Source organism: Phoca vitulina, unplaced genomic scaffold (genome assembly GCF_004348235.1).
Source record: "Phoca vitulina isolate PV1807 unplaced genomic scaffold, GSC_HSeal_1.0 scaffold10, whole genome shotgun sequence".
NCBI lineage: Eukaryota > Metazoa > Chordata > Mammalia > Carnivora > Phocidae > Phoca > Phoca vitulina.
Genome location: NW_022589713.1, coordinates 45,333,812 through 45,455,780, shown reverse-complemented (window position 1 = coordinate 45,455,780; position 121,969 = coordinate 45,333,812). Strand labels below are relative to the sequence as shown.

At 42.2% G+C, this 121,969-nt stretch overlaps 1 protein-coding gene across 3 annotated transcripts; it reads right to left on the bottom strand.

Moving 5' to 3' along the window:
- Window positions 1-19,697: 19,697 nt before the first annotated feature.
- SCN10A (sodium voltage-gated channel alpha subunit 10) lies at window positions 19,698-109,511 on the bottom strand. Of its 3 annotated transcripts, none has more exons than XM_032409229.1 (27): window positions 109,242-109,511; window positions 107,924-108,051; window positions 104,843-104,923; window positions 86,380-86,508; window positions 85,718-85,809; window positions 83,552-83,743; window positions 83,054-83,120; window positions 79,263-79,404; window positions 78,925-79,122; window positions 78,037-78,207; window positions 74,531-74,824; window positions 72,032-72,143; window positions 61,966-62,204; window positions 59,600-59,773; window positions 48,816-49,175; window positions 46,861-47,307; window positions 45,344-45,484; window positions 43,557-43,680; window positions 42,354-42,508; window positions 39,088-39,261; window positions 34,826-34,948; window positions 33,286-33,570; window positions 32,519-32,572; window positions 31,541-31,678; window positions 29,093-29,197; window positions 23,802-24,072; window positions 19,698-20,911 (listed from the first exon to the last, which is right to left on the bottom strand). In XM_032409229.1, exons 1-27 carry the CDS (start codon window positions 109,509-109,511, stop codon window positions 19,698-19,700), a joined length of 5,880 nt encoding a protein of 1,959 aa, XP_032265120.1. The 3 variants fall into 3 exon arrangements, with proteins under 3 accessions (XP_032265120.1, XP_032265121.1, XP_032265122.1); XM_032409230.1 differs by having other exon boundaries at window positions 45,344-45,481; XM_032409231.1 differs by lacking the exon at window positions 74,531-74,824.
- Between the last annotated feature and the right edge of the window lie 12,458 nt (window positions 109,512-121,969).

The window sequence follows — 121,969 nt, the reverse complement described above, 5'->3', positions numbered from 1 at the left end:
CTTTCTTTCTTTCTTTCTTTCTTTCTTTCTTTCTTTCTTAGATTTTACTTATTTATTCAGAGAGAGAGCACAAACAGGGGGAAAGGCAGAGGGAGAGGGAGAACTGCTGAGTATGGAGCCCTATGCAGGACTCAGTCCCATGACCCTAAGTTCATGACCTGAGCCAAAAATCAAGAGTCAGATATTTAACCAACTGAACCACTCAGGCACTCCTGAATCTGGAAGTTTCTGTTATGCTTTTAGCTATAGCTTGTTGTATCTAGAGACTCAGATCACCTGCCCTTTGCAGCAGGAGTTTAAGGGATTTTGTAAAAAAAAAAACAAAACAAAAACTCTAGGATTTGAAAAGCTGTGGGCTCCTTCCTGCTGGCTAGTAAAGGCACATAAAGAAAGATGAACTTTGCCTCAACTGCTCCATGTGAAAGCAGAAAGGGAGGCCTTTTATGCCTATGGCTAGTACCCTAAGGTCTTAGAGTCTTAGGCCTTGGACAGTGGAAAAACAAATTTCTGTCCTAGACTGATATTGCTAGAGAAAGGGCATCATGGTTGGAAACAGGGGTGTGTTGGAGCCAGCTCATACTGCTTCAAGTTGACTGTGCACATCTCTTCTCCATTCTGCCTTCAGGGATGTCATGTTGGTAGCTTGACATGGGCCATGGTGGGAGTATTTATACCAGATAAATCAGAAAGTGCTGCAAATCAGAGATTTTTTCCTCCTGAAGAGCTAATTGTTAAGCATTTGCTGGCACACCAGTGATCGGAAACAGAGAGATGATGGTAAGAATGGGAGCTGGGAGAAGCCTGACACCCTTCCCCACATCTCTCCCCCCTAGTGATCCTGTCCCTCCACTCCCTATAGAGCAAAGGAGACATGACTCCAATTTATAGAGCTGCCCAGTGGGATATAGACTGGGATTGGGCAGGTGAGATGTGCCTCCACACCCAAGCCAGTTGTTTTTCAACAATATCTGTATACAGGGGCTGGTTGAGGTCAGGATGAAGGCCATTCAGCCAAGGACTGCAGGTGGGGGTGGGGAGAGGGGGCAAGTTGTCTATTGCTAAAAGGCAGTAATATCCAGTCCCAAGTCTAGATTGAAGGACCATAACCCAACAAAAACTACTAAGTTGGTAAAATACAAGAGATGGAAATTATACTATTGTTTTAAGGGAGTTGTATTGCCAGAGAGACTTCAGTTCAGGCAAATAATGGCTTGTGATTGCTCAAACATGAAGACAATTTCCAGAGCCCACTGATGCCAACAGAAAGTGCAATAAGTTGCCCATTCTTCAGGAAGAGTCTCTTCCCAGTGCTCCTTCTCATGAGGGAGTAGGACAGTGGATGAGGGATTTTCCAAGAAACAGAACCAAGAATCCCTCCACTGTCAGGGCAAGCAGTACATGCTCCAGTGTATACTGTGGACTTGTACTTCTGGATGTGGTTTCTTCTTTTCTGAATAGGGTTTTTTTTTACCAGAACTAAATGTTTTCCCTATATTATTGTATATCAGATGACTAGCCTTCGGGTAGTGGGCTATGAGAAGCTAGCTGTGAACTGATCAAGAAAAAAGCATTTCACTCATTTTCGAATATTGTGAATCTACTTTGACACTGTTCTAGATATAGGGGATCTATCAGTGAGCAAAGTAGGTAGAGTTCTTGCCCTCACAGAGCTTACATTCCAGTGGGGAAGACAGACAATAAGCAAGTACATGTATAATATCTGGGAGGGCCGTAAGTGCTATGGATATAGCTGGTAATTTGATAGGTTGGTCAGAGAAGAACTGAATAAAATATAGGAATGAGCCATGTGGATATACTGGCTGAGGCAAAAGCAATTACAAGGGCCTTTATACCAAGGCAAGAGCATGCCCGGTGTGTTTAAGGAACAGCAGGAAGGACAATGTGGCTGGGAGATGAGGTCAGAGAGGAGTGAGAGCCATATTATGTAAAACCATTGTAATGACATCTACTCAAAGAACCATAGGTACTATGGATGGATTTTGAGCTCTGACTGCTGTTTTAGAATAGACTTTTGAGGACAAAAGTAGAAATGGAGGACCAATTGGGAGGCTATTGAAATAACACTTGTGAGAGATGATAATTATTTGGATAAAGTTGATTGTTAAGGTGGTAAGAAGTGGTCAAATCCTGGATATTTTTTAACATAAATATTAATTTTAATATTTTATTTTAATATATATTTAACTTTATAATATATAAATATATATTGAATTTATATATTTATAATATATTAAAATGTTGTATATTTTAATATAAATATTATATATAATATAAGGTATAATATTATATATATATTATATATATATTATTATATATATATAATATTATATATATATATAAGGTATAATATTATATATATACACATGTATATATAATATTATATATATATGTGTATATATATATATACATATATATATATATATATAAAATCTCACATCTTCTTTATCCATTCATCTGTTGATGGACATGTGGGCTCTTTCCATGTTTTGGCTATTGTGGACATTTGCTGCTATAAACTTTGGGGTGCATGTGCCCCTTTGAATCAGTATTTTTGTATCCTTTGGATAAATACCTAGTAGTGCAATTGCTGGTTCATAGGGTAGCTCTATTTTTAACTTCTTGAGGAAACTTCATACTGTGTTCCAGAGTGGCTGTACCAGTTTGCATTCCCACCAACAGTGTAAGAGGGCTCCTCCTTTCTCTGCATCCTCACCAACATCTGTTGTTTCCTGAGTTGTTCATTTTAGCCATTCTGACTAGTGTGAGGTGATATCTCATCGTGGTTTTGATTTGCATTTCCCTGATGGCTAGTGATGTTGAACATTTGTTCATGCATCTGTTGGTCATTTTGTCTTCTTTGGAGAAATGTCTGTTCATGTCTTCTGCCCATTTCTTTTCTTTTCTTCTTTTCTTTTTTTAAAGATTTTATTTATTTATTTGACAGAGAGAGAGAGAGAGCACAAGCAGGGGGAATGGCAGGCCGAGGGAGAGGGAGAAGCAGGCTCCCCGCTGAGCAGGGAGACCGATGCGGGCCTGGATCCCAGGATCCTGGGACCATGACCTGAGCTGAAGGCAGACGCCTAACTGACTGAGCCACCCAGGTGCCCCTCTTCTGCCCATTTCTTGACTGGATTTTTGTTTTTTGGGTGTTGAGTTTGATAAGTTCTTTATAGATTTTGGATACTAGCCCTTTATCTGATAAGACATTTGCAAATATCTTCTCCCATTTTGTAGATTGCCCTTTAGTTTTGTTGACTGCTTACTTTGCTGTGCAAAAGCCTTTTATCTTGATGAAGTCCCAGTAGTTCACTTTTGCTTTTGTTTCTCGTCTTTGGAGACGTGCCTAGCAAGAAGTTGCTGTGGCTGAGGTCAAAGAGGTTGCTGCTTGTGTTCATGTCTAGGATTTTGATGGATTCCCGTCTCACATTGAGGTCTTTCATCCATTTTGAGTCTATTTTTGTGTATAGTGTAAGGAAATGGTACAGTTTCATTCTTCTGCATGTGGCTGTCCAGTTTTCCCAACCATTTGTTGAAGAGACTGTCTTTTTTCCATTGGATATTCTTTCCTGCTTTGTTGAAGATTAGTTGACCATAGAGTTGAGGGTCCATTTTTGGGTTCTGTATTCTGTTCCATTGATCTATGTGTCTGTTTTTATGCCAGTACCATACTGTCTTGATGATTACAGCTTTGTAATAGAGCTTGAAGTCCAGAATTGTGATGCCTCCAGCTTTGGTTTTCTTTTTCAACATTCCTCTGGCTATTCGGGGTCTTTTCTGGTTCCATACAAATTTTAGGATTGTTTGTTCCAGCTCTGTGGAAAATGTTTATGGTAATTTGATAGGGATTGCTTTGAATGTGTAGATTGCTTTGGGTAGCATAGGCATTTTAACAATATTTGTTCTTCTAATCCATGAGCATGGAATATTTTTCCATTTCTTTGTGTCTTCCTCAATTTCTTTCATAAGTGTTCTATAGTTTTCTGAGTACAGATCCTTTACCTCTTTGGTTAAGTTTATTCCTAGATACCTTATGGTTTTTGGTGCAATTGTAAATGAGTTTGTTTCCTTGATTTCTCTTTCTTCTGCCTCATTGTTAGTATATAGAAATGCAACTAACTTCTGTGCATTGATTCTATATCTTGCAACTTTGCTGAATTCCTGTATCAGTTCAAGCAATTTTTTGCTGGAATCTTTTGGGTTTTCTACATAGCATATCATGTCATCTGCAAAGAGTGAGAGTTTGACTTCTTCTTTGCTGATTTGTATGCCTTTTATTTCCTTTTGTTGTCTGATTGCTGAGGCTAGGACTTCCAGTACTATGTTGAAAAACAGTGCTGTTTAGAGTGGACATCCCTGTTGTGTATCTGACCTTAGGGGAAAAGCTCTCAGTTTTTCCCCATTGAGGATGGCATTCGCTGTGGGGTTTTGTATATGGCTTTTATGATATTGAGGTATGTACCCTTTATCCCTACACTCTGAAGAGTTTTAATCAAGAAAGGATGCTGTACTTTGTCAAATGCTTTTTCTGCATCTATTGAGAGGATCATATGGTTCTTGTCCTTTCTTTTATTAATGTGGTGTATCACATTGATTGATTTGTGGATGTTGAACCACCATTGCAGCCCAGGAATAAATCCCACTTGGTCACAGTGAATAATCCTTTTAATGTACTATTGGATCCTATTAGCATCTTGATGAGAATTTTTGCATCCATGTTCATCAGGATATTGGTCTGTAATTCTCCTTTTTAGTGGGGGTCTTTGTCTGATTTTGTGATTAAGGTAATGCTGGCCTTGTAGAATAAGTTTGGAAGTTTTCCTTCCATTTCTATTTTTTGAAACAGTTCCAGAAGAATAGGTATTAATTCTTCTTTAAATGTTTCGTATAATTCCACTGGGAAGCCATCCGGCCCTTGGCTCTTGTTTGTTGGGAGATTTTTGATTACTGCTTCAATTTCCTTGCAGCTTATGGGTCTGTTTGGGTTTTCCATTTCTTCCTTTTTCAGTTTTGGTAGTTTATATGTTTCTAGGAATGCATCCATTTCTTCCAGATTGCCTAATTTATTGTCATATAATTGCTTATAATATTCTCTTATAATTGTTTTTATTACTTCAGTGTTGGTTGTGTCTCTCCTCTTTCATTCATGATTTTATTTATTTGGGTCATTTCTCTTTTCCTTTTGATAAGTCTGGCTAGGAGTTTATCGATCTTATTAATTCTTTCAAAGAACCAGCTCCTAGTTTCATTGATCTGTTGTACTGTTTTTTTTTTTTTTTTTCAAATTTCTAGGTCATTGATTTCTGCTCTAATCTTTATTATTTCTCTTCTCCTGCTGGATTTAGGCTGTATTTGCTGTTCTTTTTCCAGCTTCTTTAGGAGTAAGGTTAGGTTGTGTATTTGAGACTTTTCTTGTTTCTTTTTTTTATTTATTTTATTATGTTATGTTAATCACCATACATTACATCATTAGTTTTTGATGTAGTGTTCCATGATTCATTGTTTGCATATAACACCCAGTGCTCCATTTTTTTTAATTAAAAAAAAGATTATTTATTTATTTGACAGAAAGAGAGCACAGAGCACTCAAGAGAGAACACAAGTGAGGGGGGGCAGAGGGAGAAGGAGAAGCAGACTCCCTGCTGAGCAGGGAGCCCAACAATCCCAGGACTCGATCCCAGGACCCTGGGACCATGACCCGAGCCAAAGGCAGACACCCAATCGACTGATCCACCCAGGCGCCCCTAGACTTTTCTTGTTTCTTAAGGAAGGTCTGTATTGCTATATACTTCCCTCTTAGGACTGCCTTTGTTGCTTCCTAAAGGTTCTGAACTGTCATGTTTTCATTTTCATTTGCTCCCATGTATTTTTTAAATTCATCTTTGATTTCCTGGTTGACCCATTCATTCTTTAGTAGGATGCTCTTTAACCTTCATGTATTTGTGGTCCTTCCAATTTTTTTCTTGTAGTTGACTTCAAGTTTTAAAGCATTGTGGTCTGAAAATATGAAAGGAATAATCTCAATCTTTTTGTACCAGCTGATACCTGATTTGTGACCCAGTATGTGATCTATTCTGGAGAATATTCCATGAGTACTTGAGAAGAATGTGTATTCTGTTGCTTTAGGATGAAATGTTTTGAATATATCTGTTAAGTCCATCTGGCCCAGTGTGTCATTCAAAGCCCTTGTTTCCTTGTTGATCTTTTGCTTAGATGATCTGCCCATTGCTGAGTGGGTGTTAAAGTCCCCCATTATTATTGTATTATTATCAATGAGTTTCTTTAACTTTGTTAATTGGTTTATATATTTGACTGCTCCCAAGTTAGGGGTTTTAATATTTACAACTGTTAGATCTTCTAGTTGGATAGACCCTTTTATTATGATATAGTGTCCTTCTTCATCTCTTATTACGGTCTTATCTCTTATTACGGTCTTTGGTTTAAAATCTAGTTTGGCTGATATAAGGATTGCTACTCCAGCTTTCTTTTGATGTCCATGAGCATGATAAATGGTTCTCCACCCCTCACCCCTCACATTCAATCTGGAGGTGTCTTTGGGTCTGAAATGAGTCTCTTGTAGACAGCATATTGATAGGTCTTGTTTTTGTTTTTGTTTTTAATCCAATCTGGTGCCTTATGTCTTTTGATTGGAGCAGTGAGTCCATTTCCGTTCAGAGTAATTATTGAAAGATATGAATTTAGTGCCATTGTATTACCTGTAAAGTCACTGTTTCTGTAGCTTGTCTCTGTTTCTTTCTGGTCTTTGTTATTTTTGGGTTCCCTCTCTGCTCAAAGGATCCCCTTTAATATTTTTTTGCAGGATTTGCTCACAAATTCCTTTGTTTTTGTTTGTCCTGAAAATTCTTTATCTCTCCTTCTATTCTGAATGACAGCCTCACTGGATAAAGTATTCTTGGCTGCATATTTTTCCCATTTAGCATACTGAACATATCATGCCAGTCCTTTCTGGCCTGCCAGGTCTTTGTGGACAGGTTTGCTCCCAACCTTATGTTTCTACCCTTGTAGGTTAAGGACCTCTTGTCCTGAGCTGCTTCCAGGATTTTCTCTTTATCTCTGAAATTGCAAGCTTTACTATGTTATATGTTGAGGGGTTGACCTATTTTTATTGATTTTGAGGGGGGTTGTCTGTGCCTCCTGGACTTGAATGCCTGTTTCCTTCCCCAGATAAGGGAAGTTCTCAGCTATAATTTGTTCAAATAAACCTTCTGCCCCCCCTTCTCTCTTCATCTTCTGGGAGCCCTATTAACCAGGTATTATTTCACTTTATGGAATCACTGATTTCTTGAAGTCTCCCTTAGTGTTCCAGTAGTTGTCTTTCTCTCTTTTTTTCAGCTTCTGTATTTTCTATCATTTTGTCTTCTGTATCACTGACTCTCTCTTCTGCCTCATATTCTTGCTATTAGAGCTTCCATTTTTGACTGCATTTCAGTAATAGTAATTTTGGTCTGATTAGATTTTAGTTCTTTTATTTCTACAGTAAGGGATTCTCTAGTGTCTTCTATGCTGTTTTTAAGCCCAGCTAGTATCTTTATAATCGTTGTTTTAAATTCTAGTTCAGACATCTTACTTATTTTTTTTAAAGATTTTATTTATTTATTCATGAGAGACAGAGAGAGAGGCAGAGGGAGAAGCAGGCTCCCAAGGAGCAGAGAGCCCAATGCGGGACTCGATCCCAGGACCCTGAGATCATGACCTGAGCCGAAGGCAGACACTGAACCATCTGAGGCACCCAGGAACCCCAGACATCTTACTTATAACCATATTGATAAAATCCCTGGCAATGAGTACTATCTCCTGTTCTTTCTTTTGTGTTGAATTTCTCCAACTCATCATTATGTCCAGAAAAGAATAGAACAAGGAGAGAGAAAAGACAACAATACTAGCAACAACAGAAAACAAAACAAAACAAAACAAACCAGAAGAAAACAAAAACAAAACAAAATAAGAAAAAAATCAAACCAGAAACAAAATACTAGATCCTGGGTGTATTTTGGTCAGTTTGTTAAAAGAAATGATCCCAAAATAGGAAAGAAAGAAACACACACACACACACACACACAAATAAAGTAAAATAAAATAAAATACAATGAATGGAAACCAAAAAGAAAAAATATATATAATGTATATATAAAAATAAAAATTAAAAAAGAATTAAAAAAATAATAAAGTAAGTGAAAAAAAACTGAAAGACTGAAGAATAATTTAAGACCCTGAAAATGCTATATACTGTTTTCCCCAAGAGCTGAGGTTTTGCAGTTCTCTATGACAGGTAAACTTGGTGCTAGCAGGTTGTTTCTGCTGGTCTTCTGGAGGAGAGGCTTGTTGCACTGATTCTCAAGTGTCCTTGCCTTGGTGGAGTTGTGCCTCCCTTGCCAGGGGGCCGGGCTCTGTGTAGGTGGCTCTGGATTGCACTATGTGGCACTGTTTTGCTCCCTGAAGGCTTTGGGCACTGGTGTGAGGGATGAAAATGGCAACGCCCCAAACTCTAGCCCCAGAGCTGAAGTTTAACACCCCACACTCTTCAGTGAGCCCTCATAGAAAAGCAGTCAATCACTTTTTCCCTGGTTTCCCACTGAACTCTGTGTTCACCCAGCCCATGACAGAGCATTATTATCTCAGGCACGTGACTGAGTTTCACGTTGTTAAACTTTTATGGACTCCTGTGGCTCGGGCCCACAGCATTCCTCCCAGGTGAGGGAGGGATGTCTCCCTATGCTTCTTCCTTTTGCTGGGACGCTGATCAGAAACTGGTCATGTGACTGCAGTGGTTCACAGTTTATGGCAACACCAACCAGAGTGCCGGTGCCTAGACTTGCTATTTTCAGCTAGCTACCCCACTTTAATGCCTGGGAACTCTGCCTCACTCAGGCACCCCTTTTCTTCTTGTGACTCCAGGGATCTTGAGACCACTCTGTGTCACATGGAATTCCATCCTGCTTCTGCCACCTGAGCACTTTTAAGCCAGGGATGTCTCCCACTGTAGCAGACTTCTAAAAGTTCCAATTTTGTGCTCTACTGCTTATAATACTTTGTGGTAGCCTCCTTAAGTTGGCTCCCTCCCTGCTGCCATATCCTCCAATTTATCGCTCTGATTCTGCACCTCCTATCTTCCAAAAAGTGGTTGCTTTTCTATTTGTAGAATTGCAGCATTTCTTTTCTTAGATCTCTGATTGATTTCATAGGTGTTCAGAATGATTTGATAATGATGTAGCTGAATTCCAGGGATTGGAGGAACTTAGGGTCCCCTAATCCTCCACCATCTTAACTCCTCCCTTCTTGGATATGTTTTGAAAGTAGAGTTGGCATGATTTGCTCATCTATTATTCAAACAGTCTTCAGTTGAAGCTGGATGCAATAACTGGACAAAGTTCTGGGCCGCCTTTCTTTGGGAAGAGGGGGAGTGCAGTTGTATGTAGGATAGCTACATTATGTTAGGAGGGTGTTTTTGATATTGCATGTCTGGAAAGAAGAATGTGTATTGATATTGGGTAGCTTAGGGGTGGACAGAGTGGATAGCTATTGTTTTAGTCTGTTCATCATCCATTCTCTCTTCTTATGACCACAGAACTTTTCTATTTGGGAACTGCTCCCAGCTCAGCTTGTGGCTTCCAGGGTGAGCATATGATCCAGGAATAGTCAATGAGTTGCATGTCTGGATACGGTGTTTGCTTAAGGAAAGGGATGTGATATGATCTGGGCCAGGGACATGCCTCCCTGGGAATTTTGTTAGAATTACTGGGAAAGGGTCATTTCCCTTCTGAGGTCACAGATGTAAAGGACTTGCAGAGTAATCTTTTGCCATTACATGGAGAGAGCCTGCTTGAGATTGGAGCTAATACAGAAGAAAGCAGAACCTGGAAAGAGAGACATAATATCCTGATGCATCATTTGAGCTCCTGGATCTAGGTAGGCCTGGATCCAACTGTATCTCTTGGCTTCCTGTTTAGTAGATGAAGATATTTTTTTCCCCATAAACTAATTTGGGTTGGATTTCTATCACTTGCAACCAGGGCTAATAATATTCCATTAGTATGCACAGGTAAAACAAAGTATTTCTGTACTGATTGGTAAATAGCTGCTGCCTCAGGTGCTTCCTACCTCTTCCCCAGCTTCCCTGGTCCTTTTTTGGGACCTCCCTCTAGACTTCTCCTTGATGCAACAACTGAAGGGTCTGGCACAGTGAGGTGGGGGGGAGGGGGTGCTGCCAGAAGCCTGCTTTAGCAATATGGTCAGTCCTGATTGGTGCCCTGTGCCAGGCAGGTTGTTAAGTATTTTAATATTACCCATGATACCATCCAAAATAATTTATGAAGATACAAAATTTTGTCCCCGTTATGCTCATATCACTCCTCCATTTCCTACTGAGCTTGGTTCACAATAGTTTGGTTACATTTGCTCAAACTCTTCCTCTACTCTCACATCTCCTTCATCTTTTGCATTTGCTATTCTTTTCCTCTAAAATTTCCTTTCTTTTTAGTCATTACAGGCATACCTCAAAGACATTGCAGGTTTGGTTCCAGACCATCATGATAAAGTGAATATAGTAATAAAGTGAGTCAAATGAATTTTTTGGTTTCCCAGTGCATATAAAACTTATGTTTACACTATATTGTTGTCTATTAAGTGTGCAATGGGATTATGTCTAAAAAATGTACATACCTTAATTAAAAATACTTTATTCCTAAAAAATGCTAACCATCATTCCAGCTTCCAAGGAGTCTTTTTGTTGATAGAGGGCTTTTCCACAATGTTGATGACCGCTAACTGATCAGAGTGGTGGTTGCCAAAGGCTGGGGTGACTGTGGTGATTTTTTTTTTTTTAATTTTATTTATTTATTTGACAGAGAGAGACACAGCGAGAGAGGGAACACAAGCAGGGGGAGTGGGAGAGGGAGAAGCAGGCCTCCCACCGAGCAGGGAACCCAATGTGGGGCTCGATCCCAGGGCCCTGAGATCATGACCTGAGCCGAAGGCAGACGCTTAACGGCTGAGCCACCCAGGCGCCCCTGACTGTGGTGATTTCTTAAAATAAGACAACAATGAAGTTTGCTGCATTGATTGACTTCCTTTGGTGAATGGTTTCTCTGTAGTATGTGATACTGTTTGATAGCATTTTACCCACAGTGGAACTTCTTTCAAAATGGGAGTCAGTGTTCTCAAACCTTGCTGTTGTGTTATCAACTAAATTAATATAATATTCTAAGTCTTTTGTTGTCATTTCATCAATCTTCACAGCATCTTCATCAGGACTATATTCCACCCTTTTTTTTTTTTAAGATTTATTTATTTATTTTAGAGAGAGAGAGAGAGAGTGCAAGTGGGGGAGTGGGGGGAGGGGCAAAGGGAGAGGGAGAGAACCTCAAGTAGACTCCCCACAGAGTGTGGAGCCTGAGGAGGGGCTCAATCACACAACCCATGAGATCGTGACCTAAGCCAAAATCACAAGTCGGATGCTTAACTGACTGAGCCACCCAGGTGCCCCATTTTTTTTAAAGATTCATTTATTTATTTGAAAGAGAAAGAGAGAAAGATTTGTAGGAGTACATTCCATCTTAAGAAACCACTTTCTTGGGGCTCCTGGGTGGCTCAGTCGTTAAGCGTCTGCCTTCACCTCAGGTCATGATCCCAGGGTCCTGGGATCGAGCCCCACATTTGGCTCCCTGCTCAGCGGGAAGCCTGCTTCTCCCTCCCCCACTCCCCCTGCTTGTGTTCCTGCTCTTGCTCTCTCTTGCTCTCTCTTAAACAAAACAAAACAAAACAAAACACTTTCTTTATTCATCTATAAGAAGCATCTCCTCATCCATTCCAGTTTTGCCATGAGATTGCAGCAATTCAGTCCCATCTTCAGGCTCCACTTCTAATTCTAGTTCTTTTGCTATTTCTACCACATCTGCAAGTACAACCTCCACTTAAGTCTTGAACCCCTCAGTCATCTATGAGGATTGGAATCAACTTCTTAAATTCCTGTTAATGTTGGTGTTTTGATCTCCTCTTTTGAATCACAAATGCTCTTAATTTCATCTAGAAAGGTGAATTCTTTCCAGAAGGTTTTCAATTTACTTTGCCCACATCCAACACAGGAATCACTATCTATGGCAGCTATACTCTTATGAAATGTATTTCTTAAATAATAAGACTTGAAAGTCAAAATTACTCCTTGATCCATGGGCTGCAGAATGGGTGTTGTATTAGCAGGCATGAAGACATTAATCTCATTATCCATCTCCATCAGAGCTCTTGGGTGACCAAGTGCATTGTCAGTGAGCAGTAATATTTTAAAAGGAATCTTTCTTTTCTCAGCAGTAGGTCTCAACAGTGGGCTTAAGTTATTCAGTAAACTGGTGGTGCCTGGGTGGCTCAGTCGTTAAGCATCTGCCTTCGGCTCCGGTTATGATCCCAGGGTCCTGGGATTGAGCCCCGCATCGGGCTCCCTGCTCCACTGGAAGCCTGCTTCTCCCTCTCCCACTCCCCCTGCTTGTGTTCCCTCTCTCGCTGTGTCTCTCTGTGTCAAATAAATAAATAAAATCTTAAAAAAAAAAAGATATTCAGTAAACTGTGTTGAAAATAGATGTGCTCTCACCCAAGCTTATTGTTCTGTTCACAGGGCATAGGCAAAGTAGATTGAGCATTATTCTTAAGGGCCCTAGCATTTTTGGATTGGTAAATGAGCATTGGCATCAACTCAAAGTCACTGGCTGCATCAGCCCCTAAAGAGAGTCACTCTATCCTTTGAAGCCAGGCACTGACTACCCTCTCACCTTGAAAGTCCTGGTGGCATCTTCTTCCAATAGAAGGCTGTTTCATCTACATTGAAAATCTGTTGTTTAGTGTAGCCACCTTCATTAATTATCTTAGCTCGATCTTTTGGATAACTTGCTGCAGCTTCTACACCAGCACTTACTGCTTCACCTTGCACTTTGATGTTATGCAGATGGCTTCTTTCCTTAAACCTCACAAATCAACCTCTGCTAGCTTCAAACTGTTCTTCTGTGGCTTCCTCACCTCTCTCAGCCTTCACAGAATTAAAGAGAGTTGGGGTCTTGCTCTGGATGAGGCTTTGGCTTGAGGGAATATTGTGGCTGGTTTGATCTTCTGTCCAGATCATTAAAACTTTCTCCATATCAGCAATAAGGTTGTTTTGCTCTCTTATCATTCCTGTGTTTACTGAAATAGCACTTAAAAAAAAAATTTTTGTTATGTTAGTCACCATACAGTACATCATTAGTTTTTGGTGTAGTGTTCCATGATTCATTGTTTGCGTATAACACCCAGTGCTCCATGCAGTACGTGCCCTTCTGAATATCCATCACCGGGCTAACGCATCCCCCCACCCCCTCCCCTCTAAAACCCTCAGTTTGTTTCTCGGAGTCCATAGTCTCTCATGGTTGTCTCCCCCTCCAATTTCCCCTCCTTCATTTTTCCCTTCCTTCTCCTAATGTCTTCCATGCTATTCCTTATGTTCCACAAATAAGTGAAACCATATGATAACTGACTTTCTCTGCTTGACTTATTTCACTTAGCATGATCTCCTCCAGTCCCATCCATGTTGATGTAAAAGTTGGGTATTCATCCTTTCTGATGGTTGTGTAATATTCCATTGTATATATGGACCACATCTTCTTTATCCATTCATCTGTTGAAGGGCATCTCGGCTCTTCCCACAGTTTGGCTATTGTGGACATTGTGTGAAATAGCACTTTTAATATCCTTCAAGAACTTTTCCTTCACAGCCACAACTTGGCTGAAAGATTGGTGCAAGAGGCCTAGCTTTCAGCCCATCTTGGCTTTCAACATGCCTTCCTCACTAAGCTTAATCATCTCTAGCTTTTGACTTAAAGTGAGAGACGTGTGACTCTCTCTTCCTTTCGCTTGAACATTCAGAGGCTACTGAAGTGTTATTAATTGGCTTAATTTCAATTTTGTCTAAGGGAATAAGGAGGCCTGAAGAGTGGGAGAGAGATGGGGGAAATGGCCAGTTGGTGGAGCAGTCAGAACACACACATTTATCAATTAAGTTTGCCATCTTATATGGGCACAGTTTGTGGCACCTCTAAACAATTACAATAGTAGCATCAATGATCCCTGATCACAGATCACTGTAACAAATATAATGACAAGGAGAAAGTTAAAATGTTGTGAGAATTACCAAAATGTGACACAGAGACATGAAGTGAGCAAATGCTATTGGGAAAATGGCACCGATAGACTGGCTTGACGCAGGGTTGTCCCAGACCTTCAGTTTGTAAAAAACAATATTTGTGAAGTGCAAGAAAGTGACACACAACAAAGCACTGTATGCCTGTATTGAACTCCTACTCCTCCTTTTATAATTCAGCTCAGATAATCCAAGTCCAAGATAGAAACACCATGATTCAGAGTAGCAGACAGGAACTACTTCTGTGTGAGGGAGGGGAATCTAAGCTAAGTCATTAATTGTTTTTAATCGTGAGATATAACATACGCACAGAAAAGTACATTAGACATATATGTTTAGCTTAACATTTAGTTATAAAGGCAACACTCATAAAGAGAACCACCTGGGTGATGAATTAGAACGTTGCCAAAAACCCAGTCACAAATGCCTCTTTCCCCCTAGTGGGAACTTCTACCCTAACTTTTACATGGTAATCTGCTTTCTTTATGCATTCCTAAGCAATATATTTGTTTTTGCTTGTTTTTGAATCTCTTTTCATCACATAGAATATGTAGTTTTATGTCTGGCTTCTTTCATTCAATATTATGCTTCTAAGATTCATCTGTAGCTATATCTCACCCATTTTCATTACTGCATAAAATTACATTTACAAAAATATACCACAATATATTGATTTATTCTACTGCTGGTGGACATAGATTGTGTCTAATTTGCGTCCATTATGAACAATGTTGATAGGAAATTTTCTTGTACATGTCTCCCAGAGCACGTGTGCATAGATTTCTCTAGGTTTCATACCTTAGAGTGGAAAACCTGAGTCATGGGTATATGTATCTTCAAGTCTTCTAGTAAACTGTTTCTCAGAATGACTGTGCCAATTTAATTACTTTCCCGTGGTGCAGTTCTTGTTGCTCAACATCTTTGCTAACAGTTGATATTTGTTAGACTCCAAAAGCTTTGCAGATCTGATAGATGTGTAGTGGTATTTCACTATGGTTTTACTTTGCATTTCTCTGATTACTAATCAGGTTGTGCACCCTCATGTTTCTTGCTTATTCAGGTTTCTTCTTTTGTGAAGTGCCTTTTTAAGTCTCTTGCCATTTTTCTACTGTGTTGTCTATTTTGTATTGATTTGAAGAAATTAATAAAAGTCTCCTCTGAATATTACACTTTTGTTGGGTCTAAACATTTTAAATATTTTTTCCACTATAAAGTTTGTGTTTTCACTCTTTTAATGATCTATTTTAATGAACTGATGTTTTAAATTTTAATGTGGTGAAATTTATCAGTCTTTTCTTTATTCCATGGCCATGTAGATATTTTCCTTTATTATCTTCTAAAAGCTTTATAGATTTGCCTTTGACATTTGGGTACACCTGAATTTGATTTTTTAAGTACAGTTTTAGGTAGGGGTCCAATTTTGTTTTATTTCTCATGAAAACACTATTGTCCTATTACCATTTGTAGGAAGGTCATCTTTTCCTCACTGCTATGTGATGTCATCTTTGTCATATATTAAGTGTCCATATATGCTTTTGTGATTCTCAGCTAAATCAAATTATGGTCAGAAAACACATTATATGCTTTTAATTTCTTGAAAACTTTCAAAATCTTATTCTATGTCTAGGTATAATGACTATTTTTTAAATGTTCCCTAAGTACTTGAAAAAAAACACACCATGTATTTTGCAGCTACTTGTTAAATATTTACATGGTATATCTTTCCCCCTCTTTTTATCTTTTTTGATAATCTTAGATTTTAGTTGTGTCTTTCTATGAATATTATTTGTTGGAATTTTAAAATTCTGTCTTACAATCTTTGCTGACTTTTTGAAGCACATAGTCTATTTACATTTAATACAATTGTTGATATATTTGTGTTCAAATATACTACATTTCTCTGTCTTTTGAACTCATTCCTCTTGTTCTATATTTCTCTTTTATCTTCTTTCTTATCTTACTTTTTTGATTGTCTAATTATTTATTAGCATATTGCTCCCATCCTAGTTTGGAATATACTCTGTTTCTGTTCTGCTAGTGGCAATCCTAGTAATTAATTCATGACTTCTTAACTTATCAAAGTCTAATAATAATACCAACTTTTATTTTCCTTTTGAATAAAAGTAAAGCTTTAGAACACTTACTCAACTCACATCTTCCCAACTTACGTATTATTGTTGTCTAGTATTTATCTAGCATTTTCATTGTTTTCAGTTGGAGGGGTGATTCAAATAACCTAACTTGTAACTGCTGGAAATCTTGGGATTTTTAAAAAAACTTTTTAATTAAACCTCAGCCTATGTTCAGCTCCAGGCTGAGGATGTGTCTTACCAATTTTACATCCCCAGTGCTTAGGAAAGTGACCTCACCTAAGGCAAATGCTCTAGCAAACCAAGGCTCTGCCTACATCTTCCCATCTGTGTTGGCTGAATGTTCCTGAATGTTCTTGGCCATCTATGTTTGTGTGTTACACAGTTTAATGGATTAAAAAGTCAGGGTAGGGGATGCCTGGGTGGCTCAGTCAGTTAAGCATCTGCCTTCTGCTCAGGTCATGATCCCAGGGTCCTGGGATCAAGCCCTGCATTGGGCTCCTTGCTCAGCAGGGAGCCTGCTTCTCCCTCTGCCTGCTTCTCCCTCTGCCTGCCACTCCCCCTGGTTGTGCTCTCTCCTTCTGTCAAATAAATAAATAAAATCTTTTTAAAAAAGTCAGGGTAGTGTTTATGGTGGAGACATTGTAAGGATCCGGCAGGTTCCAGATATTTATATAGTCAAACCACTGTTCTGTCTCTTGTTTCCCTTCAGCACTTAGGTATACTCACATAATCTGGGTCAGAGAGATTCCAGTGCCATTTCCTATGGGTGAGGCTGAGAAGCTAGCTCTGACCTTCCATCTGCCCTGGACCTCTCAGATTTGCTCCTATCTTGTAATTGGACCACCAGGTGAATTTTGAAACTAGATCTAGTGAAATATTCAAGGGCATTTGCACTGAATAAATTTCTGAAAACTCTGGGCAATGCAAGCCGTGTATATTGCATCACTTTTCCAGTGGTTCCCATCATAATTTGGTAAATGCATCTGTATGGAAGTAAATGTGGGGTGTGTTAGTTTGCTAGATGCTGTAACAAAGTACTACAAACTAGGTGGCTTAAAATAACAGGAATGTACTCTATCCCAGTTCTGGAGGCCAGAGTCCGAAATCAAGATATTGATAGGGCTATGCTGTCTCTGAAGGTTCCAGAGAAGAATCCTTCTTTGCCCTTTTCTAGTTTTTGGTACTTGCCAGCAATACTTGGCATTCCTTGGCTTGCAACCACATCATTCCAATTTCTGCCTCTGTCTTCACAAAGCTGCCTTCTCACTCTGTGTGTGTTTTCACGTGGCATTCTTCTCCCTGTGTGTTTATGTCCAAATTTCCTTCATGTTTTAAAGACATTTATCATTGGATTAGGGCCCACTTAAATCCAGTATGACTGTGTTTTAATTTGATTGATCTACACTCTATTTCCAAAAAAGGTCACATTTGCAGGTACCAAGGGTTAGAACTTCAACGTATCTTTTCCTTGGTGGGGGGGTGCACAATTCAACCTACAGCCTGGGGCAAAAAATGTATCAAGAATATCTCTGAGAATAATATCATCTACTTAATAAAACTAGTCTGATGATTTGGTACATTTAATTATTCCACTTAACATAAAAATAAGCCAGTCCCCAAGCTCTCTGTCTATCCAGCTGTCTTAGATGGCATTTTCATTGACTGCATGGGATTTAGATGTTGAAGAAGTGGCACCATTAATATCTGTGCTCCCTTGTTCAGTGGAACCAGTGAGGAAGAGCCATTTTGTTGAACTCATCCTTAAGATACAAACTAAACATCTGGAGAACATCTGATTTGTACTGGGACAGCCCAGCCCTCAGCTATTCCATCATTGTCTTATTAACCTACATCTGTGGGTGCTGACAAACCCCAACAAACATCTTGACAGCCTTTCAGCCTCTGATGGGCCGACAGTGACAGAGAAAGGAGATCAAGACCTCAGAAAATCTGTACCCATGAGGCATGTATGGTGGACTAGTCTTTAGGCTTTGTAATTATATAAATGGGGAATCTTACGAAGTGATCAAATATATGTCAACAAATTGACCTGATCCTTGTCATTGTGGCAGGAAATGTCCCAAGGGCTAATAGAAGATCATGGCTGTCACTATGATCCTTATGTCCTATGTTTTCACACAAACTCCTTGCTCTCCTTCATCTTAAAACCCACCACATTTTTTGGCCTGAATATTCTTTTCTGAAAACCCTTTCTCCACTCACTGCATAAATCCAATTAATCATTTGGGGCTTAGTTTCCATTATCTCTTGTACTTAGAGTGTGCCTCTCATATAATAGGTACTTAATTGTAGGATGTATTTGAGAAAATATTGGCCATACCTTTTATCTTTCAGATCATCTTTTTCAAAATGTCCCTTTTCTTTTGATTATACTAATTATGGAATCTTGGCCCAAGGGGAATGTGAAAACTTTCCTTCTTAAAGTCTGACGATGAGATGGGAAACAGGTTCTGGAATGTATCCAAAAGCTACCTCTTTAGCTACACAGCAGAAAAGTCTGGCCATTGTAACTTCAGGAGAGTGTTTTCCTTATCTAAATTGGTGCAGACCACCAATGAGTTCTAAAACAAGAAATGCAAGGGCTATAGAGAGTGTCCATTTTGTCTCCCACCTCCCACCACTTTTACAATTGGAGAAACTGAGGTTCAGAGGGGAAAGAGTGTGGTGCAGGCAGCATGGCAGCTGGTGTAATACTTAGGATTGGAACAAACTCAGGACAGTGTTCCTTCCTGCTCCACCCAGATTCAAGCTCAAACTGCAAAATAATATCAGGAACTCTGAAAATGAAGAAATGATTTATGACACATGTCAGTATCACATAATTTTTAAAAATGATGCTTTAAGATGTAACATTGGTTTTGATATACCTTTAAAAATATTAATTTTAATGGATATCTCAAAGGCCTTTCATGACATAGACCACAGGTGTTACCTTGGGCAGGAGCAATTGTCTGGCAGCTCTCAACATGCAGTCATGCAAAAATCCTAAATAACATTGTCAGTCTCAGTGTGGTGTTTCACAGAGGACTAACTTGGACCTTCAGCAACATCTTTGCCATATATTTTTGGAAGTTCTGGTCCTGAGAAGTTTATCACAGTAAATGTAAGCTCTGGTCACAATTAAAATAAAAGGACCAGGAACATTTTCTGGAAAGTAAGAGAAATCAAAAGCGTTGTCACAGTGGAGATGCTCTTGGCTTCTGACTCCTGTTGGTTTTGAGGGCTTCTCCAAAGGTGGGCACCAAATGCATTCTCTGCCCAGTTCTGACACTGTGACTGGTGGCATGCATTGATGAGGTGGTAACTGGGTGCCACCTTTAGTGGGAAAGAGTTATCAAAGAGCAGAAGGTCACATCAGAACTGGGTAGGTCCATGCTGGAGTGTCCTCACTATGGCCCAGGGGCAATTGCTTTCTTATTGGTAGCTTCATCTTCATTCTGCATTGAGCTAGATGTGCTCATGTTGACTTGATCACTAAGGCCTCTAGTGACACTGTCATAGGATGGTGGGAAAGATGTGGTAGATGCAGTTGCAGATTTGTCTGGGAGTGTGCAATTTTCTTTTGCCATGAATACAGCAAAGGCTTCACCTGGGGGTGACACAGCCTCCTCCTCAGCCCTGGGCACACCTGGGGGGTTGGAGATTGTCATGGAACGGTGTAACACATAGCTCCGATAGGCCTTTTGAATGACAGTAGCTGAAATGTCTTCCTGCTTCCACCGGAGGGTGGTTGCTATTGGTTCATAGGATGTTTTTGAAACATTAGTTGCCATAAACTTCTCTTCAATATTTGCCTTCAGAGAATCCAACTCCCCAGATTCTCCCAGAACATTCTTAGTGAAGGCAAAAAGAATGTCCAAACAGTGAATCTTATCTCCAGGGACCAAGGGTAGGTCCATCTGGATTAATGTATTCCGGTTGGGTTTTGGGATTCGCAGGGGGCCTGAAAGGGTGTCTGCAAAGTCTGAGAGGGCAGAAAAGGTAATAAACTGAGTGGCTTCTGGGTCAAACTTCTCCCAGGTCTCATAGAACATGTCAAAGTCATCCTCACTCAAAGGTTCACTGCTCTCCTGCGTGGCTACATTGAAGTTCTCCAGAATCACTGCAATGTACATGTTGACCACGATGAGGAAGGAGATGATAATGTATGTTGTGAAGAAGAGGATGCCCACAGTTGGGTTCCCACAGTTCCCCCGGGAGCCATTGCTGTTGGGCAGATTGGGGTCACAGTAAGGGGGTCCTGTGTTGAGGATAGGACTGAGGAGGCCATCCCAGCCAGCTGATGTGGTAATCTGGAAGAGGCACAGCATGCTGTTGGCAAAGGTCTGGAAGTTGAACATGTCGTCGATGCCAGCCTCCCAACTTACATGGGGGAAGCTGGCCATGCCGAAGATGGAGTAGATGAACATGACAAGGAAGAGCAGCAGCCCTATGTTGAAGAGGGCAGGCAGGGACATCATGAGGGCAAAGAGCAGTGTGCGGATTCCCTTGGCTGCTCGTATCAGCCTGAGGATGCGACCAATTCGGGCCAGGCGGATGACTCGGAAGAGTGTTGGGGAGAAGTAATTTTCAAGTGACGTAAGAATCGCAGAAAATATCAGGCCTTTAGAAGAGGGGGAAATGATCTAATTAGTACTTGCAAGCATGAGCCCTGACAAAGCTGGCTGCAGTCACACTCTCCCATCTCTGCTCTCCATGTGAGCATTTGTATTCAAGGAGTCTGGGACCTCTGAGCGTTGCACAGTGGCTGGCATAAAGTTGGGGCTCAGGGCGCCTGGGTGGCTCAGTCGGTTAAGTGTCTGGGTTAAGGTGCCTGGGATCGAGCTCCGCATCCCGCTCTCTGCTCAGCGAGGAGCCTGCTTCTCCCTCTCCCTCTGCCTGCTGCTCTGCCTACTTGTGCTTTCTCTCTCTCTCTGTCAAATAAATAAATAAATAAAATCTTAAAAAAAAAAGTAGGGGCTCAGTACATGCTCATTGCATAAATCTTTTCTCTCTCAAGTAAGTCCCACTTTTCCCACCATTTTCTTATCTTTCTTTCCCTCCACCCAGTATGTCTTCTTAGTCAACCTCCATGGTCAAAGCCCTATCTTCTGCAGCCTAGTTTAACTGGAAGTGACTGCCCCATATTCCACATGTACACAGCCCTTGTCTGGTTTTGTCTATGACACAGGCCCTACTCTTCCCTGAGAATTCAGCCTTCGGACATGCCTTTTCCTCCACTTTTTCCTGGTCCTGTGCTCTGTGAAGGCCAGGATCCCCTGTGATTCCTCTCCCCATCTCCTACTGTGAAGATTGACTCAGTTCCTGGCACATGGTCCTGTGGGTAATTGTACAGAGCCTGGTGTTAATTATAAGGGAGCCTGAGGAGTCAGGCAACTTGCTGACAGCTAAAGTAGACTGGCTTTGAATGGCCAGCTGCCTGCATAATGGCTTTTATTTGTTTCATTCATCTCCAGCTGTGTTTGAACTCTATGTTAGGGCCTGGAGATGGGCTTGTTTAGGGTCAGTTATGGCCCTCCCACCCCCCAACTATGAACAAAGTTAGAAAGATGAAGAATGTATATGTCTCCCTATATGATACCTAACTTGAAGATTTGTGAAGCTTGATCTTGGGACCTATTGGGACCACAAAAGATTAGGTGAAGCCTTTAGGTCAGACAGGATTCAAAACCTCTCAGGACAAATGGTGAGGAGTGTGGTGGCAAGCTCTCTCTCCTTGCCAGGTTTCCGTTGACCCTCTTCCCCTACTTGCCTTTTGTCATATGAATATGGGTGGTCACAGTATTGTGTTGGAAGGAAGAAGGAAATGGGAAGAGATTTGGGAAGTAATTATAATATTGTATTATAAAATCTTCATGAAAGCCCCTCTCTTAAAGCTAGTTTAACAGGGATATTTTTCCACAGTGTGGGGTATGTGTCTGTATAATCTACTAAGATCCTGCCAGCCAACCAGTCTATGTAATACTTCAAGGGAGTATGAGTCTTCATACTTGCAACAGTTAGATACTCAATCCATGTCTTGCTAGTGGGAAGGAAGAAAGGGAGAGAGGGAGGGCAGAAACATGAAGAGGTGGGTTCTTTCACTTGTTTTCCAGCTGTCTCTATGACTGATTTTTAACCAGTGGATGGTGTTGCTGTGTAGGTCATAGGAACTGGTAGTTAAGGTGTCCCCATCATAGAATGGAGTACTTTGAGTATATTTTATTTCTATAGTGTTGATATGGGAAGTCACATAAGCAAGCTCTTTTCTCTACTATAAAGTCAAAATGACCTTTAGAGTTTCTCACTTTGGAAAGCAAACAAACAAAACAAACCTCCCACCAAAAACAGCAGCAACAGGAAAACAAAACAGAAAACAAAAATAAATGTAAACCTCCCAAACAAATAAACACAACCCAAGGCTGTGTTTCAGCACCAGGGTGGGGAGATTAAGTGCTGCCAAGTTGTATTTAGATGCTGTTAACTCTTGATGGTAAATCAATGGAAAATTAAATCTACAGCTATGCTCTGACATGAAAAGTAAGCAGGTCATAATATAACAGGTCAGGATATATTTATAATGCAAAGTAAAGCTGGTGCACTGGGATTTGGCCTTTGTAGGGCCAAACTTTGCCTAAACCACAAGAAGGCTAAGCACATTCTCTTGGTTGTTAGTAGAAGGCAGCTAGTTCATTAGAAGGACATTAGCCTGGTCTAAATTCAGTTCTACCCTTTACAAACCATATGACCTTGCATAACTTTCTTAATCTGTAAGGCTCAATTTTAAATGTATAAAATGAGGATAATAACACTCCTTCAGAGAGCTGTTGTGAAGATCCAAGGAGCCCAGCCCAGTCCTCAGAAGTACCAGCAAGAACTCAACTGTGGTGGCTCCGTTCCCCACTTTAGCTTCTGACTTTATGAGTTTTCTCTGAACACTCATTGGCCCCCAGATACTGGGCCTATCATTCAAACACCCAGACTAGGCCCTAAGAGCACTGATCTCTAGACATTGATCTTTGACTTGTCTATCACTCATATTCCCTAAGTGGACAGTTATATAAAGATTTAATTGCAGATCCTTGACTTAAGAATCTCCTTCGAACACTCTTAGTCTTTGCTCACTCTTCTGGCAACACCTCCTTTTCCAGAAAGTATTTAATGACTCACCTCACATCAAGATAAGGCCCACTGGAAGTTCCATCATCTTATATTCTCTGGAGGAGTGATTGTCCCCATCAGCCCCAAAGTTCAGGCAATGGGCTATGCACACAGTAGGTGCCTAAAAACATTTTGTGACAGCATGGAGAAGGCCAATGGAAACTCTCCATTTCACAGAGAGGACAGGGGCATTTTAAATCTGCCGCTCTTGGAAAGCAGCAAATACTGGGCTCCTCTAACATATAATGTATATTGAAAAAGTTTGTTTGTTGCCCTCTTGGTTTTGAAAAAAAAAAGCAGTCCGAACAACCCCAAACAGTCTGGGCTTCCCCACCACCTGTAAGCCCACTTACTCCCAATGGAGAGGACCACGACAATGAAGTCAAACACATTCCAGCCGTTGGTGAAGTAGTAATGCCGCAAGGCGAACATCTTCATGACACACTCGCCCGTGAAGACAGCCACAAAGAACTGATTGATTTTGTTAAGGATTTTTGTCTTTTCTTCACTCTGCTCATCAGTCTCCACCATCATGGTGATCATGTTGAGGCAGATGAGGACCATGATGACAATGTCGAAAGCTTGTCTGGTCACAATGTCAAAGACAAAGCCCTGGTACTTGTTCTGAAAAAACAAGAGATGGTCCATCAAGGCCTTTCTGGCCAACATACAAGAGGGATCTGAAGAGGCTGCATTCTCCACAGATGGCTTTCTGAAATCTGTCTGTTATCTTCCTCACACCACATCCAAACAGAAGCCAAGTCTTGTCCTTACTCCTTCCAAAATTTTATTCTTAGTTGATTCTACTTCAATGCCTCAATTCAAGTCCTTGTTGCCTTTCCCACCCCCTTGAAGTCACCAGGCACTTTTTCCTCACTGGTGCACCATTTGCAAGCTCTTCCCATCCCATCTCTTGGCTATCTAAACCCCAATAGTCCTGAGTGATCCATTTTTCTTAAGCTCCACTCCTTCCAGGGAGCCCTCCTTAATCACCTAATCACATCACACCATATTGCCTATTTCCTCTCTCTTCCCACAGCCTTTGTAGTCAGTCTTGAGTTCTAGCATTTCATGTGTGCTTCTCTTCCTCTCTACTAAATAGTGAGCTCTTTGAGGATGGGGCCATGTCTTACTTAACATTGTGTTCCCATAGTGCCTGCATAGCATGAGTTCAAGAACTGCAAACTCAGTGGCTGCTCATTCTCCCCCATCCCAGGTACTCCAGGGCAAGAGGGTAAGCTTGGAGTCCTTCTTGTTTCCCACTATAACTTCCAGACCTTTGCTCCTCCTGCATCTTGCAAAACCCTTCCTCCTTTGAAGCTTGTGTCATGTAAGTAGTTCATCATCACCTCTTCTTCATTGCTGCCACTTACCAACCTCCTGGTCCTTTGGCTTCATTACTGAGGAGTGAGGCTTTTGGCAAGACTTGCCCACTCTTGGCTACTACCTCTTGGTTCCTTAGCTAAATCTCTAATGACCTACCTGTTCCTAGCTTAAAGGAAAATTCTTCCTGAACCTTACATCTCCCTCCAGCTACCACCCTACTTCTCCCCCGACTTTCACAGCCAAATTATTTTTTTTTAAAGATTTTATTTATTTGACAGAGAGAGCACAAGCAGAGGGAGAGAGAGGGAGAAGCAGGCTCCCCGCTGAGCAAGGAGCCCGATGTGGGACTCGATCCCAGGACACTGTGATCATGACCCAGGCCGAAGGCAGCCACTTAACTGACTGAGCCACCCAGGCATCCCTCACAGCCAAATTCTTGAAGGCATTTTGTGCAGTCACTGTTCCCACTCACTCCTCAATTCACCTCCAAATGGCTTTTGTCCCCATCCTGTCACTGAGATGGTTCTCATTGAGATCACCAATGACCTCCAGAATGTAAGTCCAAGGACACCTTTTTGGCATTGCTTGCCACACCTGCCACCTTGAAACTCTCCTTTCTTAGTCTCCATCATGCCTTACTTCCCTGGTTCTTTTCTTGTCTTTCTGGCTATTCTGTTTTGAGTCTTCTTTATGCAACCCTTAGATGTTAGAGCACCTCAAGGCTCAGTCTTAGGCACCATTTTTTCTCTCTTAGGAATCTCTCCAACCTGTGAATTGGTATGTGTGTGATTTTCGCTAATTTTTTTAAATAATTTTTTTATCATGTTATGTTAGTCACCGTTAAGTACATCATTAGTTTTTGATGTAGTATTCTATGATTCATTGTTTATGTATAACACCCATTTTTTTCCAATGTCACAGGACTATAGTCTCTTTGAGGGCAGGAACTTTGTATGTGTTGCTCACTGCTCTATCCCCAGTGTCTGCAGAGTATCTGGCATGCAATAGATGCTCAATAAATAGTTGAATGAATGGATAACAGAATGGACAGCTCTGAATTACCCATACCTCAAATAAAATTAGAAGGCCACTCTATTGTATACAACAGGCATTACTGAATGTATACTATGTGCTGGGCTCTGCATGAGTGGAGGCAGAGAGGACCCTGTCATGAGTCTCATCAGGGAGCTCACAGGAGATGCAAAGCAGACATGGGGGAGAAGGGCTATGACAGAGGCTTGGTCTTGCTTTCTGCTTCCTGGTGGGGAGAGGTTGCTACCCTGTGGGTTAAAGCAAAGAATCAGACCCAAGTGGGTCTGGTCTGGCTCTGGGCATAACTGCTGGCCCACGTCTTTTCTGGAGTGGGAGGGGTATTGAAGAACCACTAATAACTTCCATTTCATCACTGAAAATGGTGAAAAAATAAAGGGTCATTCATGACCACACAACCTTTAATTAAACAGAGCAGGTGACAACATTACTAAGTTGTAGGCATTGAGTTTGCCCTGGATATTTGGATGCTGGGGAATGGAGCAGCTTGCTGGCTGCTCTTGGCTTAACCTGTGGGCAGGGTTCACTTCTTTGCAACCCTCAGTGCTCTCAGAGATGATGAAGTGGGTGACTGATAATGTGATATTCTAGAGCCTATTATTTTCCTATAAAGTGAAGTATATGAAACCTGCTTTTAGTAATTTCTATAGCAGGGAATGTTATAGAATAAAATTTCCCAGTCTTGTGGAAGCTGTAGTCTTTGCTATGGATGAAGCATACAATTTAGAACTTGAGCTTTGCCAGTGGTGAGGAGGAGTATGTGAGAGAGAGAGAGAGTGTGTGTGTGTGTGTGTGTGTGGTGTGTGTGTGTATTCCAGGTTGGCCCTGCTGTGAAATGGCACCCATGCACCTGTGGGGCAGAATTCCTGTGTCAATGCTCAGCTTATCTGACCAGCTCAACCTGTTGGGACTGCTAAGGGAAGAAGATGAGCATTCCAGTGCCAATAATCTAGTGAAAAGAGAGCTGGATCTGGGAAGGTGAATCTTAGGTAGGAGTGGGAATTTCTCTTTTTGCTTGTGTTTCTTTCTTGGCTCTGGACTTTGAGGAAAGTAGATGATCAGGCTTGTCCCACTGGGTAGTGGATGCCAAGATATTGCCTGCCATATGGATGCTGGCCAGGAGAAAGGATGGGCCAAGATTTGTAGGCCCTGGAGATAAGCCAAATGCAGTTGCTGCTTGGGCCCCTGCTCTGCTAGTTTCCCCTTTGGGACCCCTAAGACTTCAAAGTCTTGTTTAAATGTTCCAGCCTTGCCTCGGCTATGATAAGGGAAACAAAGGGAAAAAAGTGTTGGCTATGCTAGGAACAAAGTATTAAGGAGAGAGCTACGTTCCTCAACTAAAGCTAGTACAGTATTGATAGTTAATTAGTAATACACCCCCTTCCCATCCAAAGGGATGATGAATCTCAGAAACACAGTTGGGCTGTGAGGTCTCACTTCCCTTATCCATGTGTTGGGCCTCCCCCATTGCCAGCCTTGGAGGGTCTTGGTTATGGCTTGATTAGGAGAAATGGTGATTTTGTCATAGGTCTTCCTGCCCAACCATTGACTTCCACTCCTACTGTAGTGCCTGGAATTTCAACATTAGGTTCCTACCTTTGTATTAAGATAGTGTCCTCTCCAGGGTCACTTTTTGAAATGCAGCTCATCCTATCCCAGTGAAATTGTCCTCCTTGAGAGGAGGAAGCTATGGTGGCCTGTGGGATTAGTTGATAAAATGGGAGAATCTGAGATGTTATAGAGAGATTGAGCAGTGTGTAGGGCAAGGTACTAACAATTGTCATGATTTTGCCAAGGGATGTCCCTAGCACAGGCTCCTTAGTGTCTGGTTCTAGATTCAGCATCAGTCCAGCCACCAGTGAAGGCCAGCAGGGACTCAGCTGCTTGTTTCTCTGTAAGTCTCAGGATCCTCCTCCCCTGACTTGATGCTGATTGGTTGGGCTCAGCCATTTACCTACATCTTTTAATTCTGAGCCTGTTCTTGCCCATTAGATTGGCTGACAGAGGGGTACTCCTACTCCCTGAGCCTTAAGGCTCACTCAACCCCAGTTATCTTGACCTGATGGGGGATTTGGAAGGAAATCTCTGCCCCTACAGAAGTGTGAACGTCCTATCACCCCTCATTATAACATTTCTTATCAGAATTGAGCACAGTGATACGTTTATGACCACTGTTTCCAAGTAAAGTATATCCAAAGGTCATAGCATTTTTTTTCTCCCATAAATGTTCTCAAGACTATGTGCTCATGAAGTTTTTAGTAACTTAGACAAACCCATGCCTTGATTTAGAAATCCTAATGCCTCGGCCAACAGAATATATGTTTCCCTAATTCTAGGGAAAGGTCCTCTCCTTTGTTATAGGTCCTTAGGCTTTGCCCTGGTGGTAGTGGTGGTGGGGCCTAATGGCATAGTGTCCTAGACAGCACCTGTAGTTTTCTTCACAGGTACTGCACCTTAACCACAGAAAGGTTACATAAATGGACAAGATGTCAATTCCATTCTGATGGCTCAGAAATTCTTGGAAGAATTTCCATTGTACATTTCCTACATAGCAATACTCCCACTCTCAAACCTGTTCATCCACTCTCAACAGAGGCCAACTAGAGGTTTGACATTTTCCACTGAGAAGGACTGAGAAGAACTTAGGTGATAATATGTATGGTTTGAGTGTTACATTTCATGGGGGAATAAAAGGGCATGTCTCTTAGGGTTTTTGTGAATAAAGGAATCAAACTGGAGTATAGCTCTAAGTTTTGGTCAATCTTTTAAACACAATAATGGGATAACTTTTGGTTCCTATTGACCATAACTATGACTGGGGCCAGGATCCCAGGGGCTTGGGTTTTGTCCATTTCCTGTCTACTGTAGGCATGGTGTGGAATGTAGGGTGAGGCTGGAGATTTACTGCAACCTAGATCATGATGCATAACCACACAAACACTTCATCTCAGGGCTCTTACCACCTTTAGTACCATTTAGCCTAACCTTCAATCCTGTGATTGAACCTTAAACTGGTTGGGGAACTCAGTACTTCCCTAAACAGGTCTATCTGGAGTACCTGTGGGAGATATATATACTCCAGAAGACCAGAGTTTCTTCCTTTAGGCTTCTCATTCCTTGGGCCTGGGAACTCTCATTATGTCATCCCCAAATTCAACCCAGATTTCCCCCTTCACAGAGAGTGCTGGCTAACCCCTACCCACCATAGGCATAAGCTATTGGTTGGATTTCCAGACACACTCTGCTTCAGGGAAGCTCTGGGGCTCACCAGGGGCCGTGGGATAGGCTTCTGGGGCTTCTTGGAGCCCAGCTTCTTCATGGCATTGTAGTACTTCTTTTGCTCCTCTGTCATGAAGATGTCCTGGCCCCCTAAGTACAGGAGAGGATAACACACACCACTGTTATTAAAGCAACAAGAACTCCCAGGGATACCAAAATCAGAGCATGCTGGAGAAGAAGAACATCTCCACCTTCTCCCTTCTCTGCAGAAGGAAATGTCAAGGCCAGAATCAAGCAGTGTCCTGCCCAGGTGCCACAACAAGTGACAGAGTGGGTGGGACTGAGCCTCAGCTCTGACTCCCTGCCTGAGTCTCTGGAATAAAGCCTGTTTCAGGGTTCTGCAGGAACCCAGAGGTGCTGCTTGGGCAGAGGGTGGGAAGAATTTGGGAGCAGAACCTAAGGAGAAGGTAAATATCAGTTTAAATCTGAACCTTGCTTCCAGCCTGATCATTTTAGTCAAATCCACTGGGCTTCTGGAATCATAGTTCCTGTCAGGGGCAAGAGTTTCCCTCAGGGCCTTCTGCAGCAAAGACTTTGAGATCCAGACCCTTGACCCCTTCCTGGAGAGGAGGAGCTAAGGACAGTTCCTGCCTTATCCAAGGGTCTTGGGAGAACTCTTGATTGGTTCTCTTGAGGCCCCACCATTTGCATTGCCCTCTGCTGTTACAGTGCCAGAATTTCCACCATCGAAAATGCCTTCCTCCCTTAGTTTTGGGTTTTCTTTGAGGACCCTCTAGATCTCCTTCATTCAACCCCTCACCTTTCACTTCCTGGCATAATTTGAATTCTTCCCATTTCCATAGCATGTTTGTGTAACTGAGTTCACTGCAAATGCTCAGGAAATGGGCTGAGATCTCTGGGATTTGCGAGGAGATTTTAGAAAATCTGTGGATACAGGGAGCCTCCAGGGAGAGACATCTCAGTGGGGCAGGGGCAGAGGGTTGGGAGCACTGGGTGGGGCCACACTGAAAATTCTGGGCAAGGAGTCAGCAAATATAGTTCCCCCTCCCCAGCTTCATCACTGGCTTATCTCATTCTATCACCTAACATGGCCAACTCCCTGTCAAGGTCTTACTCAATTTCCTCATCTATAAAATGGGAGAAGGGATTGCTTGAATGGTCTCAGAGTCTTCTAGGGTGCTGATGACATTGATCAGCACTTCACAGCTATCTTGCTGAGCCCCTCTGGGGTAGAGAAGGGCTGCCCACTTCTTATGCCCAGAACTCTGGCCAAGGACTTTCTATAGGTGGGAAGCCTATGCCATTAGACATTTATTTTAAATTATAATAGTTTAGTAGCTCAGTCCTAAACTAGGTGCTTCTTTTATTTATTAATGTTTTTATTTATTTATTTATTTGAGAGAGAGAAAGTGAGAGAAAGTGAGAGCAAGAGCGCAAGAGAGAGAGAGAGCGAGCGAGCAGGGGGAGGGGAGAGGGAGAAGAAGAAGCAGAATCTCTGCTGAGTGGGGAGCCCAACTTGGGGGCTCAATCCCAGACCCTGAGATCATGACCTTAGATGAAGGCAGACACTTAACTGACACAGGCACCCCTAAACTAGGTGCTTCTTGTACAGGTTTTTACTTTCCCCTCACCAGAATCCTATGAGTATTATTAACTCCACTGAATGGATGAGAAAGAGTTTTTAGAAATTGCCAGAGTCAGCTATCTAGTGAGTGGCTGAGTCGGGAATGAAAGCCCAGGTTTGTATGATGCCAAAACCAATGCTGGGCTCTCAGTGCTATGCTATGTGACTTATCCATATGACCCTGTTTTTTCCTCTGGATCTCAGCTTACATTAGTCTAAAGTGGTGCTTTATCTACCTCAAAGGAATGGAGGGTGTTAAATGAAAGGATTAATACAGGGTAACAAGAAAGCATTTTACACCTTTAATGCCCTAATATTTTAATGTAAATATGAGAGGTTATCTGGGATTTGGTTCCTATTCATCAGAGTCAGCATCCATGGAGGCAAGGGTCTTCCTCCCCAGCCCAAGGAGGGTTGGGATTCTGCCAACACTGGAGCTCTAGCCCTTGCTGAGGCCTCCTGACTCAGTGCTTCTGGGGGTCAGAGCTCCAGACAGAGGCAGAAAGCGCTGGAGCCCTTTCTTTCCCTGTTGATGTTTCCCAAAGGTCACCTGGGACACACCTAGCACACCTGGTTCCAGCTGGGAAGACCCGGGGCACTCTGGGAGAGTGGAAGGGGACCCGGACAGAATGAGGGATGTTGTTGACACAGAGAAATGCAACTCTTCCAGCAGCAGCCCAGGACACCAGGCAGGGGTGAGGGCTGCAATCAGGGTGCAAAGGTGGGTATTGGTGTTAAAGGCCAAAATTGGGCTCCTGGTCAGACATGAGGGCTAGGGATAGTGTTGGCTTTAGTTATGAAGCCAGGGGACAGGGAGTGGAAGATTCGTGGAAACACCTGAGCCCCACTTATCTTTTTTTTCTGTTGATTGAAGTTGTCAATTATGACCCCAACGAAAAGATTGAGTGTGAAGAAGCCGCCAAAAATGATGAAGATGACGAAGTACAAGTACATGTACACATTGTCCTCCCACTTGGGCTGCAAGTTCACCTGTGAACAGACAAGGTGAAACATGAGGAGCAGGTGGGTGTATGTTTGTGTTCATCCCTGAGACAAGAACCTGGGTGTGGGTGGGTGGTTTATTTAGGAGTCAGGAAGCAGGACTGAGGGAGGGGGAGGGTAAGCAGGAGAAAAGCCAAAGGGGTGTTGATAAGCAGGCTATCACTGGGGGGCAACTGACGCTCCATCCTGTTGGGGTTCTCCAATGAACTGTGTAGAATGCACCTCAGAATTGTACCTCTAAGGGATTGGGAAGCTGGAGCATTTATCAAACTTATCTGTGAGGGTTGCCCCTGTGGACATTCAATCCCCCACCCTTGGGGGAGGGGCTGCTGAGCAAGCTCTGATGCACTGAAGAAAGTCAAGTCTCAGAGAATCAGAAGCACAGCACGGGGGTGAACTCAAGAGGTGGGCTGAGGGGATTGGGGCACGGCATCAGCTCTGCCACGACAGCAAAGGGTTTTTCCTCAACAGCACTCATCTCCTCCCCCTGCTGCCATGACATACCCTTGTTGTAGCCACGACCCTGCTCCTCCCTCTGCCCAGGGAGTGCCCTCACACACAGTCCTGGAGATGTTATCTGATATTTTCCTCAATGGTGAGCAGGAGAACTTGAAATGCCTGGGGAGTGTGCCTGGTAGAGGAACAGGTGAGGTTGGCTTAAACATTCAATAGAGGGCCAGCTGGACACTGCTCTAGGGAGGGATAAGGCCAGGCTGTTGGGGGACTGCTTTTTCTGGTACCAAAGCCACCTTCAGTCCATTTCAAATAGACTGATGTGAGTGGGATGCACTGAGGGGAAGGCAGTAGGCACAGCAGACTGAGACTCACATCTCGGGCATCAACAGCTGCATACATGATGTCCATCCAGCCTTTAAAGGTTGCCTGGAAACAAGGAGCAGAGGTCACTCAGTGTCTGCGCATTGTCTACACTGAACTCTGTTTTGATTCACTTATTTGTCTGTTTTTCTCACAGAGCACAGGCCCCCTGGAGGCAGTTCTCTATATCTGCCAGGGCTAAGCACAGCGCCTGGCCCACCACAGCTACTCAGGGATTATTTGTTGAACCAATGCATGAACAAACAGTGGAATGTAGGTAGGTGTGGGTAACTGCATGACAAATGTGTAAGCAATTGCATCAACACCTGATTGGATGGAGGCAAGGTATGGATGAATGAATGGAAGTGTGAATGTGTTTGCCTGTCATCACCACCAGCACTTTCTTTCATTATAATAGACCTGTAATACAATTTATTACTGTCTAGGAGAGGATCTTCAGTAGAAGACTGAACAGGTGGCTATATCATGTCTATTTTGTACAAATAGTGAATTCTAAATCATCACCTGATACAACTGCACTGCAGATTCATCCCTTTATTCTATGCTGCCAGCCCACACTTGTCTAATTGTACCACTGTGACATTGCTTTCATGGGTAAGGTCCTTTAGCCTCATGCCGGTCTGTAGGAATAGGTAGTGACTTCAGCTCACACTGATTGCTACCTTGCAGAGTCTCTACATAGCAACTTCTGGAAGACACCAGACCCTCTACATTATCAAGTAGCCAAAGGAAGAGACATGGTTGATCTCCAGACTTACCACCTGCAGAAGTGCTAGGTAACCCATTGCAACATTATCAAAGTTGACTTTCACGTTGACCCAGAAGAAGCTGCCAGTGTGGTTCTGATCTTTACAGTCAGATATGTTATTCACAATAGACAAAGGCACAAGAGAAAGGTGTTCATTGGTTTTGTTGATGCACCGCCCAAACTTCCCCGCAAAGAAGTTCACACCCATGATGCTGAAGATGAGCCAGAAGATGAGGCAGACAAGGAGGACATTCATGATGGATGGGATGGCACCCACCAGGGCATCTACCACCACCTGGGGGGGGAATGCAAAAGGATCTGGAACCCTTCTTGCTGGATCCCACTTCTGTCTACACTCAGTCTGCTTCATGAGCCAGTGGCCTTTGGAAGCAGCAAGAGAATGGGTTAATTAGGACAATAATTCAGACTCAGAAGATTGAGAGGCACTGGGCAGCTGAAGATGGGTTTAGATCTTCTCCCTAAACATTCTGGGCAGGTTTTAGGGTATTTTCCCAGGATTGAGAAGATGGATGAACTTATAGTACACACATGCTCTTTTAGGGGTGTGAGTGTGTGTGTTGTGCTTGCACATACAGACTTCTAGGACCTTGCTTTATTCTTCTTAAATACTATTTTAAAAGGACTTTTAAAAATATAGTTCAAGGTATGCTTTAGTCAAGAATCAGTGAAAATTGAAATCCATATTCACAAACTTGCTTTTTGTAAAGCAGCAACCTAGAGATAAAATAAAACAAATTTCAAACTATTTCAATCATAAGTTCCTAGTGTTTGTGAAGGCACAAGTGAATTTTTAAAGTCCACTTTTATTTTTGAAGATAGAATGTCTTCTTTGAGTCAATGGTGGAAGAAAGCAAAACCTCATTTTTAGTACTTGGAGCCTTTTGTCATTAAGAAGGGGAGGTGGACAAATTAACAGTCCCTTGTTCCCCCTCTCTCCAGTAATTCAAGGGCCTGGCTTGTGAGCATTCCATTGTGAGGAAGAGAGTGAGGGCAAAGTGGAGGTGACAGTGATGGGCAAGGACAGGGGTGGATGAAAGGGAAGAATCCATAGGACCTCATGACTACGCTGTGTTGGAGAGGATGCATTCCAGTGGACGGTGGCCATGGTGCTGAGCTGATGGTGCCACCACATTTAAATGGAGTATCAGAGGAAAGGCTCATTTGTCTTGGAAAAATGAAGGGTTTGGGGTGTTCTGGAGATTTTGGCAAAAAAGGACAATAGGCAGGGTGGGGAGATGGAGGTAAGAGATGTTGAAGCCGGATCACTTCACTATGAGCAGGAAGTGTGAGTCTGAGTGTTGATAGACATGATATTTGAGTTGAGAAGGGAAAGAGTGCTCATAAAGGGACACGAAGGAAAACCAGAGCATTAGGACATGGCAGCGCCACCAAAGTCCCAGCAGGAAGCGAGGACCCAGAGCCCACCTGTTAGGGTAGGTCCAGAGCTCAGGTTCAGGGACATGGAGGGTGTGGGAGGGGGGAAGGGTACCAAATGCTGCAGACCAGAGCAGTTTGGAGATAGGTCTTACCCGCATGCCTTCAAATCGAGACAGAGCCCGCAGGGGCCTCAGGGCACGGAGGGTCCGAAGGGCTTTGATGGATGCCACATCAGAATACTGCAGGATTTTCGCTATAAGGCTTGTCAGGGAGATCTGAGTGCAGGCAGAGAGCAAAAGCATTCCAGAAGTCACTGGTAGAAGGAGACAGGAAATCCCTCCTATGCCCTACCCTGTCCAAGCCATCATCCTGGCTTCCATCTTATTTTGAACTCCAGTGAAAGGTCTAGAGAGAGTTCAGTCTCTTTCCCTTATTAAAGATTTCATTCATCACTTCTCTGAAACCCTGGGAAGGAAAAACTCAGTCTTCCACATCACCATGCTGTGGTGTGTAGGTGGTCAAGCTCCCAATGTATTATATCAGCCTTCCTTTTCCCCTCCAGAGGCACCAGCCAGACTTCAACAGCCTTGAAACTCTGACTTTCAGAGACTTGGAGAGATGATTTCCTTCATGGGGGTTATGCTGAAAGTCTATTTTGAAGAACGCAAAGTGAGTCTCAATTGTATGAGCTCAGGAAAGTGGAGGGCAAAGAGTCCTGGTCTCGGTGGGGTCTAGTTCCCTCTCAACTCCTGTTTTTTTTTTTTTTTTTTTTTTTTTTTTTTTTTGTGGTTTTGGATCAGTACTTTGCTAGTCCAGGTCATATTTTCCCCCTGTATAAAATGAGGGCGTCAAAGGAAGAGTGAATGGCATGGGTCCATGAAATCCAGCTTTGACAGATGGCTGAGATATAATAACTGGGTTGTGATTCCCTGTTGGTCTTCTTTTAAAGTGTTGGACCAAGGACTGTGAAGGACACAAATTGACATGGACAAATGGTCACACCTTCCAGGAACTTTGAAGGTGCCAGGGTGTTACCATACACATGGGCTTGGCTTGCTGGAGACTGTGACCCAGTCCTGGAAGGTCCCAACTGCACCATGACTGGTGGGCTGAATTCAGGCTTAGCCTATCCTGGCAGCTAGGTGCGGAGGTACACCAGACCTTCAGAAAGAAAGGGGTCTACATTTGGGTGCTAGAGCCTCAAACAATGTCTATTCTCTGAATGGGTGGCTTATTCCACCAGGACAAAGAACTGGAATGGAAAAAAAACCCCTTTCTTCATCCATGCAGGACTCCAGACACCAGCAGGTGGCACCCAGCTGTCTGGCTGACAGAAAGTGGGGAGGTTTGGGGCCAGTTTCATGCTGGACCCCATTCAGTCTTTTGCTCAGCCTCCTGGGAAGGCTGCCTCATGTGCAAAATCTATAGTTGGAGCAATCAGGGTCTGGGGTCTCTCCATCAAAGCCCTCTACCCAAGCCCAGCTCCACTCCCTCTGCTCGGACTACTAGCCTCCCAACTGGTCTCTAGTATTGCATCCATTCTCCAATGCAAATTTGATTATAATCATGTGTGTCTCTTACTCCCAGACTTCACTGGTGCTTTATCACCCTCAGGTTAAGTTCCAGATTCCTTAGCCTGTGTTATGTAGCTGCAGACTGCTTTTTCAGCCATGTTTCACTCATATATTCTACCCAAATAAAATTGTTCCTTAAATATACCTGTGTCTGTACTTTTGCTCAGGGTCATCTTTTAATTAAAATTGCCCCCCCCAGTCCTCTTTGCACCTCAATGCTCCTGCTCATTTTAAGCCCCATATTTAATGTCATTTCTTATATGAAGCCTTCCCAACTACCTCACCCCCACAGGTTCATGTCTCTGTGTCCCTAAGACACTAATTATTTTCAGCAGTGCTCACCACATCCCCCCTTATAATAGGTTTATTTCTCTTTGTGTGTCTTATCTGCTGAAAGATTATAGCACAAACTCCTGGAGACAGGGAGTTTTTATTTCTTGGCTTCTGCCTCTTCCAGAGCATTTCATAAGACAATCCTATATTCAGTAGTCACAAATAAACATTTGATAAATTTAAGAAAAGATAGAAGAATGTTGGGATGGATGAGAGAAAGGAGAGAAGAGAAGGAAGGTGGATGGAAGGATGTTTGAATAGAATAATGGATTAAAAGGACACAAAGATGGATAGGACAGGCAGTTGAAAGGAAGGATAAAAGAAAGAAGAAGGATAAAATATGGAAGTATAGCATAGTGGATAGATGGAATGGATGAAAGGGAGAAGAATGGATGGCTGGGTAAAATGATTGATGGATGAATGGAAAGAGAGTTGGATAGAATAAATGAATGGAAGAGATTTGAGAATGGATGGAAGTTTGATTGGTTAGGTGGAGGAGTGGAAGGAAAAAGGATGAGTGGGCAGATGGGTGGAAAGAAGGAAGGATGGGGGCATCTGGGTGGCTCAGTCAGTTATGGGCCTGCCTTCACCTCAGGTTATCCTGGGGTCCTGGGATGGAACCACATGTTGGGCTCCCTGCTCAGTGGGGAGTCTGCTTCTCCTTCTCCCTCTGTCTCTTCCCCCTCTTGTGCATGCACTCTCTCTCTCCGATAAATAAATAAAATCTTTTAAAAAAGAAAGAAGGATAGGTGGATGATTAAAGGAAAAATGGGAAGATGGAAGAATGAATGGCTAGGAGGATGCTTGGATCAAAGTTGCATGAATGAGTGAATAGAAGGTTAGATGATTGAGTAGTCAGAAAGGTGAACCAAAAGCTAGAAAGATAGAAGGATTAAGGACCAGTTGATAGATAGATGAAAGGAAGGTTAGGATGAATGGATAGGCAGAAGAGAAGAGAGAAAGAAGAATGAGAATGGATGGAAGGAAGGAGAGGACTGACAGGATAGATGGAAGAAGTAAAGATGAATGGATGTTTAGAAGAAAGGAGAAAGGAAGGGTGAATGGCTGGGTAGATGGAAGGAGGGATCTGTGGAAGTAAGGATGGATGATCAGAAGGAAGAATTAGGAGGAGGACGGATGGAATGAGAGGGTGAGCATTTAAGGTGATCAGGACTTAAATGAGTGAGATGTATGTAGGTAAGAGCGACTGTGCCCCTAACAGGGGTGTGAAGCCAAAATAAAACACTTTTCCTTCATTTATGAATAATTATTTTATATGCACAAAGCTATCACCTGTGACTCAGATTTCAAGCCTCACAGCTAATCCCTGTGGTACAGTGTCCCAATGCTGCCAGCACTTTGGTATCAGGAAAGAAGAGAATTGAGTACACAGACCTGCTGTGGGGGACCTGCCAGCACAGGAGGCCGGACAGAATGTTCTGTACTGGACCCTGTCCAGCTTCAGGAGGTGAGCATTGAATACAGACACATTTCCTGACACCTCTGATGTGCAGACATTGGTCCTGGTGGCTGCTGGAGTGTGGCAGGCAGAGACAAACACAGCATGAACCTCCCCCTGCCCGTGGGGACCCTCAGCTGTGCCACAGTGAGCAAATAACTCAGGCAGCCATCCTGCAAAGCCAAGAGGGCAAAGACCTGGACAGAGATAGAGGATGGTCATGGGTAGGATGAGGGAGAGACATCTCCTGGTTTTGGGGGCTAGGAAGGCTCTTAGGAGGTTTCATTGAGGATGGTCTCCTCACAGTGGTGAGGAATCACAGGTCTAGCACATGGGAGGCACTTGGTCAATCTCCTCTTGCAGTGGTAAGTGGCCCCAGGTTAGTGTGAGTCTGAACACATGTACTTCAACTCAGCATCTCTCCAAAGGGACCCTCTGTCCCTTTTAGTGCCACTGGGGAGAAGCTGGTGGGGCAAGCTCACTGATTCTCAATCTGGCTGCACACATATTGGACAATGCCTAGGAGCTTTTATAAGATACTGATGCCTGGGCTCCCCCTAGGACCGGAGAGATCTGAATCTCCGGGAGTAGCAGTGTTGGTTCATTGTATTTTTAAGAGTTCCCCAGGTGATTCTAAAGTATAGCCAGGGCTGAAGACCACTGAATCAGCAGGTGGGAAGAGTCTCTGGGCTGTGCAGTCCTTGGCTCCCCTCAGTCCAGAAGCCCTGTCAAGGGATGCAAGGTCATAAGACCCTTGAGAGCCTCACATGTTATCTTGCTTTGGATATAAAATACAGAAGGCAGTCAGTGGTCTTTCTGGATGGAGGCCTAGGAACCAAGGACTCACTTGAGCGTCACCACTGTGCCAGAATCGTGTACTGTCTGATCTTACCATTCACCAGTGTGCAGGCTATTCTCAGAGACCTTGCTAAGTGCTCAAGACTTTGGAGGGGCCCATGAGGCAAGGCCCCAGCTTCCTTGGTGCTAGCTGCAGCCATCCATCAGAGGTGAGGACCCCAAACCCCATGTGTGCCAGTGAGCCACTCACGTTCACAATGAGGAAGTCCAGCCAGCACCAGGCATTGGTGAAGTAATTTTTGAAGCCATAGGCCACCCATTTGAGCAGCATCTCGAATACAAAGATAAATGTAAACACCCTATCAGTATATTCCAGCAAGGCCTTCACTGTGGGCTTCTGGTCAAGGTGATGGTCTTCAAAGGCCTGGAAGGAAGAAAGGGAGCAGAATTGTCATCTGCCTGGACCCACAGCCCTGGTGCCCAGTGATAAGGAAGGACCCCACCAGCCCTGCCCTCAGCCCCTAGGAGGACTTTGGGAACCAGCTTGCCTGTATCATTTTGTTTTCTCTGCTTAGGGTATGTGTGTGGGGTGGGGCTCAGAAGGACAGTGGAAGAGGCACTGTGACATACAAACCAGGACCCCCTAGAGCCAACGGGGCCTGAAGCCTGGCTCACTCTTTGCAGGGGACCTGAAAGCAAGGGAGAAAGGAAACCTCAAATTGGGGCTTGGAAGCGAACCAAAGGGATCCTAACAGCGACTTGGTTTAAAAATAAAAGCATCAAAAGATGTTCACAGGCAGTTCCCAAAAAATAAAAGTAAGAATTGCCCATGAACCTCTGAAAAAGAATATTCTCTCTCACTGGTAATTAAGGAAATTCAAACGAAAAGACGATACCATTTTTCTCTCATGAGATTGGTGAAGATAGAAAAGAACGAAGGCAAGGCCAGCGTTGCTGTGGCTGTGGGGAGGTCGCTCCTCTCATACCTGACCGGGGGCTCAAAACCAGTCCAGTCTTTTGGGAGACCAATTTGGCAAGAGGACTCAAAGATTTCAGGAACCCAGCAATTCCACCTTCACGAATTTAGCCTAAGGACCCTGGATGTTCTTAGTGCCCCCCCAGATGCCCTTGGAGGGGCCAGGGCAGTTATCCCCCAGCTGCTGCCAGGTTGGCTGCTATCAGCTGGCGGATGCCCCCTTTTCCTGAGGACCTCCCTGAGCTGAGGGGAACTGCCTCCACCTGCAGAAATGCCTAAGAGGTTAAATGCCTGGTCTAGGGGCAGCTGCAGCCAGTGACTGCCCCCTTTGCCTCAAGGTGGGACCGCTCTGTGACACCCTTTATGCTCCATAGCTCCTGCGGCATCAGGCTGAGGTGGACTTTGTGGGAGCTGCGTCTTTTAGCTCCTCTCCTGGTCCTGCCTCCCTCACGGGCTCCACCTCAGAGCACGCTCTCCACAAGCAGCTTGCCCAAGAATCTCTGCTTCGGATTCTGCTTCTAATCGGACCCAAGACAGGAAAGAAGCCAATGTCCTCAAAGGAGTCGAGTCGACACAAGCTATTCAATGCTTATTAGAAGGAAACACCGGCATTATTTACATAAGTGGTGGTGCATTCCCGTAATGGAACGCACTACAGCCACTAAGTCAGATAGTAGGAGTATATTTACTGTGAGAATTTACTGAGAAATTACAGAATGCATAAACGTGGTTTCAGTTTTGTAATATTTATGTATTATATGCATAAGAAAGATGGGAAGGAAGTATACTAAAATGTTTTCAAAGTGAGATTCTCTTTGAGTGATAGGAAAATGGGTGAGATTTTTTCTTTGCATCTTCCCATAATTTCCAAGGTTTTTTTTTTTTTTTTGCACTTTACTTTGTCAGATGAAAACTCATGTTATTTTTTTTTTTAAAGTACTCAAAGTAAAAGCATAAGGAAGACTAAATTTGGTGCCAGCCTGTTCAGTCCCTTGGGGAAGAAGATGGGGAGGTGAGGGCCCAGCAGCTGGTGCAGGATCTGCCCTCCCTGCTGGGAGGGAGGGGAGCAGCTGGGGTGAGTGGAGTAGGGGAACAGAAAGAAAGGAAGGAGCAGGGGAGCATGGAGAAGAGAAATGAGGAAGGAGGCCCATGGGGAAAGACAGGAGAGGAGGAGGTAATGAGGGAAGCACCTTGTCAACAGCAGATGGGACTATTGTCCTCATCAAGGAGGACAGGAAAGAGGGGAGGGGAGGGAGAAATCAGCACCCAGCCCGCTCTTGCCCGACGATGTGGTTGGAACACCAGAGCTGTACAGAGCCGGCTAGGGCCGGGGACAATCGCTGCCCTGTGCCCAGCAGTGGGCCCCTTTGGATGCTGCCACCCCTCCCCCTCCCCCGCGGTGGCAGAGCAGCCCTGTTCCCAGAGATGCTCTTTGCCCTCGGCCCTAGTGCCATTGCCCGCCTGGCCACCCCCCATCCCAGATCATGTGGGCCATACACTGAGCTGTTTGGGCACCCCTCCTGGGAAATCTGGTGTTTAAGTAGGTGGCCAGATATCCAGTAGATTGTTTTTAGGGAGTAAATGACACATGAAGAGCAAAACAAGTGAAAACACTTGGAACCATGAGTCAGGAGTGAGGGTTTCTCGTCTTCCCTTTAACTAATTAGCTGGGACCCCAGGCAGTCCCCTTCATGTCTTTGGGCTGTGCCTTCTTCATTCCATAAGAGACAGACAACTGGGGATGACGAGTCCCTTCCTGTGTCTACAGCTGCCTTGGTCCACTGGGAAGATTAGGGAAGATTGTGCAGGGAGCATAAGCCATGGCGCAATCAGAAGCATCCTTCCTTGTCCTACAAAGCTGACCATTCAGCAAGGGGCCAAGGAAGTGGCTCCTAAGTCAGAATTTCTATGCCTGTAAGGCCTTGTTATTTAAAGTGTGGTCTTTGGAGCTTGTTGGAAATGCTAATTCTCAGGCCCCACCCCAGATCTGATTCAGAATCTGCCTTTTAACAAGCTCCCCAGGTAATTACATTTTGAGAAGTGCTGATGTAATGATTTGCTGTGAGCTTTGAACGAGTAATAGCATTTGCAAGTGGCTTGATAAGACAGAAGGATGGCAGTCTTTGCACTGGGCCTTCAAAGAAGGCCAGTGTTTGGGAGGCCAGGGGGTAGAAAGCCTGGGGCTTTGGGATCAAATGAGGGCAGAGGTAGGTTTTGCTGCTGACAAGCTGGGTAAACGTGGACAACTGCCTCAGGCCCTTTGAGTGTCAGTTTCCCCAGCTATGAAGTGGGAGGCATGCCCTCACTGCTTGAAATACTTGCAGCCAGGTTTAGCAGGTGGGGACACGGGGACTGCAAGAACCTACCCTCCCCTGCTGCTAAGAAGAACCCAGTGTGCTGGCCTGTAGGTCTCCTGCCGGCCATCGGCTGGGGGCTTTCAGGCTAGGACTCAGGGGAGCTCATTGCTCCAGTTCCAGGGCGTTGGATTGTGGGAGACCCAATCTGGAGGGCTTTGGGGCAGGGACCCTGCCTCCCCTTACCAGAGACCCACTGCTGAGCAGGATCATGAAGATGATGAAGCTCTCAAACCAGCTGTGCTCCACAATGCGGTAGCAGGCCTTGCGCACCTGCCAGGCCATGGCCCACGGAAACTTGCTGGCGTCCACTTTACAGCAGGGACAGTGGCGAAGACAGCCTGTGGGGGAGAGGTGACTGATGGTGAGGGATGTCCCCCTGGGGACGGAGGAGCATTTTTGCTCTAGCCCTGTTGGGAAAGCACTCTGCTGGGAAACCCACTTGCCACCCCATAGGAAAGGAAATCTCTGGAATACGAGAGAAGCTGCACCCCTTTCAGGTAGCCTCTTGATCCTGCCCTTTGGGTGTTCCTCCCTACCATTGGTCTCACCCACTCTCAACTCCTCCCCAATTATCGTCCTTCTTGGAGAGGATACAGGTGACCCCTGTCCTATGCCCACCCATTTCTGGAAGCCTGACAAGCCGTGGGGCCTGGGCCTAGTGCTGTCTGAGGGGCTATGCCCTGAGTCTGCTCACTTGAGAGGCCACCGCATGGCTGGGATGGGGCCTGGGTCCAGTCTAGCCCCGGGTTGTGTGGAACTGGAAACTCAAGGAAGTGTTGTTGCTTTTTAATGTATAGATTTTTCAGTATTGAAGCCACAATGACTTTCATAGTGTGAACTCTATGTATATCCCCTTATTGCAGGCAGATCTAGTGAGAACACAATGTGCCTCTCTATTCTAAACATGGAGGGAAAACAGACTAAGATGTATTTTCTGCTTTTAGGACAAGATGAGGTGAGTTCAGGGTGCTATGGCCGTGGACATCTGTTCTGCCTTTCAGAGCTACACCAAAGACTGAGGGACACAGATATGGCCTGGCCCTCCTCTGCATCCTTTATGTCCCCAAACAAGAGTGTTTACCTTTATCCCGTTCAGCCTCGAGAGGCCTGGTTTTTAAGTCCGAGGTGTTTTCGAGGGTGAGGAGGAAGGCCCAACACTGGTGGCCGCGTCTGACATGGCCCCACTAGGCTGCTGGGAGCATGGTGTTTGTGTCTGATGCTGGCCCCTCCGGCTTAGGGAGGAGGCAGCAAGGGACCCTGTGTGTCTGTCTCCTGTGGACCCCAGGCCAGGGCCCTGGACACACAGGTGCCCGGATGAGAGCTTGTTGAGCGGGATTCTGGCCCGAATGAAGGTCAGCATGGGGAGGGCTTTGGTTGCTGCTTTACCTTCTGTGAAGCAGTCATCTGGTTCTTCAAGGTCATCTGCCAGCTCAGGGATCTTCCTCAGGATCTCCTCGGGATCCAGGCAGTCCACTGTGCTGCCTTCTGAGGAGCTTGTCTCGTCCCGTCCCTGCAGGGCAGAAGCCCAGGGCCGTGAACTCGGCTCTCTGAGGGCCCCAGTGAGTCTGCACACGGTCTGTACAGGTCTGCCCGGCCAAGGGCTCCGAGATGCAGGGAGAGCCCGTTGGGGCCAGACCCCCCCCACCCCCCTGCAGTGATCCTTGTGTGTTTGGTGCCTTGCCAGCTGAGGCCCAGAACAGTGATGTTCTCTACGGAGCCCCAGAGGTTTAGCTATGTGAGGCTTTAAACCTCCAGGCCCCTGATGGAGTGCTGGCGAGGGCCCGAGACACCGTAATTACCCCCATAAAGACTCGTGGCATTCACTGGGCCTGAATATTTAATCACGGAGCAATGCTGCAGGAGCCCTGCTGCCCTCCTGGCAGCTCCAGCCCTGTAATGTCTCCAGATGAATTCAATTAGGAGTTGAAGCTGCTCTCATATTAGTAAACCTGATAGCTCAGCTAATGGACCCAAATGGTGGGGTGGGTCCCCATCTGTCACTGTCAGGCCCTTCTCTGCCTGGCCAGGGTCGTGGACAAAAATATACAAAACAAAACCAAAACCAAACCAGTACCCAGCAGCTGCGTACTGAAAACACAGAGTAGAGACAACTAGCCAGGGGAATCCTGAGAATGCTCTGAAGGAAACACGATGTCCATGTGTAGAAGGTGGCAATCCTCGCCCAGCAGGAACCAAGTGGTTTCTGTTCACCCTGGGGTCCCCTAACCCCTTCTCAGCCCACCCTCTCCTTTCACCCTGCTGTGGTCATCCCTGCCCAGGGGCACACAGCCAGTGGCTGACATTCCTCAAGCTGAAGGGCGTGATAACTTGGGACATGAATGATGTCTTCCTTATCTTTGCCCGGCCTGGTGCCTGTCACGGCGTCAGCTCTCAGAGGCTAGGTGTCAAGCTCAATTCCTGACTTTAATGCCGTGGTATTAATGACACTAAATCTTTCTCGATGCCTCTTCCCTGTAGCTTGTTTTCTTCAAAGATTTGTGATGAAACCACCAAGTTTCCTTTTACCTCTTGTGAGACACTCCTAAACCCCAATTTTGCTTCCTGCCCAGTCTGTATAAGGCTATCAGTACACTACTCATTACAGACTGCCTCTCCAGAGCACCAGAATGTTTTTGGCTGGAAAAAAGGATGTGGACAAAAGAGAGTGGGGGCGGGGGGAGTCACAGGGAAGACTTCCTCACCGCCGAGCGACTCTGACTTTCATTTGCTGGCTCAGAAATATACTTTCTCTGCACATTGTCTTTTGTTCCCTTGTTTCTTGGCTGTCATATTATGGGCACTTATTCCATCTCAGGCAAGAACAGAACACTTGACAAGCAGCATCTCATTTAAGCTTCAAAAGAATCCTACCAGGTAGGCATTACCATTCAGTTTCAGAGACGAAGACAAGGAGACTCAGAGAGGTGGAGGATCTCGTCCTCATAACCCCTTACCCCCCAACTTGTGGAACCACCTTCTTTCCACTGAAATTGTGCTGACCAGCCCAGAGGTTAGGACGGACCTTAACACTACTCATGATGAGACGTGAGGTTGTGTGGTTGACTGCATTCTGAAACATCACTTCCCGAGCAGCCCCATCCTCCAGCCCCTACCATCGCACCGGTCAGTGTCTGGCAGGCTGTTCAACCTGTCTTGGAAGCTCACATACCTACCTCTGCAGGGGCCTGGGCAGCAGCATCGTCTTTCCATTTCTCACCCGCGTGGGAAGCCAGGGCCTCAGAGGACATTCCAGAGCCTGGGCTCCTGGGTGCCAGGTGGCCCTCACACCTCCCGACTTGCTGCAGCTGCTCCTGCTAGTGAGAAAGGGTCCCATCTGGGCACCTGTGCCCACCCTCAGCTGACTGCTTCTCAGTCTGAAGACATCTTGCCCCTCATAGTCTGCCAGAGCTAAGGACCTAATCTTTGCAACATACGTACATGCATGCATACACATACGCTTGTGGGAAGTGAGCCTGGAGTCTCTATAACCAGATCTGTTTAACTCTTGGCTCCATTCCTTACAAGCTATGTGGCTTTAGGTAAATAAATTCAACCTGATCTCCATTTTTCCCACCTGCAAAATTGAGAAGGCAAGATCTACTTTATTCAGTGATTTTGACAACTAAATATATGAATGCTTGTAAGACACTTGGCATGAAGTGCTTGGCTCAATAGATGTTAGCCATGACCATTATTACTTGTCCAGAGGTCAGAGCGGTAGCAAACTTGGCCATCTGAAGTCCCCCAAGAACCCCAAAGTAACTGAAAATGCCTCTGAGTGGAGACAGTCATCACAAAGTTCATGTCCTTTATTCTGGGGATGGTGACGCCCTGCCCTCGGCTGTCACCCATACAAAGGCATGTAAAATATGGCAGCTGATAATAGCAGCTGCTGGGACACAAGAGAAGTGACAGCTGCAGGGGGAGAAGGCTGTGGTAGAGCTACAGACTCAAAGCACAGCTGTCTGAAGTCACTTAGTGGCCTGGCCAGCAGCCCTGCCTGTCTCCAGACCCCCCGGGGACCCCTGCCTTCCCATACTGTGCAGAAGTGCATGCCCTGAGGCACCAAGAAGAGATCAATGAGGGTTGATATATCAGCTTAAGGTAGTAGGGAACTGTGCGAAGTATTTAAAAATATGTATATTACCAAAAGGCTTAAATGTGCTTTAAATTCTTTGGTGCCAAAAAGAACAAGTGTCATTTCCCTGTGACATCCTTTGTTAGGAAAAGCTGGATAAATGAGTCACCTAATGAGCAGGACTCCCTAGGCTTTTGAGGAAGATCAGATAAATCTCATTCTTGGACAACATCTGTTCTTAGAGGAGTCTTGTTAGTTCTTAGAGGAGTCTCGTTAGCATCTTAGGCACAGAGCCCGAGTTGGGTGAAGTAAGCGGGGCAGTTGTGTGAAAGACAATCCCAAGAATGTCAAAATGGCCTGGGACTAAGGTGCTGTCCCTGCTCTCTGCTTGCCTGGGAATTCTGACCTTTTTTTCCAGGCCCTACTCAAATGCCACCTCCCCCAGAAAGTTTGGCATGGTATTTGCTCCCTGACATCAAGTGCTCCTGTGCTTGGCTTGCCTGGGGCTCATCAAGGTTGTGCCAGTCCTGATGTTGGAAAACCTCCTTATTCTAATTTCCCTTCTGCCCCTGTCACTCCAGCCCTGAGGCTATCCCATGGGAGGACTCTCACCTGCCCTTGAGGGATCACTTCCTGCTGGGAGCTCCGAGCATCCTCTTCACCATCCTCCTCCAGGTCATCAAGGTCAGATTCGCCTTCGGCAATGGGCACAGAGACCCATATGTTAGGATTGGTGATGAAGTCATTGTGGTCCTCCCTGGGGCCTCTGGATACTGGAAGACCTCCGGGGCTCCCCACAGCTGCACCAGCAGCAATGTGGTTCTCAGCTTTGGAGCTGGAGAGTGGGAGCTTCACCACCAGCTGGGGTTCTGTCTTGGGCCAGGGCAGCAGGCAAGGCCTGGTGAAGAAGCTGCAAATGGCCTTCCTGGTATGATGGCCAAAAGCCTGGATCCGTGCCAGGGCGACCTGCAGGTTGTTCACCTCCCCATCTTCATCTGGAGCTGCAAGGTTGTCGGCGCTGAAGGAGTTCAGCAACAGGGCAATGAACAGGTTGAGCACCTGGAGAGAAGGAGTGGAAGCAAAGATGGCTCGACCAATGAACTGACTCCCTCCATAGTCTGCCAGGTTGGCAGATGGAGGGCAGGACCGCCACACCTGGGCCTCTCCCTGCCCACCCAATGTGCTTTCCCTCTTGGGGGAATGGACATTTTGAGAACCACTGAGGGGAGTCTTGGGGATGTCCCAAGTGACCTGCCTCATGTGGACAAGGTTTGGAAACACATTTTCTGCCATAGAGAAGGATCACCCCTGCCGAACCAAGGACATTCAGGGATAATGGAGAGGAACATGTATGGGTCTGCCCTGGGACCACTGTCATCTGCCAAAGCCCTGGGTTATTTTCCTCACTCTGGGATCCTGGGCAACCTCCTTGCTGTTTCCAACTTCATATTCTTCCCCCATGAGCAGGGAGTGGGGACTCCCTCCCTTCTGGAATGGTTGTGAAGAGGAAACTACCTGAGGGCTGTAAAAGTGCTCAGAAAGGGAAACTTCCTGCCTGAGGGTTAGGAGACCCTGTAGCTCTGCAGGCATGCTGAGCTCAGCCTGGAAAAAAGATCTTCTGTCAACCCCCTAACTCGGGAATGGGGGGGAAAGGCATCTCTGGCTCCATGACCTGGGTGGGAAAGACTGAAAAGTCTGAATTTGTTATTTCATCTCTCCTGGTTTAGCTTTCTTGTGTCTGTAAAACTCTTACAGGAAAAGAATCCAAGTTGGTTGACTTTCAGGGCAGTAAGAAAAGGGCTTCTGAGGGTCCATATGTCCCCCTACAGTAACCAGCACTGGTACAGCAAGGGTGCCCAGAACCACAGTGGGTGGGGGTAAGCTGAGGGCAAGAGGCCAGCTAGGATAGAGAAGGGGTGCTGGGCCAATTGGGCTCCCCCAAATGTGGGAGTGGATTTTGTTATTGACATTGTGGCATTGGATGTTGTCCATGACCCAGCTTCTCTCTTTCATCTTGTCCCATCGTGCCCACCATCCTGCTCATAGCTAGGACCTGTGTCACTTAGAGAAATCAGTCAGCTCTCATGACCTTAGAGAAAAATATCTTCTGAGACCCCCTAGAGTGGGGAAGGAAATTTTTCTTCAACAACTAACAGCTAACATTTACTGAATTCCTGCTGTGGCCTAGGCAATTTGCATATGTCATCTCCTGTAATTTAATATCCTGGGTAAGCCTATGAGCAAGCATTATTTTCTTGATTTTAAGGAAATTAAAGCTGGAGGAGATTGTCTCTTGTGCTAGGTCTTCCAGCCTTACTAGTGGTAGAGCTGGGATTCTAAACAGGTCTTTCCACCCCTCTCCTATGTGCTCATGCCAGCAAGTCAGGTAACCTCCCAAGGGACAGTTCTTAGAACATGCCCCACATGACTTTGCAAAGTTTGAAGACTTACAGTCCAGGAGGCATGATGGGGGCATAAAAATGTGCAACCTCAAAGCTTTTTAGAATAACCCAGAACTCTCTTCCATGGCCCCCAAGACAGTGCCCTCAGGGGGGCGCAGCACTTACCACCAGGTTCCCTAGCACCATCACTGTCAAGAAAAGGATGAGGCATATGGATTTCTGGCCAACTTCCATGCAGGCCCACATGTTCTCGATCCACTCTCCACACAGGATCCGGAAGACGATGAGGAAGGAGTGGAAGAAGTCATGCATGTGCCATCGCGGCCATTCTTCATTGGGTGCGGAGATATTATGCCGGTTGTCCCGGTAATTATCCCCGAGTAGCTGCTTGCCCACCAGAGCGAAGACAAAGACAATGATGGCCAGGATGATGGTGAGGTTCCCCAGTGCCCCCACCGAGTTCCCGATGATCTTGATGAGTGTGTTTAAGGTTGGCCAGGACTTGGCCAGCTTGAAGACCCGCAGCTGCAGAGAAACAGAGACTGTCAGGTCCTGGCTGCAGTTCTCATCACCTTTCATCTCCAGTCTTGACCTGAAACCAAGGGTCATGGAGGAGCACAAGGCAGCTCATTTCATTAAGATGGGGGTGCTCCCAGGAAGCTGCTTTTTGAGACCTTTCTGTCATCAGTTACTCAAAGATATGACCAGCCTTCTATGGGTCCTCATGTACCAACATGCTTCAGCAACTGTGGCAGTCAGGAGTTTTATAGTGGGGTGGTGGTCTTGCCTTATGTATTCTATTCTGTAGCCACAGACTTCCTGAATATTGGCCTATTCTATGGGGGTATGATGGAACTCACAAATAAATGAGAATGACCTGCTTTTGACCAGAAGTAAGCTTAGCCTTCTGCAGGGAGATCAGGACCCACCGTATTTGAGAGGTATTGGTGAATCATATCTTAGGGCATTTCTCACCTTGGGGCTATGGACAGCTTCTGCTGCCACCACCAGCTCTGAAATGGCAAGTATATGATTTCATGGACCCAGCATTCACATGTTTGTTTAGTTGGCCAACCAAACTACTCACGTCATTGAATGTCACCCACGCATATGCCTGGCTCTGTGTGAACCTGTAGGGTGTATGGAGAGAGATGTGTGGGCTCCTGCCCTCATGGAACTAATGACTTAGTTATGAAGAATAGGCAAAGATCCAAAGAGCCTTCATTATAAACCCGACGTGCTAAGTCCCACAAGGGAGCATAAACACTATGCATATAAATGTGTAGACAGTTAAAAAAATACACTTGTGTGGTTCTTTAATTTATTAGAAAGAAATATCTGGGTTCTGCTGTCATGAGTATTTATGGAGAACCTAGCAGGAGTGTGGCTCTGGCCTAGGGGTTAAGATGCAATGCTGAACAGAACAGAGCAACAGTAGGTTTAGAAGTCACAGAGCAGTAAGCCCCAAGGGAGGTTTAATGCTCTTATACAGGAAGTTCCATTCCCACTTCTCTTTGTGGTGGTGGGGGAGGGGGAATGCAATGGTCTATGTTCACTTTAGACCCAACCTGGAAGTTATTCTCCTCATACTGGTAGCAGAGCCTAAAACACCAGTTTCGTAGACTAAACATAGAGGCAGCACATAAGCCCAAACAAACACTGAGCATTGGAAACTAGATGGAGCTGTTTTGTGGAGGGTATTGGGATAATGCCAAGTTTCCTTAGCAACATCATTGCTACAGGTTTCCACTCTCACAGTAAACTCTGGACAAGTACAAAGGCAGACACTGGAATAGGGCCCTTGTGGGGCACGACTGGGGACAGTGAGGGACACAAGGGCATGCTTACTGGCCATAAGCAAAGGACTGGGCATTGACTCTTGTCTTAATCGAATCGAAGTTTCCACTGGTTCCTTAGTTAGTTGGGGTGGGGGTGGAGAGTTTAGAAATTAATATTAGAGTCCTGTTAGGTAGCAATTTGTTGTCCATAATTAAGCTTAGGTTAAACTGCAAGCAAGTTGTGTGTAATTGTCATTAGAGGGCATGAATCGAATGGTCCTCTATGAATTCTTTTATTGTCTTTACAGAAGCCAAGAGAACAAGATCCCTTTACTTGCTGTTCTAGAGATATCTGGGCTTGGGGGCCCCTAGTGTTAGCTATCAGTCAACACACAGTTACAGAGTGCCTGCCGAGAGCTGTCTGGCTCTTGTTGGTGCCTAGAGTGAGTGGTCCAGGAGAGCAGCCCCACATGTGTCCATGATTCCTGAGAATCTCACCTCCACCCCTGTGCAATTGCTTTCTCTACACTTTGCCCAGCTTAGCATTACATCAAAATGACTTTCTTTTTTTTTTAAAGATTTTATTTATTTATTTGAGAGAGAGTGAGTGAGAGAGAGAGAGAGAGCACAAGCTGGGGAGAGAGGCAGAGGGAGAGGGAGAAGCAGACTCCCTGCTGAGCAGGGAGCCCGATTCAGGGCTGGATCCCAGGACCTTGGGATCATGACCTGAGCCAAAGGCAGGTGCTTAATCGACTGAGTCACCCAGGTGCACCTCAAAAAGAATTTCTTTATAATATCACATAAGATTTATAAATTGTTGCCTTTAAATGCTGCTGAATATTGCTTCACATTTAATTAACCATTTCTGTAGTTAATCTCATAATACAAAAACTTCTATTTAGAGGGGAAAAGACTGGAAGGAAATAAACCAAGTTGGTAACATGGACATATTTGTATGGAAATATATCCAAATATCTCGAATCTTAGAGTTGAACTTTCTTTATATTTTCAACTTACTTTAATTAAGATGCTTTACTTTTAGAATAGAATGAAAAGTAAGTCTAAAGGTAAGTCGTTCCTCTCCTGGGGAGGTCACCACTTGGTGATGAAGTGGGCCTTATGACAAATATCAATAGGGTAATATGGTAGACTATACTGGACCCCCTTGGGTTTTCCTTTCCATCAAAAAGTTATTAAAAATGCTGGATAGGGGTGACTGGGTTGCTCAGTCAGTTAACTGTCTGCTTTTGGCTCAGGTCATGTTCCCAGGGTCCTGGAATTGAGCCCCGCATCAAGCTCCCTGCTCAGCAGGGAGTCTGCTTCTCCCCCTCCTTTTGCCCCTCCCCCTCTGCTTATGCTCTGTCTTTAGTTTTCTCTCTATCAAATAAATACATAAAGTCTTTAAAAATGCTGGATAATAAAATCTAAGGTGCATTGATGATCTATCAATAAAGTAAGTAAATTCTTTAGCCAAAAATTAAATAAATATGGGAATTCAGATATATAAACAGATTGTTGAAGCTAGCATTTTCTCTGAAGACATTTGCTAAACCAAGTGAATCTAGCATAGGTTTTAATGGTCTCATGAAGCATGGAGAGCAGGAAACTTATCCCAGGGCCTGTCTAAGGTAAAAGGTCTAACAGGAATTTCTCCCCCCTTTAAGACTAGATCCCAAAGAGCTCTAACTTCCATGTAAAGACAAACCAGAAATAAACCCAGGAGAATGCCAGGAAAATTAAATGTCTGGTCCAGGTAGAGGGTGGGAAACTGACACCAAGAATTTGGACCCCAAAGTGGTGCTCACACAGGATTTTGGCTAGAATTCACACTACTAAGTTATTTCAACCTGAGAATTTAATTTAGAGCAAACCTACAAAGTGCCTTACCAAAGTGAATGCAAATACTTTCTGAAGAAACCAGCCTGCATCCCAGGTCTCAAAGCACCCCCACCCAAAGGTTTCTATGAATTGCAGTAAAACAAACAAATACATAATAATGAGGCATCACGAGGGATTGAGATCCAGGATGTGTATGTGGAAACTGCCATTCAATTTCCTTAGGTAATAAAATTATTAGCCAGAGATAACAGTATAATTAGATATAATATGCTTAGAGAAATAAAACACAAACTGGAAGATATGTGAAGAGAACAAGAAACTATAAATAATAACAAGTTTTGAAAAATAACTAAATAGAATTTCTAGAAATGAAAAATATAACACAACATTAAAAAACTCTATGGAGGAGTTTCACATGAGATGTGATACAGTTTAGGAAAGAATTAATGAATTGAAGATATATCGGAAGAAATTATCCAGGAGGTAGCCAGAAAGACATAGATGGAAAATATCACAAAGGCACAAGAACACAGAGAATAGAGTGGGAGAGTTTAATATACATCTAATAAATTCCAAGAGAAGAAAAAAAGTGGTGTGGAGGCTAGATTTGCCCATAGAATGTCTAGGGACTTTCTGGAACTGAAGAAAATCACAAATCTGTAGATTCAAGAAATCAAAGAATTCTAAACATTATAAATGAAAAAATAAATAAACCCATACCTAGACACATGCTAATGAGATTACAGAACAGCAAAGACAAAGAGAAGATTTTAAAAGCATCCAGAGAGAAAGGAACAACAGTTAAATTGAAAGCTGATTGCTCATCAGCAACAATAGAGGCTTGAACACTGTGGAATAAATAATATCTTCAATGAACTGAGATAAAGTAACTATCATCTATCAACTTCCTTTACATTCATTAGAAATTGTTCTTAAAGACAAAGGCAAACTAAATGGCAAATTTCAGATAAATGAAACTGAGAGAGGTTCCTGCCAGAAGACACCCACTTAAAGAAATTGTAAAAAATCTACTTCAGGCAGAGGGAAAGTATCACATGCAAGAATGTAAAAAAAGCAAGGATGTGCTAAGCATGAGGGTGAATCTAAATAAGCATTGAGTGGATACAACAATTAAGTCTCATGGGGCATGGCAGAGACTGACTATATGGTCACCATTCTCTTCTGCTCCTCTCAGACACAAAGGAAGACTGTTTTCCACCTTTAATTGCAAATAGTTGAGGTCATGTTATTGGATTCTGGCTAATGGAGTGCAGATGGAGACAGAAGTAGTGTATGCTACTTTCAGGCATAGCCATAAAACACCAATGCACTTTCTCATCCCCTCCCATGGCCACTGTAGAGGTCACCCATTGAAGATGGTGACATCATATCATCCTGAATCCCTGAGTCACTCCATGGAGCAGACACTCCAGGAGAACTTCCCAACCAGCACTGAATATGTTGTGAAACAGAAACCTCTATTATGTCAACTCACAGATGTAGAAATTGTCACAGTAACTAGTTGTACTTATCTTGAGTAATGTAGAAACTGGTACATTGAAAAGAGCTGTCGCCATTCCAAGACATCAAATGTGTGGCACTGGCTTAGTGGTCATGTTGTGGACAACAAGAAAACTGATATAAGAAGGCTCAGAAAGTGCTGATCTGTGTTGCACTGGCAGAACTATTGCCTGTGATAATTCTGGGGCTGATCATGAGCCTCATGAGCCAGTAGCCCTAGGGGAAGGGTTTATAAAACAGAACCTTAGTATTGTGGGTCAGATGTAGATGGTTACATCTGTCAAGCTGTTACAAGAAAGAGATGAGCTTGGAGAATATTTGGCTGATTAATAAGAAATAAAAGGAAATAGAATCCAGAAATTTAGAGCCTTGAAGTTTTAGGAAAGTATACTGTTTTAGATCCCAATCAGTTAAGCAATAGGATTAAGTCTTTAAGTATTGAAGACCAGTTAAATTTTTCAATTGAAATGAAGCAAATCTTAGCAAAGATTCTCTAAATGCCCTAGCCACCATTTGAGAGCCACCAGTTTAAAGAGAAAGGCATGGGGATAAGAAAGCAAAGAAAAAAAGAGGAACTGAGAACTTTGTCACAGACCACAGAAAGGTCTGAAGCCACCTAAGTTTTGAAGGAATTGCATTGCAAAAGAAACCATGAGCCCTGATTGAAAAAGCCTTTGACTGTTTAAAGCTGAAGACAAGCCTTGGCCATGTTTCCACAAGCAGGAGGCAAGCTTTGAAGATTATACAGACCTTCCTTGGATGTGGCAATGTCACTTCTTGAAAGAGTCCCACCTGGAGCTGACTGGCTTGCACCAGAAGATGGCATGAGTGAGAAATAAACCTTGACTTGGTTAAGCTATGGAGTTTTGGGGATTATTTGTACAACAGCTAGAATTATTTATCATCGATTAAGTCACATAGCTTTTTTTAAACAAGATAAAATTAAAATGCTTAGCACAGTAGTAAGTTGGGAATTATTTATGATTGATTAAATCATATAGCTTTTTAAAAGCAAGATAAAATTAAAATGCTTAGCACAGTAGTAAGTTGGGAAGGGATAACTGGAGTGAAAAGTGGTCTTGGAAAGTAAAGGTCTTAGCTAACTTTTGACTTTAATTAAATAATCCCTAAGGTAACCACTCAAAGAATAAAAACAGAGAGGTTTGCAAACCAATAAAGGAGAAAAATGGAACAGGAAAAATAAACAGTCCAAAATAAACCAGGAATTGAGGAAGAGAGGGGGAGCCTGGGTAACTCAGTTGGTTAAGCATCTGCCTTCAGCTCATTTCATGATTCCAGGGTCTTGGGACCAAGCCCAGCAGGGAGCCTGCTTCTCCCTCTCCCTCTGTCTCCCCCACCACCACCGCTCATGCTCTCTCTCTCTCTAAATAAATAAATAAATAAAATCTTAAAAAAATAATTGAAGAAGAGAGTACAAAAATACTAGGACAGATGAAGCAAATAGAACCCCCAAAATATAATGATAGACACAAATCCAAACATATCAGTATTCACAATAAAGTAAGTGGGCTAAATGTTTTGGTTAAAAGACAAAGATTGGATTGTCAGAAGTAAATAAGAATCCAAAATCTGACTGTATGCTATTTACAAGACTCATACAAAAATCCTAAAGGTATACAAAGGTCACAAGAAAAAGGATGGGTAAAGATACATCATGCAAATTCTATATCAAAAGAAAACAGGGTTATTTAATTAATAGGAGGCAGATGAGATTTTTTTTAAGGCAAAAAGCAGTTTTAGGGAGAAAGAAGGTCAATTCTTACTGATAAAAGTTTCACTTTACAGGAAAGATATAACAACTTAAAATATGTATGCATTTAATAACACAGCCTCAAGATAGAACCATAAGGAGAAACAGACCATGCCATAATCATAGTGGGAGATATTTTTATACACTACCATCTCAGTAATTGCTAGAACAGGCAGACAAAAATAATCAGGGATTTAGAATATTTGGACCACACAATGAACTTTCTTTACCCAATGGATATATGCAGAGTATTTTACTGTACAACTGCAGAAGACACCTTTTCAAGTGAATAAGGAACATTTTCAACATGCTGGGCCAAAAGAACATTACAATAAATTTCAAAACATTAAACATGCAGTGTATGTTCTCTGACTATAATACAATTAAGATAGAACTCGATGGCATAAAGATAACCAGAAATTAAAAACCATGCTTCTAATTAACCTTTGAGTCAAAGAAGAAATCAAATTTGAAATTAGAAAATATTTAGACCCAAACAATAAGGAAAATTCTACATATTAAAGCAGTTCTTAGAAGGAAAAGAAGTCTTCAATGAATATATTGGAAAGGAAAATAGGTTGAAAATTCCATCTTAAGAAGTTAGAAAAGCGTAAAATATGTAGGACGGAGGATATAATTAAGAAAAGATGCAGGATTGCTTCAAATAGAAAACATCAATGAAGGAGAGGAGACCAATGAGCTAAAAGTTGGTTCTTTGAAAAGACTAATTAAATTGAGGACCTTTGGCAAGGCTAATAAGAACAAACGAGAGAAAACACAAATCAGCATTTTTAAAGAAAGAAAAGGGTAACATAAGTGCAGGTGATATAGACCCTTAAAATATAATGGCATAGCATACACGACTTTATGCCAAAAAACTTGAAAATTTAAATAAGGGAAATTTTTAGAAAAATATAACTTACCAAAACCAATTTGAGAAACAGAAAACCTGACTAGTTCCACAGCCAGTAAGAAAAATAAGTCAGTCATGAAAAATCTTGACCTCAAATAGCCTCATTGGTGAATTCTACTAACCCTATAAGGAATAAGTAATTCTAATCTTACCCAAAGACTGGGTGTAGAGGAAGAGGACTACTTCTCACCTCTTTTTATGGAAATTAGCACAACCTTGATACCAGATGCAAACACCTGGCAAGTGCAACATAGGAAGGAAAATTACAAGCCAAATATTACTCATCAATACAGATGAAAAAATTTTAACCAAATTATAAGCAAACTGAATCTTCCATTGTATAAAAAAATGTATCATAATCAAGTTGGGTTCATCTGAGGAAGGCAAAGTTGATTTAACAGTAGAAAATCAATTAATGTAATTCACCACTTCAATGCATTAAAGGACAAAAATCATTTGATTATCTTAATACATGCAGGACAATTGTCTGATAAAATTAAACATCCATTCATGATGAATATTCTTAACAAAAGAGAACTTCCTAAACCGATAAGGTTTCTTTTTTATCTTAAAAAAAAATATTAGACTCGGTGAAATATTGAAAGCACTCTCTTTGAGATCAGGAAAACATCAGCAAGAATGTCTGCTATTAACACTTCCTTTCAACAGTATACTGGACATCCTAATCATCACAATAGTGTAGTTAAAAGAACCAAATGTTATAAGCATTAGAAAAAAAGAAACAAAACTCACTATTTGCATATGATATGATTGTGTTAAAAAATTTAAGAGATTATATGGATAAATCAGAATTAATAAGAAATTTCTGGATACAAAAGTACTAAGTAGCAAAATGTTAGCAAAAAAAAAAAAAACACTCAGAAAAGGACATTTAAAAAGAGATTTCATTTATAATAGCATAATGAACTAGGGAATATTTAGGAATAAATCTAACAAAAGATGGAGAAAATTCCTTATGGAAAAAATTATAAAACTTTAGGGAGAGATTATACAACTATTGAAAGATTAAAAAAATGGAAAGTGTGTGTTTTCATAGGTCAGAAGACTACATAATGTAAAGGTTGCATTTCTTCCCAAATTGATGTATAAATTATTACAGTCCCAATAGAAAGAACAACAGTTTGTGTGTATGTGGGGGATGTAACTTGGCAAGTTGATTCTAAAATGAATATATGGAGGTACAGGGGCCAAGATATTCTTAAGAAGTAAAACAAGATGGGTTACTTGCCTTACAGACACAGATACCCTCAAAGTAATTGCAGTACTTAAGACATGTGGTATAGCTACAAGGACAGACCAGTGGATGCATGGAGCCAGGATTTCAACAGTGGGAAGTTAGGCAATGTACTTTGAGAGGGAGCAAAAAGCAAGAAAGAAGACACAGAATTTTCATTTCTTCCTTCTTTCCTTTTTTTCCTCCTTTCTTTCCTTCTTTCTTTCAGTCAGCAAGTGTTTATTGAGTTCCTACTATGTGCTGGGCTTTGGGATAGAATGGTAGACAGAGGGAATATTTGGCTTCAGTATTTGCTAGGGTTTTGCCAAATGCAAAAATGTGAAGGGCTAGAGCCAAAAGGTGGTTGAGTTTCTTTCAAGGGTATAGTAATACTGATGGAGCATGGTATCTTAGTCAGGTAATGAGAAATGGGGAGATGGTGGAGGAGGAGGACTAAAGGCCCCCAGGAAAGCATGGGGTTAGTGGCCGTAGTTAGGGAATGGTGAGATGAGCAGCATGTCAGGATCAGGAAGGTGGGGGTAGAGGGGCAGGTGCCTGGAGAATTCTGTAGGCCTAGGCTATGGAGTAAACCTGCCTATTTGTGGTTGTTTGAGAATACAGGCTTCATGGAATTGGCAAAAGAAGCATGTAGACTTGAAAACACCAAGCGTGTATTTCTCCAAGTGTGCCAAAAATGTTCATATTTTAGTAGGAAACTGACTTCAGGCCCTCCCAGGGCATAGGGAGTATGGAATCCTGCTCCCTCAAAGTTTGTGCATGGGTGTCTTACACGGACCATCAACTGGTGGCCTGCCTCTTGACATCGTTTTCTAGATATTTAGAGAAATCTGTCCTTCTAAAAATGTCCTTCTAAAAATCTGTCCTTCTAAAAATCTGTCCTTCTAAAACACTAAAAAAAGTGTTTTAATTCCTATCTTCTCAAGTTTCCAGGTTACAGGTAAAGGGCCCTGTAAGCCCACTATGCCTTTCTCTCCATAGGACAATGAAAGACATCATCTCAGACAGATGTCACTAACTGGTGGTCCATGACACAAATGTGTCCCAGGACGTGCTTCATTTTGGCTTTTAGAGTGCCTTTTTAAAAACTGGATTAGTAGCCAGTATTAGAATCTGGATTTCTTCTTTCTCATGAAAAGTTGCAAACTATGACAATGATGGATAGGGCCACCTCTTTGGCATAAGTCACCCTGGCTCCTATGTAAATGCCTCTCTCTGGAGTCATGCTCTGTGTTGGGTCTGCCTACCTGTGTACGTGGGACAAATATCCAGTGCCAAGATCTCTTGCTTGGCCAGCTTTATGTCATCACCTGCTTGATTCCTGCAGGCCTTTGAGTTTGCCACCCCACTGCAGGTAAACCAAGTCGGGGAGCTCAGTGCTGCTTTGCTGGCTCCCACAGGCCCCAAGCAGACTTTCTGGCCTAGAAGTAGACCTGATGAGATTGCTGGGCATTCTCTCCTTCACTCTGTCCTCTCTTTCCAAAGCTGGACACTGGACCCTATTTGGCACTGAGAGAATACTGAGGATGGTCATTAGCCCACGCTAACAAGCCATGCCATGTTATGTCAAGGGCTTAGCACTGTGCCTGACACATTGTCAGTGCTCAAGAAACAGTAGCTGCTATGATTATCATTGTTATTGTTATTTGATAAGAGAACAGGAGGGTGCAGATGAAGGGGCCCAGCCCCAGAAATGAGAAGGCATGCCCCCACTTTGAGTAAGTAGAAAGGGTCAAGTCTCCAGCTTCCTGCACAGGGACAGGAGAGGAAGAGTTTGCTGGTTGGTAAGGTCCCCAAAGGACAGTATCTGTTCTGAGGGGTGTGGCTCCCTGAATGTGGAAGGAGTTTCCCCAAGTTGCCAAGACAGAACATTACCAAGCGGAATGTCCGCAGCACTGACAGGCTCCCCTTCTTGGCCGCACCCAGCTCTATCAGGCTCACAGTGACAATGATGCTGTCAAAGATGTTCCATCTCTTCTGGAAGTAATAGTAGGGGTCGAAGGCAATGATTTTGAAGACCATTTCAGCAGTAAAAAACACAGTAAAGACCTGTGGTTGGAAATAAGGATCCATCTCAGCAGGGTCTGTGGGGTCAGGGGGTAATAACAAATAGGGCAACGGGGAAATGTCTAGTTTAAAAATAAAATAACAAATAATTTGATTTTGTTTTTATTCATGTTCTATATACTCTGTGGGCTCTTGAAGGACTGGGGATGGGAACACTCAGCGTGACAGCATAGAGAAATCTCTGGACCAGTGCTTAGGTGACATGCATTAGAACCCATGCTTCAGTGTTTTCATAAGAATGGTGGTAGAGATGGATAATCATTAGGATAATAATTATTATGTAATTATCTAAATGAGAAGTCAATCTGGTTCAGTTGTTTAAAGCCTTGGATTGTAGGGCAACACAGACCCAGATAAAAATCCAACTTAGCCATGTCCGAGCTTGTGAAAGCAGACACAGGTCAATTTCCTCATCTGTATAAAATGAGATAATGCATATGCAATTCTCAGCAAAGGTCCTGGCCAATAGTAACTCATTAATAAATAATAGCTGTTAAACTAGAACAATAATAATAAATTCTAAGATTCTTTCAGCTCTGAGTGTCTTTAGTTTGTCTTAAACAGGACAGGATTCTGACACTGAGAGAGGTCAAGCCCAGGCTCAGGTCATGGGAAAAGTAGCAGGGAAGGGAGACAAGTAAGGAAGAAGGGTTGGGTGCTATTCTCCTTTGCTCTTAGCAAAGCCTCTCGCCAGCTTGGGAAACAGAGGTGGTTGCATCCCCTTTACACAAAAGGAAAGGCTGGGAGTTTAAGTGATCTGCCTAATACCACAGACTGCAACTGTGTAATTCAAAGAGCATGCACAGAGTGCCCTTTGTAGACAAGCGAGGCATGGGAGGGTAGCGCTGAGGTCCCGTGTCCTACTGAGACCTGGGTCAACTGGCTCCATCGTCATGGGCTGTACCATCTTGGGCAGGATACTCAATCTCTCTTAGTCTCAGTGCCCTCTTTGGGGCTGTGAGGGTGGTGATAGCCTCATAGCAATGTTGTGTCATAAAGATAACACTTACAAAGCACCAAACTCTGCCTGCCTTTCTTGCTTTCTTTTTAAAACATGGAACCATGCTCTGTCCCAACAGTAAAGGCCTTTTTCCTTTCTTGTTACAACTTCTCCAGCTATAAAATGAGAGTGTGGGCTTTGAGGTCTCTTCCATAAGACCCTCTGTGGTCTATGCTGACTTCTTGGAAATAAGCTCTTCCTTCTCTTTCCACTTCCCCTCTTCATATCAACTTTAAATAGAACGCGGCCTCTCAGCCCAGGTGCTGCCAAAGCATAAGGCATGCTATGCTGGTTCCATAGTGTCCCAGGACCTGCTGGAATCCTCTTCACATCACTGGATTCTGGGAGAACAGGAGGTTTCTAGGGAAGAGTAGTCACATTTCCCCTGAGACCCTTCCTTCTACCTAAGTTTATAGCCTATGAGGAGTTGGAAGAGAGGGACGATCCTGGCAGACCAAACAGTCCACCTCTAGTGGGGTGGACTCTGCAGGGGACATGGAGGCAGGATCCCAACCTTGTTCGCTTCTGTTTACCATGTAGTGAAGTCCAGTATGGGTTTTATCTTATTAAAAGCAAATAATACTAAAAAGAAATAATGGAGGACAACTTAAAGTAGCATACTGTCCAAACCAGATACAAAAGAAAAGTTCTGACTCCCTGGTGCTTTTGTTACAACAGCAACATTTCCATGTTCCCTCCCTCCCATTGTCTTCCCCGCCCCACCCCCACTCTGTCTGCCCTTAAATGACATCGTTGAAAAACCATCACCATTGTGTTTTGCAGTCATAAAAGCAATAGAACTAGGAGGAAACTCTGCAAGTCCGTAGGCTGTCTTTAGATGGGGAAGTGACATTTATCCTAATTTCAACATAGAGGCAGCTGAGATCCAGAGAATTCAAGGGCCTGACCTAAGTTCTCTAAAGAGGGAACTAGCTGCCCTTCAGTCAGGACTCTCTAGGTCCATTTCCTTGCGCTGGTTTGTCCAAAAGCAATTTGCACCAGCTCAGCCTGGCTCTCCAGACTTGACTTCCTGCTCTCAGTGCCACCACATGTCCAACACCACCCCTCTGCTCTCAGCTAGCTGTATCAACACTCCAATGAATGAAGGCACGCTGCTACCGCACCCAAAGCCTCCCCTCCATGACAGCTGGGCAAAGGCTGCCAGTGTACTCACAATGTTGCCTATGTGGAGCATGGCTTCGAAGGTGGTGCTCATGCCGTGGTGCTCCATGGCCATGAAGAGTGTGTTCACCACAATGCACAAGGTGATGGTGAGCTCTGCAAAAGGGTCCGTCACAATCCCAAAGAGAAGCGTCTTGAGCTTCATCCACGTGGGGCAGCACTCCCAGATCAGATACTTCTGAGCCAAGCTGGTCAAGCAGGGTGGGCACCTCCGTTCAGACTCCTCGAATTCTGTATCACAGATGTGGTTGATGACAGCTGTCAGCCATGCATCCCCTCAGACTCCCATCCCCTAGACCTTGTCAATACTAGTACCACTTGTGGTCTCCACCCCAGCACCCTGCTCTGATGACCATTTCCTACTTTCTGAGCTCCTTCAGTCCAGCAAGTGCAGTCCAATCTCTGTCCTCATTTAGTCCCCCAAAGCATGGACCCTACACTTTTTAATTGCCCATCACCTATGTCATGTTCTTAGTTCTCAGTTTACCGGGCTTAGATTTCACATCCACCCCTCTATATACCCCGTTGCAGACATGCTCAGTTCCCTTGCCCTTCTCCACTCCTCTTCTCCCCTGAACATGCAGACTCCTCTGCACCTACACCCAACCATGTAAACCTGGTTGTATAGAAAACTATATAGAAAAACTATACAACCATGCTGACTGGTCCCATCAGCAATTCATGAACCCCAGTTTGTCACAATCCAGAAATCCTGCTGTTTCTCCATTTCAGTCCACTTCTTCAGTCTTCCAGACTAACATTTCTCATTTCCTCTCTTTCCTCCAACCTCCCCCTATCTACTCTCTCTTTGCTGACCAGCTCCTTTTGATTTCCCTCAGAATATAGAACCACTCACAAAAGAACTTCCTCTTCATCCTTTCACTGAGTCTACAAGGAATCTACAAGTCCGTTCCCATGTTCTGTACCCTGCCCAGCACATGAGCTCACTCTACTCTTACCTGTGTACCTGCTCAAGGCCTGTGTCATCCCCTTTCTCTGCCCTCTAGACTATTCCCATCAGCACATGAACATGCTTTAAGTGTATCTCTTCAAAAGATCTCCCTGGAACCCTTGTTATTCTTCATCTACTGTCCCCTTAACAGCAAAATTCCTTGTAAGAGTTTTCTACACTTAACTTTCTCACTTCTGTTCCCTCCCTGACCCCTGGAATCAGGCTTTTACCTCTTCCACACTTAAATTATCAATTTCTAGTTATCCCCTTACTCTGCCTCTCACAGCATTGGACAGAATTTGTAATGCTGTCCTTGAAATCCCTTGTCTATCTTCCAAGACATCACAACCTCTCGGTTTTTCTCCAATATCAGTGACTGCTTCTTCTCAATTTAAGTTCCTGTCTCTTCTTTTCCTGCCTCTGAATGTTGGAGATCCAAGCATTCTTTCCTTGATATTTCTTTTTTTCTCTCTCTAGGTAATCTCAATCTTAAAAAACCTGTCGCTATGCTATCTGCCCCCAGAATATATGTTGAGTTTCTGATCTTTTCCTTAAGTACCAGGCTCATCTCTAGCTGCTTCCACTAAATCTCCATGTGGATGGGTCCTCAACAGAGGGCAACTATATAGCTTTAGGTCTATCTATAAATTCCCCTGTAAGATATGCACTCTGCAGATATACCAGCCCATGTGGCAAGGAAAGATGATGTCCATTGTTTATAATAAGAATAATATAATAATAATAATAGAAACAACTGATAAAGTCCATTATGAAAAAAGATGAGACAGATTTATCTATGGAGATGAAAAAAAACCTTTATATATATGTGATGTGATGTGATGTGATGTGATGTGTGTGTGTGTATGTGTGTGTGTGAATGCATAGCATATTGCATGAAGGATACAAGAGAAACTGAGAGTGCACTAGGATACTGGGGAGCAGCAAGAAATCTTTAGTAGGAGAGAGACCTAGTTTGCATTGTATATGCATCTGTAGTATTTGAATTTTTTTTGCTATATATATTTTTTCAAAAGAAAGGAATTTATAGAAATAAATATATGCTCCCAAATTTTGCTGTTTTATTTTCCCATAAGTAAATTAAAAAATTGTGTGTAGTCAAATTTATCCACGTTGTTCTTTATGTTTTCTTGCTTTCATGCCTTGCATATAAGCTATTCTCATCACAATATTTAAAAAAATACCTATACACATTTTCTTCTAGTACTTTTGTAGCTTTACCTTTCCCTTAAAATTTTAGTGCATTTGGAGTTTATTTTGAGTAAGGATTAAGATATTGATCCAGTTTATTTTTTTCCAACCTCTGGTTATTTATTTATTTATTTATTTATTTATTTTTTTAAAAGATTTTATTTATTTATTTGAGAGAGAGAGAATGAGAGAGAGCAAGCACATGAGAGGGGGGAGGGTCAGAGGGAGAAGCAGACTCCCCGCCGAGCAGGGAGCCCGATGCGGGACTCAATCCAGGGACTCCAGGATCATGACCTGAGCCGAAGGCAGTCGCTTAACCAACTGAGCCACCCAGGCGCCCCAACCTCTGGTTATTTACATCCACACTGTTTATTGCATAATATCTCATTTTCCAAAGAATTTGAAATTTCATTTTGGTCATAAGTTATTTCCATATATGCCCATATACTTTCATAAGCAAGTGTCCATTTCTCTTCCATAGATAAAACTATTTATTTTTACTATCACACTGCTGTAATGACTTACAATCTTTGTAAGCCTTAAAAATCTTCAAAACATTTTGTCAAATAAAGTAAAAAATTAACTGAGAAAAATAATTGTGGCTCATGTCATAGACAAAATGCTCATTTCATTAGTATGTAAGAACTCTTAAAAATCAATGAGAAAAAGATCAAACCAATAGAAAAATGATTAGACAGTTTCTAAAGGGAAAATTCAAGTGGTTTATAAATATTTGAAGACATTTCCAATAATACTCAAAATGAGGTAAATGCAAAATAAGAAGATATTATTTCATGGAACAGATTAACAAAGATAAAACAGTTTGATAATTGTGTTTGGGAGGATGTGGATTGAAAGCCAGTATCACCCATTGCTTGGGTGGGTGAAAGTTGATATATTTATGCAGAACATCCATTGTTGTTCAAAACTAAAAATGCTTACCCCCTATGACAAAGCAATTTCATTTTGAGGCATTTAACCTATAGTACATGTAGAAAGTGGTGTATTGACCGCAAAATTTACTTCCCATCAAGAAGGGAATGGCTAACTAAATTATGGTATGTCTATACAACATAATACTAACAGTTAGTGGAAAATATAAGGGTACTTATGTGGAATGGTTTTCAAAATATATTCAGAGAAAAAAATTATGGCACAGAATAGCATATATGATATGCTACCATTTGCAAGGGAGAAGAAAGACTATATATTTTTTGATTGAACATAATAGAATATTTTTGGGAGGAAACACAAAACAACTGGTTTGGACATTGTTTCTGGAGAGGAGGGTTGGATAGACAGAGGAATATTTCCCTTTTTTTATATGTCCTTTAGTATGTTTTAAATCCTGTATAACATATTGCCTATACAGGGGCACCTGGGTGGCTCAGTCATTAAGCGTCTGCCTTTGGCTCAGGTCATGATCCCAGGGTCCTGGGATCGAGCCCCGCATCCGGTTCCTTGCTCCACGGGAAGCCTGCTTCTCCCTCTCCCACTCCCCCTGCTTGTGTTCCCTCTCTCGCTGTGTCTCTCTCTGTCAAATAAATAAATAAAACCTTAAAAAAATTGCCTATTCAAACAAAAGTGTTCTAAATAAAAATTTGATAAGGAGATTTTATTTAAAATAATGGAGCAAAGAATGTGCTGCTCTTTCTACTTCCAGAAATCAACAAAAGCATCCAGGAGACTGAGAAATAGAAATGCAAATTCTTGGCAATGATTTTGTGGATTTGATACCAAAAGCAAGTCAACTAAGCAAATGTAAACACATAGAATGACATCAAACTAATAAGCTTCTGCACAGCGAAGCAAACCATCAACAAAAGGAAAAGGCAACTTATGGAATGAGAGAAAATATTTGCATGCCACTTATCTGATAAGGAGTTAATATCTAAAATACATAAATAACTCCTACAAATCAGTAGCAGAAAAACAAATAATCTGATTTTTAAATGGGCAAAGGAACTGAATAAACACTTTTTCCAAAGAAGATATACAAATGGCCAACAAGTACATGAAAAGGTGCTCACATCACGAATCAGCAGGGAAATGCAATTAAAAACACAATGAGATATAACTTTACACCTGTTAGAATGGCTGTCATCAAAAAGACAAGAGATAATAAGTGTTGGCAAGGATGTGGAGAAAAGGGAATCCTGTGCACCGCTGGAGGGGATGTAAATTGGTGCAGCCACTGTGGAAAACAGTATGGAGATTCCTTAAAACATTAAAAATAGAACTACCATGTGATCCAGCAATTCCACATCTGGGTATATCCAAAGGAAATGAACTCACTATCTCAAAGAAACATCTGCACTCCCCATGTTTATTGTTGCCTTATTCACAATAGCCAAGACATGGAAACAATCTAAGTGTCCATCAATAGATGAATGGATAAAGAAGATGAGAGACACACCCACCCACCCATACACACCCCTCCCCCCAACACGGGAATATTATTCAACCATGAGAAAGAAGGAAATCTTGGTGTTTGCCCTCAAACTTGAGGCATTATGCCAAGTGAAATAAGTCAGACAGAGCAAGGTAAATACTGATATTACACGGTATCCCTTCTATGTGGAATCTTAAAAAAAAAAAAGATGAATGTGTGAGGTGTGACAGATGTGTTCATTACCTAGATAGGGAAATCCTTCCACAATGTATCCATGTATCAAATCATCACAATGTACACTTTAAATATCTTACAGTTTTGTCAATTATTCTTCCAAAACTGAAAATAATAAATAAAAGAATGTGCTGCCCCTCTGCTTCCAGAAACCACTAAAGGCATCAAACCTGAGAAATAGAAATGCAAACTCTATTTTTGATGAAACTAGGAAACATCTGTAAAACTCAAATCATAAGTTCTGTGCAAAGGTTATCAAATATAGCACAGGTCAGTCAGAGTACAGGAGAATGCTCTGAAAGGACACTTGAGATGACAGATATGTAAACTGGCAAAGCATAGTTTTCTAAAGCAGTTGACACATCCTGGGGGCAAAATCAACAATCTCTAGTTGAAACAAAAGCAGGCACTTCCCTGGACCTATTTTGGCACTAAAAAGCGCGGGAAGCAGTGTTGCATGAGAAATCTTGCAGAGGCGCCATTATGGCAGGAAGCGCCTGTCTGTGAGGCAGGACAGGAAAAGACTCAGCCTTGTAAAGAGCCTTCACATTGCTGATCTTGAATGTCTGGGGAGATACAGAGTCTAAGAGAATCATGCACTTGCTAGCTTGGAACATGATCACAGCTCTTCCCCTGAAAGAATCTCCTGCAGAAAGCTAATCCAGAAAGAAATTTCTTCCTTTCTTTCTGCTACAATTAGAGATGCCATTTCTCCTATTAATACTCTCCACTTGTGCATCCTCTCTTGCCATGTCAGGAATCTATTGAATATTCTCTCTCTTTCCTTTATCTTCAGTCTTTTTCATTCTCATAGACCCTCCCCATTAGCATGTAAATATACTTTTTTAAAACTCCATACAAGAAAATAAATAAGCAATGCTACTTACACCCTGGTGACGTTTTACTATTTCCTTCCCTTCACAGGCAAACTTTTGAAAAAGTTGTCTATATACAATATCTCCTTCTCCTCCCACCACACCTCCATTCTTCAACTCCTCCCCTACTCTGCCAATCCTCACTTCTTGGATCACCAAAGACATCCCTGTAACTAAAGCCCCTGGACTCTTTTTGGGCTTGATTTTACTTGATTTTTCTACAGCATTGCCTCTTTTGACTTTTCTATTCTTCCTGAAGGAATTCAGACCCCTGGGTCTGTGTAGTATTCTTCTGGGTCTTCTCCTATTTCTGAACATCCCTTCTCAGCTTCCTCTGCTGGCTCTGTCTCTTCTGCTCAATTACTAAACATTATAGTTTCTTTAGAACTCTGTCCCAGGTCTTCTCTTCTTACTCAATTCCCTTGACATTTTATCCACTTGCACCTTTCCAAAATTACCATCTACATTCAAACAGCTTTCAAATATGTATTTCTAGGTCACCCTCATCTTCTAAGTTCTAGACCCATTTATTGCAAATCTGACTTCCCACTGGAAATCCTTACCTGAATGTCTCAAGGGTGCCTGAAACCCGCTATGTCCCAGACTCAATTTATGATCTTTCCTCTCATCTTGCCCCAATGAATCCCCCTAAAGTATTCCTTTTATGAGCTGTTGCACCAGTATCCCTTCAGTTGCTTATGCCAGAACCATGTGAACCACCAAGTCCTGAATCTTATGTCCCTTAGATAGCTCTTAATCCTCCCATTTCCCAACACTCCTACGGCTACCACCCCAAAGTCCAGGCATTGCCATCTCTCAGCTAGTTTCCTCCCAACTGGTTTCCTTGCCAACACTCTTCCCCTCTTAATTCCATTCTCTACACATATTCAGAGTAACCTTTACAAAATGCAAATGTAGCTCCCCTGCCTCCAATCCTTTAATGGCACCTCACTGCTTTTAGGATGAAGTCCAAAATCTTTAATTTGGTATAGGAAATTCTGTAGGTTTGGCCCTAGCCCATCTCTCCAGCCTTATTTTGAGCCCCTCTCCTCCTTGCTCTCTGTGTTCCTGCCACATCAGGATTTTTCATTTCTTCAAATATTATGCTCTCTTCTGCTTCAGAGATTTTGCTGTCCTTTCTGCTTGGAATACTTCCTCAATTCCAGGTTAAACTTACCATATTTCCTTTAGCATCCTGAACTTCTCCTTCAAGACACTCAGCACCCTGGTAATAACTTGTTCCAAGTCCCTCTCTCCCACTCAGCATGAGGGCAGAAACTGGGTTGTACTTACTGTTGTGCTCCTGCTTCTGGTCTTCTGGTCTGGACAACTGCCAAGTCTTAGCTTGTGTGCCAAGCATAGATGGTTCACGTGCCCTGAGCTCAGTGAATTGCCAAGTTCTTATTGGCTTGAGCCAAACTTTCTCAGGCACAATCACTCCCAAAGAGGTGGTCTCTGTAAATCCTATCACAACTCAGACAGTGCCAAGCACCCTTCATGTACTCTGTGAGTGTCGTGGGTATTATGTCCAACCAGAGAAGATCAGAGGTCATCTGCCCTATGCTCAAACAACTTTGACCTCTTTGCCCTAATCTGAAGTTGTCTTTACCCATATTCTCTTAAAAATGTCAGTGTGTCTCCTGCTTTTCCTAGTCTATTCACACAGCATCTTCCTTGAGGGGAGTCTGTCCTACCTCAGGATATCTGACCATTCCTATTCTCTTCCTATTTATCAGTGCAGGTCATTATAATTAGCATCATCCCCAAATGTCACTTTTGTGTATCACTCTCATTCACCATTCATTCAACAACTGTCTGTTGAATGCCTACCATATGCCAAGCACTGCTCTGCCAGGTACTGGAAATCTAACTGTGAGCAAAACAGACACATCTCTGCCCTCGTTTACAATTGAGTAAACAAGAATAGCTAACATCTGCTGAACATTTACTAAGTGCCCGTTGTGGTCTAAGCACTTTACTTATGCTAATTCACTTAATCCTCAAAAAACATTACAAGATAAATACATTTTCCCTGTTTTACAGGTGAGGCAATTGAAGCATAGAGCAGTTAATAGAGCTCCAAAGTTGCACAGCTTACCCTATGTGGCAGAACCAAGATGCCAACCCAGGCAGTTTAGCTCCACTGTCTGTGTTCTTAACTATTATCCTCTGTTGTTTCTCATTGATTCTGAGACCTCTTTTGTTCTTACCTGAGTTGGGCTGTGTTTGGAACACTCATTTTTTTAATTCTTGTCTCATTCCTGCAAAATACATTGCATTTGCCATTCATCTGTCTAGAAGTCTCTCCCCTAGGTTCTCATAAGTCTGAATCCCTTACTTCATTCAGATTTCTGGTCTCCTTAGGGAGAATGGCCTTCTGCATCTATCTTATCTGAAATAGCCCCTCTGTAGTCCTCTATTCCCCATCTCCTTCCCTACTTTATTTTTTTCCTACTTCTTATCACTACCTGAATATCTACTTGTGTTTATTATCTGTATACCCTGGTCCCCAGAATGTAAATTCCATGTGTGCAGGCTTCTATCTTGTTCACCACTGAATTCCCAGCACCAGAATAATGCCAGACATATAGTAAGTGCTGAACAAATGCTTGTTGAATAGTAAATAAATGAAAAAAAAAAAAGGATGGAGCTTGATAGTTTTGGGGGATAAATGAAAAAACAAGCTGTTTGTATTTAACATTAACTGTTTGATGGCTAATAGCAAAAAGAAAAAAGAATCCAAGCAACTCACCTGGCCAATAAAAAATCACAAGCATAGCAGCATAGTTACATTCTAAACAGCCATGAAAAATGCTAGGCATACAGACATTATTACAATGAAATGTGATTTTTAAATAATGACTAATGAGGGAAAATAATATGAGAGAATATGTATAATATGTACACACTGTTGTTACTGAAATGTGTACACATTTCACAAAAAAAACTCATGTATGCAAGAAATGTAACTTAAAGGTTTTCTCCCCCCATGAATGAATTCAATATATACTGCAAGTCCCCAACCTGGGGACCTTGTTTGAGTTAATTCAATGTCTGCTACTACTTCACCATCTTAAGTTGTGTCTGAGTTCTGGAGGGCCCAGGGTTCACCAACAGTGGAGTGTTGAGCTGGTCCTTGGTCATTGCCAAGTGTATTTTATGAGTCATCATAGTTCCCATGTGGTTTCTGGTGGGAGAGCTGCCCAGATGGCTGTTCCCTCTTTGCCTCTTACTCACTTCCTTCTCCAGCCCTCAACGGGGGCAAGGTCATCATCCAGCTACTCTCCTGCCATGCGGGTCACAGGGCACTCTCTGGGGCTGCCTCAGGTCTTTTCTACCCAGGTGGGTTATCTGCCCTCTCTACTGTACAGTTTCTGTGCCATGCTGGGTATGTGGGTCTTTTCCTAAGACTTGCTCCCTCTCGCTTCACCTAGAAAGTAAAGCATAGATTGGTTCTGTTTTCAAATCCCTCAAACATCTTTTTTTTGTTTCTTTTTTTGTTTTGTCATGCTCTCCCTCACAGTTAGGATTCAGCCCAGGACTGGTGGGGGAGCACACAGAGAGCCCTTTCTTAGAAACACACCAGCATCCAAGCTTCCTCTCCTTCCTTTAGCCCAGTACATGTTAAATTTGTCTAGGGGAGGCAAGTAACTGGACAGGACAAAGGCCATATTTTCCATACCCTGAGGCAAAATAAAGGCTGGATAAGAAGACAGGCTTTATACTCAGGGTAAGGAGGATGCAGTCATGCTCTTTGGGAACTTGAGTGTCAGGTGACTGTGAACCAGTGCCACTGTCTTCCTCCAGCTCCTGGTTTGGTGTAAGCAATTGGAACACATCTCTGAGGAGGCTAAGTGGATTCCCATTTGATTGATGGAGCCCTGAATTAACAAGAATTTAGTTAAATTGACTGATTAATTTACTTAAATTATCTTCCAATGCTCAGCATAATGGGGGCTTGAGACAAAAATTAAGTTATAACCATAAAAGTTACAACCATGAAAAATGACAGGATAATTCTGCTGTATTTGAAAATTAAGGACTGTAAAATTTCTTGCATACCTGAGGTAGCTTGAAATTCTATGGTGCCTGCCAGATCACTTTCTCAAATTTAGTTTTGTGAATACATATGAAGCAGATGTAAATTTGAACAAGAGATGAAACTAGGGCATTAAAAACTCATCAGATTCTATTGTTTTTGAAAAAATTGTCCATACTTCTAAAAAAACACATTGATAAAGGGTGATGGGACCAAGGGCATAAAAAGGAGCAGTATTTAGGATCCCAGGACACAGATGGGTGACATCTTTGACACAGGTTTGGGGCATCTCCTTTGCTGCTCAAATGCAGACTCATTGTAGCACAGTGGATGGATATTCCAATGAGTGGTACTTACCCTCGAGGACAGAGGTCATGATGCTGACAACACTCATTGCCCTTTGGGCTCGGAAAGGTTCATTCAAGTATTCAGCTGATAGGAAAGTCTTCTTCTGTCCTGCATCAAATGCCTGCTGGGACACAAACAGTCAGGATATTCCCCAAACTTAAAGTCATCAGTGGCAAATACAGGTCACTTAGCCTCTTATTGGCCAGTCTTGTGTGGTCACAAGTTGCCTGGTGAAGCTATGATCCTCTGCAGTTGTGCTTTGGGAAATGGGGCTGCTTCTTGAACTTGGGGTAAGAGCTTAGGCATGAAGACCAGGACACAGAGTTGGGGGTACAAGCAGAATCTAGGTTTGTAGCTAACTCTATAACCCAGGCTCACCTGAGACTCTGCAAACTCCTGCTTGAGGACAGGTCCCTGGGCACCAAGGTGGGGATGAGGGCTGTCTCAAGGGTTTCTACCCAAGGTAAGTGAGAGCTGCAGGAGCAGTGGACCAGGCAGTCATTCTAAGACTTTGTCTGCACTGTGCATACAGGTTCACAAAGACTTCCTCTCCAGGACAAGTTTTCTTGACCTCCTTTCTAATAGGCTCGTTTCCCTCCCCAGCATACAACCCAGTTCTAAACTCCTCACAGTCCTTTTCCTTCTGAGGGAATATTTGTGTGTCTTGATTCTCCAGTGTTAGTTATCTGACACAATCCTTTGAGCCTTCCTTCTTTAGGCCTTCACTGGAAGTTCCATCTGGGTTCCATTCCCCTAACTTTAGTCACACACTACCCTGGATATGGGAAGTCCGGGGCCCATAGCAGCTGATTTGGTGCTACACAACCATTCAGAATCCAAATCCGACAAGCATCTTTGAGCACCTGCCATAGGCAAAGCTCATAGGTATACAGTAGTAAGTGCCTTAATACATATAAAGAACATTCAGAAAGTTTTCAACCATGAAGACTCAACAAGAGATGCTAGCAGCTATTGTTATTTGTCAGACACATGTGTATCAATGCAGGCACTTTATGATTCTATTTAACCCTTCAGCTATTTAGAAACCTTTTTAATGGGACACTTGGGGGCTTGAAGAATTTAAGGAACTTGTTACAGGTGACTTGGCTGGTAAGTGGCACACCTGTGATTGAAACCCACATCCTTGTGACACAGAAGGGCTTAAAGAGTTAATCTTGCACTAGCCAAGTAATTTATGAATCAGTGTCAGAATATCTAGGAGAGTGGTAATCTAGGGAGAAATTCTTGAATGAGGTATTTTCTAGAGTGTTAAAGCACCTCTTTGTGTTGGTGATTCTCCTTTGGCTTCTGGAGACCCACTCTCCACCTTCTCTACTCTGCTCTGTGCCTGCGGAGGGTGGTCTGTACAAGCAGCATCACCCTCACCATCCTGTCCTGGTCAGGCTCGGCCAATGAGAGGCACAGACAGAAGATCAGAGTCTGGAAGGAGAGAGGAGTAGGCTGTCACCTGGTTTCTTCCCTGCTAGGCTGTGGCTGGGTCATGGCTGTGGTCTTCCACCTGGCTCACAAGTTCTGTTGGGCCACCCAGCTCTTGCTGGGTTCTGGTTCTGGTCCTTCCTCTCACTTCTTCAGCCTAAGCATGTAACAGCTCCCTACTATTGCTCATCTCTAGGTGCTTCACTGTCCCTCCTTAGTTCAGAGCCCAGTGTACACCTCTGTAAATACTTCAATAAACTCTCCCCACTTGCCCATTGGGGTGGTTCATCTGTTTCTTGCTGGGATCATATGGCGTCCAGTCAGAGATGGAGCTAAGGTAACCCTGTAGGACTTATGCAAGTCAGTAGAGCCATATCATGGTCGGTTTACAAGTCTGTTTGCAAACTGCTCTGTGTCCCTGGCTAGACAGAGAGGGCAAATGAAAAACACTAGAAGCATCATTACTGAAACTAAAGGGAGAGCTCAAATTAAATCACAGTTCTCAATCCAATAAGGAGTCCCTGGTTTGCCATTACACTCTGCCATTATTCTATTAAGAGTGCTTGCCAGTTAGTCGCTGTTGCCTAATTTGTACATTTTGGCAAGTTATTGCTTCTCTGAGTAAAGCAAGGGATACTTTGCTTCTGCTAATATCTGTGCAGGGCAACTCCCAGAATTTCACTGGATCCCATGTGCTAAGCCCAGCATAGTTTGCACAGAGCTACAGGCAGAAAGAGAACTTTCCATTTTTCTCATATTCATCCAGGAAACAAGCAGGCCTGTCTCTAAAGCAGTGATAGTGAGTGGGGATAGAGGAACACTGAAAAAAAAAAAAAGGGATCAACTGGAAAATAATTTGTATTTATGTACTGCAGAGTAAACCAGAAAACCTGTTCGACCTCCAGGTAAACCCAATCCCTCTCTCTGGCTCTCACCTGCTCTATCTGTAAAATGGGGATAGCTGGGAAATGTTAGAGTGTTGCCTAAAGGACCCTTCCATGAGTGACACCCAGGGTTTCTTGGTCTCTACCTGGAGGGCAGCCCAAGAGTATGGAGCATAGACAAACTTACCGAGACTTCGATGCCCCCAGGGGCAAGCTCACCGGTGGACAACGTGGAGTGTCTGTCTTCTCTACGTCCTGGACCAGGGTTGGAGGGTTGAGGCAGTGGACTCCTAAGGAGGGGGCCTTGCTGGCCAGCACCTCTACCCAGGAGCATGGAGCCCCGATGGCTCTCATGGTCTCCAGGAAAGACTCCATCATCTGTGACTCCATCAGGGAATGAGGTATCCAGGCAAGGGGCACGGAAATGGAACACACTGCCATGGCTAGCCCGGCGTCTCCCAGAGGTGAGGCCTAGGAAAGACTGGGCATTGCCCCAAAGGAGCAAGAGATAAAGGCAGGCTGGAAGCTGAGCCTATAGGCAAATCTGGAGCTCAACACTTCTTCCACCCACTCCCATTTCCCTGCCCTTATTCTCATGAACTTCCAGAAGAAAATTAAAGACACAGATCTAACGGGTATTCTAGGTAAACATGGGAAGAGAATGGAGGAGAAGAATATTTTTGATGTAGCCTGGGAAAAGGTCAAGAGAGATGAGAGATTATAGGGTCCTTAAGATCATCAAATAGGTCATGATGGGCAAAAATATCAGAAGACAACCTTGTCACCCAGAAGGATCAGCTCTTTACCAGCATTTGCCCATAGGGCTGGACAAAGCTGTCTTAAATTCCCTGCTCCACATGTAAAGCTGAGACCTAAGGAGACTATTTTGCACACCAGTACTGGAACAAGCCTGGTAAATGGTTGTGGAATGAACAAGTGCACTTTATTGTCTGAAAATTAGGTCCTGCAATTCATTAGATCCAGCCTATATAAATGTGAGAGTTTGTGCTGCAAAGGAGACAAGAGCTTTGTAATGTAATGAGCTTCCAGGATCCCTTGAGGCAAACTTTGAATAGTCAACAGTGGAGAGATTGAAGGGAGAGTTACAGCCTAATTTCCTGGAAGAATAATGCCATTCCTCCAAATCAATAAACATTTCCCATCAAAATCTCCCGCTGAGGGAACTGTGAGGCTTACAGTTGCCAGAGGAAAGGAGCTAATTCACAGGCCTAGAGCCACTGGAGCCTGGGTTGGCTAGTACCCATGACCACTGTGGGAGCTTGACCATAACAAGTTATCAGTTCTGTCCTAGGCCATATGAAGTATTTCAAGATCTACACACTGACTTCCTAGCAAACTCTGATCATACTGCTGAATGTTTCCCCCTTCCTTAATTTTATTTACTAAACTACTGAAGTTAGGACATCTTGTCCATTAGAGTCCTCTTTACTTATCCCCCTATCCCACAGAACTGATGTTTCCTTTCTGGATTATTTGGAGCCCAATCCTGTTCAGCAACTATCTTTGCAATCTCAGTATTATAAACAGGGCACTCTTTACTTAGAATATATGTCCAAGGATTATGGAACTCATAAAAAATCCACAAATCAGTCCCACTTTTGAAGTAAAGGAGCAGATCTGGCAAATCTTTATTAAAAATGGGATGGCTGAGTTATTTGCAGTTGGGCACTAAACAAACCAATGAAGAAACTAAGAAGAAGATTTTGGTCCCATATTTGATGGCACTGCTTCCCTGGCCACCAGTTAATATTTCAGAATTAACCTATTTGACAAATGGTGGCAATGACCTCTGAATCTAAGCACTAGACTTGCCTTAAAATGTATCATCCAGGCAGACCAACTGGTGTCCTGTGGTTTCCCTGAAACCCTTGCTGTGTCTCTCCTAGTTGCTACCCCCAATCTCTCACTCACCGCTGCTGGTTAGAAAATGGCTTTATATGAAAACTGCTTATGGGCTATTTACTACATGAACACACCTGGGAAAAGAGGAAGGGGATGCCCTCTTGAATGAATTCCAATCCATTAGTGAGCATCAAAAAGTACCCAAATAGTGCTTCCGTGCCTTTGCACATACATGTTCTCTTTTAGGCCTGAAAAATACTCCTCCTCCCCTCTCTTGCAGTCCTCAATTATTGGAGGAATACTTACTATTTACTATTCATTTCAATTATCTCCTCCTCCATGCAGCCTTTCCTGATACACCTCCACCCCCATAAGAGAGGATGCCTCTTCTATCCCCAAAACACCATGTATGTTTCCCTAATATAGTACATAACACATAGTTTTTATATCTGTCTCCTCCACCAAATAGAAGTCCTTGGGAAATGGACCATGTTTTACACCATTGCACCTAGTATTGTTGAAGTAAAAAGACACAGCTCCTCTTTTGTCCACTTGAAGGTAAATCTAGTTGGAGAGAGGAGCACATACACACCAAACAATTATTGGACATCCAGGTGCTAATCTATGTGGGACTGACTGAATGAGGGGAATTAAAGCCCAATTCACAGTATCATTGACATTTCCATGGAAGCTGTGATTCATCCTGTTCTGTGATTGTCAGAGCCCTAGTCAAATCCTCTTTCAAACATCTTCTGATCTGTACCCTGTGCATGCCAGGTGCTGCTCAAAAGAGGCAGAGCAAGGAAGGGAAGGGCACAGAATCTGATAAATGCCGAAGTGTGTATGTCACTGAGACCAGTGTGCATGTGAGCATGTCTGTGCACATACAGGCACACATAAGTCTGGGGATTACAGAGACTATGTTATAAAAAGTAGAACATCCTTCAGACGAGCATAGGAAAAGAGATTGAGAGGGAAGTGACAGTCAGGAGGCCTGAAAAATAGCCATGTCGATCCCCTTTTCCATACTGTTAGTGTGGGAACTACTCTTCCACAAAGGGGTTGTCATCTCTTGGTCTCTGGAAAGGGCATGTTTGGAGTACACAGGACTTTCAAGGGAAAGTGAGGTGGTGGGAGGAAACTTGGTGAGTATAGGGAATCTTGGAGTGGGATGTAGAAGGTTTGGGTGGTGAACAGAATTGTTACAGGGTCTGAAGTGAGGTACTGAAGTTATTCCTAGGCTGGACTGCATCAGAGATGGATCTGGAATTCTCTGTACCAACAACAGGTGAGAGTTTGGGTTGTGGGGGCTGAGACATGAGGTCAGAAATAAGCTTGTAATTTATTTCAGCACCTTGGACAGAATTGCAGATCAGAGTGTTAGAAGGAAGCAAACCCTTGATGTCCACAGGTCCATGGACAACTCAAGGTCAGTGTGTCCAATGTGGGCTCACCACTTTCCCTACAAACCTGGGTTCTTCCTCCAGTGCTCCTGCCTTAGAATCACTACCCATCTAATTACCCAGTTCTGGAAACTGGGAGTCATATTGGACTCCTCTCTCCTTTTTCCACATTCCACAGTTCCAGTCTTATTGTCCCCTACCCTGAATAGAAGTCACAATCCACCCCCTTTTCACATTTATAATGCCCCTGTCCTAGTTTAGGCCACCATTTGGTGGGGGGTCAGTGTGTTGTCTGGATTACTATAACATCCTCCTAATCTTTGTGCCTCCAACTGTCTCCCTGCTACAAACATTTTCCCACTCCAATCATTGTCCATAGCAGCTGCAAAGGTGGGTAATCTTTAGAGAACAAACTTGAGCCTTTTACCATTCTGCGTTGGTTGTAAGGATCAGATTGGGGTGATTTGTTGTCGTCTGTGGAGCCCTCTGACACCCTTGGTTTCATTCTGTGCTTTCTCTCACTGGCATTTTTGGAGGCTAAAGGTGATCCATTGTGGGAATGGAGAGAGGCTGTGTCAATCCCCAGCGCTGCCAGCACCTGAAGAGAGAGAACAGCAGCTGCAGCCAACAATATGTGATTGAGCTTAACATGAATTTGTCCCTTACACATGCGGTGTCACAGAGATGAGGACATCTAAAACAGAGGAGGCCAGGATTAGAACCTGGGTGGTAGTGGGATTGAGGCATGGCAGGAAGAGCCACCTCTGGGTTATCCCTTTCATTCACATCTTGTAGTATGCCCTGCTGATGCCCTGACCAAATCCATTTTACCAGGTCAGTATACTCATCTTCAGCTGCTTGAGTGTAAGCTGCTAATTGATCACAGCCACAGTATTTTGTAGAATATTTCCTTTGACTGTACATTTGGCTGGGGCAGGTATGGGGGTATAAAAGGCCAGCCCTCTTGCCTCAAGGTACAGCTAACTTTGTGGTACAAGGCATGCCCCAGAGCTCCCCATGGGATCAGGCTGAAGGTCATCTCTAGCTGAGGCCACCTTCTTGTTTAATGCTTCTCCTGTCTCATCCTACTTCCTGCTCTCTCCTTTTCCTGAGAGCACCCCTCAATAAATCAGTGGCACAAGATCTTCGTTGGGTTCTTTTTAAAGAAAACCTGACCTAAGATGGTCCTTAAGGTACAATGAATCTTCTTACAGTTCCCTAGAATGACAATCTTAATCTAAATGGTTCATCCAGACCTCTGCCCAATAATGTGCAGCCTGCAACAGACTTCACGAAGCATCCACCCCTCACAGACCTCCTGCTCCTTCCGGAGCATCTCAAGGGCCTCTTGGAACTTCTTCTCCTTGGCTTCAATTTCATCAATTGTTGCCTGGTTCTGCTCCTCATATGCCATGGTGACCACAGCCAAGATCAAGTTGACCAGGTAGAAAGACCCCAAGAAGATGACAAGCACGAAAAAGACCATATACATTTTCCCAGAAGCCCTCAGGGTCTGCAGATTCAAGAGAAAGGAGATCTGTATCAAAAGTTTATGGGCCTCTGATGTTGCCAGGCTCCTCCAGGAAAAACATAGGCATGCATCTGACTCCCCAGCTTCCAAACAAGTCTGTAGGGGGACATGCAGATCAATACCTGCTGGTAGAGGCGTTCCCAGGAATCCTGTGTCATGAGGCGGAACAGTGACAGGAAAGCCCAAGCAAAGGAATCAAAGCTGGTGTAGTTAAAATCTGGGTTGTCAGATGTTTTAAGACAGATATAACCTTGAGGGCAGTGGCTGCAGCAAGAATAGAGAAGGTCATCAATTGCATAGCCTCCCTGCTTCTTGGGGGCAACGCAGCCCAGGGCTATAGGAAGACCATAGGGTTTGAAGTCAAAGATTGGAGCTCAAGGCCTGGCCTCCCTCTTGTTAGCTGGATGACCTTGATCTCTCTAAGGCTCAGTTCCTTTTGCCCATTTATTTTTTATTTTATTTTTCTAAAGATTTTATTTATTTATTTGAGAGAAAGAGTGAGAGAGAGAGCATGAGAGGGGGGAGGGTCAGAGGGAGAAGCAGGCTCCCTGCTGAGCAGGGAGCCCTACAAGGGGCTCAATCCTGGGACTCTGAGATCATGAACTGAGCAGAAGGCAGATGCTTAACTGACTGAGCCACCCAGGCGCCCCCCTCTTGCCCATTTAAATGGGGATGATAATACTTTCACTTCAGAGTTTCATGCAGAGGGGAGTGGCCTGGGAAGGCCAGCTGACTGCCCAGACATTATCCCATAAGGTGGCAAACTCTCTGCAGGTTCACACCAGGGGAGGGAGAATCAGTATCAATAATTCAGACTTAAAACCTGAGCCATTTGGCATCATCTGCCAACCTGTCCATCAAAGGAGGACTCACATTAGTCAAGTTCACTCACCAATTATATATAACAATGAAAACAACACTTTCCACTTACTGGGCACTTACTGTGTGCCTCTTTCTCTCTCCTAAGTGCTTTACAAATGCTATAAATTAATCATCTGAACCATCCTTTCTTACAGATGTGGAAGCTGAGGTTCAGAGAAAAGAAGACAGTTGCTAAAACCACACAGATGCCAATGTATTCATTCAAAAGGAGAAATATAACTGTCAAGTAGCCTATGAAGACTGACTTATGAAGGAAAGCCAAATTGAAGATGACCACATGGTGAGTATTGGGGTGGGCAGTGCTGGACTGACTCTTCACTCTCTCATGATAAGGGAGTAAGTTGATGTCAAGAAGTATCTCTAAGCTAAAGGCATGTGAGGTGTTTGCACCTACCTCAGTGGCATGGCTTTGCTGAGAAAACAGTAATACCTGGTTTGTAGTTTGGGATGCTACCACTCCAGCATGCCTCCACTAACACCAATCTCTGGGGCTGTCCTTATTCTAGACATCCATGTAAACACACAATCCTGGGACCCATACAATTGATTAGGGTCCCAGCAACTTGACTATAATTAATACCAATTCTATCTTCAATCTTGATTGGAGATTTGTGAGTTCCTAGACTCTCTAGACCCACATTTAAAGACAGACAGTCTTTTGATTTGCTCTCCAAAGGAGCTAGTCAACCCATTACCTGTAGGTTTGCTAGTTAACTCCAAGGGTAGCCTTATTTCCATGTCTTCCATTAAACTCCACTACAGTTGCTACACATCAATAATGAACTGCTCTGAGAATTAAATGAGACCATACTACAAAGCTTTTTGCATGGTGCCTTCAACATAGTAAATATTATATGTAAATTGCAAATTAAAATTCCTGCTATTTTTAACCTGAAGAGACCAAAAGAATGGACTAGAAGAATACATTTGAAAGAATGCTGGAAATCATTAAGTGTTTCCTAGTGCTTGTGAGACCCCGGACTTTCCTCCCACAGTGCCACTGGTCAGTGAGGGCCTTAGCTCAGGGCTCTGGCTTCTCTGTGGCCCAGTACAGGACCCAGTTTCCATCTTCATGGTATGTCCTTCAGGGCTCACTCTGCCCTTCACCCTGAGCTGGCCTCCCTTGCCAACCCAGCCTTATACACTTATTTCCTGGCCAGGACCTGCCCAGCAGGATGTCTGGCCTATTTTGGAGCTGGGTTGTGGGGCCATGAGTGGACCCCATAACTTTACCACAGATAGTGCTTAGGCTACCCTGGAGCCATTGCCATGAGAAATACCATTATCCAGACAGGAAAAAAGACACTGAGGAGGCCTTTGGTTTAGATTTAAGTCAAAGGCAAACTGACATCAGAACAGCCCTATCTCTGAACCAAAGAACTAAATGCCAAGTGCATTTGTGAAGAAAGAGGCCAAGGACCCTATGTTGATCAAATTCTCAGCTCTATCTGAGATTGTTTGTCTAGTGAGCTGATTAAGACAAAGCTCCATTTAGGTCCCACCCAGCTCCACTTGGGCAATCTGGGGATGTTAGCCATTCAGAGTGGGGTCATATGGGCTTTGGGCTCCAGACCCCCAACATGGAGATGGGAAAGATAAGCCTTGCTGATATGTTGCCTGAACTTTCTGCTCATGCTTGCTCCAGTGGTCAAAGCAGCAGGCAAGCCTGAGGGGAAATCTACCCCTTTGCTTTGTTTCACATTTTGTTCTGCCACCTGGAATGGCCTCCATCCAAACGATCTCTTGTTCAACCAAACTGGAGACATCCTGCCTGTCCTTCAGTGCTCACTGCAACCACCACCTCCAGGAAACCTTCCCTGACCTCCTGCACTGCCTCCCACCATCACCTCACTGTGTCCCCTCAGCCCATGGAACCTCTAGCATAGCACTGCTTCTTCACAGGGTAGCATCTTTATGTATATGCATCAGAGCTCACAAATTGGCAGCTTGCAGGCTGAATTTGGCTTGCAGAAATATTTTGTTTGGCCCACAATATGTAGACATTTTTTGGAATTGGTGGCCAATGTTTGTAGTTGGGAGATTTCACATAAAAATCTGAATTCTTGTCTTTCTTTTTTTAAAAGTTAGACGAGCTGGAAGCAGTGGACCCACATTTCCATGTGGCAACCAAAAGCTGGGCTGAGCAGTGGCTGGCCCTTCTAAATGGGGCACAAACTGTCATCGCCTAGTTCCCACCCAGCCTAATCCTCTCATTTGTTATGTATCTAGCCTCTGTAAGAATTTGAAATGGCAAAGGCTGATGCACCTGTTTCTTCCTGTGTGGATAACAAAACCCATATGATGGAGTTGTGATGATTAAATGTAGAACATTTGACACAAAACGTATTTATATTAGTTCCTTCCTGGGGTAGATTGTTTGCCAAAATGGCCACAACTATTCTCCTATCTGTATCCATACCCCTTTGCCATAAAATTGCCATAGCTCCTCCAGTCAAGAGGTAAAGGTTATCTCTCCATCCCTTGGATTTGCACTGGCCTGTGACTTGCTTTGTTCAATAGAATGCAGAAGTGACATTGTGCCAGTTCTGAACCTAGGTCTCAAGAGACCTTGTACACTTCCACTCTTTCTCTTGGAACCTTCTCTCTGCCCTTGAGAACAAGACCAGGCTAGCCTGCTGGGAGATGAGACCACATGGAACAGAAAAACTGCCCCAGCTGAGACTGTCCTAGATCAGCTGGCCCCTGCTAATCTGTCCATTGTTTGCAGATGTATGAATAAGCTCAGGCAATGCCAGAACACCAGGCTGATCTCAGTTCAACATGCTAATGTGCAGAATCTTGAGCTAAGTAAATGGCTAGTGTTGTAAGTCACAAAATCTTGGGGCTGTTTGTTACATAGCAAAAGCTAACTCCTACACTCCCTCCCCATGAGCCTGGGATGGCAAAAGACATGACTTATTAATTTCTATATCACCTTGGGGTCTGCAAACCAGTCTCTATCCAGAAAATGATAATGACAAAGAGAAAGGACTGCTGGGCATTGGTGCTTTGTCATGGGTTGAGCACTCACCCTGCATCAGATCCATTGCCACACAGTAAGGGATCTGAAGTGCCTGGCTTATTATAGTAGAAATCTGCAGGAGAAAGGAAGAAATGAGAAATGAAAGCCATGAATATAGTTCTGAACCCTCTAGCTTAAGTCTTATGTGGTGGAGGCAACACCTCCTAAGTCTTCTGCCTGAGCAAGATGTGTTCCCTTGGCTATGTGCTCTCAGTAGGCATGCTGAGACATTTGGAAGGGGGAATGTCCCATCTGGGAAGAGAAAAGTTGATCAGTGACTTTAGCTCTGAGCCTCCCCCAGCAGAATGATTTGCTCCTAGATTTATAGCTTATTTTCTTGTAAAAGGGACATTGGACAACAGAAAATGCGGACCCAAAAGTAAAACATAGCTCAGGAGAAGCATTTCAGCAGGAAAGAGGAATCAAAATATATTTCTATATAGGTATGCAGGGGCTTCACACCCTTGCCAACCAGACCTTTGTCCCTATGGCAGAAGTTCCACTCTTGTTTTCCATAAGAGGAGTAATTGCCCGTTTCGTTGAGAGTCGCACAATTCTTGACACATTTGTTCTTGAGATTGCCCTTGAAGAGCTGTAGACCCACCAGGGCAAAGACACTCAAGCAGAAGACAGTGAGGATGGTCACATCTGCCAGTTTCCTCACCGAGTGGATCAGAGCTCCCACAATGACCTTCAGTCCTGTGGGAAGATGACAACAACACTCCCACATGGATGAGATACCACACACAGCACACTTGCATGCCTGGCATGCCTGCATCTTAACCATCCTATCCTTTCACTACATATAGGTGTGAGGTACTTTACAAACTTTAGGCAGTTCCAAGCATAGTTCCCCATTTAAGCCTTGCAATAACCCTGAGATGGAGACAGAGATTATTGTTCCTTGCAAGAATGTGACAACATACCCAGATGATGTATTTCTTATCATTGTAAGGCTAATAATGATTCAGTCCTGGGAGGCAGCTTGAGGATGGAAACACATGGACCTCAGTGTGTGTATTGAGAGAGAGAGAGAGAGAGATGCAAGGGAGATAGAATGAGACAGAGAAAGAGAGACAGAAACACAAAGACACAGAGAGACAAACACAACAATAGAATGAGACCATGAGAGCATTAGGACAAGCACAGCTGGCAGTAAAGTTGAGGTCTCTGCTTGTTTAAGGAGGGAGGATTTGTAACTGTGGAGAATAATATCAGCTTCTTTCAGAGAGCAGATTCACAGTAGCAAAAAGAGCTCTGAACAGGGAAGCAGTCTGAGACTGATCCTTTTCTTGTCATTTTGGTTAACAAATAACCTATTGTGCACTAGCTCTGTTGGTTCTTGGGCTGGGAGCTGAGCAGGGGGCTAAGGCAAGGGCATGTGGTGGGGTTGTTTAACAACTGATGGGGAATGCCATTGCGTTATTGAGCAGGTAGGCACACATAGGAGCAACTCCTAATTGAAGCCTAGGGTGGGGATAGGATGGGGTGGAATGTGAGGAAGTTGGGAGAGACCAGGGAGTCTCCTTGAGGAGGGCAAACCTTAGCAGAGGCCTGAGGAATGAGTATGAGTCGAATGAAGAGAGAAATGACTCTCTTAGTAGAGAAGCAGCAGGGCCAAAGCCTGGGAGATGAGCAAAGGCAAGGACTATTTGTAGAACTACAGGTAGATTCTAGAACATGACACAAGGCAGGTAGAGGAGAGAGATGAGATCAGAGAGGGAGTCTGGACTGGACAGGTCTTATAAACAAGACTCAGGGTCTTCCTGGCTAAGATTAGGTGAGAGAGATACCAGGTGGCAGCACTGACTACTTCTCGCTATGGCTCTCTTCATGAGGAAGCTTGTCCAGTGGAAGTTGGCAAAGACTTTCTAATCCTTCACTGCCCAGCCAGACATGGAATGGTAGAAAGGACTTCCCCCATGGCTTGAGTGTTTCTGTTTTCCAGATGAAAGCATGGATTCTCAGGGGTAAGGGAAAGGAGATAATCCATCAGGCCACAAGGTGGAAGTTGTCTCAGTGGTTTGCCTGGTATCTGGCCTCACCATCTTTTCCATCAACCCAGTGGTGGGTAAGGTGTATCCCTGAGATACTGGTGACAACAGAAGTCTTGAAGGCTCGATAAGATAAGCTGTGGTGGAACACTTTTGTTTCTGAATTCTCTGTAATCAAGAATTGCCCAATTCTTTTCTCCTCTGTGGGTCCAAAGACAAGAGTGAGGCTCAAGCTTTCAGGTATATGGAAATGGCAAAGACACTCACAAGAGCCTAGGACTGCCTACACTCTTCCTCCTTATATTCAAGTTTATACCTTTAGTTTAGGGTATAAATGAGAACCTCCAACTGGAGGTTTGCCTGAACCCCACAACAAGAACATAAAATGAGGACATGACCTTCTTGTCATTTATTGATGATGATGTCATGAGGTATTATGCACAGAGCATTGGCCTAGGAATTGGGACACTAGATCTCCAGGTGACACTTTGCCTCATTAGTGGTGAGGACTTGGGATTGTGTTTTCTGCTGTCTGGGCCTCAGTTTCTTTGTCTTTTAAATGGGGACAACAGTTTATGCCCTGGAGCTTTATAGGACTCTTGCAAAAATCAAAGTAGGACATTAGGCTGTGTAAACCAGCATATGCTCTATGAAAACATGTAATGGTAAAGCAGCTCACCAGGGATCACAGAAACTGTCTTTAAAGCTCTAAGAACTCTGAATGTCCGCAGGCCTGAGATCCCTCGGAGATCTGTCGTTTCACCAATGTATCTGTAGGACCAGAAGTTGGTCAGTATCTCTGCAAGGAAATGGTCCTGGGAATGTATGCAGCATAAATAAGGACAATTTTGGGTAACAAGAGCCTAAGAAGGACCCAGAACAGACACAAAATCTAGTGGCACTTCCACCTATAGACTGACACTCTGATTTAATTATTGCAATAGCTTTTAAAATGGCCCCTTTGAGAAGATGCATTATGATCCTGAGGGCTCTGTGCACTACATGTATGGATGGGTATTCAAGCATGTGGGCTTGGCCAACAAGTCTCCTCAAACACTGGTTCCTCAGGCAAAGAACTTCAGGTCAGGTAGGTACAAGGCTAAGCCTTGTCTGCTCACTTTGACAGGCCATTTATTAGCTCAGAGTTGAGGTCTCTGACTTCTACCTGAAGGTATGGGACTAATCCTAAAGTGACCATCAACGTAACACTTAAAAGCAAGGAAACCCCAGGCCATGCAGTTTCATATAAGGGAGCTGGATAGAGATGAGGAAACACCCCCAGAGCGTGAGTCACCCAGGAGCCCCATGCAGACATATACATCAGCATGGAGAAATACTCACGCCAGGGTAATGACACTAAAGTCCAGCCAGTTCCAAGGATCTCGCAGGTAAGCAAACTCATTTAGACAAAATCCTCTTGCCAGTATCTTTATCAAGGCTTCAAAGGTGTAAATGACAGTGAAGACATACCTGAGAAGGAAGGGGGAAAGGAGTATTAACTGTGCCATAGAGAGAGTTCAGAGGGGAGCTACTAGGATGGCTCCATAGGGAAATGTGCAAAGATCATCAGCAAGGTGGGGAAAAGGAAGAAGTTAAGGTAAGGAGGCAAGACCGGGGAACTCAGAGAAGTCACACAGATGGAGATGGATGTGTGCAGCTGAGAGAGTTGGCAGCATCTTTGGCTTGAAAACGTGGGCAGACGGCAATGGTAGGTATAGAACCACCAGAAGGTTCAGAACAAGGATGCTCCTGTTTGCTGAGGTGCCCAGGGGGAAGCTGAAAGCTCCTCTCCCAACCTGCTGTTGGCTGACATGTGGAAGAGGTGGAGGCCCTGCTATGTCCCTCCTCTCCAAACTTCTCTACTTCCAACTGTCTTTTCTTCGCCCACCATCCTTGGTCTGCAAGTGTTTTTGGACTCAGGAATCCCAGTCTAAGAGGCATATAAGGCAGGAAACAACTAGGTGTCATTTAAGAAAAAAACATCTAAACATTTTCTCTGGAGGTTGGGTCTTGCCAGAGGAAGTCATCTCAAATAGTCCTTTGAGTCTGCTGGGCACTTTGTGGCTTTGGAGGTGAAGAGATGGATCTAGAGGTGAGGTTGAGAGTAAGGTAGTGTTTCTCAAATGTTCAGAATCCCTCAGTCACCTATGGCAGGAGTTTTCAAACTCTAGCAAGCATCTGAACCACCTGGAGGGCTTGTTCAAACATAGATTTCTGGGTTCTACCCCCAGGGTTTCTTATTTAGTAAATCAAGCATAGGGCCTAAGAGTGTGCATTTCTAACACATTCCCCAGCAGATGTTAATGCTGCTAGCCAGAGGGAACTACCCTTCCAGAACCAAAGGGATTCAGATGCACACATAATTTTGGGTACAGTCAATTTTTTAAATTATAAAATCATAAACATAAACACTGGTATTAAAAATGGAAAGACTTGATTACATATGGCAGATTGAACATATGTATTTACCTCTATCCTTTCTGAAATCCTTCTTAAATGTTAGTAGAAGGATTTTTCCCTTTTTTTTTTTTTTAAAGCATAAACCCAGTAGGAGGGAGATAATGGAGAACACAACAACAGCATTTTGGAAACTAGGAAGCAGATGGATGGGTAGTAACTGACAGAGCAGACCCAAGAAAGCTAAAACCTGAGCTGGGAAGTGGGGAGTTCCCAGAAGCAAGCCAACCCACATTGCAGGACTGCTTAGGACATAGAGACACTAAATACTTCTGAAAGTGGGGTTTTGGTAGAGGTTGTCAGGTGGAGCTGGATACTGCTTGAAAGTCTTTACAAGAAACAGCTATTCACTGAGGAACCCATTCAGTGAAGAACTGCCTCCTCTGCTCTGGAAATAGATTGGATGTTCATTCTTTCAAGAGTTGAACAACAGGGAGAGAGAGTTACATGCTGAAACAGGAGTATAAAGGACACTTTATACACTGAAAGGCAGGCAACCCTCCCACCACCTACTCCCTTCTGCCTTTCAGTTAGTTTCTAGAAGCCTGACAGTCAGGTTAATAGCCCAAGAAGATGCTGTATTTTTAATGTGAACCACTAGGCAATGAGCATCAGGAATTGGAAGGATGCTTCTAACACCAAAGACTAAAGCAACCAAACAGAAAGAAAGAAAAGCAAGAGACAATGCAGGGAGCAGAAGAAAAGTTAGGAAAAAGTTATCATGAATATTTTTAGAGAATTAAGAGATGAGAAGATATGGGATACATAGAACAAGAACAGAAGGCTGTAAAGACTATTCAAGGAACAAAACAGAACTTTTGAAAAGAAAAATGTGATAGCAAAAGTAAAACATTAATAGAAGAGCTGAAAAAAAAGGTGAAGAAATCTTACAGGAAGTGGGACCAAAAAAATGATGAGAGGTAGTTTATAAGCATGAACATTAGAGAGTCAGACCAGCAGGTACAATGTCTGACCAATAGGAGATCCAGAAATAGACAGAGAGACTAGAGAAAATTATCAAAGAAATAATTCAAGAAAATTTCTGCAAACTGAAGGATCCAAGAATTCAGTTAGAAATACCCAGAAGTGTTCAGGAAAATGAATGAATGTCAAGGCATAACATCACCAAATTTCATAACATTGTACACAGACAGAAGACCCTAACTTTTTTTGAGGGAGTGAAAATCACAGGTTACAACCAGAGGATTAAGAATCAAAATATCATCAGGTTTCTCAATGGCAACCTTGGATAGTATCAGACAATGGAACAAATACCTTCAAAATTTTGAGGAAAATAATTTATAATATAGAATTTCTTCTCCAGATAAACTGTTATATTGAGGGCAAAATAAAGACAATTACAGATATACCAAGTCTCAGAAAATGTACTTTCCATCTAACCATCTGAGAAAGTTACATAGGATGCTCCACCCAAATAAGAAAGTAACCAACAAAGAGGAAGATCTGGGGATGCAGGGGAGAGACAAATGGAATGCAAAAGAAAATGGAGAAGGGAAAATCTCCAGAAAAGAGCCATACATCATGCTTCAAGAACACCTAGGCCATATTGAGTCAGGAGATGGAGGACTCCGGGAGTGATTTCCCCAAGAAAAATGGAACCTGATGGATAGCCTGATATGTTGGACTAAATTGAAGCAATGAATAAACTCTGCAGAAGAGTTGGGAACAAATTAGGATAAAGACATAGAAAACAGAGCAAATGAAGCAATGAAATCTTTATTAACTCCAGAGAAAGCAAAAAGGAGCATGTACTCAAAGGACATTGCACGGCATAGCTGTGATGCCATTTGCTTGGCAATACTATTACATAATCATGTCTGTAGTCAGATGACATACGTATCATCTGATTACCTAACCCAAAATGATAGTATAACTACAATATGAAGATAAGTGTGAGCGGAATTGTGTGTGGGTATGTGCACCTAATTCTTTTTTTCCCATAACAGAAAGCCAATAGATAATATCTAAAGTGGAAGAATAAAATATATAGTACAAGTATCTTATCAGAGAGAAGGGAGTATCAGAATAAAGAGGTAAAAAAGCTGAGAGCACTTGCCTCTGGAAATACAGGATTAGGGTTGAGGAGATGAGCAGCATGAAATTGTTGTTTTTGTTAGGATTTTTGTAGAACTCTGCGATCTTTTAAATCATAAACCTGTATATCTTATATAAAAGTAAAAATCACATTAAAAAGAGAATAGCAGTAATGTCTTTTCATATCTGCGAGAGGGAAATAGTGTTTGAAATTATTCACGAAGAAATCTATATCTGGCTGGATGGCTGCTTGAGCTGTCAGCTTTCATATCTTGTTGGTTCCCCCCCCCAACTCTTTATGTTTTCTAAATTAGAAAATCTTAACTCAGAATTATAGGTTGTTGGGAAGCTTTGACGGATATTTCTGGCTTTTCAGATCAAGTGCAGATCCAGAAATTATGGAGAGAGTTCTAAAGACTATTTTCAGTGTTTTACCAGAGGACGTGAGCAGAGGCTTTAGCACCACCCGAAGCTGGAGGGTTAAAGGTCTCAACTCAGGGGACAGTAGCTGACAGTCACATCCTCTTTCTGGTGGCATTTGGCTCACAAAGTATTTTTTCATGTTCTGTTGCAATGTTTGGATGTGATTTTTAATACGCAAAAGACACTCCCGACGGAGGAAGAAAATCACTGGGTATTGAGAAAAAGTCAAACTCTCAGCCATCGAACCATTTGCCCCACTGATCAGTTTTAAGAAATCCTGGTGTCTAATCATGAAAAAATTCTGATGTTTAGGCCCCGAAGTCAAAGATCCATACTGTTCAAAATCCTGAATGTATCACTGAGACCCACCATGTGTATTAGCAGAAATGGTAATTTTAAAATATTTTATTCCTTATTTTAAAACACTATAAGCCTTTTCTGTTTGCCAGTCACAGCAATTCAGTGTGGGAAAGCAGCATCTTATACTCACTTTCATCTCAGCCCTGTAGGCTGAGGAGACTCATACTAAGTGGCCACAGTCAGTTTGTATTCACAATTTCCACTGTGTCCCTCAAAGGCAATTCAGGGTCTGAAGGCATGCTATGGACCCCCATTGTTTTCCACGAATGAGGAATGTAGTACATTTGGAAGGAGCATCTTTCATTTGTATTGTGATGCCTTTCCTTGCTGACCACATGGCCAGAGCTTCTTCAATACCAATTCAACATATCTTTTCTTTTTTTCCCAAAAGTGGTGAAATATACATAATATAAAATTTACTGCTGTCACCATTTTTTAAAAAAGATTCTATTTATTTATTTGACAGAGAGAGAGACTGCGAGAGCAGGAACACAAGCAGGGGGAGAGGGAGAGGGAGAAGCAGGCTCCCTGCTGAGCAAGGAGCCCGATGTGGGGCTCGATCCCAGGACCCTGGGACCATGACCTGAGCCGAACGCAGACGCTTAGTGACGGAGCCACCCAGGCGCCCCTGCTGTCACTATTTTAAGTATGCAATTCAGTGGCATTAAGTGTATTCACAATGTTGTGCAACCACGACCACTATCCATCTCCAGAACTTCTTTATTATCCCAAACAGAAACTCTGTACTAATCAAACAACCCCCCAGTCCTCCTTCCCCTACTCCCTGGCAACCTCAATTCTACTTTCTGTCTCCATATATTCCTATTCTAGGTACCTCATATAAGTGGAATCAGACAAGTCATGCAATTTGTCCTTTTGTATCCAGCTAATTTTACTCAGCATAATGTTTTAAGGTCCATCCATGTTGTAGCGTGTGTCAGAATCTCATTCATTTTTAATGCTGAAAAATATTCCATCGTCCATACAATAGATCTATCACATTTTGTTATCCTTTCAGCTGTTGACGGACATTTGGATTGTTTCCACCTTTTGGCTCTTGTGAATAATGCTGCTATGAACCTTGGTGCACAAGCTAACATGCATTTTTAAGTTTACAAGTTAATCTTTAATTAATTAAACCAGAAATCTCTTCTTTTAAAATTAGCTTCATGATTAATAAGACAAAAAGTCATTGAGCACTTCTCTCTCACATATATGGTGAATGTATACTGAAAACTGATACATCATAGTTTTATTAAACTGTAAAGTAAAATGTCTGCTTGTTTACATACATAACAGTCATTGATTTTAAATGCCAGTCACATTATAAGAAATCTAGTAGTTCCGATAAAGCAATTCCACCAATTGTTTCCTGCTTTCTTTCCAACTACAATATTTGTCATTGATTTGGAAGCTGGTTTCATGTCTTACCAGCAAGGGTATAGCTGTAGTTGTTTTTGCTGTGAGGAGGAATGAGGACACTATAGTTTTCATGTCTTTTCAACCTTTAACATCAAGTTTTGATAATTTGTACTGGAAAGCCTAATTTTGTTTTTGTACTAGAAATAATCAACTGGTTTAAAAGTGAGGCTGATAAGCTTTATTGGAAAATAATATGGAAGTTTTGGTAGCTGTATATTATTATTTGATGAAAATGTTATTAGTAGATAATAAACTGGGTGCTAGGACAAAAGGCTCATTGATCCAATAACATTCAATGATCCATTTTCATTGTCATGCTGCCTGTTTTCTTGTTTATTTTTTATCTGCCTTTGTGAGATTATCCACATCCATTGTCCACTTGTCTAATGACTTGTCTCAGATTCAAGCTTTGTATTTATGACAGAGTCGATTTATTATTTTTATTTGTGACCTTATTTCATATTGTGAGGTTTACTTTTCTATTTTCATCACCATTGTCGTATTTCTGCAAACCACTTTTGAAATGATTCATTTTTTTTTGAACTGTGATATTATGCAATTCAACAGTAACAGTGATAAATCCAAGTTTAACAAATGTAAACAGGAACTGCTGGGTGACAATAAAGCACATTAGTTAGGATAAACTACGTAAGATTAACTTCATGTTAACCAGTATGAACTGTCAGTCCATGAAACACATACATTGCTTTTAAGAACATAAAAAAATCAGAAATTCTATGAAAATTATGATCAATCTTACATTTCAGATTTTTAAACTATCTATGCATGAAAGGATTGCATTGCTTTTCCTTCTGTATCTGTCAAATGATATAGAGGCTACTGAGAGACTAGGGACCAACAGAGATCCTTGGACAACTTACTGAGAAACATTGTAGGAGAGGGAGCTACCTGAATTGCTATGCAAAACAGAGAAGAATTTGGAGTTCTGGGGACAATACAGAAGGAAGACAGTGAGGCAGAGAGGTGGAAAAGCAACCCAAAGGGACAATTTATGAGAGAAGATTATAAATCAGCCTCATTTACCAAAACAGATCAAATGAAATACTGGCAAGTTGAATCCAGCAATGATCAAGCTGGAACTATTAAAACTAGACTGGAAAATTTATTAATGTAACCTACTATATTAACAGATGAAAGACCACATGATAATCTTAATGAAATAGAAATATTGATAAAAACCAATATCTATTCATAATAAAACTCTTAACAAAGCAAGAGTGGAAAGAAATTTCCATAACTTGATAAAGGCTAATTATGAGACTCCTTTAGTCATCATGATAATAGTGAAAATTAGAAGCATACTCTTTAAAATCAAGGGCAAAAGAAATATGCTTGCTATTGTAGCTTCAGTTCAGCAATGTGCTGAATGTCCAGCCAGTTCAACAAGATAAGAAAAACAAACAAGTCATATGAGATGCATAAAGAAAGAAACAAGTTCATCATTATTTGCAGATGATATAATTGTTTAAATAGAAAACTAAGCGAATCTATAGAAAAATGTTGAACTTGTTCAGTTCAGCAAGGTTGCTGGGTGCAAAACCAGTATGTAGACATTAGTAACACTAACATATTTTAGCAATAAAAATAAATATTCAAAAGGATAACCAAAATTATCATGTACCTAGGGATAAGAAATGTAAGAACTTTACGTAAGACAATATTACAGAAGAATATAAAAGAAGGCCCGTATAAATCGGGAGATATCCCATGCTGATGTGAGGGAAAGTTTGATATCATAAATGTGGCAATTCTTCCAGTGTTAATAAATAAATTCAGTAGATTTACAATCAAAGTTTCAACAGATTTATAAGTGAAAAGCTTGAAAATGTGACGCTTAATTTGATATAGAAAAGTAAAGAGAAGGACTAATAATTTTCAAGAGGGCAAATAAGGATGGGTGTTCTAATCAACAGGTCAAATTTTATTATCAAACATTTAGACCAGTGTGGTGTTGACTGATGGAATAACAAATCAATGACCAGGAGAAACAGACCTGGTACGCACAAGAATCTGGTGCATGACAGAGGTAGTAGAAGGAATCATTCAGGGAATGATGATCCATTAAAAATGGTGGGATAATCCATACAGAAAAATATCAGAGCCTATCTCAAGCCATGTGCATACACACTAAAGTCTAGGGGGGGATGGAATATCTAAATGTAGAAAGAAACTAAGACTTTTAGAAGAAAATACAGAAACCCTTTATGGAATATTATGTAGCAGTAAAAACTGAATGAAATAAGTCTACATGTATCTACTTAGACCCATCTCAAAAACACAATATTGATTTTTAAAAAGCATCAGCTAGAGCGTGCATACAATATGATGTCATTCATACATATTTGAAAAGACACAAAACAGTACTTTTTTAAAAGATTTTATTTATTTATTTGACAGAGAGAGAGAGACAGTGAGAGCAGGAACACAAACAAGGGGAGTGGGGGAGGGAGAAGCAGACTCCCCGCTGAGCAGGGAGCCAGACGTGGGACTCGATCCCAGGACCCTGGGATCATGACCTGAGCCGAAGGCAGACGCTTAACGACTGAGCCAGCCAGGTGCCCCTCAAAACATTACTTTATGCATGCAGCGCCAGGTACCCCTTCCCCTGTTCGCCACAGGTTCCATTTCATTTCATGTGTTCTTTTCCAGGTGAGAAAACATTTATTTTTCCACTGCACTTTTCCCTGCAACCATATTGCTGTATTTTGTCAAATGTTTCTCCAGATTCTCAGTATGGCTAGTGATGGGTGTCCTAGGGCCATGAAAGGGCCACTTCAGTGATTCTCTGTGAGCTCAGGGGATGGGTATGGTGGGATATTCCCCTGCATTTTTCATCTCCAGCTGGGGCCCAATCTGATACATTCTTCCCCTCTTTGGCTGCAGTGAATCTCTAGTTTCTTTCAGAGCCCAAGAAGGGATTTAAAAATGAAATATGTATATGAAATCTTCCCACAAGCAGACAGAGAGGCAGGTAGCAGTGCAAAGCTAATGTTTCAGGGAACGATCATGGCTGGGAGGGGAGATAAGGGATAGGAACTGCTTGTGTCCAAAACACTGTATCAAGAACATGGTGATAGGACAGGCTTCTGATTCCTCGCTGGCTGTGATCTCATTTCTACTCAAGAATACGTAGCATGATCTTTGTAATCCCAGACTGTGCCAGGGACATTTACTCCTTTCCTCTGGGCTCCCAGCAACATAATAAACAACCAATGGCTGTTATCAATTTGCCTTTCAAAAATAAAATCTGGAATCTGATCATTTTTTTTTAAATTTTATTATGTTATGTTAGTCACCATACATCATTAGTTTTTGATGTAGTGTTCCACGATCCATTGTTTTCATATAACACCCAGTGCTCCATGCAGTACGTGCCCTCCTTAATACCCATCACCAGGCTAACCCATTCCCCCACACCCCTCCCCTCTAAAACCCTGAGTTTGTTTCTCAGAGTCCATAGTCTCTCATGGTTCGTCTCCCCCTCCGATTCCCCCCCTTCATTTTTCCCTTCCTTCCTTATGTTCCACAAATAAGTGAAACCATATGATAATTGACTTTCCCTGCTTGACTTATTTCACTTAGCATAATCTCCTCCAGTCCCATCCATGTTGATGTAAAAGTTGGGTATTCATCCTTTCTGGTGGTTGAGTAATATTCCATTGTATATATGGACCACATCTTCTTTATCCATTCATCTGTTGAAGGGTATCTTGGCTCTTTCCACAGTGTGGCTATTGCGGACATTGCTGCTATGAACACTGGGGTGCATATGGCCCTTCTTTTCACTACATCTGTGTCTTTGGGGTAAATACCCAGGAGTGCAATTGCTGGGTCATAGGGTAGCTCTATTTTTAAATTTTTGAGGAACCTCCACACTGTTTTCCAAAGTGGCTGTACCAACTTGCATTCCCACCAACAGTGTAAGAGGGTTCCCCTTTCTCCACAACCTCCCCAACGTTTGTTGTTTCTTTCCCTGTCCATTTTTGCCATTCTAACTGGTGTAAGGTGGTATCTCCGTTGTGGTTTTGATTTGAATTTCCCTGATGTCTAATGATGATGAACATTATTTCATGTGTCTGTTAGCCATTTGTATATCTTCTTCAGGGAAGTGTCTTTTCATATCTTCTGCCCATTTTTTGACTTGATTGTTTGTTTTTTGGGTGTTGAGTTTGAGTTTTTTATAGATCTTGGATAACAGCCCTTTATCTGCAGTGTCATTTGCAAATATCTTCTCCCATTCTGTGGGTTGCCTCTTTGTTTTGTTGACTATTTCCTTTGCTGTGCAGAAGCTTTTTATATTGATGAAGTCCCAAAAGTTCATTTTTGCTTTTGTTTCACTAGCTTTTGGAGATGTATCTTGAAAGAAGTTGCTGTGGCCGATGTCAAAGAGGTTACTGCCTATGTTCTCCTCTAGGATTTTGATGGATTCCTGTCTCACATTGAGGTCTTTCATCCATTTTGAGTTTATCTTTGTGAATGGTGTTAGAGAATGGTCGAGTTTCATTCTTCTGCATGTGGCTGTCCAATTTTCCCAGCACCATTCATTGAAGATACTGTCTTTTTTCCATTGCATGTTTTTTCCTGCTTTGTCAAAGATTATTTGACCATAGAGTTGAGGGTCCATATCTGGGTTCTCTATTCTGTTCCATTGGTCTATATATCTATACCTTCAATGCCATCCCGATCAAAATTCCAATGACATTTTTCAAAGTGCTGGAACAAACAATCCTAAAATTTGTATGGAATCAGAAAAGACCCCAAATCGCCAAGGAAATGTTGAAAAAGAAAAACAAAGCTGGGGGCATCATGTTGCCCGATTTCAAGCTATATTACAAAGCTGTGATCACCAAGAATCTGATCATTTTAATGGGGCCAAAGATGCTGAACGTCATCCAGTACCTACCACATACATTTCTAGAAATGAGACCAGATAGGTAGATTTTTTATATTTTATATTATTTTCAAAGTGTGTTTATAAAGCAAGTTTTGTCAACAATTCAGTTCATACAAAATCTGATGAAGAATGAATTTAGTAATAGTGGGAATGGAAATTGGCACAGCTTTGGAAAACAATTTGGTAATATTTCAAAAATTAACCCAGCAACTCCACTTCTGAGAATTCATCTCTCACAGGTACCCATGTTATGTGTGCAAAGATGTGTGTGTAAGGAAGGATACGCACTGAAGAATCATGATCGCAGAATATGAGGATTATGTTGATTAGGGCCAACAGAAATGCCTATCAATAGGATAACAGTTAAATAAATTTTGCTTCATCCATATAAGTGAAACCTATTCAATTTCTACAGAACATCAGGTGCTAGGATTTTCATTAGGTTTCAGTGAATCTATAGATTAATTTGGGCAGCACTGGCATTTTAACAGCTGGTGAGTTGTCTAATCCCTGAACACAAGATACTGCTAAATTTATTTGATACTTTAAAATTTCTCTCAGTTGTGTTTTGTTATCTTTCAGTATAAAAGTCTTGCCCATATATTTTCTAACAGCTTTTGGATTCATTATTTCTACTGTTTTTCTATTTCTTTTTTTAAAAGATTTTATTTATTTATTTTAGAGAGAATTAGAGAGCACAAGCAAGGGGAGGGGTAGAGGAAGAGGTTGAGAGAGAATCCCAAGCCTACTCTGCACTGAGCGGGGAGGCCAAGCTGGGGCTTGATCCCAAGATCCTGAGATCATGACCTGAGCCGAAATCAAGAATCAGATGCTTAACTGACTGAGCCACCCAGTGCCCCTGTTTTTCTATTTCTTAATGTGTTGTTTTTCTTTGAAATTTTTAATTCTTCTTCCCATTTTCCTTTCATTATTGTACTTTTTCTAGTTTTATATTAGGTGCTTAAAGAATTATTTTCATTTTGTACTGAAATAAATATTCTGTTTCAATGCAGATTATTATTTTTATTATTAATTATTCAGATTGTCCCCTGAACACATCTTTAACTGTATTATATAGGTTCTGATTAAAGTGCTTTTTAAATTTTTTCTTCTCTAGAAATTCTATAATTTTAATTTGTAGTATTTTTTTAATCTAAGAGTTGAAAGGTTTTTAACATTACCAAATGGAAAGGGTTTTTTTTCCCTCTAATTTTGTTTCTACTTTATCGCTGTGTGATCAGAGAATGTTTCCTGTATTACTTTTACTTTTTGGAGCTGATTGAGGTTTTGTTGTGATTTAATATTTGGTCAGTTTGTATGGAGGTATATTCTCTATTTTTAGGGAATACAGTTTGATATAAGTGAATCAGATGTGTCTATTAATTATTCAGGTCATCTATATCTTTACATACCTTTTTATACACTTGACCTGTCATGAGCTGAAAGAAATTAATTACACTTTCCAATCCCTGTAATGTTTTTATTTACCCTTATACTCTTATAATTTTTCAATTTATGAACATATTTTATGCCATATTATTTATTGCAAAGATATACGTTACTGTTTTGGATTATTTAGCATTACAAAGTGTCATTTTTATCCTGTTTAATGACTTTGGGCCTAAATACCACCTTCTTTGATATTCACATCTGACTTCCTGCTCTCTTTCTGTGTGCCTTGGCTTATATCTTTGCCCATTCTTTAATTTTGACCTTTCCGTAACAGTATATTTTGTTCAACATAAAGTTGGATATTGCTTTGTTATATATGAATATGTGTGAATTTCTGAAAACAGATGAGTCCAATGCATTTATATTTATTAACATGACAGAGTTGCTTGATCTTTGTTTATATAACTTTAAGTTACGCATTTAATAGTTTTAAAAAATATTTCATTGTCTGGTATGTTTTATTTGCTTTGTGTGTGTGTGATTCTAAATTTAGAACAGTTTTTATTTTAATTCTAGCAGTTGCCTTTATAAGTATAAATTCATAATTATAACTAAAACTGTGTAATGTATTGCCCTTAGTGTGCTATCTCTTTACATTCTATTTGGTAATTTTCTTTTCGCCTCTGTTTTATGCATCATCTGATTGTACTTAGTTGTATGTTTTCCGTGTTAACCTTTGTACTGTTAAATATAATTATTTTCCTTTCCTTGATTTATCTACTTTAAAGAATACTCTTTAACTCCTTGCTATTATAGAAGCAGCAGTAAGTGAGCATACTCTGCTCCCACGTTCTTTCCTCTTTCCTTTTATTGCTATTTGTATCATGTCCACATTTTCAGGGCCTCTGAGGTTTTAGGGGTAAGATGCCTTGATCATCATTTTTATCTCTCTCTGCAGGCACCTTGGTTAATAAGCCCCGATGTGCTGAGTCATTTACCAGGCCTCCGCCCACTTTTGGCCTTCCGAGATTGTTATGACATCTTTGTCCTCTGCGCTTTTCTTTCTCCTTCTCTTTGTTCTTATATATTTATACCGTTCTTTTCCCATGCTGTCATTTTATTGGCGTTCTGAGAGGGTTGGGGTAAAACATATGCATGCTATCTTCCATATTTAACCAGAATCCCCAAATAACTCTTACTTTTGAGAGAAAATGCTTTGCATTAAAAGTTCAAAATAAGGATAGAGATTTTACATGCTATATGATCTCAGCCTATATATAGTTAAGAAAACTGCAGACCCAAAATGATGCCACTTAGACTGAGTTCCCAAACGGGGGCTTAAAACCCAATCTATTGGCAGTTTCAGCCTCCTCTGGAAATGTGGCCTTGACTGGTCAGTCAGGAAATTGTTCTTTCCATTGACATCAAAGAGTTGGTCACTTGGGTCCTCTCCATCCCCCAAAGAAAGGTGAGGTAATCTGCATGAGAAGACACGTTGCTTTTTCCCCTAGCAAACTGACCCCTCTGGAAGAACCCTTTTCCTTTGCTCATAACTTTCTTGCCCCCACCCTCCTACCTATAAAAACCCTCCATTTTGTACAACTCCTCTCAATGCCTCTCTACTTGCTAGATGGCTGCTGCCTGGTGCATGAATCATTTGATAAAGCCAATTAAATCTTCAAATTTATATATATAGATAGATAGATGTATATATCTATTTATATACATAGAAAGAGTGAGAGAGAGAGATTGAGAGAGAGAAAGACTAAGAGAGGGAGAGAGGACAATAAGCTAAAATACCAAAAGTGATTTCTTTACCTAGTTACTCTCTTCTGATTTATATTTTTCAGTGGTCTGCATTTTATGCAATGGCCATTTTTTTTAAATTATTTTTTTTAAAGATTTTATTTATTTGACAGAGAGAGACACAGCGAGAGAGGGAACACAAGCAGGGGGAGTGGGAGAGGGAGAAGCAGGCTTCCTGCCGAGCAGGGAGCCCGATGCGGGTCTCGATACCAGGACCCTGAGATCATGACCTGAGCTGAAGGCAGACGCTTAATGACTGAGCCACCCAGTCACCCCCAAAAATCATTTTGTTTTTAAGCTATCTATTATGATATGTAATGTGCATAATAGAAATACACGTGAAACATAAATTCACTGTAAAACGAACACTTGCATATTAGCTCAGTCTACCATAACAATGTACCATAGACTGAGTGGTTAAAGCACAGAAATTGACTTCTCACAGTTCCAGAGGCTGGAAATTGGAGATGAGGGTGCTTCCTGGCCAGGCTCTGGTGAGAGCCCTCTTCTTGGCTACCTAAGGATTGATTTCTTGCTGTGTCCTCACATGGCAGAGAGAGAGAGTTCTGGACTCTGTTCCTCTTCTTACAAGGACACCAGTCCTACTGGATCACGGCTCTGCCCTTATGACTTCATTGAACCATAGTGCCATCCTTAAAGGCCAGTAGAGTCATGTGGGTTAGACCTTCCACATGTGGATTTGGGGGAACATAATCCAGTCCATAGTGGCCATGTGACAACTACTCATGTCACTAAATGGAACATTATAAGCACCCCACAAACCCCTTCCCAATTATGTCCTCTTTCCTCTGCCCTAGAGGTTTTATTTATATTTTTTTACCTCCTAAGTAAGCATCTCTAAACAAAATAGTTAAGTTCTGCTTGTTTTTGAATTTTGCATAAATGGAATCATACTTACGCAATCTTTTGTGTCTGGCTTTTTTCATCCTTGTTTTGTAGAACTATAGTTTATTCATTTTCATTGCTGTACATTATCCCTTTTTAAGAATGTAAGAGAGATATTTAACGTATTCAAAAATCTTTGGACATTTGGTTGTTTCCAATTGGGGCCTTCTACGGGCAGTGTTCGTAAACTTTCTCATAGCTATATCCTGGTGCCCACACATATTTCTGTTGAGTGTATGTACGTAAAAGTATAATTAAGAATCACAGTATATGTGTGTCTTCACCTGTATTTGATGATATCCACTGATCTCCAAAGAGGTTGTACAAATTTACATTCCCACCAGCAGTATACGAGTTTCTGTTACTCCATATCTTTCTTAATACTTGGTATTGTCACAATTTAAAACTTTCCTCATCTGATGCATATATAATAATCTCTCAGTGTAATTTTAATTCACATTTCCTTGATTAAGAAAAAGATTAAGAATATTTTTATGTTTATGAGAGACGATGGACTCTGAAAAACAAACTGAGGGTTCTAGAGGGGAGGCGGGTGGGAGGAACCATGAGAGAGGATGGACTCTGAAGAATATTTTTATGTTTATTGACCATTTGAGTTTCTGCTTTTGTGAAATATCTATACAAATTTTTTGCTCATTTCAAAATTAGTTGCTCTGATGTGTTTCTAATTGATTTGTAGGGGCTCACTCTTCTGGATATAAACACTTTTTAGGTATATGTGTTGCAAATATCTCCTACTCAGTAGGCTTGCTTTTTCACTCTTACAAAGTTGTCTTCTGATGAACAGAAATACTTAATTTTAGTATGCTAAAATGTATCAGTTTTTTGCTCTATGGTTATTGCTTCTTGTGCCACATGTAATAAATCTCTCCCTAAACTGAAGTAATGCAGAAATTCTTTTTTTCCCCCTAAAATCTTTATGTTTTTGTCTTTCACAAAGAAATTTAGATGTTAATCTACCTAGAACTGATTTTTGTATGTGGCATAAAGTTCGATGTTCAAAGTAATTTTTCTTTTTTTTTTTAATTTAAATTCAATTTAGTTAACATAGAGTGTATTATTAGTTTCAGGGGTAGAATTTAGTGATTCATCAGACATTTCTCCAAAGAAGACATACAAATGGCTAATAGACACATGAAAAAGTGCTCAACATCACTTGGCATCAGGGAAATACAAATCAAAATCACAATTAGATACTGCCTCATGCTGGTCAGAATGGCTAAAATGAACAACTCAGGAAACAACAGATGTTGGTGAGGATGCGGAGAAAGGAGGAGCCCTCTTACACTGTTGGTGGGAATGCAAACTGGTACAGCCACTCTGGAACACAGTATGGAGGTTCCTCAAGAAGTTAAAAATAGAGCTACCCTATGACCCAGCAATTGCACTACTAGGTATTTATCCAAAGGATACAAAAATACTGATTCAAAGGGACACCTGCACCCCAATGTTTATAGCAAAAATGTCCACAATAGCCAAACTATGGAAAGAGCCCAGATATCCATCGATGGATGAATGGATAAAGAAGATGTACACACACACACACACACACACACACACACACACACACACACACAGTGGAATATTACTCAGCCATCAAAAAGAATGAAATCTTGCCATTTGCAGCGACGTGGATGGAACTAGAGGGTATTATACTAAGTGAAATAAGTCAGTCAGAGAAAGACAAATACCATCTGATTTCACTCATATGTGGAATTTAAGAAACAAAACAGATGAACATAGGGGAAGGGAAGGAAAAATAAGATGAAATTTGAGAGGGAGGCAAACCATAAGAGACGCTGAACTCTAGGAAACAAACTGAGGGTTGCTGGAGGGGAGCTGGGTGATGGGCATTAAGGAGGACAATTGTTGTGATGAGCAAAGTAATTTTTCTATTGAGATTCCTAATTCTTCAGCATCATTTATTGAGAACTGCCCTTTGCCTGCTGATCCACAGTGCCACCTTCAGCACAAATTCAATGTCTGTATGTGTACTGGCCTGTTGATGAGCCAACTATTCTGTCCCACTAGTCTGACTAATCACCCCAGTCGCACACAATTTCAATGATTAGAGCTTTACAGTACATCCTAACATCCTGCAGGGCCAGTTCTCTTCTTCCACCTTGTTTTTCTTCCTCAAAAGTGTCTCGGCTATAATTTGCTCTTTGCATTTTTATATAAATCTTAGAGTCAGTTTGTTGAGTAATGAAAAAAAACGAAAAACAAAAAACAAGCCTATTGGGATTTTGATTGAGCTCATATTAAATTTATTAATCATTTTGGGGAGCTTACAATATTGTGATTTCAAATCCAGGAATATAATACATCTCTCCATTTATTGGGTTTTCTGTAATATTACTCAATATTTTTCATAATTTTCTTTGTAGAGATCTTACTCATACTTTGATAATCCTGCTTCTAGATACTTGATATTTTAAAACACCAGTGTAACTGGTATTTTTAAAAACCATGCTATTTTATCTTTGTTGCTAGTATATAGATATGCAATTAATTTAGGTATATTGACTTGTACCCAGCTTCCTTTCTATTCTGTCTTGTTAACTTTAATAGTTTATCTCTAGATTATATTGGCTGTTGTATCACACAGTTGTATTATCTGTAAATCATGTCATCTTTGCTATTTTTCTTATTCTTATACTTTTTTTTTTCTTTTCCTTGCCCTACTATGCTGGCTGGGCTCTCCTTTACAAAGTTAAATAGAACTGATGAAACAGACATCTTTCCTTTTTTTCGTTTCTGATCTCAAAGGGAAAGTTGGTCATGTTTCACAATTAAGCATGATGTTTGCTACCTCCTTCAAAGTAATTACCATTTATCAGAGTGCAGCAATTCCCTTCTATTCCTGTTTTTCTAGGTGTTTCTAATCACAAGCAGATATCAAACTTTATCAAACTATTTGTCAGCATCAGTTAAGGTGACCACATGATTATTCTTCTTTAATCTATTAATAGAAATACAACTTACAATGGACCCTTGAACAACTCAGAGGTTAAAGACGCTGACCCCTCCCATACAATAAAAACCCACATATAAGTTTTGACTCCCCCAAAACTTAACTATTACCAGCCTACTGTTGACAGGAAGCCTTTTTGATAACATCAACAGTCAATTAGCACATATTTTGTATGTTATATGTATTATATACTGTCTTCTTACAGTAAAATAAGCTAGACAAAAGAAAATGTTATTAAGAAAATCCTAAGGAAGAGAAAATACATTTACAGTACTGTAGTGTATTTATTTTTTTAAAAATCCATGTAAAAGTGGACCCACATAGTTCAAACCTATGTTGCTCCAGGGTCAACTATATTTTCTATTGTGGCATGTATTAATGTTATGATCAGCCAAAAAATTTTTTTTAAATTTAAAAGGTAGAAAAAGAGAAATTTCTACAGAGTTCCTATTCTTGAGGCAAAGGTATATCAGTCTTGCCCTGAGCTGGGGGCACCTCTCCTGGATGTGTTGGTGCAGTGTTTTTGTGAAGTCCCCATGTTCCAAAACTACAGAGGTTCCATCTGCTAACCCAGGGGAACAGAATTCTCTTGGGAATATTAAGGTCACTTTGAAGTATATGAGCCATGATAACATAAAGAGCTTTATTCATGGGTAATTTTCTGAATATGCTCCAGAACCATTTGTTCTTAGTTCTGTTTCAGGTTTGCTCCTGCCTCTCAGAGTAGGCTGTCCCTAAACTTGGTTCATGTGTGCGCCTAGCAGGTGAATGTGGGTGGTAGATGGGGGAAGCTCATCTGCCCAGACTGCCCCAGGCCAATGAAATGAAACCCTCTGGGACTGAGACCAGGCATTAATATTTTTAAAATTTCCCCAAGGGATTCCAAGGTTGAGAACCACTACTGATAGTTCTCCAAAGTTGAAAATAACATGTGTTTATGCACCGAAGTCCACAGAGAAGGAAATATCTAACCACTCCAAAGAAAAATAAAAGAAAAAAGCCCCCAAGTGAAGGAAGAGAAGGAGGACAGAAAGAGGAGGCACAGGAATGACAGTGACAGCAAATCTACTTACTCGATTCTTTCTGGAAGCTCAGTTTGGGTCATGCCCACACAATTGACCAAAATAGTGACTGTAATAAATAAACTGAACCACCTGAGAGGACTGTGTTAAGGAAAAGCTAAGAGTCACCATGTTTCTCTGATGTCACCTATGATCACCTTGATGCTGAATGATTAAATTCATAGCTTTTAGCTAGGATCAGCTTTTCGGTCTTGTCGCATAACAGCTGCTAACATTTACTGAGTGCCTATCCTGGGCTGGTTACTTCATCCAAATTATTTCTAATACAACTGGACCTGCAGGTAAATATTATATCTACACTTTGCAGCTAAGAAAACAGACTGAAAATATCTTAAATAGTTTTTCCAAGGTCATACAAGCTGGTCAGCTATGGTGCTGAGATGTGACCTCAGATTGATAACAGAACCCTCAGCAAGATGGAAAGAAACAAGAATCCCTTCTCCAAAATGTCCTTCTGCCCTGACACCTTCACTTCACTATACAATATAGCCTGAAATTTCATCCAGCGAATGTCTCTTTTTTCCTAAAAAACAAAGAGACGACTTCTAGGAAGTTAGAGGTAAAGGGAGGGTTACCAGCTGTCATGGGAATTAGTTGAGTCCGATTGTTTTCCCGACTTAGCTGAGATCAGTCACTTTGAGGGAATGGGCCCCTGGCTAGGAATGGTGGGGGCAGGCACAGGGAAGTAAAATGCTGGCTCAAGGAGAAAATTCCAGATAGAATTAGGCTGGGGTGGAGAACTCTGTCTAACCAGAGAGAAGAATTTTCAAGGTTGAGCCAAGGGATTACCACAAGGGGAAGGAGACACTGAAGAAGGTGAGTGGAAAGGGGTGAACTGATGGGAAGAAATGTTGGTGGAGAAAACCCAAAGAGAAATTTCTCCCACTGGACATTTTTCTCAGGACTAGCTTGGGTTCCTAACAATTACGTCCTAAAAAAAAAAACAAAACCTGAAGATAAGCTTGACCTACAGAGAGAGTGAACCACTCATCTTTCATAATTTCAGTTTGAGCAGAAGTATTTAAATCTATTTTAGTTTTCTGTAAATGTCTTTAATGTGCCCTGTTTTACAGTTACTTAGGAACACATCTATTTTGAAAAGGGAAATTCTGTTAATTAAACCACATTTTCCTGTTGACTTGCAATTAAATTAAGAAATGTGTTCACATGGGGGGAAAATGTTAACCCAAGGATTAAATTAAAATCATATCTCCAATTCCACAAACCTTTAAAAGTAATAGGTTACACACAATATTACTTGTGGAAAAGTTCATAGCAAATTTGATTAGAATTATAATTTTGGTGAAATATTAATAATAAGACACTGAGAATTCCATACCTTGAAGAATATCTTTTGGAGTGGAGCTACCAAGTTCATAAGATTTAAATATATAAATGCAGGCTTTTGTGAGAAGAAGACACCTAACAGCTTTTCTGTCCAGCTATGACTCCATCATCAAATCTCAAGGTGAAAAGAATATTCACTGGTCACTTGGTTCTTTAAAGGGATTTTATTTCTAATTAGCTGTTTCTTAAAGCTAATTAAGATGTAAGTCAACCAGGATATATGGAGAGGAGTTTGTATATATGCTATTTTTCTTTATTTGTAATTTTTATGTAATTGGATATATTTTAAAAAAAAAACACCCAAGTAGAGATGACATACTGAGAGAATAAATTACCTCGGTTCATTTCCATTAACTGCCTACTTCCTTATTGCTGATACTGTTCTAAGCAGGGTGCAGGCTGGACCTCTTAACTGGCTCTGTGACCTTGAACAATTTATTTAATGCCTTTGAATAACAGTTTCATCGTCTGTAAGATGGGGATGCAAATCCCTTCTTCAAAGGTTTCTGTACCTATGACAGTGATGACTCTTAGGAGGTATTAGCGAATGGTAACTTACTATTATCGTTAAATATCCTTCTATAGGATCAGAAAATCCAAGATTGAATTAAGAAAATATAACTCCCACTGCTTGGCCATAAAGATAAAATATGTAAAAGGAAAATGCAATGCAACTACATGGAGCAGTGCAGTTTCATTTTGAGATGACTCTTTGCCAGAGCTACCAGCTCACTGAGTGCTGTCCAGCAATCCAGCAAGCTTCCCCAGAGTGGGGGGGAGAGAACTCCTTTTACTGGAGCCTCCCAAGAAGAGGCTGGCTACCATCTGTCAGGCAGCTGAGGCAAGCCTGTTCTTGCAAATCAACCTCCTGGAAGCCAGGGCTGAATCTGTCATTAGGAACTTCCAATTTGGACAGTCACCAGGGAAGATCCTTGGAAACCAAGCCAAAGTCTCTTTTTTGTCCTAGTTTGGCTTGCCTTGAAAAACAAAACAAAATAAAACAAAAACTGAAGGCAGATTCTGAAGCTACCTAAAGCCGTTGATATAATACAGACATTTGACTGATTTGTCTCTCATCATTACTATATTCCCCAGTGGCATGAACCTTGAACTATTAACATCTTTTTGGACTATTGACCTTTGTAACCTGCTAGTAGTTGGGGGTAACTTGGGATATTGGCAGCGCCTGTGACCAATCTGATCCTGCTGAGACAATCTATGCTCTGCCCATTGTGGTCTGTCCTCTTTGTCCTCTGGCAGGTGCTGCTCTTTTGCCCAATAAACAGCCAGTTCTCATCATGGCTAGATGTAACAGAGTAACAACTCATGCCTATTTCATCTGCCCAAAGAAGTCTGGGGGCCCTCTTATTGGTTATTATGTTGTGAGACAAGCATTCTTATTATGTTGTAAGAATGTGCCCGGATGCATCAGCAAAGCTTATTCATAAGGGGGACATTTTTTAGGTTGTGCATGCACAGGTGTGTCCAGACTAGTCTAGGTGAACCCAAACCCACCTCTGGCTTGCATGAGCACCTCCTCTGTCTTAGGACTGCTTTCAGGTGTTGGACACATTAAAGCCATAAACATTTTTCTTTCAATGTAATGATTTCATTGTTTCAGGATTCAATTAGAGGACATGTATTCTGCTAACCTCTGAAGAAGGTACTGGGCACAGTGGGCAAAGCCTGATTCTAAAAGGAATCATGTGGTAGAAGCAACAGTGCAAAGGATATGAGTGGACAGACACTTTGATGGCTGTTCTTCTGATCAGGTTGAAAGGACTGAATAACCACAGGGCCCGAGTGGCACTAAACCGGGAAATTGTCCTCCCTTTGTTCAGCACCATAAATGTCTACAACAAAACAAAGCAGAAGATGGACCTGAAGTGAGAAGCATGCATCCTCACACAATCATGTTTTTGAGCACGAATGGTATCATTTCAGGCTTATGAGCAAGAAGGGCTCTGGGAACCATGAATCCATCAGTGGAGAGCCAAGTGGAGGGGCAGAGTTAGTGAGGATCAGGGACTGAGAGCCATATCCTCACCTCCTAGCAAAACCCCAGGCCCTGTCAGTGACTGTGAATCAAGATGAGCCCACTGAGAGTACCCAATGGGCAGGAATCTGACCTGGGGCTGGTAGGATGCATCAGCCCCAGGGCCAGGATTCTGGCAGCAGGATGATAAAGTTCTGGCTGCATTAAATTCCTCTTCTGATTAGTGTATCATCCCTGGTGCTGGGATGCTCCCTCTGCTTTCCACCTTCTAGGTCTCCCCTTTTAAGCCCTCTATCTACTGGTTCCCTCTGAGCATCTAGGAAGGTGAGGGTTCTTGACCTGTGAGAGGAGGGAGAAAGACATTTTAGTGTCTTTTTATTCTCTCTACAAACCATATTTGAGACGGCTGATTCCTATCCCTCCCAACTCCCAAAAATGCACACATCATTCTTGGGGGGGTGCTGTGTGGAACATCTAAGACACAATACAAATGGGGGAATTGTCATGAAATAGCTCTCACTTAAACTAGTGGTTCTCAAACGTTTTGATTTCAGGACCCTTTTATACTCTCAAAAATTATTGAGGACCCCAAAGAGTTTTTGTTACTGTTTATACCCTTTTGCTTATACCATGTATGTGTGTGTGAGAGAGAGAGAGTGTGTGTGTGTGTGTGTGTGACCTCCTGAACCCACTAAAAGGGTTTTGGGAACCCCAGGGGTTCTGAGATCATACTTTGAGGACCACTTGTTAAATCATCCTGATTTCTGTTCCCCTTCTCTACTCTATCCCCCACCCCCAGACTCAGGATCTCTGCTCCCCATTTGGAAAGACAGCCAACATCTTTGGAGATCCTGGGCCAGTGGTCATCCAAGAGAATAGCCAACTTCCTCTAAAAATTTAATAGCAGTTGTTGTTGCTTTGAGGATTTGAGTTTAATTAGTCTCCACCATAAATATTATAAAAATTCAGGAGAACTCCCTAGGCTGAGTGGGGCAGAGGCTTCCTCTCCCAGAGCTGAGAACAGCCTTCCCAGCCAATCACCCTTACCCGGTGTGTGCTGTAGAAGGGGTCCAGATCCTCCAGGGGCTCCCCAACCAGCTCTGCCGGGAGCTCACCATAGAACTTAGGTAGCTGGTTGCAAGCTTTCAAGTCTAGCTGAGGCCGAGGCTTCTCTTCTTGGTCCTTCTGCTCCCTGTGCTTATCTTTGGCTTTCTTTGCTGCCTGCTTGGCAGCAATTCGCTTTTCAATCTCCACCAGGGACTCTGGAGTGAATCGACGGAAGTTGGTAGTTTCCAGGGACCCAAAGGTGAGTTCCATCTTCTCATTCTTCTTCAGGAAGAATTTATACTCTTATGAAAGTGGACATCACCACAGAGAAGTAAGAGCCTTCCCACTGGCCCTCTCCCTCCAGTTCTTTTCCTTAACTCACACTTCTTGATGGAATAGTGCCCCCCCAACCCAGTTCCTTTCTTAACTCACACTGAGCTCTCCCCAGAGTCTCACTGCCCCTGTGGCACTCTCAGGGGAGGCTGTTTATTCGATCCTCCTCCAGGCACCTCGGGGTTGAGCTATGTTCTCCATGAGCTTCTAAGGCATGGCTCCTTCATCTATTGCTCCTTCACCACCACCACCACCACCATCAGATTTAGCCATACTGCCCTCTCTTCTCAATTCTATGACCACTGAGCAACAGGTACTCTCCTGCATTCATCAAAGACTGTTCATGTGGTCTGTGGCAAAAACAATGCTAGTAAAATTTTCCCCATTGAAAAGCATTTGTTAAAAAGTATGGAAGGCATTAACATTTTTATTATTCTTTTATTGTGCAATGATATGCTTTTAAGAAGTGACAGCCATTCCTGGACATAACAGCAAGAGAGAGGAGAAGGCCCAGGACCTTGAGCACATGGCTGCACTTGCCAGCTGAGAGTGTGCTGTCTGCTGAATGCTCTAAGCTTGGCAGCATATTTGTATTTTTTTTTTGTTCTTAATAAAATACATTATTTAATTTTCCTAATTGGTTGCTTTTTCTTCTAATGTAAAGTTTTTCTTTAAAAAATCATATGAATAAGATTTTGATTTTTCCTTTTTCAAATGATTGATTCACGAGCCCATTTTTGCTGCTTATTTTAATCTAAGTGCACCCACATTTCCTGACAGCCTATCGATGACTTAACAGGTCATGATGATTTAAAAATTGTTCATAAGCTTGTAAAATCCTGATCTAATACATGGTCTCTAATGCTGCCAGACAGGGTCTTTGGGACTCTGGTCCACCATGGTCCATAACAAAGCCTGGAAGGCGCTCCAGTGACTAGGTTTTCTATGGGTAACAATATTCTCAGGAAGTTTATCACCCCTAGCACTAGTCTGGAAGCAAACAGGATGGCTTGCCATCACAGATGGATAGAGCAGTATCTATGTGGCATTCTCCTGACTTACTCTAGAGAAGTTAGACCTGAAGTCTGTAACAGGCATCCATCCTTTCAGTTCTCTGCAGTCACCACTGGATCTCTGGATAATGTAGTTTTCCCATCTACTCTAGTGCAGTGATCTTCAAATGCCAGTACACAGTGTGGTGCTGCACCAGCTGCGTCATTGTCACAGGGAGTGTGAGTTAAGATACAGATTGGTGGACCCCTCTTCTAAGGTGAGATCTAGGAAGCTGCATTTTACAGGCTCATAGCTGAAGCTGTTGAAGGTGTTCTACTTTTGAGAGGCGGTGGAAGCCACTGCAACTGTGGACATGAGATGGAGTGAAGGTCAGGGTTACAAGATCAGAGTAAGATCTGATGAACTGCTCCCACAGCTCTAGATTCTGGAGGAATGTCTTCCTGGATTCTAAAGGCAAGTCAGAAGCCAGTGTTGGTTGGATTAGAGAAGAAGAGACCTGGCATCAAGTGGCTGGGTGTTCTTATTAAGTGACCATCCTAAGAAACTGACTCCTCACAGGTTTTGGTAGGGCAGTCCTTGGGACCTCCTTCCTTCTATTATCAGATTTAGGGCAACTGCTGGCCAGAAACTTCAGGGAGCTTATACTCAGGGGATGGGAACAAAGAGTGGAATTTGGTTGTTTCTGAGGATTAAGTTTCTGTAGGTATTTGTCCTGTATCTAGAATTTCTGGGCTACAAAACCCTACTGGATCTCCTCTGGATGGGCCATAAAGGCATCTTAACTTGGATTTCTGAGCCCTGGTGGTAGGCAGTTTCTAAGAAGGACCAAAGGGGATTGAATAGACAACAGGTGTTTCATATTTGTCATTTCACTGGTGATAGAAATAACTGGTTAGTCTTTAATCAAGATCTATGATCTAGGCAGGCCAGCCGACTCAAGGCTGCTAAATGGAGGTGAATGTAAAAAAGGGTACAAATGAGGGTTTCCTTGAGATTACAGTGGGCAGGGCAGGTGTGATATCGTGATTTATAATAAGAAATAAATATTTAGTCTTTGTCCCAATTTCTGGCACAGAGCTCTTAAAACCCTTGGAATTTCCAAACTGAGGTCTTTTGTATGTTAATGAGGTACCTCTTGAAAGTCACCTAAGGATGGGGACTGATTGCCAACAGAACCAAACATTAGAGGATTGAAACTTTCAGCTCCCCACCTCACCTCTTACCTCCAGGAAGAGGAGAGAGGCTGGAAGTTGAATTCAATAACCAATGGTCAATGGTTTAATCAATCATGCCTATGTAATAAAGCCTTCATAAGAACCCAAAAGGACAGAATTTGGAGAGTTTCTGGGTTGGTGAATACATAGAGATTTGTATTGTATGTATCTCAAAACCTCAGAGAGGATATGAAAACTCCACACTCCTTCCCCATATTCTACCCTATGCATCTTTTCCATCTGGCTGTCCCTGAGTTATTCTTTTTATAATAGACCTCTAATCTAGTAAGTAAAATGTTTCTCTGAGTTCTGTGAGCCATTCTAGCAAATTAATTAAACCCAAGAAGGAGGTCATGGAAACCTCTGATTTATAGTCAATTGTTCAGAAGCACAGGGAACAACCTGGGCTTGCAATTGGCATCTGAAGTTTTGTGTATGTGGGCAAGGGGCAGTCTTGTAAAACTGAGCCCTTAACCTGTGGGATCTGATGCTAGTTGAACTATAGAACACCCAGCTGGTGTCTGGAGAATTGCACCTTGGTGGAGTGGGAACCCTTCCCCCCATCACCAATACACAAACACACATTGGAATTGGGTATTAGAACATCTTAGCAGGACAGAGGGTTCTTTCTTCCAGTCTCTGTTGTTGTTAGTAGAACAAATGTTTCTATGGTCATGCAGCAAGTCTGAGTTGCTCACAAAGATGGCTGAGCCTCATGAGAAGAGTTACTTAAATTACCAATCCACAGTGACAAGAGCGGGCACAATTATCTCTCTCTCTCTTTTTAGAGAGAGAAAGAGAGAGCATGAGCATGTGCACAGTGGGGGAGGGGCCGAGGGAGAGGGAGAGAGAGAATCTTAAGCAACACGGGGCTGCATCTCACAACCCTGAGATCATGACCTGAGCTGAAATCAAGAGTCAGATGCTGAGAAACAAACTGAGGGTTTTAGAGGGGAGGGTGTTGTGGGGATGGGTTAGCCTGGTGATGGGTACTGCATGGAGAACTGGGTGTTACACGAAAACAATGAATCATGGATCACTACATCAAAAACTAATGATGTATTGTATGGTGACTAACATAACATAATAAGATAAAATTTAAAAAATTAAAAAGAAAGAGTTGGATGCTTAACTGACTGAGCCACCCAGGCACCCCCACAATTATCTCTTTTAATCCCCACAAAAATCCTATAGAGTAGGTAGAAGGTATTTTCTTACATACAAGACAATTAATAACCAGTGATTACTATAGGTTACAAAGATATTATTGGACTAAACAAGCTTGTCTCTGAGTCTTGATTCCATACCCAGTGCTCTCCTATTTCTGGGATGGATCTCACTGGCTGTAGCAGTTCTGGAATCTTACTGACTGGGGTATCATTGGAGGGCTCTGGGTCTTGAGAGGTATGGATTGATCTGAATGCATTCAGATTTGATGAAGTTTCAAGGAGTCTCAGAGAACAGCCTCTTTGTGTTATATAGTTCATTGATGCTCTTAAGAAACCAATGGAGGATTTTCCCCACTAATGTAGCTTTTGTCTCTGTAGGGCAGATATGATGTAAGCAAACAGATAATTATAATTTTTCCAGAACCTGATTAGTAGGTGAAAGTATCAGCCCCCATCCCATGTAGGATTTCATCTTCTCATGCTTCTTATGGTTGTTCTCATCTATTTATATACAACAAAAATGATCATTTTCATGCATGTGAGTCCTAAATCTGGACCTTTCTTCTGAGCTCTGGACCCACTAATCCAATGTCTTTGACATATATCTCTTTGAATGTTCCATAGACACCTCAAAGTCATTGTCCCCCATGATATCTCCATCCTCTCTCCACCCCAACTTTTCCTCCTCCTTGTTCCTATCTCAATAAATTACATAACCATTTTTCCAAAATGGAAGCTTAGGGGTCCCTCTTTATGCCTCTTTTGCTCACAAGTCTTCTTCCCATTTGTTTTCAACTCCAGGGATACAGCAATGAAAAAAAACTATAGACTTTTGGGAGCTTAAATGTAGCTCTGGGTCTCAGCCAACTTAGGCCAGCTTCCTAGAGAGAGACTTTCCAAAAAAGATTGCAATTATGATGACATCATGGGAAGTCTGGAGTTCACATTTGAAACATAAATCTAAATCTATATCTCCAGCCGAGGCCTTTCACTTACATTCTAAATTGTTATATTTAGCTAACCATTCATTACCCCTCACAAAGATGTCTGATAGATGTATAAAGCCTAACTATTGATATCCTTATCCTAAATGTGCTCTTCCCTTTGTCATGATCATTTCAATAAATTGAGACTTCATCCTTCCAAGGGCTCAAACCCTGAGTCTTGAAACTTTGGAATTATCCATTACTTCATTTCCTCTCTCGCAAATCTCACATTTAGATGACCAGAAAACTCTAATAACCTTGCATCTGAAGTACGGCTGTCTACTTCTTATCACAGCCACTGCTACCTCCATAGCCCAAACCGCTATCATCCACCTCCACGGCTACTGCCATGGTCCAACCACCATGACCCACTTCCATGGCTACCTCTATAGCCCAAATCACTATCATCTGCCACCACTGTCACCTCCATAGTAAAAACCACTATCACCTACCTCCACTGCTACATCCATAGTCCAAACCACTGTCATCCACCTTTGCTGCTACTGTCATGGTCTAAACTCTGCTACCTCCATAGCCCAAACCACTGTTGTGTCTTGCTTGGGCCACTATTTTATCTTCTCAACATGTTTCACTGCTAGGATTATCTCAAATCTTTGCAGCCTACACTTTTGGAAGCATTAGGAGTGATCCTTTGAAGTGTATTGCCATAAACTTCATCTCTGAGCTCACCTCATATCATTCTCTCCCTTGCTCACTGAAACCCAGGCCTATAGACCACCTAGCTATTTATTGGACACAACAAGCACACTCTTGCTCAAGGTGTTTGGACTTGCTATTCTTTCTGCCTACTATTCGCTTCCCATTTATGAACACAGGGCTCATTCAAATATCGCCTGTTAGGGAAGACTCCCCTGACCATTCTTTCCCAAACAACAGCCTTTGGCCAGTTTCTACCCTTTTACCTCCCTTCACTTTTCCTCAAAGCACTTTTAACTAATATTAACATTTTTATTTATTTACTATTTGCTTAAACTAGTATTTTCCCTTCCTGAAAGTATGGATTTTGTCTGTTTAACTGTTGAACTCTTAACACTGAGAACAATGCTCAGCACATACTAGATGATCAACAAGCGTTTGTGGATTACATGAATGAATAAACTCAAGGGATCCTGAATGGGTATCAGATATTTACAGAACATAGCTAGATTTTCATCAGCAAGCAGAATTGAGTTTGGGTAAAACAAGTACAAGTACTTAAACTGTGAGACCAGAGTGGGTAGAAACTAACCAGTTTCCATGTTGCTCGGAAAAAAAGAAAAAAGGTTGTCTGTTCAATAGCAACTTAAGGCTTAAGATTCCTAAAACCCACCCTGATTGGGATAAAATTTGTTGTCCAAGGTTAGAGGAGAAAAATGAAGGCTAGAACCTGGAGGATTGTGGGGGCAGAGAAGCACTGAACATTATAGAGATGCTGTAGCCAAAAAGGAAGAAAAACAAGGAAATATTGGTGTCATAGAAATAGTAGGAACAAAAGTTTTAAAAACTGCTGAGCTTTGTTCTAGTAGTGGGAATGGTTTTAGTCAGGGGGAGTGTAAATAAGTACCATGGAGTGGAGAGGATGTGACTAGATTGAGTTGTTGAAAGAGACTAATTGGGGTATGGGTGTAAGTGTAAACTTGAATAAACTAATTGCGTGGGGTACCCAAAGAACAGGACCATGAGAATGAACTGCTCCATGTTCTGCTGCCATGACTTGGCTGCCTGATGGAACAGCAAGCATGTTGTCAGGATGTCAATAAGACTGAGAATGTAGTTGGACCTTTCATGGCACTAGATTGAGAGAATGATTAGTTGGTGGTGAGAAATAGTAACCATGCTATTGACACATTTGAGTGAAACTGTTGCACATGGTGCTGAGAGTGTGGTTAGGCTCTCTAGTTCATGGAATGAGCAGCCAAGCTAGCTTTTGCATTGGTGCTATTGCTGGACTCTCTAAGCTAATGGGAGCATGGAATTAAATGTTCTTGTTTGGGGGGATGTGGCCAGACTAGTCAAGACTTAGAAAAGTCCCTGAGATGTCAGCATTTTAGATCATCAGTGATATTAACATGTGCCTATCTGAGCCACCCATTACCCTGAAAATTTTAATAATTAGGAACTTGATTGGAGCAACAGGATACTGGACATGTGAGCAAGTTGGCCAGGGAAGAGATAGAATTTGAAGTAGCTATGCCACTGGGAAAGTGTAATAAGCTGTTTGTAGTGATGAAAGCAAGACCACATTATCCATGATCCTGTCCAGTAGTCAAAGATTGAGCCTCGGCTATCTGTGGCACCAGGAAAATATCACTAAGCCATCTTTGAAGTTGAATAGTCCTGAGTTGCCCCTGGTGCTAAAAGAATGGAATTATGGAAATCCTTGCTGAACGTAATTTACCTCCAAATAATTCAGAGATAATAGCTAGCTAATTTGTTGTCCAGGGATGGAGTACAAGTACATTTGGAGGGGGAGAAAGTACATGCACTGTCCATGGTTCTGAAAGAGCAAGACTGTCTGGTATGGTCTTGAGCTGTCCGTGGTTCTGAACAAGAATTGTGGGGATGGATGAGAGCTGAGTGGGAATGGTTTTCTGTGAGGTGTGGTGAATAACTGATATGTTTGTAATGCTGAATCGGTGTGCCAGGCTGAAGTGCTGAGAATAACTGAGTTTCTGTGGGGGCTAAAATGAAAGAAAGGAATAATTAAAGGAAGAAAGATATCTGGGAGTTTTGGGGAGAAAGTGCCCCAAAGGCATTTAATCAAAACATCTCTACTCAACAGAATGGATATCCAAATGAAATTAAAAAGGAGGAAAATAGTCTTTTGCGAATGATCTTTGCCTCCCTACCATCTCCCCCAACCCACTGAAAATGGGATTAGAAGAAGGAAAAATATTTTCATCACTAAGGGAGAAAAACAAGTTCCTTATCACATCACAAGTTCCTGGCAGTGTTGTGGACTTAGAAATTCAGGATGGTGGATTGAGTCAGCTTTAGAGACTTCAAGTTATAATTATTCAAGAAATCCAGAGAGGTAGTATAGTTTTGTCAAAATAGCACTGGGTTTGGAGACAGAAAACTTTAGTTCTGACACTAACTAGGTCTTTTGAATTGTCTCTCTCAGTTCTATGATTTGTAAACTGGTGATGATAACATCTGCCTTGCTAATTTGACACTGTTGTTGGGAGAATCAAATAATGTATGCGACAGCATTTTGTAAGCTAAGTGCTGTACAAATGCACAATATAGACTTTAATATTTCCCATTACACATGCTATTTAATAGCCAATAGCCACTTAGCCTGTTCCAATTCGACACCACTAGCTCTCAGCATATAAATGAAATAAACATGTGGGATCATTTACAATTAAGCAGTATAAAAGACTCATAATGTTGCCACTTTATTTCTCTATCTCCCATCTTTAATGTGTGAATACTTTTGAATATGGTTCTGCTGCCCTAAATAAAAGTGCTTATTTAATGGGATAATACAAATTACAATAGACTCAAGAATTTATAGGGGATTTATGGTGTGGATAAAAATTTTTATTTAAAACATATAGAATCTACTTCCTTCCCCCTATTCTTAATTCTCTCCCCTAACAGAATTCCTGTCTTATTCAACAGGATTCTGTCAGAATATATCACTAACAGACCTTCAGAATTCTTGCAGAAGGGGGCCTGGCAAGTGAGTTTCTTATAATGTTTAAAACTGTGGTTTAAGTGTGCCCAGGTATATTTAAGTAAGCCAATGATTTTGTAAGGATAAAGTGCAAGCTTGATTTAACAAGAATATTAAAATCACAATTTAGACAATTTTTTGCCATTGTAAAATCCTGGTGGACAGTAGAATTTGGGCAGTCAATTTTATAATTGATTAATATTTTTAGGGATGCTGGAAATTCCTAGCATTAGATTTAACTAGATGACATGATATCGCAAAGGACATGAATGACAAATGCATTCTTTAAAACATGTCATTACACCTCAACACACTCTAATATGTCTCTTCCAGCCTCTTTCATCAAAACTTTCATCTGCCAAATCCAGACAAACTTTCAGATTTCTATTTACTTGACTTCTTAGCAGTATTTGACACAGTTGACCATTCCATTTTTCTTGAAATCCCCTCTCTTTGTCACATCTGAGACATCATCGAAGGCTTCTTTTTTATCTGGCTACTAAATACTGAGCTTCTTTGGGTTCTGTCCTAACCCTCTTCTACACCCCTCTCATGGAAATCTAATCCTCTCCCATGGTTTTAACTTCCACTCAAACCTCTCTTCTGTGCCAGACCTGACTACCTGACTGTTTGGGTTTTTTTTTTTTTATATTTCCTTCATCTAAATTGGCTTCTTTCTTGTTACCTATTTTGTTAAATGGCACCATCAAGCACCTTTATGGTTGCTTACATCATAAACCCATAGACTCTCCCTCTCCCTCACTGTTCACATGTACCTCAACCACCAAGTCTCAGCCATCTCTTATCTGGCTTCTGTGCTTGCTCATTAACAGGTCTCTCTGTACATTCTGTTTTCCCTATATACATACCAACCAACACAATCTTTTTAAAATGTAAATCTGATCATATCATTCCTCTGATTATACTTTTCAAAGGTTTCCCAAGCCCTTCAGATAATGTCTAAATTCATTCTCATGGCACATAAGTCTTGGCATGATCTGGTTCCTGCTCATCTCCTCCATTTACATCCCCCTTTCCCTTGCTTTTTCCCTAGGAGTTACCCTGGTTTTCTTTCAGTTTCTCAAATTCAGCAAGTTCCTTTCTGCTTTGGTAGCTTCATACATACATTTTTTTTCTCTCAATAATTCCTTTTCTATCCCTTTCCCCTGATCGGCTTCTATTTTTCCTTCAGTTTATTTTAAATATCACTCTCTCAGAGCAGTCTTTCCTGACCCTCCAGACTAGACTAGTTTGCTTTGTTATTCATTTGCACAGAAGTCTGTACTTTCATTTATGACACATGTAAGTGTTTGATAAATATTTGTTGAGTAAAGGAATACTCAATGAATGAATGATGGTGGCTCTCAGAGACGAACTATGTTAGAGGAGCATCATAAATATGACCTATGATTGTTTAGTCTAATGTTTCTGTTGTCAGTGTACCTGATTTGACCTTAGAGTAAAAAAGATTATTCTTGTTGTTCCCCAGTGACTGAGCTTCTCTGTGTAGGAAAAGAATCCTAGAGTTGTCCATGGATGCAAGAAAACTGAAATGGGGGAAAAGATGACTGAAAGAGAATTCAGTGACATTTACTAAGAGGGAGTCCTTGCAATGCAATGGAAAAAACTGTAACTGGGGAGTGAGGAGACCTGGGTTCACTCTTGGTCCTTCTGCTGACTTGCTTTTTCATGTTGCGTATGTTTTGTTTGTTTTGTATCTGAGAAGCAGGTACCATACAGGAAGGTGAAGAAGTGCTCAGAGGCGTCCTTTGTGAGCTCTGGTGCCTTATGAACTGGAAGTAATGCTATGCTTTGACTCGTTCTGATTCTGATCTTGTGAGGAAACTAAGGTTTTGTTTAATAAATTACTAAGTAGTTTCCATGAAGATGGATTGACTTCACAGCAGTAGGACTGGGTTTGATCATGACCTGGCATGAGTATTTCTCCCTCCCATGATTGGTCCCTTCAGTTGCCTTCTGGTTGCAACTCCTGGAGGGATAAGAGAATTGCCCTTCATATTTATATTGATTCTTGACTCGCTAGAGAAGGAGAAGCAACAGAACTGTGTTCTCTTAACTACATTCAAATATGTGCCTGTAAGTTTTAGAGGTTTCTCTTTTCAAACTGCCACAGCCTGGAAGTGTCCAGTTGAGCTGCCAGAGGTTGCAGGGTGAGTCAGGAACACTTAGCTCTCCCTCATTCTGTCAAATATTCAGAAATTCTTTCATTCCCAGTAATTGCTGAGGGCTCACTGTGCATTTAGCACTGTTAGGTGTTGTGGGAGATGGTATGGTGTAGAAAGAAGAGCAGTGGGCAGAAGTCAGAAGACTGGAGTCCCAGCCACGGGTCTGTAATAAACCACGTTCAGTCTTTGGGTATTTTTTGTCTCTGGACTTCAGTGTGCTCATCTGTACAATGAGGGGATTGGTCTAGCAGTATACTGAGCCCTTTCATTTTGACAAGAAGCCAGATTTCTTGTTTTGGAGGCCTTTGAGTCTTCTCAAGGAGAAAAGAAACTTTATGACAGGTGCACCTGAGTGGCTCAGTCCGTTAAGCGTCTGACTCTTGATTTCGGCTCAGGTCATGATCTCAGGGTCATGAGATTGAGCCCCGTGTTGGGCTCTGCGCTAAGCATGGAGCCTGTTTGAGATTCTCTCTCCCTCTCTCTTTGCCCCATCCACCACCTCCGTGCATGTGTGTGTACCCTCTCTCTCTCTCTCTCTCTCTAAAAAAAGGAAATAATTAGAAAAATAAATAAGGGCTACATTGGGTGGTTCTGACCACAGGGTCTTAAGCAATAAAGACAAGTGCCCCAAAGTTTTGAAGAAGGGAGGGGCCAAATAGGTAAGAGAAGCTCGGTGAAGCCTTCCTGAAGGAAGTTGTTTGTAGAGCATCTTTATGATTGTATGTTTCACAATACAATCTAGCTTGAGAGGCATTAAGTATACTATGGGTCTGGAACCCTGAAGAATATGCAAATGCATACCCACTGGGGCACTTTCTGGCCTTGGTCAAACACCTCTTAAAAGCAGAGGCACCCATATGAGGCTTCTTTTCATGAGGAAATTCTATGGCTGTTAATCTTCTTAAACATTAATTATTTTAGAGCCAAATATGTTTCTCATGAACAATAATCTTCCTTTTTCTTTGCTAAGTTTCTAAAGAAAAAATATGCAAATTCTGACAGGTAAAAATGGGTTTTGGACAATGTTCTAAGGCAAGAGCACTGTGAATATTATGTAAATGCCAACCAATATAATGCAGCCCATCAGTTTATTTCAGAGAAGCAAAGGGTACTAGGAAAATCCGTTGCTGCTGCCCAGCTCCTGACATTGAAGGAATTGTCTTTTGTCCACAAATCACATTGTGATTTGGTCCTCAAAATCTGCTTCCAAATGGCAAATTCTGACAAAAATAGTGTATCTGGTTTTAGGCTGCCACTTAAATGTCACTTCCTCAGAGAGACCTCCTCGATCTTGCCTTTCTAAATTAGGAGACTTTAAGATGATCTCCCAAAGAATCCTGGTCTTTCCTGACACTTGACACAGTTTATAAGTATATTTATTTGTGTGCTTATTTAATATGTATCTGCACCACTAGACTGTCGGTCCTGTGAGGGCAGAAACAGAATTCCTTCTGTCCATAGCTCTATGTCCCCAGTGTTTGGCACCGTGTACAGCATGAAATGTTGTCATTAGGTAAAAGTGGGGTCTCAGTGACATAGTTACATGTTTCAGATCATGTAGCATATGCTTATGTTTCAGACCTTTCAAAATGTATTGTGTGATTGCATCTAATATTTGCATCCTTTACATTTTTTTACACATTTTTACACTTATCATATCTCTCCCCCAGTACAACAATTTTCCACTGGTTAAGAAATCAAAGTGTATAGTGATAACAGAGTGTAATGGTTAAGTTCTTGGATTCTGGATCCAGAACATCTGGGCTTAAATCACCACTGTGCAAATTACTAGCTGTGGGACATTGGGAAGTTTATGTAACTTCTCTGTCCTCGATTTTCTCATCCATAAAACAGGCATAATAATATTACTATGAGGTGGTCATCAGAAAGAAATGAGTGCTTAGAACAATGCCCACAACATTGGAAGCATTATATTAATTTTGTTGCTAATATTATTTTTCCCCAAGGGAACGTGATGATTAAGAAGTTGACCCAGAAGTGTCACACAATCGGTCTGATTTCACATCAACCATACATACAGTCTTCCTGAAGTACAACTATCTCCAATCCACCAGTGAAGAATCTATGACCCAGGTGGACAATGGATCTTATTCAAGGACTTCAGCTAGAAAAAGGCAGAGCTG

Excerpts from the sequence above, each read along its gene's own strand:
- SCN10A (XM_032409229.1), bottom strand. The coding sequence starts at position 109,511 with ATGGAACTCACCTTTGGGTCCCTGGAAACTACCAACTTCCGTCGATTC. Across the intron at positions 34,949-39,087 it reads TGGACTTCCTCATTGTGAAC|ATCTCCCTGACAAGCCTTAT; the intron begins GTGAGTGGCTCA and ends GCCTGCACTCAG. Across the intron at positions 31,679-32,518 it reads CAGCTGTTGATGCCCGAGAT|GTGAACTTGCAGCCCAAGTG; the intron begins GTGAGTCTCAGT and ends GTCTGTTCACAG.